The sequence below is a fragment of the Quercus lobata genome, chromosome 11, assembly GCF_001633185.2.
Source record: "Quercus lobata isolate SW786 chromosome 11, ValleyOak3.0 Primary Assembly, whole genome shotgun sequence".
Lineage (NCBI taxonomy): Eukaryota > Viridiplantae > Streptophyta > Magnoliopsida > Fagales > Fagaceae > Quercus > Quercus lobata.
In genome coordinates, this window is record NC_044914.1 from 1,665,917 (window position 1) to 1,808,087 (window position 142,171).

General features: G+C 32.3%; 8 protein-coding genes across 9 annotated transcripts; 5 read left to right on the forward strand and 3 right to left on the reverse strand.

Moving 5' to 3' along the window:
* Positions 1-40,051: 40,051 nt before the first annotated feature.
* Positions 40,052-41,401, reverse strand: LOC115968455 (disease resistance protein RPM1-like). Its single transcript, XM_031087857.1, has one exon. The coding sequence runs from the start codon at positions 41,399-41,401 to the stop codon at positions 40,052-40,054; it is 1,350 nt and encodes a 449-aa protein (XP_030943717.1).
* Positions 41,402-41,432: 31 nt separating this feature from the next.
* Positions 41,433-54,935, reverse strand: LOC115967640 (disease resistance protein RPM1-like). The gene is made up of 4 exons (XM_031086779.1): positions 54,602-54,935; positions 54,407-54,488; positions 51,802-51,942; positions 41,433-42,898 (listed from the first exon to the last, which is right to left on the reverse strand). The coding sequence occupies exon 4, from the start codon at positions 42,745-42,747 to the stop codon at positions 41,476-41,478; it is 1,272 nt and encodes a 423-aa protein (XP_030942639.1). The 5' UTR covers positions 42,748-42,898; positions 51,802-51,942; positions 54,407-54,488; positions 54,602-54,935; the 3' UTR covers positions 41,433-41,475.
* Positions 54,936-77,951: 23,016 nt separating this feature from the next.
* Positions 77,952-84,507, forward strand: LOC115968793 (TVP38/TMEM64 family membrane protein slr0305-like). Its single transcript, XM_031088292.1, has 7 exons — positions 77,952-78,549; positions 79,746-79,798; positions 81,329-81,421; positions 81,509-81,732; positions 82,491-82,557; positions 83,242-83,352; positions 84,352-84,507. The coding sequence occupies exons 1-7, from the start codon at positions 78,108-78,110 to the stop codon at positions 84,376-84,378; spliced, it is 1,017 nt and encodes a 338-aa protein (XP_030944152.1). The 5' UTR covers positions 77,952-78,107; the 3' UTR covers positions 84,379-84,507.
* A 16,675-nt stretch (positions 84,508-101,182) lies between these two features.
* On the forward strand, positions 101,183-102,544 carry LOC115968457 (disease resistance protein RPM1-like). The gene has a single exon (XM_031087859.1). The coding sequence runs from the start codon at positions 101,183-101,185 to the stop codon at positions 102,542-102,544; it is 1,362 nt and encodes a 453-aa protein (XP_030943719.1).
* A 2,434-nt stretch (positions 102,545-104,978) lies between these two features.
* On the forward strand, positions 104,979-109,230 carry LOC115969380 (protein PARTING DANCERS-like). Of its 2 annotated transcripts, none has more exons than XM_031089010.1 (8): positions 104,979-105,081; positions 107,084-107,208; positions 107,285-107,373; positions 107,447-107,542; positions 107,627-107,721; positions 107,798-107,838; positions 107,971-108,054; positions 108,818-109,230. In XM_031089010.1, the coding sequence occupies exons 1-8, from the start codon at positions 105,015-105,017 to the stop codon at positions 108,986-108,988; spliced, it is 768 nt and encodes a 255-aa protein (XP_030944870.1). In that variant the 5' UTR covers positions 104,979-105,014; the 3' UTR covers positions 108,989-109,230. The 2 variants fall into 2 exon arrangements, with proteins under 2 accessions (XP_030944870.1, XP_030944871.1); XM_031089011.1 differs by having other exon boundaries at positions 107,989-108,054.
* A 1,200-nt stretch (positions 109,231-110,430) lies between these two features.
* On the reverse strand, positions 110,431-122,871 carry LOC115968272 (bifunctional aspartokinase/homoserine dehydrogenase, chloroplastic-like). The gene is made up of 18 exons (XM_031087611.1): positions 122,602-122,871; positions 119,998-120,065; positions 119,511-119,885; positions 118,271-118,359; positions 117,843-118,146; positions 117,558-117,610; positions 117,229-117,443; positions 116,984-117,071; positions 116,773-116,886; positions 116,047-116,145; positions 115,520-115,714; positions 114,946-115,028; positions 113,316-113,541; positions 112,857-113,002; positions 112,400-112,535; positions 111,783-111,866; positions 111,606-111,698; positions 110,431-110,998 (listed from the first exon to the last, which is right to left on the reverse strand). Exons 1-18 carry the CDS (start codon positions 122,730-122,732, stop codon positions 110,753-110,755), a joined length of 2,745 nt encoding a protein of 914 aa, XP_030943471.1. The 5' UTR covers positions 122,733-122,871; the 3' UTR covers positions 110,431-110,752.
* Positions 122,872-125,898: 3,027 nt separating this feature from the next.
* Positions 125,899-129,311, forward strand: LOC115969140 (probable protein phosphatase 2C 2). Its single transcript, XM_031088709.1, has 5 exons — positions 125,899-126,755; positions 127,183-127,356; positions 128,113-128,283; positions 128,386-128,565; positions 128,935-129,311. The coding sequence occupies exons 1-5, from the start codon at positions 125,982-125,984 to the stop codon at positions 129,085-129,087; spliced, it is 1,452 nt and encodes a 483-aa protein (XP_030944569.1). The 5' UTR covers positions 125,899-125,981; the 3' UTR covers positions 129,088-129,311.
* A 6,412-nt stretch (positions 129,312-135,723) lies between these two features.
* On the forward strand, positions 135,724-141,858 carry LOC115968369 (histidine--tRNA ligase, cytoplasmic-like). The gene is made up of 7 exons (XM_031087754.1): positions 135,724-137,165; positions 137,701-137,880; positions 138,223-138,480; positions 138,910-139,044; positions 139,377-139,658; positions 141,163-141,303; positions 141,440-141,858. Exons 1-7 carry the CDS (start codon positions 135,822-135,824, stop codon positions 141,737-141,739), a joined length of 2,640 nt encoding a protein of 879 aa, XP_030943614.1. The 5' UTR covers positions 135,724-135,821; the 3' UTR covers positions 141,740-141,858.
* The last annotated feature ends 313 nt before the right edge of the window (positions 141,859-142,171 follow it).

Consider the following 142,171-nt stretch of genomic DNA (forward strand, 5'->3'; position numbering starts at 1 on the left):
AACAAAAACCACTAATAATGAGGTAACATGCTTATTATATTCAAAGTAGTCACTAGTAAGGCATATAATAGGGTTGAATGGGGAATGTTTGGAGAAAATTATGCTTAAGATGGGTTTTCATAGACAGTGGGGGGATTTAGTGATGCAGTGTGTTCATTCTATCAGCTATTCTATTAAGTTTAATGGTAAGCCTCGAGGTGTCATTCACCCCACTAGGGGTCTATGCCAAAGGGGTCCATTTTCCCCATATCTATTTTTATTTTGTGCAAAAGGGCTCTCTGCATTAATTAGATAAGCAATGGGATGTGGTGCCATTAAGGGGATAACGGCTTGTGTAAGAGGACCGGCTATTTCTCACTTGGTCTTTGCAGATGACAATCTGATCTTTTGCTGAGCCACAAATGAAGAGTGCTCTAACATGATTACCATATTGGAAACACATGAACATGAGTCAGGTCAACAGTTGAATCATGATAAGACATCCCTCTTCTTCAGTCATAGGACTCCACAACCTATTCAAGATGACATTAAGAATAGATTTGGGGCAAAAATCATCAAGTAGTATGAGAAATATCTTGGCCTTCCATCTTTGGTAGGCAAAAATAAATGTAACACCTTCCATCAATTAATTGAAAGGTTGGATAATAAACTTTCTGGGTGGAAAGGAAAATTGTTGTCTAATGCAGGTAAGGAGATCTTAATAAAGTCTGTGGCACAAGCGATGCCAACTTACACGATGAGTGTCTTTAAACTTCCTAATACTCTCTATGATGAAATGACTAGTATGGTACATTAATTTTCGTGGGGTCTAACCAATGAGAGAAACAAAATGGCATGGCTAAGCTGGGATAAGATGTATCTGCCAAAAGATGAGTGTGGGTTAGGATTTTAAGACTTGAAGGCATTCAATCTTGCTCTGTTGGGTAGATAGGGATGGTGATTTCAAACCAACACCACATCACTAGTTCATAGAGTATTCAAAGCATGATATTTCCCTGAGGGTGACTTTCTTTCAGTTGAACTCGGCAACCATCCCTTGTATGCATGGTGGAGTATTATGTCAGTTCAACCCATTATACAGAGGGGGCACCATTGGCAGGTGGGCAATGGCCATTCCCTTCAGATTTGGAGGGATAAATGGCTCACTCAACCATCCATTTTCAACCTCACATCCAGGCCACTGATTGTCCCATGTGATGTGAAGGTCTCAATGCTTATTGATCCTTATACTCGGGCATGGAGGACTAACATGGTCTCACAGTTCCTCTCACCAATGGATGCAGCAACTATTTTAAGCATTCCTTTAAGTTATGGCTCCCTTGTGATCAAATGGTTTAGGCTTTTACACCCAAGGGGAACTTCACAGTTCGGAGTGCATATAGGTTAACCTTGGACATGGTAAATAGAGCTGCTAGTGGGGAAGCTTCAGACAACCATCAACACAATTTGTTTTGGAAGACCCTTTGGCGCCTAAATGTCCCATCAAGATTAAGTCCTTTGCTTGGCATGCTTGAAAAAACATCTTACCCACAAAAGATAACTTATGCTAAAGGAAGGCAATTGATGTTCCTACATGTGAGGCTTGTGGCTCTGGTGTAGAGAATACAGGACATGTCTTTTGGGAATGTAAGAAAGCACAGGAAGTTTGGGTATTGCCAGGTATTTCTTTTGATCCACCAAAGCTCCTTGCTTCGGATTTTGTGGACTTTCTTTGGCATCTAAAGTTTAGGCAAAAGATGGGGGACAAATTGTTAGAGTTAGTGGTTATGGTGGCATGGTGTTTATGGTTTAACTACAATGAAGTGAGGCAAGGTAAGGCTCGACAATCGGGGCCTGCTATTCTGAGCAAAGCCTGGTACTTGCTAGATGAGTTCCAGATGACTAACATTAAGCTGTCCCAAGCCATGTCGAAGGATGAGATTCAATGGGCACTTCCAAATGATCTGTGGTACAAGGTTAATGTGGATGCAGCCGTCTTTTCTAGCACAAACTCAATCGAAAGAGGAGCTCTCATTTGTGATCACGAGGGATGTGTCAAAGCTACTATCAACAAGTCCAGCCCCATTTCGTTGGGACCTTTAAAGGCTGAAGCTAAGGCTTTGGAGGAAAGCGTATTTTTTGCATGGGATGTGGGTGTTAGAGATGTGATCTTTGAATGTCACTCCTGAATTGTTGTTGATGCAGTAAATGATCTTTGTGAGCCACCTATTGCCATTGGTAATATTATAGATGGCATCAGGTAGAAGTAGCAGGACTTTCGTAGGACCAAAGTTTCTCATATTTGTCGATGGGGTAATCGCCCTGCTCATATTTTAGCTCTGGATGCTTGTTATATCATTGGTTTTATAACTTGGATAGAGGAAATTCCTTATATGATTGAGTCTACTGTGACTCAAGATGTATTGTTTTTATTTTCTTTTTAATAAAAGTTATAGTCTTCTTATAAATTTTTAAAAAAAAAAAAAAAAAAGTCAAACATTTTTGTTTTATATAGATTATCCATGCGTATTATTTTGTTGATTTAAAAAAATTATTAACGTATTTAACTTAACCCCCACTAATATCGCATATTTACCAAAAAAAAAAACAAAACAAAAGACATCCCATCACTTTCTAAACCAAGTGTACGAGCCTTTTCTCATGGTTCTTACCATCATTTCAACTACCAAATAGAGCTTTCTAAGCCTTCAAAGTGCATGTACCTAAAAGAACAGGTGGTTCAGAAAATGCATATGAAGCCTGTCGGTAAGGTTCTCTTATCAAGGACTCCCTTTCTCTGAAGTTTGTTTATCTGTAATTTTAATTTATATTATTTGCTTGAGTTGATGATGACGGGGCATTAATATTCGCCACTGTCGATGGGTTTTAAAGTCATCAACAGCACACAAAGGACAAAGTATTGAATATTTATTTCATTGATAATTGAGCATTAATGGAACATTTACGTTGGGAAAGGTTAGCAATGACTTTATCATTTTAGATACTTGTTCACATCAACCACAAGAAGTTTTTTTTTTTTTCTTTGAGTACAGGAAGAACATGTATATAAGTCAAATTATTTAATATGTTAGTCCCGTCTCACATGTACTGAATAATTAAAGAAAATAAAGCAAGTTGTGTAAGTATAACAAAAAAACAAAAAACAAAATATTTACTCTGTCGAAATTATTACTTTTTTCTTATTTTATATTTTTTATAATTTGATAGTTAGGAATGAAGAATTTGAACATAAAATGTTTTGGCTAAAAACATTAACATGGCTCTGATTTGGCAAAATTTATCCTTGTTAGTTGTTAAGTAGATTCTTCATATCTTTTCCTAACAAAAATTTAAAAGAATAAAATCTTAGAAGCTGCCAATTACCTTGTTTGATTTTTTTAATATTAGAAAATTTAGATTAAAGATCGCTTTAACTAGGATTGTGCCAATTACCTTCTTTTTTTTTAATACAAAAAATGAGTAAAAAATATTTTTCTATTATTTGGATCACATTAAAAAGTATTAATGTCTTATAATTCTTAAAAAATATATAAACGGATACTTTCATTCAATAAAACAAAACCCAACTGATAAAATATTTTCTATTTCTCGGGCTATTTGGGAGATAAAAATGAGAAAACAAACAAAAAAAAAAAAATTTACTCTGTCAAAATTATCACTTTTTTCTTATTTTATATTTTTTATAATTTGATAGTTAGGAATGAAGAATTTGAACATAAAATGTTTTGGCTAAAAACATTAACATGGCTCTGATTTGTCAAAATTTATCCTTGTTAGTTGTTAAGTAGATTCTTCATATCTTTTCCTAACAAAAATTTAAAAGAATAAAATCTTAGAAGCTGCCAATTACCTTGTTTGATTTTTTTAATATTAGAAAATTTAGATTAAAGATCGCTTTAACTAGGATTGTGCCAATTACCTTCTTTTTTTTTAATACAAAAAATGAGTAAAAAATATTTTTCTATTATTTGGATCACATTAAAAAGTATTAATGTCTTATAATTCTTAAAAAATATATAAACGGATACTTTCATTCAATAAAACAAAACCCAACTGATAAAATATTTTCTATTTCTCGGGCTATTTGGGAGATAAAAATGAGAAAACAAACAAAAAAAAAAATATTTACTCTGTCGAAATTATCACTTTTTTCTTATTTTATATTTTTTATAATTTGATAGTTAGGAATGAAGAATTTGAACATAAAATGTTTTGGCTAAAAACATTAACATGGCTCTGATTTGTCAAAATTTATCCTTGTTAGTTGTTAAGTAGATTCTTCATATCTTTTCCTAACAAAAATTTAAAAGAATAAAATCTTAGAAGCTGCCAATTACCTTGTTTGATTTTTTTAATATTAGAAAATTTAGATTAAAGTTCGCTTTAACTAGGATTGTGCCAATTACCTTTTTTTTTTTAATACAAAAAATGAGTAAAAAATATTTTTCTATTATTTGGATCACATTAAAAAGTATTAATGTCTTATAATTCTTAAAAAATATATAAACGGATATTTTCATTCAATAAAACAAAACCCAACTGATAAAATATTTTCTATTTCTCGGGCTATTTAGGAGATAAAAATGAGAAAACAAACATTTAAATTCAAAATTCTCGTAGGAAAAAATAAAGTAAAAGAAAAGGAAAGAGAGAGCAACTAATTTGAACAAAATAGTCATTTTGGAAAAAGTCAGTAGTTGGTTTTCTTTGGCGAGTTTTTTTTTTTTTTTTTTTTTGAGAGAGTTTTATAACCTATGGCGTCTGCTCTTGATGATAATTCTTTATTATCAAATCAAGACACCAATCAATTTTTGGTGTAGGCGGGGATTGAACCCCAAATCTTTTACACAACCATCAGAGACTTTACCAGTTGAGTTAACTGGAACCCACTGGCAAGTGTTTTTTTTTTTTTAGTGTGTAGTTACAAATTATAATAGTCTTCTTCTGAATATGTAAAATTCCAAAAATACCTTTTTGCACTAAAAAAACAGAACATTTTTCGATCTATTAGACTTATTTTTGATGACTACAGAAAACGTTTTTTTTTTTTTTTTTTTTTTTGTTGACTTCCTTTTTTACTGTACAAAACACTGGAAATTACATAAAACACTGATTTTTTTTTTTTTAAATCTTTATTAGAGAAGGGCAGTAATCAATCATAGGGAGAGAAGCATGAACAACCTTAATAGTTTGTTTGGATAGAAGGGGAGTAAAGGGGGTAGAGTAGAGGGAGGGAGAGTAAGTTAAATTACCTTATTTGGATGTTTTTTAAGAGAGGAGGGGGAGGGATTTGGAGGAGTTATAACTACTTCTAACCCCTTTTTTTTTATTCTCCCAAATTGGAGAGATTTGGAAGGAAAGTAGAGCATAGAAATGCTTGACTAAATAAATTACCAAATTTAACCTTACCATATTAACAAAATTACAAACTATGAAAAAACTAATTATTCCCCTCCCCCTTACTTAATTTTAAAAACATCTAAACAAAGTGAAGGATAATCATTTCCCTCTACTCTCCTCTCCCTCCAAACCTCCAAACATAGCAAGATTGTCATCGACAATGGATTTTCTTTCCTTTTTTCCCACCATAATCCAAACCTTCTCGACAAACAAATTTTTTTTTTCTAATAAAATCTTTTTTGTCGAAACAAAGTAAACATTAATCTCTATGCACTATGTTGTCTAGTCCACACTTCATTAAGCTCATTTAATGAGCTTGTTGCTCAATCATATCAAGACTCTTATTTCAACTTGAAACATGAGTAGTCTTTAATCTTTATTAGACAGCTATCTTTTTTTTCCCCTAAATTTAGCAATTTGGTAGCGCAAAAAACTACTTTATTTATTTTACCACCTCATTTTATAAAAACTCAATATCAATGGTTTTATTTTAGTTTCCAACCTAATAAAATAATATATTACTACAATAAACAACCACCACCACCACCACCATAAAATAAAATAATATAACTTTTAATAAAATATATATATTTTTACCTTCTTAGTTACAGTGCACAGCCATCTTTGGCTGTGCACTATAGCTCAAAAGCCAAATTTTTTGGCTTTCCCTCCATCATTATAGCATGCTTTTTAGTATTGGTGGTACTAAAAATAGCAATATGACTTTTTAGCACCACTAATACTAATGCTCTAAGCCACATATAAAGGCTTTTGTATGGGGCTATACTATTAAAAACTAGCTACAATCTGATTGAAGTATTTGAATCCAAATCTTTTGTACCATTCTTTTTACTTCATTCTATAATCCACAATTAAAAATCTTTCATATGTCCACCTATTTAATTATATCTTAAAATCATACATTTTCTTTTACAATTACCAAAAATAAATGGCCAAAAAAAAAAAAAAAACATAGCACATCCACCCCCCCCCCCCAATAAACTTCACTAGCGCCATCAATGCCCCTAATCATGGCCAATTACCCCCGCCAAGTCCACACCACCGCCTCTAATGGATATCTTTACATTTTCATTAACAAGATGTTGATCTTGTTCGAATCGGGTTCTTCTATGTTGCTTCCTTTAAGATTAAAAGGGAGGGAGTTATTGGAGGCAAAAGTAGTGCGGTTGTGGGTGGGTGTGTTTAAGAGGGATGAAGTGGAAGAGTGATGGGGTTTAGCGTAGGTGATGAGATTGACTTGGATTTGAAGAAGACAAGAAGGCGGTGTGGAACTAGTAGTGTTGGATGGTCATGCTAAGTGATGTTGATGGTGTTAGCGACCTCTTGTTAATGGCACTGACAAAAGTTGGTGGTGGGGTTTTTTTTTTTTTAATTTTTTAAAAATAATATTTAGGTAATTGAAATAAGAAAATGCATAATTTTAGGATGTGATTAAATAGGTGAACAAGTGACAGGTTTTTTTGTGGAGCAGGGAGGAGTGGTACAAAAGATTTGAATTTGAAGAATGTATAGTGAATAATTAAGAAAAAAGTATTTAGAGTGAAAATCTTGTTGTGTTAAGTGTTATTGGTTTCATTAGGTTTTGTTTTGTTTTTGTTTTGGCAGTGAGATTAATTGTATTCATTCTTAGAGAGTTATTATTCTTATTTTCTTCTAGATTTTTTTTAACTTAAGTTTTTTGGGAATAAACCATGAGCATTGTAATCTCTATTTTATTATAGTGAATTCATCGGATATGTTTAATGGTTTTTCTTCTACAGTAAATGGCTTTCTATGTAAAATTGACATGTTCTTTCTATTTTAATATAATTTAAATTATTTATGTATAAAATTTAATCTTTTTATACACATCCAATTTATAATCTATTTTTGGTACATATTATATCATATTACCATCATTTCAAAATACTTGATTTCTCTCTCTTTTAGCACTCTCACAATTGTCACTCCATTCCTTTTTCCTTTTCTTTTTTATCTCTACTTTATTAAAGTCGAAACTATTTTACTAGGGATGAAAAAGTACCTCCAATGTGCTCTACCCTAACTTATCTTGCTCCCACCTAGAAGCAGAAGGGGCAGGCTGGGAACAAGCACTCCTAATTGCTTGGGTTGGGTTCTATTAACGAGTATCTTTAAGACATTTAGTAATAAGTCATTTCAGGAAAAATATTATACTACTTTCATGAAAAATAAAAATAAAAATAATTCAAAAAGTTAGTTATCTTTTTTCTTTTTTTTTTAATAATTTTTTAAAAGATATTTCTTATACTAATACCCAATTACCCATCCATTATCTTTTCCTTATTTAATTTACTCCACACGAGTATGGTTTAGTTTTTTTTTTTTGGATAAACCGTGTATGGTTTAGTTTGGCAAAAGAAGAAGCTTTCATTTAATGATTCTAACCCACTCGTCTTCAAAATTAAATATTAGGGGGAAAAAACCATTGTTGGGTCCTACAGCATTAGCCTATTAGGTGTTATCTTACATCATTAATGAATGAGTTTGAGTATTAGCCTTTTTAAGAGTCTTAACTACCCTAAGAATCAATGTCTACTTTGGCGTAGGCTATGGGGTAACACTCCTCTGAACAGCTTCATCTACTTTTGTCGTCTTTTATACTATACTCGTTGTTGACCTGCACAGTTTTTACTTTTTTTATTTTTAATTCTTATAAGCAGACATGATTTAAAATGTGCTATTTTTTATTAGATATTTGGTTTTAAAAAACGGAAGTGAGAAATATATACTATCAAAATTATAGAAATTTGTGAGTATTAGTCTATTAGACATTTATTAAACATTTATAGAGTGAGTATAGAAGTGAGTAGTAGTCTATTAAATATCTATCAAAATTATAGAAGTGAGTATTAGTCTATTAAACATTTATAGAGTTGGAATATGTCACAAGTCCATCACATTCTAAGTCCTCAAATGATAAACAAAGTCTATTGAACACGTTTACTTTAATTTCACTATTTTTAAAAACTATCCAGATATAATTTTCTATAAAATAAGTCACATACAAAACCTTTTACACTTTTGAGTTTTATAAAAGTCTAACAATTTATAGTTTTATTATTACTAAACTAATGTTAAAACCCCTTTGTGTTAGAATCTTTTTCCCTCTCCCTTGTGTGTGTATGTGTGTTTGTTTCTAAATAAATATAAATATATATATATATATATATAAAAATAATAATAATAATTGTTACAATAATATCTCCCAAAAAATACATTGATAATTTTTTATTCCAAACAACTATACAAACGCTTTAATTTTTATTGGGCATAAGAACCGCATATCAACTGACTTGTAAACACATTGCAAGAAAAAATTCCAAAAGAAATTATTTCAACCCAAGTAACCTATAATTACAATCCCATTACATTAAATAATTCCAAACCCTAATCAATTTCCATATGAATGAAATGTGATCAAAATTATAAGAATTTACTAACACAAAGAGACTAAACAATCAAAATAGTGATTTGGATACTTTTGATTTGGTGATTACAATATAAGATCGAATTGTGAGAATATAGTAAGAAAGAGTATAGAAGCTTATGTGTAGAGTTGTCAAATTCAATAAAATATGAGTCTTGAGAGGGGGACAATTTAGCCATTGGAACAATGCCAAGTGATTCTATTTGGCTTTTAGAGACAAAATACACCAAGGATATAGGTTTTACATTGAAAAAAAATTGACATATATACATAATAATTTTTTATAAAATAGTTCAAACATTTATCTACCTTGGAAAGATTGGAACTCCAGGTTACTCTAAAAGTCATTGTTACTCTCTTTCAATCTCCCTTAAAAATTAAAAAACAAACAAAAATGATGACAACATCATTGAGTTTTTTTTGTTTAGTATAAACTCTATTTGTTGTCAAGGTCAAGGCTAAGGGGGAAAAGGCATCAAGATATATACACACACACCGGTAGAGATCATAAACAAAAACGTAAGGGTAGAAAATTTACCCAATCACAATTTCTAAGCTTGAACTCAAAAGAGAGATAGAGAGAGAACGTATGTAAATATGAAAGTATGAAGAGGAAGAAAAAAAAATTGTATTACCAATAAGGGGGGTGAGGAAGTTGAAATGTTGGGAAAGATGAGGAAACATTGTATGTTTAGATAATTAATTTTAGGAGGAGGTGAGGAAGTTAGATAATTAAATTAAACATTATATGCATTACCAATTACCAATAAAGTTTTTCTCAAAAAAAAAAAATAAATTACCAATGTTTAGAAGATGAAAAAACATTGTGTGTTTAGACAATTAAATTATATATAGAGAGAGAGAGAGAGTAGTGGTGGCTCCATAAATTTTTCTCAGGGTGTTCCTTAAAAAGTATAAATTATACAATATAATAAAAAAAGAAATTCATATATTGATAACAACAACAATAAGAAAACATGCAAATACATAAAGTTTACAATTGTCTTTTACGAGTTTTCATATTTTGAAATCATTGCATGATAAGCTTAGTATTAATGCTACAAGCTACATTTCTTTCAATGTACACAATCAAGTAATCATTCATCCACTAAATGTAAAACAAATTATGGAGTAAAATTTAATTTTATTGGTATAAAAAAAACTGAGGGTGTTCCCAAATTTTTTTTTGAAGGGTAGACAAATAAATTTTTTAAAATTATTATATATATATATAAAAAAAAATTCAGGCCTGGGTGGTCCTGCGACCACCCTGGCCTTAAGGTAGCGCTGCCCCTGAGAGAGAGAGAGAGAGAACATATGTATTGAAATTAAGATTTCTTTTTTGAAAATTAGATAATTATAATTTTTTTTAAGATTTTATACAACGTTTATAGGGCTTCAAAGTTCAAACATAATTTTATTATTATTATTATTATTATCATTATTATCAAATGGTCAAAATGTGAACAATAAATAGCAACAACAAAAAAAATGATTTGTAAATATATAAGATATACTATTATACTTACACAATTACCTTTAAGGGTGTTAAATACATAATATTTATAACATACCATTAGTTTAGGAAATGAATTCATTCTATAATTGAATGTATTGACAAATGTCAAATGTTATGGACAAATTACTACTTGCCATGTGGCTTTATTTGTCCACTTCATTCTAAATAGATAGAAACATGCGTCATTTGTCATTGTTTTGTGTATACACCAATTATGGGATCCAACTTTTATAATATATTATAAACACACACATATATATTGATGTAGGGGCCCAAGGGTCGAGGATGAAGCTGAAGAGTTGCAACATTGGTGTGGTGATACCATGGGCCATGGGCCCGAGGAGGAAGGGATGGGCCAGAATACTCTGAGGCATTCCGAGAGGGAATAAGGATCAAGAAAGAGAGTGTCAGTGGTCATATGGGGAGTTTCTAGTTTGGAGTAGCCCGTTGCCTCTGCATTAAATGGTGGGTAACAACTTTATTAACTGCATTAATGAGAAAGTGACCTGAACAATGCAAGTCACAGCTAAGCAAACTCCTTCCACCACCTTCTTCTGTGATAAAAAGAGACAAGTGTCACGAGGGAAAGCTGGTTAGGTAGGGATAGATGGTTGAGATATGGAGGGAAGAGGAGTATATAAGAAAGGAGGGGTTTACAGAAAAAAGGATCGAGAGAGAAGTGTCAAAAAGAAACAGAGGCGCATTGAGAGAGAAAATTGAATAGTATAGACTTTTGTATAATCTTAGCCTCCTCGGGCAAGCTTGTAGGAGGATTTATGCTCATCTATTATATAAAAACTATCTTTTCTTCCCCATTTTCATCCTCGGGCAAAGCCATCCATTGTTGTTCATTTCCCTCTCTCACAAATTTTATTGATTTGGGCCACGGTTAAACTGTCCAACTCACTGCTCTAAGTGGGCTTGGACTCCAAGTCCATTTGGTCCTTACAATTGAAATTAAGATTTCTTTTTTGAAAAATTAGATAATTATAAAATGTTTTTTTAAAAGATTTTATACAATGTTTATAAGGCTTCAAAGTTCAAACGTAATTAATTATTATTACTTATTATTATCAAATAGTAAAATGTGAACAGTAAATAGCAACAAAAAAAAAATGATTTGTAAATAATATATACAATTATACTTACACAATTACCTTCAAGAGTGTTAAATACATAATATTTATAACATACCATTCATTTAGGAAATGAATTCATTCTATAATTGAAGGTATTGACACATGTCAAATGTGTTATATTATAGACAAATTACTACTTGCCATGTGGCTTTATTTGTCAACTTCAGTCTAAATAAATAAAAACATGTGCCACTTGTCATCGTTTTGTGTATACACCAATGGTGGGGTGGGATCCAACTTTTATAATATATACTAGTTGCTAATCCGTGCAATATACAGATAATTAAATAAATATTAAAATTATTCAGTTTAATTGAAGGTACTATGAATTAAAAATGATAATAAAAAACTTATGTTACACAAATGCAATTCATGTATAGTTAAATTTATTACCACCGCTCATACTTGGTATGATGATCACTCCACAAGTATAAGTGCTTGTGGGGTGTGGGAGGCAATGACCGGGGTTTAAGTCTCCAAGAGGGAGTTTCATACACATATACACTTAGATTAAGTTAGAGTAGAATTTCTATCTAATATATATATAAAAAAAAAAAAAAAAAAAAAAAAAAAAAAAAAACTTTTTCAAATTAGTTAATGAATATAGGCCCAGAAAAGTAAATCTAGAAGACATAATGTCCTCATACTGTAATAAGAAGAGTAAGACTATGATAGAGTAGAATTTCTATCTAATATATATATAAAAAAATAAAAAAATAAAAAAATAAAAACTTTTTCAAATTAGTTAATGAATATAGGCCCAGAAAAGTAAATCTAGAAGACATAATGTCCTCATACTGTAATAAGAAGAGTAAGACTATGATAATTGGTGAATGTCAAATAATTGTGGTGGAACTTAGGAAACTAATTTATAGATTGAAAGTTTCAACTCTCATATCTTCAAATAAGAGGCCATATATATATATATAGGAATTTTAGAGCAAACCTTATTTTGGGTTCTTGCATCTATTGGACCTAATTTTCAAAACTTTTATTTCCTAACCAACACTGCAAGTTTGATTCCAAAGAAGAAATGTGTACCCCTTTTTTTTAGAATAAACGGCAGAACATGTACCCCACTTAAGGTAGAAAATTGTTAGTTTAAAAAAGGTAAAGGGAAAAACAAAGTGAACATGAGATAAATGGAAGAGGAACATGCTATCTACACTATCATTTAGATCATCAACCCAAGTTGAAGCTTAATCCTATTTATAGAGAAGATGATATAATAATTCCCAATTTCAAACCAAATTTTCAGTGCATAATATCACTAATTTTGAAAAATAAACTTGCATATTAGACAAAACTCAATGTCAAAAAAGATTTTTAAACCCAAAAAGCTTTGTCCATTAAATTTGCACTAACGTCTCTCAATTATTAGATAAAAAGGACTGTCAAAGCTTCTGTTAAAAGAGTAAGAGAAAAAGAAATTACTCAGAAAAAAACTATAGTGAAAAAAGAAAATATTTAAATTTGAGCTTCCAAAGAACAACATAAATTTCAATCAATTGTCAAAACACCGAAACAGAGACTCTGCCCTCATTCATACAAACAACAAATAAAACAATAATAAAACGATGAGTTCATTAGCTTCTATTTGCAACAATATGAGAATGACATATATAGTGTGAATGCACTAATAATAAAAGGGTTAAAAAAAAAAAAAGGGTTAGACATTGGGCCGCTCAAAATTGGTTGGATTGGCTTCATTAGCTTGGTGGGTATACTGTCAATGGGGTTGTTTTATGCGTCTGTAGCTTTTTCAAAGATAAAATTTTTGTAGTCGGGATTTTCAAAACTTGCATGAAGGGGTTAGTTAAAAAATAAAAATTCTAAATAGTAGGTGGAAAATTGTGAGGCCTCTAAAGCTTATGGGTCCGTTTGGATTGAGCTTATTGTTGCTGAAACTGAAAACTGAAAACTGAAAACTGAAAACACTGTAGCAAAATAATTTTTAAATGTGTGAATAGTATTGTGGGACCCATTTTTTAATATTTTTTAAGGAGGTCAACAAGTAATTAAAAGTCTTCTGTTTTATAATATATATAGATTATAAGAGACAGCATTTATTTCAATCTAATTTTGTCTCATGTGTCTAAATTTATATGCGGATCACGTCATAATTATCCACTTAAATTTTTTAATCTTTGTGCCAAGTGATTTAATGAGAGGAAAATACTAAGAATCTAATATTAATAAACTGTAAAATTAAAAAACTAATCACATATACTCAATAAAAATCACCACACAACAAAGATCATTACACATTCTATCTTATTAAAAATTAGAAAAAAAATTATTATAGTATTAAATTTACATAAGAATTTTAATATGTGATTAATTATATTTACTTTTAAAAATTAATTTGACTAATTATTTATATTTTTATGATCAAAATTGTATTTAATTTTAAATGCATCTATATGTTTGCATGGATTATATGCTAGTATTTTTTTTTTTTTTCTAAAAAAAAAAAAAAAGGGACTAACTTGTGAATATTATATCCTATGTCTTCGGACATATATGATGTTCGTATTATGCCCAATGTTTTAGTATTAAACACAAGCCAAATCTCTCTAAAGACCTGAACCCTTGAAAATCGACGTGTAGTTACGTGTCCGTCGCCATTATACTTTCGCAACAACCATTAATTTCACGTTGCCAACGTGATTGTTGATGTTGATTAGTTTGAACTTCATTCTTTCTTTTTTTTCAGTGCTACCTCGTGCAATGTTTAACCTCACTTTTTTCTTAAAAATTGACCACTGAGACTAGAATTTTTGGATAATGAACTTATGATCACCAAAAAAATTTCCAGCTGATCGTACTGTCAAGAAAAATATTGTCAATACATATTTGGATAATCTTTTCCTCTAGTTTTTGGGGCTATCATTTATTCATCTTTTCCTTTGTTTTCAGTTGCTACTTTTAAGCATTGGCTAGTGTAGCGCTGTCCACGGGTTGTGCCCAACCCGGACTCAACTCAACAGCAATGGGTGAGGGAAATTTTAACTCACAGTTGACTGAATGGAGTTTCAAATCAGTTGGATTGGGTTGTATCGATTTCAGGTGTGTATCAACCAGTTTCGGGTCTTCGGGTCGAGAAAGTATACCATATTTTGGTAATACAACCCAGCATATATTTTGATATTTCGTACCCAATAAATGAGTGGCACTTATTTCAAAAAACCAAATCAGACTACTTCAATAAATTAATTGCAATCTTCTATACTATTGGGAAGATAAATTAATCATTTATTGGAGTAGTCTAATGTGGTTTTTTGAAACAGGTATCACTCATTTATTGAGTAGGAAATATTAGAACAGATGTTGAGTTGGTATTATCGAAATATGGTATACTTTCTCCTTCGAGTCTGGGTGGGTGGTGGACAGCACTATCCTAGTGTGATGTATCCACTCCTATTTCACTCCACCAATGTCTAGATTGCTAAAGATATTAAAGTTTTCCCATGAGTATTTATAATATTTTATAAAAGTTGAATCCTTAAAACTCTTGGATACACACAATGATAACACGTGTCACTTTTTCCAAGCATAAAATGATGACACATATGCTTTCTTAAGACCAGAATTACAACAATTAATATTTTTTATATGCTTTCTTAAAGATTGATTTGATGTTTATGTTATGAATTCTTAAATTAAATAATTAAAAGAAATGGAAAGGAAAATACATATTTCCCCTCACAATAGATGGGGCAGAAAGATTGATACAAAGAATTAGACTAGATTCAAATATAGCTTATAGGACTCTAAACACAAAAGCAAACTCGGAGGAAAGGTGCCTTTTGATTATATGGCCAATAATATGTAAAACAAATATTTAGTTCAGTATAATATCATATATATATATATATATAAACTAATGATACATGCCATTAATTATGACTACTTTTTAACATGTGATTAATTGCTATAAACATGTGCTAGACTTACATTTAATTTAATATGACTTATGACACATTTGATTAATTATTTTTTACACGTGGTATCAATATTTTCTTAAAGATATATATATATATATATATTTTTTGAGAATCAATATTTTCTTAAAGAGTTGTTTTTAAGGAGTATGGACAATGTCATCATGAAATAGCATAACCAACAACTTAGTGTATAAATAGCCAAGATTGGGCATTTCAAGGATCCCTGATCTGTACTAGTGAGTGTATTGATTCTCATCTTTCTCCGTGTTGTTCTGCGTGCGTAAACATTGTAACCCTCCCCTCTCGTGCACTTTTGTTTTTTCAAAAAAAAAAAAATTTATTAAAAGATCTGTATTTTGTTTATTAATATATCCTCTCCTATTTTATCTTTAAAAAAAGTAATTGAGATATGAAAATCCTCTCTTATTTTATGTCATTTTCTCTCTCAACTTATGTATAAAAGGTTTAAGTTCTATTTTTCTTTGAATTTTTTTATTCTTTTTGCCCCCCATCATTTTGACATCTACACTTCTATACATTCTACTCGTAGTCCTAAGTGATGTATACAATATCTCTTTTTCGATGAAGAGGAGTTATAACATCCAAAAGTTCTACCAAAAAAAAAAAAAGGGCTTAAGCAACCTTTGGAACCTGGAAAAAGTATACTATATGGGACGATGGGTTTAGTAGTTGAGATATTGTATACATCACCGAGATACTGTACACAGGTGTATACAATATCTCAAACTGTCTTCTATCAAAAAATTTAAAAAAAAAAAATCTCAAACTGTCCTGTAAATCTATATGGTGTGCTCACGTGCTGGCCGAATAATCAAATAGGAGTGCCTGGCTTTATTAATGTTACTAGTATGTAACTCGTGCTTATGCACGGAAATTGTTAATTATAGTAGTATTATGGATTATTAAACATATAGAATATTAGTTAATGTAATTTAATTATGACATGGATATGTTCAAGATTTTATCATTTTAGAACTACTTAAACATATTTTGCTTTTTCGGAATTGAATTAGATTGTTGCATGGTTCATATTAGTGGTGATGGTTGGAATTGCTCTCTATATGTTTGTCATAATGTTTCTATGATTGATTATGGACCAAATTTGATATTTTGGTTTTGGTCTTTGTTTCATAGTAAGAGCTTGTTGTATTGTCAGTTTCTTGCACTTTGCTTCAATATATATGACCATAAAATGAAGAATATTAAGAAATTTGAATAATTAACAAAAATTGGAAATGGTTAAGAATTTAGATTAGATACTTTTGAAGAAAGTTGCAAAGCAAAATTTTGAATTATTTTTTCTACTTCGTTATCAAAAAGAACAAAAGAAGTTGTTATCTTTCACTTGGATTTGTACTTAGTAATTGAATATAATAATGAAAGAAATTAGAAAATGTAATAAGCTTATTTTTACATCTTAATTAAAGCAATTATCATTTTGCTTTCCTATGCAATCATTATCATATTTATATAATATAAGTAAGGAACAATTTGGTCACCTAGGTATAGGGAACTGAGATTCAGATTTGCAAAACATATTATTTTGCAACTTTACTATTTGCAAATCATATTTATATAATATAAGTAAGGAACAATTTGGTCACCTAGGCATAGGGAACTGAGATTCAGATTTGCCAAACATACTATTTTGCAACTTTACTCTTTGTTTGCAAAGTTGACATGAGATATAATTCTACTCAAATTCCGCTTTTGTGTTTACAATATCAACATAGCAAGTAAAAAACTTTTCTTGCAATCATTTATTGTGGTTAGTTTTAGTTTGGATAATAAAGATTTAGATTTGAAATAGTTCAATATAAAGAAAACCTTTACTCCTTCTTCCCATTCCAAAGCTTAAATTTTTGTCCATGATATCGTAGTTTGCATTAACCATTCTGATTTAGATTTTGGTTTTTTGTCATGTGTTGGAATATGTCAAACAACATTATCTCCTTCATCCTCAATAGCTCTATATTTGTATATAATAAGAGATGAATTAAACAAAAAATCCATTGGTAATCCATCATAGAGAATTATTAAAGTAAATGTCTATGAACATGTCAATAAGCTCATAAACATTTATAATATCCAAATTGACATAAACTTTGCTTGTACGTGGTGCTAAGATTCAGTTTGCCTAAAAAAACTATATAACATATTGAAGGATTTGTTATACACAACTATTTATGTTTTATTTTTTAAAATTACATATACATATACCATTTATCTTTCGTGACCTTGGAATGCTTTAACAATCGTTGAAGTAACACTAATTATATATGGATCTTCATCTTGTTTGAAGTCATTTTCAATAATTGTTACAGCAACTCCATCCCACAATGAAAGTTTTATTTCTCTATCCTTGAAGATATGTTGTAAGCATTCAATAAATATTAAAAAGGTTAATTTGATGTGTATAGTATTTGTAATTACCGGCAGTAAATGAATGTTTCTTACTCATGTAGGAGAACTTGAAGATTTCTTATATTTGTGTAGCGGTTGTCAATTTGAACTTGTTCAATAGGTCCAACTATGGTCACTTTTCCAATTAAATCTGCAAGTGTTTGTATATGTTAAAATAAAATATTTAAAGCATTAAGTTTGATTAATTAAAATGGAGAAAAGGTAAAGTAAAATATGATTTGCCTGTTAGGTAAGAATTATCATTGAAGAGAAATTTTCAATTCAAAAAATTTATGAAAAAGAATACAAAAGAATAGCTAATTTAATATGTTTCTTCATAAACGTATTGTAGGGGTAAAGTCCCTAGATCAAATAATGGGTCTTGGGCCTTCTATAGAGTTCAACCCAGTCCGAGGAGAAAGTATGGGCGCCAAAAAGGGGCCCGGCCCAAACTTATTTAAAAGAGGTCCGAGGAAGAATGTCTCCTCGTACGTGCCAAGTACGGCTCAAACATGCATCCTACCAACAATAAAGAATCGCTCCAACGAGTATTAGTAGCAGGGACGAGTCCCACAAGCCCGGGAAAGGGAGGAGAGTATAGGATGTCAAGGGAGAGACTACAGCTGTCACATTAAATGCAGGGCAGCTACTTTTTTGGCCGCATTAATGTGGAGAAGACAGGCGAACAGTGTTACCTTGACCACTACAACTCACAGAAAGACAGGGGAGATGTCCGATGGGACGGGCACTCAAGTGAAGGCCCAGATGATCAACAAGTGTAAGGTCCTGATGACTTAAAGGGGGCTATATAAGAGAAAGGAGTTCCCACGAAGAGGGGGACGGAAAAAAGAGGAAGAAAGAGCGGAAGAAAGGGAGGAAGACCATAGCCTTTGATCAGGAACAGAGGTGCATCCATACGTCTTCTCGGACCGAATATCCAGTGGACATGAAGAAGATATTCTTACGTTCTGCTGTTGTATGGCCCAAAGTTAATTAACACTCACTTCGTTAGGGTCTAGTTCTGTAACCCGCTCTCTACAAATTCATTGTCTAGGGCTCCTTGGGCCAGAATCACTTACCTGTTGGGCCTGGTCTCCAAAAAGTGGCCCTACACGTATTATTATATTTGATCTTGGCTAATTTAATCACTAAGTATAAACTTAAGTTTGAGCTTAACTCATCTATATGCTTAACTCATCTATATCTATACTACTATTTAAGGGGCTTCCCCTGTTTGGATTCCACATTTTTCATACCTAAAATACCCTCATCATACCCACTTACAAGTTTTCAACTACCGAGGATAGATATGTAAATTAAAACTCCTAAACTTTAAAACCACAAACTTACATACGCTTTGCAATTTCTATCTCACTTTCTCTCTCTCATTTTTCTTCAGCCTCCTTTTTTTTTCTTCTTCAGATTAAAGACATTTACTGTCAGAAGCTTCAACAAATTTTCAGGTTCTATTTTTTGCAAGTTCCTCTTTATTTTCTTTTCTTTTGTTTATGATTGACTTTCTTTAAGTTCTACTTTTTTTTTCTTATATGTATCATGTTAACTCTTTTTTTTTTCCTTCTTTTTTTTTTAAATGTAATTTTGAAATAAATGGTTCCTTCATATACTCTACCATTGTACTTTTTAATGAATTGTTATTTCATGTTGTAGGTATTGTGATCCAAAGACAGGGCTGCCTTATCCTACAAAAAAAACATTCAAAATCATTCATAAACAGTTAAACAGTATGACTTTCCTTACCTCCTTTAATAGCCTTTGTTTACATTTTATTTAAAAAATTTGAATTGAAATAAAAATAGTTACATATAAATGATCAATTACTATTTCCTTCTCCTTCCTCACTTCACTTACTTTTTTTTTTTCCTTCTTCATATATATATATATATATATTTTTTTTTTTTACCATCATTGCATATGTTTTTGGCGTTAAATTTTTTTATTTAGGTATGTAGCAACCTTGAGTTCTACATTTTTTTAAAAATGTATCATGTTAACTATCCTTTTTTTTTTTTTTTAATGTAATTAAAGTTCTTTTTTTTTTAAAAAAAATACTTGGTTTAACCCTAATTCTTTTATCTCTCTTAGGTTCACGTATGCACAAACTTTTTGGATTGCATTGAGGAGTCATTGGAATGGACATGTAAAATAGTAGGGTTAGACATGTAAAATTATCAATTTAAAAAGTCCTAAATTTTAGATAAATTTGACAAAACATTATCTACAAAATAGGAACACTTCTACTAACCCACTTATTCTAACACATGTTTCTAATATTATATTCTTAAAAAAACCTCACGTTGAGTAAAAAAAGAAAAAACAACTAAATAGTAAAATTTCTAATATTTTGTTCTTAGAAAAAACCTCACGTTCAGTAAAAAAAAAAAACCTAATGAAATACGCTTAATTTAATAAACTTATCTTTATCTCTAAATCATAAGAAATAGTTTAAAATCTTAAATTGATAAAAACGAAAACAAAAAACCTAATGAAAAAAGCCACGTTGTATCAAAAAAATTGTCTACCACATTTTTATTTTGAAAAAAAAAAATCCTACGTTTTGTAAAAAAAAAAAAAAAAAAAAAAAAAAAAAAAAAAAACTCTGGCCAAAAAAATTCAAACAAAAAAAAAGAAAAAAAAAAAAAAAAAATTAACTTCTCTTTAATAACATGCACGCTAACGTTGGTTTGTTAATTAAAGTTTTTAAAAAAAAAAAAAAATACTTGGTTCCCTAATTCTTTTATCTCTCTTAGGTTCACGTATGCACAAACTTTTTGGATTGCATTGAGGAGTCATTGGAATGGACATGTAAAATAGTAGGGTTAGACATGTAAAATTATCAATTTAAAGAGTCCTAAATTTTAGATAAATTTGACAAAACATTACCTACAAAATAGGAACACTTCTACTAACCCACTTATTCTAACACATGTTTCTAATATTATATTCTTAAAAAAAACCTCACGTTGAGTAAAAAAAAAAAACACAACTAAATAGTAAAATTTCTAATATTTTATTCTTAGAAAAAACCTCACGTTCAGTTAAAAAAAAAAAAAAAACCCTAATGAAATATCCTTAATTTAATAAACTTATCTTTATCTCTAAATCATAAGAAATGGTTTAAAATCTTAAATTGATAAAAATTGAAAACAAAAAACCTAATGAAAAAAGCCACGTTGTATCAAAAAAATTATCTACCACGTTTCTATTTTGAAAAAAAAAAAAATCCTACATGTACCACGTTTCTATTTTGAAAAAAAAAAATCCTACGTAAAAAAAAAAAAAATCTGGCCGACCCTTTTTTTTTCAAATTCAAATTCAAATTAAAAAAATAAAAAAATAAAAAAAACCTTAACATGTTTGAATTCCACTCCCACATTTTACTCCTAACAAATTGTTTGAATTCCACTCTCCCATGTTTTACTCCTAAGAAACTGCTTTACTATCAAATTTAAAAATTTTAACTTCTCTTTAATAACATGCACGCTAACGTTGGTTTGTTAATTAAAGTTTAAAAAAAAAAAAATACTTGGTTCCCTAATTCTTTTATCTCTCTTAGGTTCACGTATGCACAAACTTTTTGGATTGCATTGAGGAGTCATTGGAATGGACATGTAAAATAGTAGGGTTAGACATGTAAAATTATCAATTTAAAGAGTCCTAAATTTTAGATAAATTTGACAAAACATTACCTACAAAATAGGAACACTTCTACTAACCCACTTATTCTAACACATGTTTCTAATATTATATTCTTAAAAAAAACCTCACGTTGAGTAAAAAAAAAAAACACAACTAAATAGTAAAATTTCTAATATTTTATTCTTAGAAAAAACCTCACGTTCAGTTAAAAAAAAAAAAAAAACCCTAATGAAATATCCTTAATTTAATAAACTTATCTTTATCTCTAAATCATAAGAAATGGTTTAAAATCTTAAATTGATAAAAATTGAAAACAAAAAACCTAATGAAAAAAGCCACGTTGTATCAAAAAAATTATCTACCACGTTTCTATTTTGAAAAAAAAAAAACTCTGGCCGACCCTTTTTTTTTTCAAATTCAAAAAAAAATAGAAAAAAGAAGCCTTAACACGTTTGAATTCCACTCCCACATTTTACTCCTAACAAATTGTTTGAATTCCACTCTCCTATGTTTTACTCCTAAGAAACTGCTTTACTATCAAATTTAAAAATTTTAACTTCTCTTTAATAACATGCACGCTAACGTTGGTTTGTTAATTAAAGTTTTTTTTTTTTTTTTTAAATACTTGGTTCCCTAATTCTTTTATCTCTCTTAGGTTCACGTATGCACAAACTTTTTGAATTGCATTGAGGAGTCATTGGAATGGACATGTAAAATAGTAGGGTTAGACATGTAAAATTATCAATTTAAAGAGTCCTAAATTTTAGATAAATTTGACAAAACATTACCTACAAAATAGGAACACTTCTACTAACCCACTTATTCTAACACATGTTTCTAATATTATATTCTTAAAAAAAACCTCACGTTGAGTAAAAAAAAAAAACACAACTAAATAGTAAAATTTCTAATATTTTATTCTTAGAAAAAACCTCACGTTCAGTTAAAAAAAAAAAAAAAACCCTAATGAAATATCCTTAATTTAATAAACTTATCTTTATCTCTAAATCATAAGAAATGGTTTAAAATCTTAAATTGATAAAAATTGAAAACAAAAAACCTAATGAAAAAAGCCACGTTGTATCAAAAAAATTATCTACCACGTTTCTATTTTGAAAAAAAAAAAACTCTAGCCGACCCTTCTTTATTTTTCAAATTCAAAAAAAAATAAAAAATAAGCCTTAACACGTTTGAATTCCACTCCCACATTTTACTCCTAACAAATTGTTTGAATTCCACTCTCCCATGTTTTACTCCTAAGAAACTGCTTTACTATCAAATTTAAAAATTTTAACTTCCCTTTAACTTCTTTTGCTTATCCAGTTTTTATTTTATTTTATTTAAGTTTCATGTTATATCCTCCTTCCTTTTCATCTTCTTCTTCTTTTGGATATATCAAAAAAAAAAAAAAAACCGAATAGAATATTACTGCACTGGAATAACAAAAGACTTCATTACTTGACTTCCAAGATTATCCGGATAAGTATATAAGAAAATATTATTCTTTTACTTATAATGTTTTTTAGTTTTCTATTTCTTACATTCAATTGATGCTTTAAAATATTGTATCTGTTTTTGCTCTCAACGTGTCTTCTCTTGAGTTCCATTCATTGTTATCCAATTTTTAATGCCTCGGGTTGCAACCATTGTCATACAGAATATATGGTGAGTAGGGTTTCTTTTTTATTTATGTTGTAATAAATTTATTTTAGAATTTTTTTGAACAAAAATTTAAATGGATTTAATCTCAATTGCAAGCTAGGCAAGACCATGTGTGGTGCTGTTAGCAAATTATGGAACCCAATATGTAGAGCATTCCTCAAAATCCCATTAATTCTTTGATTTCATAAGGAAATCAATGGAACTCAATGGATGGTTGTGCCACTTGATCATTCCTTTGCTTGCACAATTTATTTGGTTTTATTTCGGATTGAACATTTGCATCTGTGGCCTCTATTCTACAACACCATTTTGTGCTTTGTGTGGAGCCCAGGTCTTACCATTTTTTTTTTCTTGCAGATGTTATGTACATGTGCAAAGAACATGAGGATATTAGCAAGATGGGAGAACAATTGACTGTCTTGGCTTTTGATCTAAGAGAGATGTATTTTTTTAAAAGTAAATATTATGTATTGTAAGTAGCTGACTTTTTTTTAGCATTTATTCATTTTATTGAGAAACTACCTTTTGATTGTGGACTTAGTAGAGGGCACAAACAAATTTTTGAAATCATTTTGTTTACATTTTACTAACTGAATGGCATATACCATTTTGTTTGATTATTTTCTTTCTTTCATTTTAGAATTCTTTTCATTTTTTATGTTGCATTATATTCTTCATTTTTTATTTTTTATATTATTCCCTTTTTATTTTTTATTTTTTATTTTTTGTCATTTGAGAGTGCAAGTTAGCTAAGAGTGATATAGATAATTCTGAGTATATTTTAGTAACCATTAAATTTGATTATCCAAACATTTTAGTAGGGAGATTGTGAAAAAGAAAAATATAAGGCGGATCAAAATTTTAGTAACAAATAAATTTTATGAAGCTTTAAAAAAAAATTCCAAACAAAATGACTACAAACATATCAAAAGAAAAAACATTTTAGGTGGGTTTGTGGGAGACATGTAACGACAGTATAGGAAACCCACACATAATGTAGGAGAGAGGTTTCATGAGAATCTCTCATAAGATAATTTTCCTCTTTTCTTATTTATTCATTACATATAACCTTACAAAATTTATTAGCAAAAAACTAGCCTCTGAGCACGCGCTCACGCGCGTGCTCAGAGGCTCTTCTATTTTTTGGAGTAAGGGTTAATTTAGAGCATTTATTATAATTTGGAATTATTACATTTTTCAATCACAAAAAAAAAAAAAAAAAAAAAACCTAGGGGTGTGATGAGTGTCATGTGTGGAGAAATAATTTTCCAATCACACCCCTATTTCTCCACACATAACACTCATCACACCCCTAGGTTTTTTTTGTGATTGAAAAATGTAGTAATCTCAAATTATAATAAATGCTCTAAATTGACTCTTATCCAAAAAATAGAAGAGCCACGCGCGTGCTCAGAGGCTCTTCTATTTTTTGGGTAAGGGTTAATTTAGAAAATTTATTATAATTTGGGATTATTACATTTTCCAATAACAAAAAAAAAAAAAACCTACTGGTGTAATGAGTGTCATGTGTGAAGAAATAATTTTCCAATCACACCCCTATTTCTCCACACATAACACTCATCACACCCCTAGGTTTTTTTTGTGATTGGAAAATGTAATAATCTAAAATTATAATAAATGTTCTAAATTAACCCTTACCCAAAAAATATAAGAGCCTCTGAGCACACGCGTGGCTCTTCTATTTTTTGGATAAGGGTTAATTTAGAGCATTTATTATAATTTGGGATTACTACATTTTCCAATCACAAAAAAAACCTATGGGTGTGATGAGTGTTATGTGTGGAGAAATAGGGGTGTGATTGGAAAATTATTTCTTCACACATGACACTCATTACACCCCTAGGGTTTTTTTTTTTTTTTTTTTTTGTGATTGGAAAATGTAATAATCCCAAATTATAATAAATGTTCTAAATTAACCCTTACCCAAAAAATAGAAGAGCCTCTGAGCACGCGCGTGGCTCTTCTATTTTTTGGATAAGAGTTAATTTAGAGCATTTATTATAATTTAGGATTACTACATTTTTCAATCACAAAAAAAAACCTAAGGGTGTGATGAGTGTTATGTGTGGAGAAATAGGGGTGTGATTGGAAAATTATTTCTCCACACATGACACTCATCACACCCCTAGGTTTTTTTTTTGTGATTGAAAAATGTAATAATTCCAAATTATAATAAATGCTCTAAATTAACCCTTATCCAAAAAATAGAAAAGCCTCTGAACACGCGCATGAGTGCATTTATTATAATTTGGAATTACTACATTTTCCAATCACAAAAAAATCTAGGGGTGTGATGAGTATCACGTGTGGAGAAATAATTTTTCATTACACCCCTAGATATTTTTGTGTTAAAAAAATATAGTAATCTCAATTTATAATAAATGAAAATTATTTACATTTACCAAAAAATAAAAGAGCCACTCACGCGCATGACTCATCCGCAAGGACCATGTATCATATGTTTCAGTACAGCTTTATGTAACTGAGGTTGTTCCTCCTTACACGGTATTTATGCTTTAATTAACCACAATATCATCTTTCAATTCTTCAAATTTCGATTTGAAAACTCTTGCAAGCAAGTCTAGACGATCTTGTGCGGTTTGTGCGGGTAAAAGCTCATTTTGGATTTCTTCCCATCCTGGATTACACGTCATTGTGATGAATAAATCTGGTTTCCCAAACTTTTGAACCAATGACATTGCATCTTGAAATCGTTGGATCATATCGCGCGGGCTTCCCACGAATGATGAAGGTAGAATGGTTCTATGTCCAACATTTCCTAAATATAAGATGAAAAAGTTGGGTCATTAATAAATATTAATACCAATTTGCCATTAATAAAATAATGTAAATTTCAAGTGTAAAATTTATATTACCAGTATCACTCTCTCCTTCATGGAAAGCATCTTGTAGGCCTTGGTATAGATCTACCCTAATAGAATCTTGATTGTACACTCTTTTGTTTATGATTGACTTTCTTTAAGTTCTACTTTTTTTTTTCTTATATGTATCACGTTAACTCTTTTTTTTTTTTAAATGTAATTTTGAAATAAATGGTTCTTTCATATACTCTACCATTGTACTTTTTAATGAATTGTCATTTCATGTTATAGGTATTGTGATCCAAAGATAGGGCTGTCTTATAATACAAAAGAAGCATTCAAAATCATTCATAAACAGTTAAACAGTATGACTTCCCTTACCTCCTTTAATAGCCTTTGTTTACATTTTATTTAAAAATTTTGAATTGAAATAAAAATAGTTACATATAAATGATCAATTACTATTTCCTTCTCCTTCCTCCCTTCACTTCTTTTTTTTTTTTTCCTTCTTCATATATATATATTTTTTTACCATCATTGTATATATGTTTTTGGCGTTAAATTTTTTTATTTAGGTATGTAGCAACCTTGAGTTCTACATTTTTTTTTTTTTAATGTATCACGTTAACTATCCTTTTTTTTTAAAATGTAATTAAAGTTTTTTTTTTTTTAAATACTTGGGTTAACCCTAATTCTTTTATCTCTCTTTGGTTCACGTATGCACAAACTTTTTGGATTGCATTGAGGAGTCATTGGAATGGACATGTAAAATAGTAGGGTTAGACATGTAAAATTATCAATTTAAAAAGTCCTAAATTTTAGATAAATTTGACAAAACATTACCTACAAAATAGGAACACTTCTACTAACCCACTTATTCTAACACATGTTTCTAATATTATATTCTTAAAAAAACCTCACGTTGAGTAAAAAAAAAAAAACAACTAAATAGTAAAATTTCTAATATTTTATTCTTAGAAAAAACCTCACGTTCAGTAACAAAAAAAAACTAATGAAATACCCTTAATTTAATAAACTTATCTTTATCTCTAAATCATAAGAAATAGTTTAAAATCTTAAATTGATAAAAATTGAAAACAAAAAACCTAATGAAAAAAGCCACGTTGTATCAAAAAAATTATCTACCACGTTTTTATTTTGAAAAAAAAAAAAAATCCTACGTTTTGTAATTAAAAAAAAAAAAAAAAAACTCTGGCCGACCCTTTTTTTTTTCAAATTCAAAAAAAAAAAAATAGAAAAAAGAAAAAAAACCTTAACATGTTTGAATTCCACTCCCACATTTTACTCCTAACAAATTGTTTGAATTCCACTCTCCCATGTTTTACTCCTAAGAAACTGCTTTACTATCAAATTTAAAAATTTTTAACTTCTCTTTAATAACATGCATGCTAACGTTGGTTTGTTAATTAAAGTTTAAAAAAAAAAAATGATACTTGGTTCCCTAATTCTTTTATCTCTCTTAGGTTCACGTATGCACAAACTTTTTGGATTGCATTGAGGAGTCATTGGAATGGACACGTAAAATAGTAGGGTTAGACATGTAAAATTATCAATTTAAAGAGTCCTAAATTTTAGATAAATTTGACAAAACATTACCTACAAAATAGGAACACTTCTACTAACCCACTTATTCTAACACATGTTTCTAATATTATATTCTTAAAAAAAACCTCACGTTGAGTAAAAAAAAAAAACACAACTAAATAGTAAAATTTCTAATATTTTATTCTTAGAAAAAACCTCACGTTCAGTTAAAAAAAAAAAAAAAACCCTAATGAAATATCCTTAATTTAATAAACTTATCTTTATCTCTAAATCATAAGAAATGGTTTAAAATCTTAAATTGATAAAAATTGAAAACAAAAAACCTAATGAAAAAAGCCACGTTGTATCAAAAAAATTATCTACCACGTCTCTATTTTGAAAAAAAAAAAACTCTAGCCGACCCTTCTTTATTTTTCAAATTCAAAAAAAAATAAAAAATAAGCCTTAACACGTTTGAATTCCACTCCCACATTTTACTCCTAACAAATTGTTTGAATTCCACTCTCCTATGTTTTACTCCTAAGAAACTGCTTTACTATCAAATTTAAAAATTTTAACTTCTCTTTAATAACATGCACGCTAACGTTGGTTTGTTAATTAAAGTTTTTTTTTTTTTTTTTAAATACTTGGTTCCCTAATTCTTTTATCTCTCTTAGGTTCACGTATGCACAAACTTTTTGAATTGCATTGAGGAGTCATTGGAATGGACATGTAAAATAGTAGGGTTAGACATGTAAAATTATCAATTTAAAGAGTCCTAAATTTTAGATAAATTTGACAAAACATTACCTACAAAATAGGAACACTTCTACTAACCCACTTATTCTAACACATGTTTCTAATATTATATTCTTAAAAAAAACCTCACGTTGAGTAAAAAAAAAAAACACAACTAAATAGTAAAATTTCTAATATTTTATTCTTAGAAAAAACCTCACGTTCAGTTAAAAAAAAAAAAAAAACCCTAATGAAATATCCTTAATTTAATAAACTTATCTTTATCTCTAAATCATAAGAAATGGTTTAAAATCTTAAATTGATAAAAATTGAAAACAAAAAACCTAATGAAAAAAGCCACGTTGTATCAAAAAAATTATCTACCACGTTTCTATTTTGAAAAAAAAAAAAAAACCTTAGCACGTTTGAATTCCACTCCCACATTTTACTCCTAACAAATTGTTTGAATTCCACTCTCCCATGTTTTACTCCTAAGAAACTGCTTTACTATCAAATTTAAAAATTTTAACTTCCCTTTAACTTCTTTTGCTTATCCAGTTTTTATTTTATTTTATTTAAGTTTCATGTTATATCCTCCTTCCTTTTCATCTTCTTCTTCATATTAATATATATATATATATATATATATATATATATATATATATATATATATATATATATATATAATAAAAAAAATAAAAAAAAAAAACCCAAAAAGAATATTACTGCATTGGAATAACAAAAGACTTCATTACTTGACTTCCAAGATTATATAAGAAAATATTCTTCTTTTACTTATCATGTTTTTTAGTTTTCTATTTCTTACATTCAATTGATGCTTTAAAATATTGTATCTGTTTTTGCTCTCAACGTGTCTTCTCTTGAGTTCCATTCATTGTTATCCAATTTTTAATGCCTCTGGTTGAAACCATTGTCATACAGAATCTATGGTGAGTAGGGTTTCTTTTTTATTTATGTTGTAATAAATTTATTTTAGAATTTTTTTGAACAAAAGTTTAAATGGATTTAATCTCAATTGCAAGCTAGGCAAGATCACGTGTGGTGCTGTTAGCAAACTGTGGAACCCAATATGCAAAGCATTCCTCAAAATCCCATTAATTCTTTGATTTCATAAGAAAATCAATGGAACTCAATGGATGGTTGTGCCACTTGATCATTCCTTTGCTTGCACAATTTATTTGGTTTTATTTCGGATTGAACATTTGCATCTTTGGCCTCTATTCTACAACACCATTTTGTGCTTTGTGTGGAGCCCAGGTCTTACCATTTATTTTTTCTCGCAGATGTTATGTACATGTGCAAAGAACATGAGGATATTAGCAAGATGGGAGAACAATTGACTACCCTAGCTTTTGATCTAAGAGAGATGTATTTTTTTTAAAGTAAATATTATGTATTGGAAGTAGCTGACTTTTTTTTTTACCATTTATTCGTTTTATTGAGAAACTACCTTTTGATTGTGGACTTAGTAGAGGGCACAAACAAATTTTTGAAATCATTTTGTTTACATTTTACTAACTGAATGGCATATACCATTTTGTTTGATTATTTTCTTTCTTTCATTTTAGAATTCTTTTCATTTTTTATTTTTTATATTATTCCCTTTCTTTTCTTTTCTTTTTGTCATTTGATAGTGCAAGTTAGCTAAGAGTGATATAGATAATTCTGAGTATATTTTAGTAACCATTAATTTTGATTATCCAAACATTTTAGTAGGGAGATTGTGAAAAAGAAAAATATAAGGCGGATCAAAATTTTAGTAACAAATAAATTTTATGAAGCTTTAAAAAAAAATTCCAAACAAAATGACTACAAACATATCAAAAGGAAAAACATTTTAGGTGAGTTTGTGGGAGACATGTAACGATAGTATAGGAAACCCACACATAATGTAGGAGAGAGGTTTCATGAGAATCTCTCATAAGATAATTTTCCTCTTTTCTTATTTATTCATTACATATAACCTTACAAAATTTATTAGCAAAAAACTAGCCTCAGCGCGTGCTCAGAGGCTCTTCTATTTTTTGGGTAAGGGTTAATTTAGAGCATTTATTATAATTTGGAATTATTACATTTTTCAATCACAAAAAAAAAAAAAAAAAAAAAAAAAAAAAAAAAAAACCTAGGGGTGTGATGATTGTCATGTTTGGAGAAATAATTTTCCAATCTCACCCCTATTTTTCCACACATAACACTCATCACACCCTTAGGTTTTTTATGATTGGAAAATGTAGTAATATCAAATTATAATAAATGCTCTAAATTAACCCTTACCCAAAAAATAGAAGAGCCTACGTGCGTGTTCAGAGGCTTTTCTATTTTTTGGGTAAGGGTTAATTTAGAGCATTTATTATAATTTGGGATTACTATATTTTCCAAACACAAAAAAAACCTAGGGGTGTGATGAGTGTCATGTGTGGAAAAATAGGGGTGTGATTGGAAAATTATTTCTCCACACATGACACTCATCACACCCCTAGGTTTTTTTTTTTTTGTGATTGAAAAATGTAATAATTCCAAATTATAATAAATGCTCTAAATTAAACCTTACCCAAAAAATAGAAGAGCCTCACGCGCATGCTCAAAGGCTAGTACTATTATTTAAGAGGCTTTCCCTGTTTGGATTCTTCATTTTTTAGTTCAAAAATGCCCCTACACCCCTATATTTAAGTAGAGACAAAACTAGAGGATAATTTGGTAAAAATACAACTCTAACTTCCACTAAAACATTGTCTAAAAAATATGATTACTCTCCTATTTATTTTCAAATTGATTTATCCACTTATAAATTAAATTTTCAAAATAAAAACACCTTTTTTTTTTTTTTTGCTACAAAATAGGACCACTAAAAAAAAAAAGTTTCACTTATAAATTAAAATTTCAAAAATATATATATATTTTTTTTTTGCTACAAAATAAGATCACTAAAAAGAAAAAAAGCCTCATCGCACGCGTGAAGCGCATGTGATGAGGCTAGTATTTAATAAAAAATATAATTTTTGATAATTTTCTATATTAAATGTATTACAAAAAAACCAAAATATAGTTTATTTCAAAAAAGCTAAAAGCTAAATATTTGACAAAAAAAACAAAAACTAGTTTTCAACAATTTCAAAGGCAAATATAATATTTCCAACAGAAATCCTTTTTTTTTCATTTTTGATAATTGGTAAAAAAAAAAAAGTACAGAAAAATGCATGAAGCACTTGATAAATATTAGCTCGAATGAGCCTTCATTATTGAACTCATTTTTCAAAATACAGCAGTTCTCAGTTGTGATACGTTAAAGTTAATCAAGCTTTTGTTTTTTTGTTTTTGCTTAGTCTCTCCTGGGCTTCAATTCTCACGGATTGAGCCCAGCCTCTAATTTCCACATATTGAAGATAAATAGAAAAAATTATAACGATATCATAATAATTTAGGTTGAAAAGTCTGAATCCTTCTTTATTTCTATGGAATTGATCATATTCACTACCTACACGTTTTAAAACATGGCAAAATGTTCATCATATCATAAACAGCACAAAGGATAAGAGTTGGACTTCTAAGAATGAAAGTAAGCATAAGTTTAAGAGCTTCAACAAGAAATAATTGCCAAAACAGGGAACCATATGATAAATAATTAAAAGTATAAGATTCATCTATATATGCTGCTCTTGAAGAGGATGGAATAATCAATAGTTGGGAAGCTTTGCAACTTTTAAAGCAGTAGACCATGTCCTAATTTACTAATACTAAGAATTTCGGACCAAGATATCCTTTTAATCAAATAATCATTTAACTAGTGAATAAAACAAATTTCAGCTTCAAAACAGAATAAGAATTAAATAAATGTCTTTGTTCAAGGTTTAGGATTTATGGTTTCAGAGACACAAACATTTAACAACGACAACCCAATAGTATCAGGGCTCTTGAGCTGATCCAACTGTTTCTTACTACTGCGAAGAAAGTACTCAATATAGAGGAAAATTTTCCAATCTACTTGCTTAGAATTACTGCAGAACTCAGCTGACACAATGGAAGCAATCTTATGTCGATCTTCAGCAGATTTGGAATAAACTACTCACAAAAACCCTCTATATAGAAGTGCTTGCTTCTGCATTCCAGAAAGCCTTGGGCCCTTAGAGGTTCTCATGGAATCTTCTCATTAAGTTCGCAATTGGAGATGCTTTCTGAGCAGCAAGTAAAGAAATCTATGAACTTTCTTCTCTCACAATGCAGAGCAACATTAAATAGTACTTATTTGTAAAACTTGAACAAAAATAACCGTAACTACATTTTGAGGAAAACAAAAATGCAAGCATGTTCGTAAGCAACAACAAAAGATTTCTTGCTTCTTACTTTCAAAATGATTAAAAGATAAAAAGAGATGCATATGATAAAGGAGAAAAACTACATAAAGTGCTATTGTATAAGTATATGGACATGCAACAGTGAATAACAAAAGAGTAACTTATGAGTCATGACTATGTGAGTACAATCCCAAATTCAAATAGATATTGCTAACTTAGGTAACACAAATTATCAAGTTGCGTTCCCAATAACATAAATGAAGACAGACACAAAATTGTTCAACAGGTAGTACTTGGATATTATGACTTTGAGCAATAATTTCTCTTCATGAGCTTAAGACAACCGAACATGAGGAATGCAGTGAAAATAAAGTTTAAAGGAAGAACTTTCTACCCAAAAGAATAATTGGAAAAAACAGAGGGGGGAAAAAAAGGACTAGTGGAAATCTTATTTAGAATTTATATGTAGGTCAAAGATTTTAAAGCAAGACTCAGGAACCATATGTTAATGGCCAAAGATGCATTAATAAAGTTAAAATAATAAGACTCTGATTATACTTATCCAAAAATAAATAAACCATAATCACATCTCATTTATATATGAATTGTGAACTAAAGAGCATAATGTGTAATACAGAAACTGGGAACCTTTTTTCCTAACTTGACACAAACACTTTTCATGTGCTAATACAAAAATGGAGGGGGAAAGCATCTTTTGGCTAATCGTTTGTGCACCTACTGGGTACTAAGGTTAAGAGGATGCAAAAAGAAGGTTCAACCTCTGAGCATCTTCCTAGAAACAAGGCACTAGTGAATATGCTCCTCAAAACGACCACGTCTCAGCTTAAATATGAGGGAAATACCAGTATAAATCAAGAAATTTATTTCTGATCTTATATAATGCATCTTAAATGGATAGAAGTACGTACAGGGGTCTCAATGATAAGACACAGGCAGCGCGTACCAAGCTGATATGCAAGTACAGAAGACAGTCTAATATTCTGTCTAAAATTAGACCATAAATCTATAAACAGTGTGTAACACAAACAATGTGACCACTAAGCAATCGAACATCCTATTATCAATGTAAACAAAAAAAGCTATTAGAACAGATGGCCAAATCTGTTAACAAGGATGCCAAACCTAGAGTTGAAAGCAAAGGCTCCAACTGTGATTCTATCCAATATCGAGTATTATGATGTAACTGGGATATGAAGGAATCTGTCCAACTCAAGAATGTTCAAAGATGGCTGAAGTTGATGATTGCCTCAGGTGCTGCTCTGTGTTGAAAGCAGTTGGTGTTAATTAGGCCCTAAGATGTTTCCAATCTGGTGGAGCTGTCATTGGCAGATCCTAGAAACTATCCTTGTTTATAGCCTGGCTTTAATAGTTTTGGTGTCAAATTGTTAGTCTTGTTGATTTTTAGGCTAGCAATCTCAGTTAGGTGGTCTATGAAGGACTTTTTGTGCGTATCAGAGTGGTTGTACTCTGCTAGCTGTGAGCTTTTGCTCTTTATTTGTAATGTGCTTATTCATCAATAAATATTCTGAAAAAAAAAAAAAAAAAAAAAACCCTACTATTAATCAAAGTTTCTCATTATGACTAGTTCTCAGATACAAGAAGCTAAAAAACACTTAGAAACACGAATATATATTAACAAATCATGGGCTAACATGTGGCTTATTAAAACAAACACATGTTCCACAGACCACAAATAGATATCATAACCCAACCAAATCTAAGAAACCGTTGTTCATACAATTGAATGTTGCAAGCTCAAAAATAATCAACACGCATGAAAGACATAATGAAAAATCCAAAAAACTAAAGTCTTGGGATACCTAAGTCACCCATCTTGTATCTTCCGATCAGACAACCACCACAGAGGACTTTCCTCGAATATAGGATGGGCTTGAGATACCGACATACAGAACACACTCACAAACACACTAGCAATCATGCATGCGCACCTGAATACATATATAAACACAGCATTATGGGTCAGACTCAAAAACTAATTTGATCTATTTCAAGGAAATTGAAGTGCTTATGCCAAGATGGTAGCTAAAACAAACTACAATAAATCTAGTAGTAGAAAGCATTAGTTGGCCTGATTCTACCACGGGTAAAACCAAAAGACAAATATTCAGTAAAGTCAAATTAATCATTAGAAAATATTACTAATTCATCATGTCAGAAAGCATTAGTTCCAAAACCATAAACCATTTCAAAGTGAATTAATAATAAAATATAAATCAAGCATGTTACGCACTTATATTAATTTATTGGTGAAATAGCTTAAATGATGCAATTTTTTTTTTCTTTTAAGGATAAAATATAAAATGAATGCAATGACCATTCATTTAAAGATAAAAGGAAGATGAAGAACAGATAGAATTGAGAAGCTACCCTCATTAAACATTTCAAATTACTACCGAATGAGGATGTTTGGGATGTGCTGCACCTTTGGGAAATCTACGCTACCTTCTCCCTCAATGCTATTTTGAAGTTCCACTAAGACAGATTCCAAATACAGTTGGAGATTTTTAAGGTATTCAATGCCCTTAGGCACTGTCTTTAACTCCATACAGCTGTTAATATATAGGGATTTCATATTGGGCATCACCCCCATTTCTATTATTATCTCATTCAACTGAGGGGAATTATGAATCTCCAATTTTGTAAGCTTAGGAAAGTCTGTCTTGAAACATAGATGTTTTCCAACATAGGCATTACTAATAGCGGTATAAATCCTGGCTACGAACCCACTGAGGCTAATTTGTGCATTACAAAATCATGGCAACGAGATCAAGTCATGGGAATAACAATCATGGTTCAAACGAAATAAGAGTTTATTATCATTCCAAAATGTACCATTGCAAAGTTGTCAAACCCACATTCTCATCCAAAAAAAAAAAAAAAGAAGGAAGAAGAAGAAGAAGAAGTAGAAGAAGCTAAACCTAATACTTAATACCAACACTTAATGCAAACTCCCTCTCTTGGCATTAAAAATATCTAGCTAATATTTGATTGATACGTAGGGATTATAATTAATACTTAAATACAATTCTTTAGATGTTGTACCTTAAATTTTCTATTTAAATTCAACTATGTGACTATATTAACTAATGTAGCTCAAATGTGTTATCTTCCTTTGATGACAATTAAATTCAACTATGTTACTAATTAATGTAGCCATATTGTTGAATTTAATTGAGGACCTAAAATACATCTCCTCAGACCCGCAAAGCTTAAATGTCATTGAGTATTGTCTACCTTTTTCGTCACGTCAGTCACACACAGTGACAGGAATTCCATTATCAACAACTTCGTTCTTGTTTAGCACTGGCAAGAGTTTGTTCACGACAGCATGCTTTGGTCGCTTCTTACATCTCTGGATATCAACTGCTTCTCAAAGGCCTTAAAGCATGCTCCTACGAGGCCGTTGAGGCGTGGGAATGGTGGAAAATACGGGGGCTTGTAAGCATAGGCTTTCATGGACAGGCTTAATAACTTTTGTTTTCTTGGAAAACATTGAATGGGTTATGGCTTGCTATATTTGCTACATGTTGGTTATGCCTAATTCTTTGGTTTTTGATTTCATGCAAAGCTATAGCAAATTTCTCATCCAGCTTGGCATGCTTTATGTGAAGAAGAATCATGGCGGCTCTGTCTTCCTCGTTGAATTTGTCAAGGAAGTCATTGCCATTAACATATCCACTCAAACTTCTTTTCCCCATAATTTAATCTCAGTATGGAAGTTTATATGAGGAAAGGAGTACATCTAGAAGACTACAAGAGTGTAATATAGGAATGAGATGTAACACTTTGAAGCATAAGCAGTGGTAGCACATAATCCCTTAATGGCTTGGCTCACCCACTCTCAGGGCAATGAAAAAGGGTTCCTCAAACTTTTATTCCATTCGTGGGTTCACTATTATATATATAAAAATAATAATAATAATAATAAATAAATAAATAAACAAAATTGTGAGTTCATGAAAAGTATTATTCAATTCGTTTGAATAGTTTGGCTTGGGGTGAGGAAGATAGGGTGTAAAATAATCACTAGACAAAATGTAATTTCCACTTAATTTTTATCATAAATGAGGAAGGATTAGGGGTTTTGGGTATTTTTCAATCCAACATAAATTTCACATATTGAGAAATCTCCAAACCTAACTAAACTCATGGACCGTGATAGCTCTAAAAAGACGACCCAACTTGATATGTAGGAAACACGATGGGTTGGGTCAGGTCATTGGGTTGAAATAATTTTGCCAAGCCTAGTAAAAAATTTCGTTTTCATTCTACAATTTAAGCCCACTTTCAAATAAAGAATTACAATTTCATCTAAACTAGTTACAAAAATCAAAATAATTTAAAATAACATATTTAGACTAAATATGTTTTTTTAACTATTAAGTAAGAGCATGGATTGGATTTACTTGGACTGAAATTTTTGCCAACTCAAAGCTGATCCAACCCAAGTTTCTAAACTAAAAAGCCCAACCCAATCCTTCAACCCATAAAATACCAACCCTAGGCGTTGAAACGGCATTTAGCAATAATCTCCTATATTTATCTTTTTTGGAGGCATCGGTGAGTAATTGTCATTGGACATTGGATCTTGGCTTTTTCAAATATGACTTAGGATTGATCACTTGGACTGGATGATTGATTTTTTGAATCTGCTTAATCAGATTATGCAGCAATGTTACATGACTATACTCCAAGTTACTTGGTACTCTTTACTGGTCCAAAAGAAATAAACCACTCACTCTAATGCCCATTTAAGCATTTGAGATGGAAGACACCGCGGTATTTGCTTGAAATTCTTCCATTTTTTGATTCATAAAATTAAGATTTCAGATGGATAGGTCACGTGAGATTAGAATGTAGTGATCATTCTATTAAGGATTAGAATGCAGATTTGTTAAATACTTCAGGACACAATCATGTATTCCTGTTGGTAAAAAAAAATCATAAAAAAAGTTAGTAAAAATCACTGTAAGCTAAGAACATCTTCTATAAAGATGTCCCACTGGGCCACACTTTTGATGTGTCGCAAAATTTGCAAAATATTTATATTAATTTTTTACATTGACATTGTTTTGAAATTATTTGAGAAAACTTTTTTGTTTTTTTTTTTGAAAAATTTTCTTTTTTCATCCCTCAAAACATTGTTCTTAAAACGCGGTTTCAACTTGGACAAAATTTAAGTAAAATTTGTATTATCAAAATACGATTTCAATATTTAAAATTGGATTTCTTAAACACAATTTAAAAACAATCTAGATTCTTGAATAGTTTATCCCAAGCAAACTCCATAGCATCCAAACATCCAATTAATATGGTTGTTCATGTACAGTGTTTCTATGCGCCTTAGCAGCAATTTAGTGCCTTTAACATCACCTGTTACAGGTGACCACCACTGCAAAGCTGGTTCCTCATGTCCTCCGTCTCGACTTTTAGGGCCATCACCTAGACAAGACTCATTTCAGTGAAACCATAACTTCCAAGATGTGGTAAAGAAAAGCTCAATCTGCTAGAATGTTAATTAAATGATTAAATGCATCTTTCTTAAAAGTTTAAGTTTTCAAAATAATTGGTAATTTGTCATGATATAAGAGTGGGTAGTCATGAATAATGTTCAAGATCAGACCCATGCAAAGCTGTAGCCAACAAAAATATATTTCAAGGAAAACAAGAAGGAAAGCATATTTGTAAGCAAAGAGAAGAGACATCTTACTTCTTACTATCAAAATGATTACCAAAAGAGAGAGATGCATCTATAAGAGGAGAAAAACTACAAAAAGTGGCTGTTATATTAGTACATGCAAAGGCAACATTGAATAACAAAATAATAACTTGAGTCATGACTAAGAGTACAATTACAAATTCAAATAGATATTGCTAACTTAGGTAACACAAAAGTATCAAGTTGCAGTTCTGATCACATATTAGAAGACTGAAACAAAATTGTTCCAACATGTATTAGTTTGATATTATGACTTTGAGATCTAATTTCTCTTCATGAACAGACAACCTAACAATGAGGAATGTAATAAAAACACAGTTTAAAACAACATATTTGCTACCCAAAAGAAGAATTGGAAAAAAAACAGAGGGAAAAAAGAGGGAAATCTCATTAAGAATTTATATGTAAGTCAAAGATTTTTAACGAGGACTCAAGAACCATTAGGTTAATGGTCAAAGATGCATTGATAAAGGGAAACCAATTAAACTATGATTATACTAATCAAAAAAAAATAAAATAAGCCTTAATCACATCTCATTTATACAGGAATTGCAAACTAAAGAGCATACGGTGTAAAACTAAAACAGAAACTGGGAACCTTTTTATTTTTTCCTTAACTTGATTCAACCACTATTTCACCATTTTCAAGCATGGGTACAGAAATGGAAGGGGATTGCTCACCTACTGTCTAGTAGTTTGTACATCTACAGGGTACTAAGGTTAAGAGACGATGCAAAAAGAAAGTATGACTAAGATCGTCTACCCATAAACTAGGCACTAGTCCAGTAGCCCCCCTACACAATCTCCTAAAAGGTAAAAACAACCATGTCTCAGCTTTGGGAGGGGAATACCTGTGAGGAAAGTATGAGGGACAACATGTATAAAGTCGAGAAATTTATTTCTGAACTTACATGTTGCTTCTCAAATGGATAGAAGCATGTACAAAGGAATCAACAAAAAGGCACAGTAAGCATGTACCAAGCTATTATTAATCGAAGTTTTCCATGATGACCAGTTCTCAAATTATACAAGAAGCAAAGTAAGCATTTGGAAGTTTGAAACACAGATATTTATATATATAAACAAATGGAGCAAATATGTAGCTTATTAAAACAGACCAATACATGTTCCAAATCACAAATAAGACATCATATCCAAACCAAGTCTGAGAAACCTCTGTACTTACAATTGAAAATCATATGCATGAAAGACATAATGAAAAATCCAGCAAAAGTCTTGGGGTTACATAAGTCACCATCTTGTATCTTCCAATCACACCACGTCCACAGAGGACTTTCCTCAAACATATGGTGGGGTTTACATACCCACACAGTATTATGAGTCAGACCTAGAAACTAATTCTATCTATTTCGAGGAACTTGATGTGCTCATGCCAAGATGGTAGCTAAAACAAATTACAAGCAATCAAGCAATAGAAAGCATTAGTGAGCCTGATTCTACAGTACCACAGGTAAAAAAAATAATAATACAGAGATACGGTAAAGTAAAATCAATCGTTAGAAAAGATTACTTATTTTTCATGTCAAAAAACATTAGTTCCATTTCAAAGTGAATTAATAATATAATATAACAGATAGACATGAGAAGCTACCTTCATTAAACATTCCGAGGTATTACCAGATGTAGATCTTTGGGATGTGCTGCACCTTTGGAAAATCCACACTTCCTTCCCCTTCAATGCGATTTTGAAGTTCCATTAAGACAGATGCCAAAACCAGTTCTTGGAGATTTTGAAGGTATTCAATGCCCTTGGGCACTGTCTTTAACTCCATGCAAGTTTTAATATATAGGGATTTCAGATTTGGCATCACCCCCTTTTCTATTATTATCTCATTCAATTGAGGGAAATTACGAATTTGCAAATCTGTAAGCTTAGGAAAGCCTGTATTGAAACATAGCTGTTTTCCAACATAGGCATTAGTAAGTGTAAGATGTCCCAGATGGGTCAAAGCAGCGATGTGAGGGAGCAGATCTTCTTCTAGTCTTGACCATTGCAGACCCAAATCTGTGAGGTTTTGAAGTGAACGAAACCACTGTGGCACATTCTCTAATTTTCCAGTCAAAAAAAGCTTTTGAAGGTTTGGAGGAGGACATGAGAGTGCATCCATTCGAAGTGTTTCCTCCTCATTAGTTACCTTGATAGCCAAGACCCTAAGAAGTCTCATGTTTTGAATTGAGATACATAAATCCGTCTCATCTGCTTCTTTCACGTTGTCAATACCAATCGAGGTAAGTTGGGTCATGCTCCGAATTTGTCTTATCAAGTCACCTTTTGCTTCAAAACTACACAAGGTTTGCAAATTCTTTAACTGCCCAATATTTGATGGTGCTTGCATCCCAATAAAATATCTGAAGTCATTCCAATTTTTAGTGTAGCAATACATTATTAAATGCCGCATGTTTTGCAACTTTCCTATTCCACGAGGAAGGGCCTCTATTTGTGTGTCTCTAATGTCCAAGGTTTGAAGATTAAGGAGCCTTCCTATGGAATTTGGGAGCTTCTTCAGTAAAGTTCCCCTTAAATTCAAATATCTTAAGTTGAATAATTTGAATACTTCATCAGGCAATTCATCAATGGGGGCATTCTCCAAATCTAGAACCCTTAACATTTTACTTCCTGAAGGCAATGTTTTCAATGACTTGTTAAAAACAAGAAAAGAACGGAGCTTTGACGTACCCGTAAATGATTTGAATTCTCCATCGGTTTTGTGAATTGAAATGCGACGTGCTTTGCATTTTATCATTTCTTCTCCTCCATCATGTACAACACCAAACTTTTCTTTGACTGATATTGATAGAGCAAGCTCCCGCAAAATATCATGCATTTTACATCTCCGTGGCCTTCCATATGAGTTCCTCGTTACAACTTGTAGCATGTTCCTGAAAGTGAGTTTTACTAGATAGCTATCTGCTACTTCTTCTAGAGTGGACCCTTCAAATTTTTCTACAAATCCTTCTGCCATCCATAGCTTAATAAGCCTTTTTCTTCGAATCTCATGATCTTCTGGGAAAAGAGAGCAATATAAGAAACAATGCTTCAATTGATATGGTAAATCGTTGAAACTAGCAACAAAATGCTCTTCACTGCTTCTAGCTCAGGATTGTTACTTAGATTCCAATTCAAGCTGCTATTAATTTGATTCCATTGAGACGTATCATTCTTGGAGTACATAAGACTGCCCAAAGCCGCAATTGCAAGAGGTAGGCCTTTACATTTTCTTACAAGTTCCTGAGCAAAAGATTTAAGCTCTGGTGGACAGATTCTATTTGGATTGCCTAAGAATGCTTTCTTGCAAAAGAGTTCCCACGCCTCATCTGGTTCTAGCAATTGAATACGATGAACATGAGGTAAACCCATAAAAGGATGGTGAGCTACATCATCTTTACGAGTTGTAAGCATGATTTTGCTCCCAGGATATCTATCTCGAAGTGATACTTTTAGTTCATCCAAGACATTTGTGTCCCAAACATCATCTAGGACAAGTAGATATGATTTCTTCTCTAAGTAGCTCACCAGCATTTTTACTAGCAGTCTGTAGTTCATGGAACTCAAGTCTGATGGATTTGTTTCCTTCTTTGACTCATAGAATTCCTTAATCATGCTCCTCAATAAGTCTTCTACATCATATTTTTGGGAGACAGTGATCCATGCATAACAATCAAAATGTCTCTTTACAGCGTCACTGTTGTAGATGTTGGCAACTAGTGTGGTCTTGCCAGATCCTCCCATCCCCAAGATTGAAATGACAGTCTGTTGTTGTTCTCTATCCATCAACCACATCATTAATTGTTTTCTTTTATCTTTGATCCCTACAAGTTCATCTTCTTCGACAAACAAAGATGATTCAGCATGCCGCACAACCCATTTGTGAAAATCTTCTGAACTTTTCCCCTCTATAGGATCAACATGATATTTCTGATTTAACTCTGAAGTGGTCTTGATTGTCTTATTGATATTCTGTAACTTGCAAGCTATTTTATGCCTCACCCAAAGAGTCTGTGGAATGTAAATTGTATGGTGAAGGAACCAAGCAAATCGACCCCCAATTTGTTGGCTATTGATGTGATACATGAACATATCAATAACATCTTCAACATCATATGCTGTGTTCCTCACATTTGTCACCCAAGTTTCCTCTCCGGCACTGCTTGCTCCCCTTTTATCTGCATCTATTAATAAAGACCGCATGCTTGTCAACTCATGCTTGATATCTGCAATTGCATCACGGACCCCCCACAACAGCGACGCTTTAGTTGCGAGAGCTGAAATGATATTGTCAATCAAGAGTTCTACTATAGCCGAGTCCATTTTCGCTTTCAAACTCGCTCCTAGCTCTGTTGCTGAATTGTTAGGCTCCCCTTCTTCCTATCATATAAGTTGGAACTTGGAGAATAGAGGTGAGTGGAAGGAAGAGAAATAGAGGACCATGCTTTGACTTGTTGCTCGCCACACGAGAGACCTACGGCATAAGAATCAAGGTAAATGTTAAAATGAATGAAGGAATTTTCCCTAGTCTTTTTTCTTTTCTTTTTTTTCTTTTTTTTTTTTTTTTTTAAATTGCATAATAATGAAAGGGAAGGAAGGTGAGGGTACCGTACCAGTAAATGCTTATAAAGATTTATTAAGGGTACCGAGTCCAATGAACTCGTTTTCTAGGCTTAGAAACCGAGTCCAATAAACTCGATTTCTCGCCTACGTAGCCAGTCTAACCACCTCAATTGCTGGCAAAATAATAAAATAACAAACCCAGAAATCGAGTCCTCTAAACTCGAATTGCTAGATACCAAATTAGTTTAAAACGTTTCCTAACTAATTATATTGTTTGGGTTTTGTAGTTATTTTCTAAAAAATCCCATGTTTTTCATTTGTCATGTTTAAGAGGGGTCATTTTACAGTACCCCTCGTTTTTTGGGTATGATACCCACCTAAACTAAATCTAAACCATTAATTCAATGGTGTTTTGATCTTGACCGTATATTTATTTTAAGTGAATACTGGCTACTGGTGAAACAGGTTACATGTATAAACAAAAAGGAAAAAACAAATCAAAGACTCCTCCAATGCTTCTCTCCTCTCTCTGCTCTCCTTCTACACTTCTTTCTCTTCTCCCGCTTATTCCATCTCACTTTTCTCTTCCAAACCAACCACAAGAAACCCAGGGGCTACTAAACAAAACCCTAAGGAGGACCCACAAAAGAAGAAACAGAGTTATTCAATTCCCTTCCCGGCCAAACCAACCACAGGGTCCACAAGAACCCAGACGGCTGACCCATAAAAGAAGAAGTTGGGTTCTTCAATTTCAGCCATTTAACTATCAACGCATGAGATGTATGTAAGTTGTCTTAATTTTTATTCATCGTTGCTAATCCAAGTTGTGCTTATTGATTGATTTGGGTTTTTTTTTTTTTTTTTTTTTAATAGGAGATTTGGGTGTTGTTTGCTAACTTTTTTTAGAAAGGTGATTTGGAATTTCCTCCTATTTGGTACTAACTGACACTCAGTCACCAGAAAAATTTGATTACTTACATGTAATTTATGTTTCACTCTAAGATGTCTCTCTCAACTCTTCTCATTCTCTTAAACCTCTGTATCTCCCTTTTCCTTTAGTACTAAATCTGGATTCACAAAATATCAATGGCCAATGGGGTTTTATGGGTTTGTCTATGGATTTCTGTATTTTCTATGAGTTATTTTTTGTGGCTTTTTCTCCATTTTTTGTTTGTTTGTTTGTATCTGGGTTGTGTGGGTTTAGTTTGGATTTGTCTATCTGGGTTTGTATTTATTGGTAAAGCTGGGACTTGGGAATGGCAATGTTGTTGAATTTTTTTTTTTTTGGGAGTTATATATGAGATTTAGTGAATTGGGTTGGTTAATTTTTGCTAAGGAATTGTTGGATTTTTTTTTTTTTTTTTTTAATGTTTTTAGGGTTCAATGTTGGACTAATTGAAAATGCAAATTAAGTGTTTGATGTGACTAAAGATGACTTTGATATCTTTCTCCATTTACAAAGGTTACTGGGTTCTCAGAAGTATTTTGTTTGTCTAAGCTAGGTGGTTGCTTGTGTTTTGTTTGAGCTGTGTATGATTATTCTACTTCGATCATGTATTTTCTTTACATGAAAATTTTACTTCTGTCAATTGAGCTTTTGTTTTAGATTTTTTATCCAATCGGATATTGGGTTGAATGTATATATTTTTTGTGAATGGTTGTGACTTGTGAATGAATGAAAGTTAATTTTTAATACTATATGTATTGGCTATAGCTTGTTAATAGCGGTAGATTTTCTTCTCTAGAAACAATCCTCTCTAGAAACAATTCTTTGCTAGACTCTAGGAAACTCAAATTTCTCCAACGCATGGCTTACCTTAATATTGGTATGGATTCCTCATTGTCCATTGTTTCCTCCCTGGTCTACGTGCTTATCATAACCATATGGCTTATCTCACTTACTATCCTAGAGGTGAAATGGGCTGGTATTGGATTAGAAGAGTGGTGGAGGAATGAAAAATTTTGGCTCATTTCTAGGAATAGTGCTCACTTGGCTGTTGTGGTACAAGGCCTACTCAAAGTGATTGCAGGGATTGATATACCTTTCACATTGACTTCTAAGTCAGCAGGAGAGGACATTGAGGATATCTATGCAGACTTGTACCTTGTGAAGTGATTGCTGGATTAAAAATTTAAAATACTCTATCTTTTGCATGTAATGTATTGATTTCTATAATTTTAAAAATTCATAGGGTATTATTGCTTAGACTTTTTTGCCCCTTCCTTTCCCATGAAATTCATTTCTTAGTGAAAACTTTGCTTGAATGAGGATTATCTTACAAGTGAGAAACCCACTGAAAATAGCATTACTCATTTTGTTTTAACTTTTTCATTATTCAGTCAAGTTTCATAACCTAGAATCTTTTAAATATTTTTTTGAAACTTGAGCGAATTGCATTGTAGTCTTCTATATTCAATCAGTGCAGTTTGATGGTTCTAATGATGCTATTTGGTATATTTAACAGTTTACTAGTAGGATTAGGACCCTGCTATCTGGTTGCTAAAACTAAAGAAATCCAGTCTCTCCAACTCCAAGTAACTTGAATGAAAAAACTATTATGCCCACACTTATATATGAACTTGTCTTTTGATGTGCTTACTATGTTGTGGGTATAGATTGTTAGCTATTAAATATAAGTTTATCAATAATGTCCTACTTTTTATTCTATTTTTTTCCCCTTTACTTTGTTTTATTGTCCAATTTATTTTATTTAAGTTAACTCATTGCTTCTTCTTTTTTTCTCCTTAGAAATATACAAAAGCATGTGCTTATAAAAACAAAGTTATTGACAATTGGAGGACATTGAGATCTTGTGTGGGAGAGATAGAGCTACTGGTGTTGGTGCAAAATATATGGACGATGCAGTTGAAGTAATGACCGAGGAAGGAGAAAAGTGATGAATTCTCCTATGCACAACAACATGTCAACATTTGGTATCAATAAGTTATGCAATTGAGCCTTGCCAAAGAAAAAATAGTAGAAAAGATGAAACAATTTTTTAGTTTGAGATTTTGAATGTTAAAAAAAACCCAATGTATTTTGGGTACTCTCTTTCTCTCTCTAAAATATTTTAGTTGGCAAGAGTTTCAAAAAATTGTTTTAGTTGGCTATGATGGAAGATATTTAGTCATTATTTTGTCAGTTGGTCTATCAATGGCTTCTTTGCTTTGAATTTTGTGTAAAAAACACATATATTGGATACTATGGGGGCCCGAGGACCGAAGAAGGGATTGTTGGGCTGTAGTGTTGGCATTGGGATATCACACGCTTGAGGAGGGAGTTCACCCGAGGAGGGGAGATGAAGAGGCAAAAGGCTTTTAGGAACTTTAGGTGGGAAGGATTGGCTGAGGTAAGAGAATCATAAGAAGTAGGGGGAGTTTCCAGAGAAAAGTAGTATGTTGCCTCTGCATTAAATGGTGGGCAACAGCTTTATCAGCCACATTGATGAAGAAGTGACTTGAACAGTGTAATTCACAGCTAAACAAATTTCATCTACTACCTTCTTCAGATGTTTAAAGGGACAAGCGTCACAAAGAGAAATGATGGAGGTAAAGGTGGAAGGTCAGGATGCAAAGGAATGGGGAGTTTATAAGAAAAAGATGGTTTTCATAAAGAGGGATCCAGACTAAAATATGGAGGGATAAAATAAAAAATATAAAAAATAAATAAATAAAAAAAATTTAGAGAAGAGAGTGAGCAGTGCAATCTTTTGTATAACATTGGCCTCTTCGGGTAGGCTTGTAAGGATATATTTGCTCATCTATTCTATTACATTAACCATTTCTTTCTTATTTTCATCCTTGGGCAAAGCCTCCTCTTGTTGTTTGTTTCCCTCTCTTATAAATTTATTGATTTGGGCCAAGGTTGAACTATACAACTCACTGTTCCAAGTAGGCTTGGGTCACTAGTTTGTTTCGTCCTTATAGATATTTTATCGTCTCTCTTGAAATAGAACCTTTTAGTTGTTAAGAACTTTGAAACAATTTTTTAGTTTGAGATTTTAAATGTTGTGAAAAAACTCATGCATTTGGGTTCTCTCTTTACGTTGATATAGAACATTTTAGTTGTCAATAGTTAGCAAAAAAAAAATAGTTGGCTATGATGACAGATTTTTAGTCATCATCTTATCAATTGGATTTTCAATGGCTTTTTCATTAGCTCATATATTTATTAAAAAATGTTACTAAAATTAAAATGTAGAAGGTTTAAGAAAAATAGTAATTGGAAAATATTTTATTGATCTTAAATCCAAATCCAAATTTAGATATCTAAACAATGAAATTTCAAATCCTTCATGGTATAAAAAAACCTAAACAAGGAATTTAAAAATCAATGGATTTCAAATCATGGCTTTTTAAATCCATTAATTTTAAAATCAATTGTGATTCTCAAAAAAAAAAAAAAAAAAAATCAATGGGTTTCAAATCAAGCAAATAGAATGGTTGTATAAAATTTTTATTGTCATTTTGGTTTGGAAAATAGAGGTTTCAAGGGGCATTTTGGTCATTTTAGGTTTCAAAGGTCCTTCAGTCATTTTTTAGATTTCAAAGGTATTTCAGTAAGTTTCTAAGTTTTAGGGGCATTACAGTCATTTTTTAGGTTCTAAGTGTATTTAAGTAATTTTTTAGGTTATTGGGTCATTTCAGTCATTTTTTAAATTTCAAAGTCATTTAGTTAATTTTTAGGTTCCAAGGGTGTTTTGGTAATTTTAAAGGGTTTCGAAGGTATTTTGGTCATTTTCAAGTGTTAGGGGGTATTTTTGGTCATTGCTTTAGGTTTCTTGGTTATTTCGATCATTTTTAATGTTTTAGGGTAATTTTGGTAATTTTTTTAGGTTTTAGGGTCATTAGGTCATTTTTTAGGTTCTATGGATATTTTGATCAATTTTTTTTGTAGGTTCTAAAGGTCTTTTGATAATCTTTAAGGTTCTAAGGGCATTCTAGTAATTGTTGAGGATTTCGAGGGTATTTTGGTCCTTTTTAAGTTTTATGAGGTATTTTGGTTATTTTATAGGTTTCAAGGGTATTTTGAAATTTTTTAAGGTTTCAAGATCATTTCGGTCATTTTTAAGGTTTTATGGGTATTTCGATCATTTTTTAGGTTTAAGGTGCATTACAGTCATTTATTAGGTTTTAAGGGCATTGCAGTCACTTTTCAAGTTACAAGGTCACTTCAGTCAATATTTAGGTTTCATGGTCATTTAGGTCATTTTTTTAGTATCTAAGGGTATTTCGATTATTTTTTAGGTTTAGAGGGTATTTTAGTCATTTTTTAGGTTTTAGGGTCATTTTGGCCATTTTTTAGGTTTTAAGGATATCCCAGTAATTTTTGAGAGCTTCGGGGTTATTTTGGTCATTTTTAAGTGTTAGATGCATTTTGGTCATTTTAGTATATTTAAGGGTATTTCAAAAATTTTAGAGGTTTTAAGAGTATTTTTGTTATATATATTCGTCAATTATTAGGTAATCCAGTGGGATTGGGTTGGATTGGCTACGCCTATATGTAATGTTGATACGGCTTAATGTGAAATGGAACTATCAAATGTGAGTAAAAAAAAAAAAAAAAAACCATTGAATATGACAAAAGTATGGTCACATGTGATATTGGTACTGTCCAATGTGACAAATGAACTGTCAAATGTGAAAAAAAAATATATATATATATATATATATTTATGGTCCCACCAAATGTGACAAAAGTAAGGTCAAATGTCATGTTGGTATTGCTGAATGTGACGATGAAACTGTCAAATGTGAGAAAAAAAAATTATATAACACCAAATGTGACAAAACTACAGTCAGAAATATTGTTAGTACTGCCCAATGTGATAATGAAATTGTCAAATGTGAGGGAAAAAAAAGGTACCACTGAATGTGACAAAAGTACGATTAGAAGTGATGTTGATCATTTTTTAGGTTCTAAGGCATTCCAATAATTTTAAAGAATTTCAAGGGTATTTTGGTCAAAAAGGGGGGAAAGAGTTTATATGCCTAGACTAGAAAGTGTAACATAAGACAAAAAACCATATTCTTGCAATGTTTTCCTCAGCTCAAACTAGTAAACTGTAAACCAGTCATAATGCAGAATTGTAACATAGGACAAAAAACATAAAAGACTAGAAAGCGTTTAGTGTTTCATAAATCTTATGATCTCTCTTTTAATGAAATTGTAAATAAATCTTTGAGATGTCTATTAGGACACAACATTAAGTTTTTTGCGAAAATTTCAAAATAAAACCTAAAAAAAATTTAAAATCATAAGGTTTACGTCAACACTAGGGCACTCAGTTCTGGTACTAACTACTAAATATATTATTTAAGACAAACCTCCCACACATATGCTTGCATGCATGTGTTTGTGTGTGTATACCAGATAGTTTTTTAGATAACTTATCATATTTTAAATTTCAATAAGTATACAACAAAATACAACAACTTAATGACAAATGAAAAATTTATAAGTTCCATCGAGACTTTTAGGGGGGGAAAGCAAGTAGAGTGGTTATATAAAATTTTATTGTCATTTTGGTCTTGCAAATAAATGTTTTTGGGGTATTTTGGTCATTTGGTAGATTTCAAGGGTCTTTCGGTCAATTTTTAGGAACTAGAGGTAATTTGGTCATTTTTTAGTTTTCAAGCGTATTTTGATAATTTTTTAGGTTTCAAAGTTATTTTGGTAATATTTTAGGTTTCAAGGGCATTACTATGGTCATTTTTTAAATAGCAAAACAATAAGAAAAAAATAAATCGAAATTCAAACTGACACAACCTTAGCCTTAAAATCCGGTCCCAGTAATTAAAAAAGAATACATATATGATATAGTAGTAAGTAAAATTAAGAACAATTTTACAATCTTCAAATATATATATATATAATAATAATAAGTAAAGCTGAAAAAAAACTCAAATTAGAATTTCAAATTAGAGTTCCAATTTTGCGACATTTGTCTTAAATTATTTATTCTTAAAAAGTTTTATTTCTTAATTTTTGAACCAAATGTGAGACCACATTATAAATATTCATCCAAGTGAGTTATTAAGTATAAAAATCAAAGAGTCTAGATTAAATAAATCGCCAAAAAAAAAAAAAAATTGCTTCGCGATAATTAAAAAAAAAAAAGGATAATTTACATTTTATACCTAATAATATCTTTACAAAATTTTGTAAAGAGTTAATAAAATATAAAAATGACTATCAATAGTATATTTTAGGAATTATATTATGTATCTTATTGTATATCTTTAAGTGTATCCTTGCATATGCATAGGGTTACAAACTAGTTAATATAATAAGAATATACCAATTTTACAAATCCAACTTCAAATACACAAAAATGGTACCCTATAGACTTACACCACTTGGTTTTCGATTTGAAGATTGACGTAAGAACCCATCATATACAAAAGAACAAATCGCCTAATATAGAAAAAAATGTTAATGAAATGCTTTTAAATATATATAAAACATGAAAAATTCAATGGTGAAATATTTACAAGATAAACTTACTTGAAATTACTACACTTTTATTTATTTATTTTTTTTTTTTTCGGAGACTTGTAAACTTTAATTAGAGAGTTGTACAAGAGGAGTTTACAAATAAAGGTGAGAAAGAATCACAAATGGGGCGGATTTCAATTGAGAAATGTATCTTAATGGATTTTCCAGCCTTTCACTTGAGAATATGCCTTTGTTTGATAGATTGTCCTTAGCAATTAAGCTGGGAATTTACATTTCTTTAGCATTTGGCCAAAGATAAGAATTTAGACCCAATGGTATAAGGAAACAGTTTCATTTTTTTATATTGCCCTCTGGGTAATTAGTCGTTGCAAATCATAATGTTTTATCATTTTATGCTTTAATAAATTTCTTCTTTTGCATTACGTTGGTGCATTTTAATTTTAATCAAAAAATAATTGTTAAATTTATTTGAACCTTGGTTCTCCTTGTAAAGAAGACTTAAGTATTGCCATTGAGCTAGAAGTCTTTAATTTTAGAAAGTTCCACCATGACAATGATAAGTATAATATTTATGTAAAAAAGTGGGTTATAATTCTCATAGGCAAGACTTAGATACAGTACTTAAGTGCTATTTCTTAAGTTCCCCTTTTAAGATTCTGTCATGTGGATTTTTTCTCATGGGATGAAAGTGTATTTTTTAATAAAGTAACCACATAGTTGAATTAATTAAGTAATCTTGAATAAATCTTAAAAGTCTATTAATAGATCCATTTGCAACACCCCTCAATATAAAAACAACAACACAATATCTATATAGATATAAAAAAAAAAAATAAAAAAAAAATGAAACTGTTTTTTCTTTATTCCGTTGGGTTCAGAGTCCAGATTCTTATCTTTGGCTAAATGATAAAGAAATGCATATTCCAAGCTTAGTTGCTTAAAGATAACCCCTTAAAAGAAATGGATGTTCCAAGTAAATGGTTGGGCAATCACCCTCAGAATTATGTCAAAAACTTAATTGGTAGGACTTACTATAATATTATGAGGGGAAGGAGTAATGTTCTCAGAGTTTTAAAGTACAATACTAAAATAACAATATCATTGTCTCCATATATGTTTTGTGATTATAAGACCAGCATGTTGTCCAATGTATCATGTAAGCATTATTAGGAACTGTACAAAAAAGTCTTTTAAATTAGCAAATTTTGTTTGCATAATAGTGGTATGGCAAAGCGAGGGAACCATTAGGTATTATCGAAACTTCAAATGAAGGATTAAAATGAAATAACTGATAATTCGATAATGGAATTGGGATAAAGGATATAGTGTGAATTTCAAGAGGAGTTTGAGCTTACCTGGTACGAGATCCAACAGCTTAATTTCAGGGTCAGCTCTGTGTCTTGTATTAATCAGCCGGACTGGAAACTCTACAGCTCACTCGCTGGCTAAGTTTGCCAGAAATCTGGCAGATGAAGGGGTTTGGATGGAAGATTCCCCTGTGAAATAACATCAATTTCTTCTCTTAATATATATTTATATATATTAGGAATTTGAAGAACCAAAATCATATTTGACATTTTTATTTTCTTCTAAACATAAAAGATAAAGGTTAAGACTTCCTAAAATATCATTATTAAAATTGTTGAACAAACTAGTTCTTGGAACAAGTACATTGATTCAAAAGCAAAGCAATTAGATTTAGAAGACACTAACAAGGATTATCTCATTGGTTAAATAGCAAAACCATTAGGAAGAAAAAAGAAGAAGATCAAACTGACCCAACCTCGGCCGATAAAATCTGATCCAGATTATTAATAAAGAATAGCACGTATAATTAGGAACAATTTACAATCTTCAGATTAATATAATAAAAATATACAAATTTTATAACTCCGACATGCAACACTCGAAAATGGTTCCCTAGGGCCTAGACTTACATCACTTGATTTTCAATTTGAAGATTGATGTAAGAACCCACCATATACAAATAATACAATAGAGCAAAATTATCTAATATAGGAAAAAAAAATAATGTTAATGAAATGCTTTTAAATATATACAATATGAAAAATTCAATAGTGAAATATTTCACTATACAATGTGAAATATTCAATAGTGTAGTCAATTCCAATTAAGTTTATCTTCTAAATATTAATATTTAGAAGATAAACTTAATTGGAATTGACTACACTTGAATTTTTTTTCTTCAGGAGAATTGTATACTTAGAGAGTTTACAAGAGGAATTTTCCAATAAAGGCGATAAAGAATTTCAAATGGGGAGGATTGCAAATGAGAAATATAACTTGATGGATTTTTTGGTCTTTCACTTGAGAATATACATTTCTTTGATAGGTTTTCCTTAGCAATTGAGCTTGGAATATGCATTTCTTTAGCATTTGGCCAAAGAAAAGAATCTAGACCCAATGGTATAATCCAATAGTATTTATTTGGTTGGCAAATAAATGTGCTTTATTTGGTAGAAGCTATTAGTGCAGAATTACCTTAAGTTACACGACAATTAAGTTGGACTATTTATCAGGGAGGGACAAGTCAAATAAAAATTCTACTACACCGGTTTGCAAGTTTTGCTAACTGCAAAGGTCTTGAATCTCTCATAAAAAATATTGAACTTTCCTTGCTTTTGCCTGATTGGTTTTGTTCTATTTTTTATTGTTATATCTTTAATTGATATTTTTCTTTCTAAAAAATAATGATTTTGTTCTATTAGAGCATTTTAATATTAAATAATTATTTTATTAAACAATTAGTCGACAAATATAATGAAAATATATGAGAACTTAATGTAGTAAATGATGAGTTAAGAGTATTATCAAATTTAGAATCACACATTAATTTTCAGCCAACTTTATTTTATTCCCCTCCAAGGGAATCAATTTTGTACCCGAGACTGTTTCAGTTTGACTAAAGGAATGAAATATTTGAATAATCTAAGTATATGTATGTGAATATATTTGATTTATTGGGCTTAAATGTAATATAGTCTTTTCTCAAAAAAAAAAAAATGTAATATAGTCTTTTGGGAGAAATATGTAATATAGTCTTTTAATATTGGATAAATTAAGTATTTGATTCCTAGCCTAACTAACTTATTTTAAAAAGTCAATACTTATAATTTTTTTCTCTAGAATTTAAACAAATTTGAACAGTTTTGGAACTTGTAGCTTTTTAAGCAAAAAAAATACATTAAATGATGTTCTCTTAAAAGTTGAATTTTCTAAATAGAACTAACAATTTCAGATAGGAGAGAGATTTTTGATATATTTTTAGTGAATTATTATCACTAACACACTATAATATGTAAATCCTCTTCACCATATTTATGTTTTTGAGAAATTACGGGCAAAAGAAAGAGTCCTGGAATCTTAGAGCAACCTTTTTAACCGTAACTGATTGTAATTAGATTCCAAATCTTCTAAATATTTGGGTTTTTATCTTCACCACAAATTTTGATTTGACTGGGAAAATTATGCAATACTTCAAAAGCAATCCTTTCTCTCTAATATTAATTTTGGTTCTTTGTTTGAAGCACAAACTAATTCGATCTATTCGGTTGTTCACACAGAACTTCGCACAAAAAAGATGGGACTTTCAATGCACCGTTGAAGCTAGTGGGGGGTCATGGCCCCCTGACTTTTTCAATTTTCCATTATAAGTAGTATGAAAATCACATAAATAATTACAAGTCACAGAAAAAATGCACTTATTGGCCCCCTTAGATTTAGAATTATGTCGTAACTCCTTAAAATTTTTTATTCAGTCCAGAAATCCCCCCCAAAAAAGACCATACACATTTATAATTACTCCTCAAAGTATTTGAATTATTGGTTGATCTCAATAATTAATAAAGAATGAATAGATGATATAGACATAAGTGGAATTGAACTACAATTTAAAATATTCAAATTAATAAAAGAAAAAATAAAAATTTCAACTCCAACCTCCAGTCCTGAGTCCACTACTCGAAATTGATACCCAAGATTTACACCATCTGATATTCAAATTGAAGATAGATGTAGGAACCTAGGAGATCCAAAAGAACAAATTATCAAATATAGAAACAAAAGCTAATTAATGCTTTTAAATATTTAAAATATGCAAATACAGTGGTGAAATATTTGAAAGAATAGACTTACTTGAAAATTAAACTCGAATATTTTCTTGAGAAGAATTGTTCACTTCGATAGCTTACAAGAGGAGTATGCAATTGAAGGTGATAAAGAAATACTAAATAGGGAGGATCACAAACGAGAGAAATAAATTAAATAATATAAAGATGGTTTTTCTCCACTCTGTATTTCACTTGAGACTGAGAGTTGAGAATGAGAAGCATTTTCTTTCTTCTCAGCAAAACAGAGAATGAGTAGCCTTTTACTACAGACTTGAAGTAGCCATTGTCGACCACTTTCCTCTTATTCTTCACTTTTATGACTTTTTGCTTAACTGCTTGTTTGCTTTATGACTTTCACTTGTCTGTTTCTTGAATTATTACTGTCAATGTGTCACAGAGCTTTTTTTTTTTTTTTTAAGATTATTGCTTCACATTTTTAAAATTATTAGGAAAAAGATGACAGCTCATGTGCTTCACTATTTGAGACACACAGTCTTCAATAGTCATACTATGTTGGACTGATTCAGTGGGATTGAGATCCCGTGCAATACTTAGGGTATTGCACGGTGTGCAATTCTATTAATATAAACCGTCGATTTAACCTAACGTTTATAAATTTGACATCTCGTATAAGACATCCTGACGATCCACGTGATTCACATTTGCCTTTCCCTTCTCTATTCTTTTGTCTTCAGTTTGTCCAAATTTCAGAAAGAAACAGTCTCTCTCTCTCTAATCGTCTTACCCTTGATTTTTCTCCGGCACACCCATGGTGTGTGAATAAATGAAAAGAAGAGTTACGTCATGGGAGTGGAACAGAATAATTAATGAAAGTAAATGGGGGTTGGTGCGACAAAATTGTAATAAAATTAAATGTTGTGAATAGTTAGGTTCATAGGTTGTCGAAATAAAAATATATTTATATAATTTTTGTTTTAGTGTGGTATCTCTCAATTATGACAGTATGATTTTTCTTATATAAAGTTAGGAAAATAAGTTAATGGATGTTTTAAAGTATTTATGTAGTGAATATTTTATAAAAAAAAAAATTATGGACAAATTTTTTACAAAAAAATCATTTTAATAAAAATTGTTTACTATTTTCATATTTCTTATAAAATAATATCAAAGTTTTCTTAAAATAATTTATTGATCCTTATCCAATGAATACCATTTAACACATTTAACTATTTAAGACCGTCCATGAAATTATCAAGCAAAAATCAAAAGTATATTATATAAAACCACATTCTAAGTAGATGTGTCAATTTCATATTATGAGATAATGTGTTTATTTAAAAAAATACTATATCAATAATATTTTTATAAAATTTTCAAAATAAATTAGAAATGATAAATTATTATTAATAAGAAAAAAAATAATTACAATTTTAAAGTTTACTTAAAATCAATCACAACTTCCCGGATATAAATTGTTGTCAAATTATTTTAAAAAGCAGAGTGAAGTCGCAATGTGAATACTGAAACTGAAAACTGAAAACACTGTAGCAAAATAATTTTTAAATGTGTAAATAGTACTATGAGACCAATATTTAATGAAAAAATTGATAAAAAATGAAATTTGTGGATCCGTGAACAGTGCACGGATGTACTGTTCACGCAAAACTGGTCAAAAGTTGCGGTTACTGTTCATTAAACAGTAACCACATTAACCCAAAACGCGTGAAAACCAAAAAAAAAAAAAAAAATTAAGTTAAAGATAAAAAAATGCATTAGACTTTTATTTTAACCATATATGGTTGTCCTTTGTTTTGTAAGAACCTTTTGAATCAAAGTACTAGTACTGACAACTTTGAATGAAGACTTTCGTACTGACTACGGAGCGAAAATGACAACTCAATAATCCTGTCAACAAAACTTCAGAACTCCTCATTATGAAGGTGACTACTCAATCCTGTACTTGTAGGATTGCTTTTCAAATTTCATTGTTAAATGTGAACTGCCGACGTAAAATTGCTGAAAGCCAATCCTGTACTTGTCATTGTTAAATGTGACTACTCAATCCTACAAGATTACTAGTGCATGGGCGGTAGTAGTACGTTGGCTTGTGTCACGTGAAACAGAAGTACTTTCTAGTGACTATCTTCACATTGCGACTTCGCTCTACTTTTTAAAATAATTTGACAACAATTTATATCCGGGAAGTTGTGATTGATTTTAAGTAAACTTTAAAATTGTAATTATTTTTTTTCTTATTAATAATAATTTATCATTTCTAATTTGTTTTGAAAATTTTATAAAAATATTATTGGCATAATATTTTTTTTAAATAAACACATTATTTCATAATATGAAATTGACACATCTACTTAGAATGTGGTTTTATATAATATACTTTTGATTTTTGCTTGATAATTTCATGGACAGTCTTAAATAGTTAAATGTGTTAAATGATATTCATTGAATAAGGGTCAATAAATTATTTTAAGAAAACTTTGATATTATTTTATAAGAAATATGAAAATAGTAAACAATTTTTATTAAAATAATTTTTTTGTAAAAAATTTGTCCATAATTTAAAAAAAAAAATATTCACTACATAAATACTTTAAAACATCCATTAACCTCTTTTCCTAACTTTATATAAGAAAAATCATACTGTCATAGTTGAGAGATACCACACTAAAACAAAAATTATATAAGTATATTTTTATTTCGACCTATGAACCTAACTATTCACAACATTTAATTTTATTACAATTTTGTCCCACCAACCCCCATTTACTTTCATTAATTATTCTATTCCACTCCCATGACCTAACTCTCTTTTCATTTATTCACATACCATGGGTGTGCTAGAGAAAGATCAAGGGTAAGACGGTAAGTCAGAGAGAGACTATTTCTTTCTGAAATTTGGACAAACTGAAGACAAAAGAATAGAGAAGGGAAAGGCAAAAGTGAATCATGCGGATCGTCAGGGTGTCTTATACGAGGTGTCAAATTTATAAACGTTAGATTAAATCGACGGTTTATATTAATAGAGTTGCACACCGCGCAATACCCTAGGTATTGCACGGTCCGATTCAGTGTACCACCGATTCATCTCACATTAATTTTTATCATCTTATTTTTTAATTTTAACTTTTTAACTCTTTAACATTTTTTTTAATTTAATGGTTGAGACTGACAAATATCAACTTTCAATCTCAGCCATCCAAATATCACCGATTAACATTTGACATTGACAAATATCTCCTATATTATTTTTTGGAAAATGCTAACGAGTGCCCTTAGAGCACTAGTTAAGAATCTAATTAAAGAAAGTTTTGACATCACTTTTATGGGAAATGAAAAAAACTGTCAAAACATTAATTGTTTTTTTTTTTCTTTTCCTATAAAAACTTTCTTTAATTGGATTCTTAACCAGTGTCCTAAGGGCACTCGTTAGCATGACTCTTATTTTTTTGGTATGAGACTTGAGAATAATATCTTTCATTTGAGAATGGATTTGGATCCAATGCAATACTTAGGCTCCGTTTGGGAGATCATAAGGGAAGTGAATGGAATGGAATGGAATGATCATAAGGGAATGGAAAGGAACGGAATGGAATGGAATGTATTTAAGCAAGAAAAAGGAATGGAAAAGAATGGAATGGAATAGAATTAAGTAACCTTGATTGGATGTTTTAAAATGAAGGAATGGAATGTAAGTAATTTTGTTTGGGAGCAACATGGAGGGAATGGAATTGATTCATTTTATAACAATATTACTATTAGACCTTTATTTTAAAATAAATAATTGAATATACAGGGGTATTTTGGGAGTTTTAGTAAAAAAATCATTAAATCTAATTCCATTCCCTCCCATTCCTCCCAATTTCGGGGGGAATGAAAATTTGAGATTTTAAGGGAATAGAGAGGAATGAGTGTTCCCTCCTACTCATTCCATTCCCTTCTACTTAAACTCCCAAACAATGAAATGAGCTTTCCATTCCCTCCATTAAAACTCCCAAACAAGGGGAAGGGAAGAATATTCTAAAATTATTCTTTTTATTCCTTTCCATTCCATTCCATTCCCTCCTCCCAAACGAGGCCTTAAGGTATTGTACAAGGTGCAATTACACCAACTTACTCTCACATCAATTTTGACCATCCTATTTTTTAACTTTAACTTTTAAATATTTTTTTTATAACTTTTTTAATTCAATGGTTGAGATTGAAAGTTAAAAATTCAAATTTCAATCTCAGTTATCCAATGCTATTGCACTAGGTGCAATACTCACCTAATCTCAATCCCTTAAAATGTGTAGCCCTTCTCAACCACTTATTTTCTATTCACTTGCCTTTTCCCTCTTACAGAATCACATGCAAGGTTGTCAAATTCAAGATCCTGTGTAGGATCGTGGGAAGTAAGTAGAATCATGGATCGTAAGATCGGATTGTGGATCGTAAAATTTCACATTATTTGAAAAAAAAAAACACATTGGTAAGTTAAATAATCACATAAATTATACATTCATTCATAAAAAAACCAAAAAATTGCATTCATCTGATGTAATTACCATACATCACTATGTCAATTTGTAAATATCATTTAAAAAAGTCAAAAACCTCAAAATGTAATACTCTATTGGGATGTTATTTTTTATTTAGGTCCAACTGATACTCTATCTCTCTACCTTAGAAGGTCTATTGGGATGTTATTTTTCATTTGGATCCAACTAAGCTTTTGTCAAGTTAAAAAAGATTACAAGAAACTAGAATCGTTTAGGATCGTCAAATTCATTCGATTCTACCGATGTTGAACGATTGTAGCGATCCTACCAAAATCCATGAAAGATCCAGATTGTTTTGGATATGTGATATCGTAAAATCATAGTATTGTAAAATCCAAATCAAGATTTTGACAACCATAGTAACATGATTTTATTTATTTTGTTTTCAAATGGTTTCATCTTTCAATATACCCGAAAGCTAAACACTCTAAAGATAGGGATAGCTAAAATGAAGAGAAATAGAGTGGATGCTATGAGTTATTGGAGAAAGAATAATGGACGATCGAAGCAATTCACTTTCTCAAAACTGGTGTAGCTTATTTTACTATGAGTTAGGTAAGCGTAAGACTTCCTCAGTTAACAACTTAAAATCCACGATATATATTTTCAGAAATGTTAGGGTTCGTTTGGTTGGAGGAGTGGAAAAGTGGGAGGATGAAAAATTAGTGGGAAGATAGAAAAATTTTGGTTTTCCCTCATGTATGTTTGGTTGAAGGGGTGAAAAAGTGGGAGAGTGGAAAACTTTTTTGTTTGGTTAGAGAGAAAAAGGGGAGGATGGAAAATATAGTTTATATAATTGACTATTATGTCCTTGTTATATAATAGTGGGAAAGTGAGAGGGGTAGGTGAGTGTAATAAAATGAGAGTATTTGTGTAAAATGCATTTCTTATCACTTTTCTCTCCTCATTTTCCTCCCAATTTAGGAAGATAAAAAAAGTGGGTCCAGAAGGGAAAACTTTCTCCTCTATTTTCTTTCCTTAACCAAACAATGAAAAACAGCATTTTCCACCCTATTTTCCATCCTTCCTGTTTTGACCCCAACCAAACACACCCTTAAAGATGAGCTGTAGTCATCGTTGACTTCAGTCTTTTTAATTTATTATTATTTTTTTCTGTTTCTTTTTAATGCAAAAAAGAAATTCATGTAATACTTCACGACTCTTAAAGAAATTCATGCAATATACTTTTATGTCCACTCTTACAATGACCAATTCATCGCAAAAAAATTGAAAATTTGTTTTAAAAAAAATACGATGTATATATTATTACTTTCTATATCCCAAATTGTTTGTCATGTTCAGAAAGTCTAAATTTTTAAGATAACATAATATGTCTTCTTTTATGTAAAAGGATGTCATTTTCAAAACTATTATCATTAATTTAAGGAAAAAGCTAACGTATTTTCTAAAGGCATTAGTTAATGAATCATTTTAAGAAAATTTTTAGAGAAGTATTACATTTTCAATATTTTCACAATAAATTATAGGATTTAAGTTTTTGTTCGTTATAATTTGAATTCATAAATTTTTTTTTTCTCATCCATAACAACGAATAACAACCTAACATTTAAAGATTTATTATGAAAATGTTATGAACATAACATTTCTTAAGTTTTTATAGAAAAAAAAAAAAGAAACAATAAATATTTTGATAATTTTTTTTTCTATTTTCATAAAAATTGTATTAAATTTTTTTAATATAGTTCATTGATAAATACCTTTAGGACATTTATTAATCAGACCTTTAATTTAAACTCTAATGAAAAAATGGCATTGATATTTTTTTTTAAAAAAGTAAAAAGTAAAAAATAAATAAATTAAGAAATTTAGTTATTAACTTTTCAAAAAAGGTTATATTTTTTTAGACACATTAAAATAAATAAAAGACTAACCACTTGAGACAGGTTTTTTTTTTTTTTTTTTTTCGGCGTAGCAAATTCCGAGACAAGAATAAAAAAATTTTAAAAAGAAAACTTTTTTTGGTAGAATAAAATAAAGATTTTGTCACTATACAGAATAGACTGTTAATTTGGTGTTACGAAGCAAAATGTTGTCGGCCGACCAAATCACGTGTTTAGACTCCCTATGGCAGTCCACCAAATCACGTGCTATTTTGACATTTTCACATTACCTGTCAACACGGATTTCAATTACCTATGTCAGTCCACCAAGCCATGTGAAACTAAAAAATGCCATATAAAAACTCATGCTAGTAATTTACAACTTCAAGTTAGTGAGTTGCGCTCCACTTGTAGTGAAAATATTTAGTTATTTAAAATTGGTTTGATTAGTGATAATAAAGTGAGAAGATAGAAAATATTTTAATTTTATTTCGTATTGTTTAGTTGGAGAGATGTAAAAGTGAAGTGATGGAAAACAATTTTTTTGTTTGATAAAAAAAAGAGAAGATACAAAATATAAATTGTATAAATTTATTCTCACGTTCCTAGTAGATAATTTTTTTAAAATATCTTATCAGGAAAAAAAAAACAAAAAATAGAAGTTAGAATGGAAAAAAAGAAAAAGAAAAAGAGAGAGATCAACATATAGAGTTGTGGGGGGAGGATTGGGGCTAAATGGGTAATTCCATCAACCCCTCTTTTCTTCCCCTCTATTTTCTCTCCATTTTGAGAGAATTGAATTTTTATGAACTCGGAGAGAAAACTGTCGAGCCCCACTATTTTTTCCCGTCTCACCTCCTAATCAAACGCACTTTCTTATTTTTTTTATTTTTGATAAGATGAAAAACTTCTTTACTTTGTTAAAAAGAGAAATAAGTATATTTTTTATTTTTTGTTGGAGAAATGAAAAAGTGGAGTGATGAAAAACTTTTTTTATTTTTTATTTTTCATAAGATGAAAAACTTCTTTACTTTGTTGAAAAGAAAAATAAGAGAATAAAAGATATATACAAATTGAATAAATTTACTTTCATTTTTCTAGTAAATCATTTTTTAAAAAAAATCTTATTAGAGAAAAAAAAAACTGAACGTGTAAATTTGCGCCATGTCTCTCACATTTGCCACCCAAGTTTTTTTTTTTTTTTTTTTTTTTTTTTTTTTTTTTTTTTTTATGGCCAAGTTGACAGGTATCCTTAGGATAATGGTTAACAATCTATTTTAGAAAAAATTTGCCACCACTTTTATGGAAAATAGAAAAATTTGTCAAAACACCAACTGTTTTTTTTTTTTTTTCCTTTTCTCATAAATTTTTTTTTTAAATGGTTTGTTATCAATTGCCTTGAGGGCATTTGTTAACATTTCCCTTCTTTTTAATGCAGAAAGAAATTCATATAGTATACTTCATGACTCATAGAGAAATTCTTGTAATATTCTTTTTTGTCCACTCTTACAATGATTAAGTGATTGCAAAAAATTTGAAAATTTGTATAAAAAAAATACTATGTATATATTATTACTCTCTTTGTCCCAAATTGTTTGTCAAGTTTAGATAGTTCGACTTTTTAAGAGAACATAATTTAATGTGTTGTCTTTTAAGTAAAATGATACCATTTTCAAAATTATTATCATAAACTTAAGGAAAAAGTTAACGGACTCCCATAGGTGGTAAGTTTTTATTAGTTATAATTTGAATTTATAACTTAAATTATTTATTTGCCCATCCGTAACAACAAATAATAACCTATCACTTAAGGATTTGTTATGAAAATATTATAAATATAAATTTCTCAAGTTTTTATGAGAAAATGAAAAAAAAAATTAATGTTTTAATAACTTTTTCAATTTCTCATTAAAATGGTATTAAAATTTTTTAATATGGTTTTTAATAAATGTCTTAAAGGTATTCATTAATTGGACTATATTCATAACGTAAAAAATATATTTGGCACTGTATTTTAAATAACATATTTTAAAATAAAAAAATAATTATATATTTAATATGTGTACGTATTTTTAAACAAAATTGGTAATTTTTCTGACAAAAAAAAATATTTTTATTTAACCAGAGAGAAACTCCCACATTTTGTTGTTAGCCATAGCTCTCTCCTTCTTCCTCTCCCTCTCTCGCTCTCTAGGTTAAAAGACCCAATAAACCAAAAATCTATAAAATTTCACCCAAATCAACCAAAATTGAGAACCTCTTCTCTTCCCACATCTTTTTCCTTTCGAGCTAAACATACTAACACACAAATTTGCAAAAGAAATTTAAAATAGTTCACAAAATTCCAATTTACAAAACCTATAAAATAACCCAACACGCCAAATCTAAAAACTGAAGAAAGAGACAGTTGACAGCGTGCAAGAGAGAAAGAGAGAGAGAGAAAAAAAAATTGAAGAAGACAACGTACAGGAGAGAAAGAGGAAACATAAATAAATAAATAAAGAAAAGAAGAAGAGAGAGTGGCGGCGTCCAAGAGAAACAGGAAGACAAAGAGAAAAAGAAAGAAGAATAAAGAACAACAACGTGCAAGAGAGAGAGAAAGAAAAAAGAAAAGTCCGGAGAGAGAAAGAAAATATGGTTGTGCATTGTTAAATCCATGGGTCTCACATTTTTCTAAATCAACATCGTTACTCAAAAACTAAAAACTAGTCTAGATGTATTCTTAAAATATGGTGTTTAAACACCTTGAATTGAAAATTGTAACTAACAAACTCTTAATTAAACAACCTTACCAAACATGTTTTTTACAACTTCAAGTAAGAGAGTTTTGAATTCCCTACAATTGTGCTCCACTTGTTTTTGTTTGTTTTTGTTTTTTTTGTGAAATGTGCTTGGGCACCAAAACAAAATGTTGGAGAAAACACAATAATAATGGAGAAAAAATACAAAGAGAAACTAAATAATACTTTTGAATATTATTAATTTGAAGAGAAAAATTATACAACAGTATCTGGACTAAGCCATGACACTTGCTCTCTTTAAAAAGATTCAAACTCTTAGTTGGCTAAATTTTGTAACCGATGCAAACCTTCTCTGACTTGTCTCTCAAGATACAACGGCCCAATAAATGTTGTATGGCTTGAACAACCTTTGCACAAAGTATTCAACCCAAAACTTCACCAGAAAGAACACATTTCCTTGCCAAGAACCTCTCTATTTTTTTAGGGTATAAGAATGCTTGTAATTGTTGGATTTGTTTTTTGTGTTTGTAACGTTGTATATTATATTGAGTCTAAATGAGTCTATTTATAGGCTCAATGGGCCTCGGAAAATTATTACCCAAAGTAATATGATTAATTAGGTCCATAATTCTGATGTAGTTGATGTTACAATATTAATTGCTAGACATAAATCTGATTGATTGGAGTTATACAATTAATAGATCAAAGGAGAAGTTTTTGAAGGAATAAATAGGCCTAACAGCTAATCTATTAAATGGGTGAATGACTCTTCATTTTTCATAATAAAAAAAATAAAATAGTCTCTCTCATTTTTAATGTGGGATTAAACATTTTACTAACTCTTTATCTTTCATATTAACTTTCATATAATTACATCTACCTTGTAAAATTTATCTAATTCAATTAAATAATATTAAAATGTCTCAGTACAAAACAGTTATTTAGGATATGCTTGATTAGTGATAGAAAAGTAGGAATCTAAAAAAAAAAAAAAATGAAAAGGGGAAGAAATTTTTATTAATTTGCCCATAAAATGCATAAATACTAATATTGTCTCAATCATGAGCGGTTGACATAATTTGGGGTCTAGTGAAAAATTTATGCAGAGCGTTTAATATGTAAATATTAATTAAACAAAATTATTTAATACTAATCAAATTAAGGTTAATTTGATACATTAAATACATAATTTGATGAATAATATTAACTAAACTAATGTTAATTTCATATAGAGAATTGAATATCATAGTTGAACTATAAATATTAATAAAAATATATTATGATTAAAAAAGATACTTTATTTTGGATATATTACGATGCATAGTTAAGTAAAGTTGTAATCTAATTTTTATTATTATATCTTGTTTTTAAGAGAGATAGATAAATATTATTTGGTATGTGGCTTTGTAGGATATTAGTTTACAAAAATTAAAATCTTAAACTATTAGGAAAGATTAATCTATAATTGATTATTTAACACATTTGCAACATCTTTTTGAAATATTTTAGGGTTTCAATTGGTTTAGGTTTTATTGATCTCATACTTTGAGAGTATTAATAAAAATGAAAAAAAAATGTGCTAATCAAAAGTACTATAAAATGTTCAAAATATAATGTAATATTGACTCTCATTGATGAACTTCATCAATTTAATTAATGAATATTTATATCACGTTTTTGTGATTAATAACATGACAATTTGTTAGTCAGTAGTAAAATTTGTAGTATCTTTTTTTTTTATAAGAAATTTATAATATTCTTAACATCTTTAATAAAAAATTTATATATATTTATAATTTTATAAAAATTTGAACCTTTAATCATGGAAATTGAGGTTTTTTTTTTTTTTTTTTTTTTTAAGGAAAATTTTGTTTTTTTTTGGTTTCGGCCGGCCCTGGTCTCAATGCAGTAGACTGTTGATTTGGCGTTTCGAAGCAAAATGTTGTCGGCCCACCAAATATTGTGCTGCATGGGATAGCGTAATAGATTCCCAGTCAACGAGGACGGGCAAGTGGCCAATTTAGATTCCCTATGGCAGTCCACCAAGTCACGTGGTATTTTGACCATTTTGATATTTTTACATTACTACCGGGCAACACGAATTTGAATTCCCTATGTCAGTCCAGCAAGCTATGTGAAACTTAAAAATGCCATGTAAAAACTCATGCTAGTAATTTACAACTTCAAGTAAGAGGTCCCACCCAAAAAAAAAAAAAAACTTCAAGTAAGAGAGTTGCTCTCCACTTGTATTATTATTATTTTTTTTGGTGAAATGTGCTACGGGCACAAAAACAAAATACTAGTTATTTAGGATTGTTTTAACCAAAAAAAAAAAAAAAAATTATTTAGGATTGGTTTGATTAGTGATAAAAAAGTGAGAGAATAGAATAGATAAAAGAGATAATTTTTTTTTTTTAAATATTTTCTCGTGCTGTTTAGTTGGAGAGGTGTAAAAGTAAAGTGATGGAAAACATTTTTTTTTATTTGGTAAAAAAGAGAAATGAGAAAATGAAAAATATAAATTGTATAAAGTTATTCTCATGTTCCTAGTAGATAATTTTGTTAAAAATATCTTATTAGGGGGAAAAAACGAAAAATGTAAGCTAAAATGGGAAAAAAAAGAAAAAGAAAATGTGTCACGCCCCAAACCCAAAAGGGTTCAAAGCATGCGAAACCAAACCTTCAAAAGGAATTGAAGGGGATTTTTTTTTTCTTTCCAAATGATAAAATAAATAAACATATTGATCTCTCCACAATATAAGTCAGAGCTCTATGAGACATTTACAAACAATACAAATTACAAATAATGTATCCAAATATACACGAAATTCCAAGACTCCAAATGGATCAACATCAAATCACCATCCTTCTTAGGATAGGCAACCTCAACGACGGAATCTAGGCCTACCATGCCCAAGGCTAACAAAACTCAAGAGCCCAACCTCTGATAGAATTAGCTATGGCCTCAATAAATTTAGTAAGTTGAGTCACCAACCAATCATAGCATAACTCTCTCAATTGGCAAATACTCCAATCACCACCAATTAAACAAGCTCCATGCTCGAGGTACAGCAAATTTATCTGAAAAACTATTGGAGAGTGGAATTAGCTAAAGCCCAGTAAGTAGCATAATTAATGGGGGTGGGGGAAATGCAAGTTCCATTTTCAATAATAGTAATATAATATAACAAGAATGATTGAATAATGAAACACAAAGTTTCTCAAAGTAAATACCTTGAAACTATATACCATAATCTGTGAGCACCAACAATATAATTCCAAAACCATAAAATCCAACACAGTAATTTCACAAATATATCACACTACCACATAGACCAGTCAGAGGATCCACCCATTCACAACTAACATGATATTGTCCTCTCTAGTATGCAGACTCTTGGCCCCATGGACAACAGCTTCACCCATACCCTCAAGATTTCTCTCCCCCCATGGGAAGCTGAGAGAGCACGTCAAATAAGACCTCTCTTGTATGTGGTCTCTTGGCCCCATGGGTAGCAGTCTCACCTACACACAATCAAGGAACCTCTTCCCCCCATGGGTAGCAGGGAAGAATGCATCATCCAAAGTGAAAGACGCTGACCTGGATTTGATTCCGTTATCACAAAGACTACGGAAACCAAATCGGGTGATCACTGAAAAATCACACATGGCATGGTGTTAAAACCACATAAAGCTCACAGGTTACATTACTTTGAAACACATAGTTTATATCCAAGTAGTTTCAGAAAAACCTTAAATAATCTAATTTCTACAAAATTTGTAAGGTTTTCAACTTCATTCTTGTCAAGAGATTTTCTATCAATTTTCCTCATAACAAGACAAGATTAGCATCTTTGAATTTTCTAACATACCATAAAATCCATGATTTCCTTATCAAAGATTAAATAAAAGATGCTTATTTTTCCATATCAACAATTCATGCATTTCCCCAAATGCAATACCAAATATGATGCATTTTCATATATATAATCATATATACATTAAGGTTATGACACAATAGTTTTTAAGAAAATATAGTTTCCATAGGTAGTTTCCAAAAGCATGTCGAACCAAAAACAACATTTATGCAACATGGTCATTTTTTAAAAATCCCATTAAAAAGCTACTTACCTCAGCAGTCCATTCCAAATTTACCTCAACCAGGCACCGCATTCAACCAATCAAGTTACTAGTTTCATCACTAAGTACCTTGGAACCTAGAAACACAAGTATCAAGCCTATTAAAAACAAGGCCTACTACAAAATTACGCTATCAAATTTGTCTCCATAGATCGGAAAAGATTCCCTCAAAAATCAAACCTAAGGCTGTAAAGCCTATCTTGACCAGCCCAAGACAAGTACCCCTACCCAGAAAGGAACTAAACAAGTATACAAGAAACTCATAGGACTACAACATGACCAGAGCCTTTAATTTCCCTTCCACAAACAATGTGCATGTACCAATTTAATACAACATATGTCACTACCAAACAATGATAAAATTAGCCAAAGTAAAACACTTGTCAAAGAAAGCACATATCAACTTACAAGCTAAACCACACAACAAAAGTTTGGAGTAAATTCTTTAAAGTCTCAGCATCCTAATCACACTTTTAGATAACTTCCAACAGGTCAGCCCTTTTTATAAAATTCATTTGGTCCACTTAGTTTTATCCAAAAAGCTTGAAATTAAATAGGGAGAAGCTTTTATGTGTCTAGTATGTACCACCAAAAATTCAGCTCAAAAAGATTTTTCTATAATTTATTAAAAATCATGTATTGCAGTTGACTCAAATCTGTCCCTGACAGCTTTAGAAAATTGTTATAGTTTTAAAACTAGCCCAAATTATTTGAGAATCACTCCCATTAAAACTACAAGATTTAAAGCATATTAAAAACAAGGAATTAAACCCAAAATCTCATATAAACAACTTATCAAACACTTGGTATGTAAAAAGCACATGCTCACACTTCACTTGCAAAAATTCGTAGTTATCACTTCACTCACACCCACATTTGCCAAAGTCATTTAAAATGCAAAGAACACACTTCCAAAAATCAACTCACATCAACATATGCAACAAGAAGACCTATATAGTATTAGAATAGAAACTAATCTATTCTTTGTTATTTGTGAGAGAAACTTCTTCGGGTTTTGTTAGTGTCTCTATACTACTTTCTATAATCTCCATATCTCTTGGTGAAACATTTTTCTTGTCGCTATCTGTGGACATAGAGTGACAAGTATAGAATTGTCTGAAAAATTAATAGGGATGTTAATTGTTCACACAAGCTAAATTACATAGACACAGAGAATATGAGCAAATACGTGGTTGAACACCAATCTTCCAACAACTTGGCACTAAGGCATAAAGGGGTTCAAATTTTTACATTTATTACAAGCAATTTAGAAACAGAGTCTTCTTTTTCCCTTAATTTATTGAAAATCGTATTTTATTTCAAGGAACTTGATGTGTTTTATTCTAAGATGGTAGCTAAAACAAATTCCAAGCAATCAAGCAATAGCGAGCATTGGTGGACATGATTCAGCCACAGATAAGACCAAAAAAAGAAGGGATAATTACAGATTACCCACCTGTGGTTTAGTTCGAATTTAACTTACCTACCCGTGGTTTCATTTTTGATACTTTACCCACCCGTGGTTCATTCCGTTTATACTCCGTAACCCGCCTCTAAATTTTCTATTACTCTAACAAGTTTCATCAAAAAATCAAACAAGAAATTGGATCAAACACTTCTCTCCCACGCACTCTCTCACGCTTGCTCACCCACCTAAGATCTTAGATGCTACAATGGCACCCACTTGATTTATTAGTCTAAGAATCATCATTAAAGGCAAAAATCACTTACTACTCTTTCCATTACTTCTTATTTGATTTTATCTCTCTCTCTCTCTCTCTCTCTCTCTCTTTCTCTCTCTCTCTCTCTGTGTTCAGTCTATATCTCTCTCTCATCTCCCACACTTTGGTTTAGATAAGCGGTAGCTTTGGGTCACGGTTGCAACAATGGAGGAGCCAAGGTTGGCTATATGGGTTTGGGTTTTGATTTGTGGAGAAGGAGCATGACTATTTAGGTTTGGGTTTTGCAGAGCATGACGTGTAGGTTGCGATTTGGGTTTTAGTGGTGGTCGATCTGAGATTTTAGGTTGTTACGGTGGACATCAGCGTGGGGTTGTTGTGCTGTGGGTGGACCTGGGTTCATGGGGCCATAGGTAGCAGCTCGCTGTGGGTCTTGGGATTGATGGATAGAAACCACTCCATCAACCGTGGGTCTTCTCATCAACCACTCCCACAGCACCCACGTCTTCCTCCACCGCATCGTTTTCTTTGCCCACCAGTACCTCTACCTCCCAATGCTAACTCACTCTAATAATATATGTATTAAGGGTAAATTGGAATTTGATGGTTGGATTTTTCCACCATTTACAGAGATGTCAATGATATATTGGATGGATGGACAAAAGAGAGAGAGGGGGAAGACAGAGAGAGGATGAGATCTGTGGAGTGGTTGATTTGAGTTTAATTTTTTTGGGTTTGAGAAGTCCCTAAAATATATGTCTGGATTTGAAATTGGGGTTTCAAATATATGCCTGGGTTTGAATTCATTTGTTCTTGAGTTCCATTAAAGTTCTCTAAGTTTTTTTTTTTTTTTTTCAACAGAGGAGTTGAAACTTTGATTTTTCTCTCTCTGCATGTTAATTTTCAATGTGTTGCTAGCAATTTGTGACTCTTTTTTGTGGGCTTAATTTTGAAGCCAATCTGGTATAAAAGGTGGGATAAAATGTTGTGCTATATTTTTCTTCTTCTTCGTTTATTTGATTTAGGGATTGGGTTTCTTTTGGTTGTTGGGGTTTGAAAAATGGGATTTGAGGCATGGTTACTAATGGATCCATGGGTTTGGATGTGTGTGGGTGTGTTGATGTTTGTATTTTGGGGTTGTATTTTGATAGATCTGTGGTTTGTACTTTGATGTTGTAAGGTTGAATTTATTCAACCATGTGTTGTCTTTATTCCGTACCAAATTTTCTTGTAATTTAGCAATTAGATATCCTGTATTTAGGTGGGAATTATGTAAGGGTAGTGTATGAGAGAGTATGAAGAATACTTAAATGTGTGCACTCAAGAAGGGCCTCGCGACTGGATCTAGCGACTGGCGAGTCACTAAAGGTAGAACACGTGAAGCATGCAGGGGGTGCTGAAGGGTTACGCCAGCTGTAGCACTACAGGACAAAACTTCTAGTCTGGCCAGGTAGTTAGCTCGCGGCTCAAACTCGCAACTTGTTCCAGTCACTAGATTGAGTCGCCAGAATGCCCTGTTTGATTGAAACCTGACCTTTCGCATTCCTCATACACCCTATTATAAATACCTTTATACCCACGAAATGTAGAGAGCTTCTAGAGAGAATTTTGAGAGAGAAACCCTAGAGAAAAAAAAGATTGACTCATCCACAATCTTCATCCTTTGATTCTCCAAATTCCTCTACTCTCACCCTTTCCATTGACATATCCTTGAGAGGTACATTTAGCCAAATCCTTATCTCACCATACCCATATCAGTGAGGAGGTATTTTGGTGCTTGGGAAGCAGTTCAGAAGGGATTAGTTCATTTTGGTTGATGCAATGAGCAATTGCGGGATTCGATAAGCTAGAGAAGACAATGTTCGACGTAACCCTGTTGGAGCAAGAAGCTTGGAGAGCTTAGGTGCACTGGGTAGATTAGGCTTAGAGGGTCTTTTGCTATTCATGTATCCCAACTTCATTCTCTAGTGGGTTATTGACTGCTTGGAGGGCGGCAAAGAGGTTTTTCGCCGAGTATTTTGGTTTCCTCTTCGATAACATATTGCCGTGTTATCTTTGTATTTGCATCTTTCTTCCATTTCTCTTTACCTTTTAATTACTACTGTGATTATGATTAATTATGGTTTAGGATGTGTTACAAATTTGAGTTTAGCTTATATTCATATTCCGCACATATATTGTTTGTTTATAAGCTTGTGTTGGTAATTTTAAATTGGGGGTCTAAACGTTCATAAGTGTTTTACACACTATTTGAACTTTCAATTGGTATCAGAGCAGGTGCATTTTTTGCGATTTAATTACTTGAGTGCGATACTTGACCCCGTTTGAGATGGATCGATCTTAATCTCTGAATGCTCCTCCATATTTTGATGGAAGGAACTATGCATTTTGGAAAGTATGTATGAGGGCATTCCTATGTTCCATTGATAAGAGTGTTTGGGATGCTATAGATATAGGATGGACTAGGCCGGAGGCTTCCAAATCCACATGGGATAAGGCAGCCCTTGCGGCAGATAATGCTAATAGCAGGCTCTAAATGCTATTTTTTGTGATGTTTCTCCAGATGAGTTTCATAAGATTTCTCATGTTACAATTGCCAAGGATAGGGCTGTCCTAGGACCCGCCGGAACCGACCCACCCGTTGCCGCCACCGAACCCGATTCGCCGCCGACCGAACTGACTGCTTCGGCGGTCGACGACGGATTTCATTCTCCAAAACCCGAGATCAACAGGTCGGAGATCGGATCTCCCCTCTCAAATCCGAGAAACCCGATCCGACCGACCCATCATATTCCCGGCGAGTTTTGAGATTTTTTTGGGTAGATCCGGCGAGTTTTGAGTTTTCTTTGGGAATATTTAAGCTAGATCCAGCGAGATTTCGCTAGATCTAGCCAAGATCTTGCCGAAAATGGCCAAGATCTCGCTGGATTTGGCGAGATCTGGCTGGATTTCTACCGTTATTCAAAATTTTCTTGCCGGATTCTGCCGTTTTTCATATTTTCTTGGCCGGATTCTCGCCGTTTTCCAAATAATCAACCCCGACCGAGACCCGACCACTTTCCGGCAAGAACCGTCCGATCCGATCCGATCCGATTTTCTGACTGGTTGGCGGCGGGTCTGAGAAATTGGAACCCGACTTGGTCGGGTTGGTCGCGGGTTGGGCACAAACCCGACCCGGACCGACCCATGGTCACCCCTAGCCAAGGAGGCATGGCAAATTTTGGAAACGACTTATGAGGGAACCAAAAAGGTGAAGGACACCAACTCCAAATGCTTACCACATGTTTTGAAGAGTTAAAGATAAGTGAAGACCTACACAATCAGAATAGAGGTGAGAGAGAAATATTGGATGAAGCTATTTTTATTCTAAAAAAAGTGAAGTACAAATCAGCTAAGTTTGAGTTTAAAGTTTTTCGTCAAGACTCAAGAGCCTTACGGTCCAATGGCACTGCCCAGGAGAACTTGAGTTCATTCAAATCCCCAATTAAAGCTGTCATTAACAAATAATTACAAAGCAATTAAAACACACCATCAAAAATATAAATTTTTGCATAAAGGATAGTTCAAGTTGAAATTAAACCACTAACAAGACTAAGTTAAATGGATCTGTTTTGTAATTTTTCTTGATTCATTATTAGAACAGAATACAGTTTTAATGAGGGACCAATTTATTTTTGTTTTTCCAGAAACCTTAATATAAGATATAGGAATACCACTTAACTGAAAGGTTAAAATGTGTTTGGACCCAAATATGTTAGGTTAATTCCTCAAATTCTTTTATTTTTCCTTCACTAGTATATATAAAAAGGTTGTTCACTGGGGGAACTTCAACCCAATCCATTATATCTTCATGGATTTAGCAAATGTTAAGTTATATAGAATGGATATTTCTGAAGTAAGTGAAATATACCAATCATCTAAAGCTTAAACAGGAGAGCAAACCTTAAATGTGATAGTTCAGTAACATGAGTAGTCCATAACATCAGATGATATTTTAAAAAATAATGAACATAGAAAGATTGCTCTGATAACAACTGAGTAAATAAAATCAAACTTTTAAGCATGGATGTATCCCAAATACTTTGCAATTAAACTTTGGCTGTCTTACATCATTAGCATATGTAATAATGTAACAAATGCAATAAAACATGTATACCATACCCGAAAGCTGAACACTCTAGCCCTGTTGCTGGATTTTGAGGTTCCCGTCCTCTCTAATCATATTCCATTTCTTTCTTATTCTCAAAGGATAAGGACGGCTAAAATGAAGAGAAATAGAGTGGATGCTATGAAGCTATTCACTTTCTCAAAAAGGGTGTAGCTTATTTAATATGAGATGTAGTCATCATTGACTTTGAATCTTTCTTTCTTTTCTCATTTTTTTTTTATTTTTATTTTTAAATTTTAATGAAGCAAACAATTCATATAATATACTTCATGACTCATAAAGCTAAGATGTAGTCAACAATTGTTTTTGAAATAGTTACAATATGCTGTTAACCCCACAACTTAAATCATCACTCCTACACCTCCAAGCATTTTGTGCATAGAGAGGTACCAATTAAGTTACAAGGCTCTTGACTATAGCTTTATTGATTAAAGTGTATATCTTGGAAGTTAATTAATTGACCAAGCCTTAACTAACAACGACTCATCCTTTATGAATAATGAAAATATTTTGGATCTATGAATGCTTTAATTTTGTTTTAGAATATTCCTTGGTGTGCTTTTGAGAAACAAACACTAAAACACACCTGTCGTACTAGGTTGCAAAGTACAGTTAACTCTACGGTGTTAAAGTCTTCAAGTCACGAGCTAACTACGTGATCACTATTGTACAAGTGTATTTTGAGATGGTTAGTAATTGACTTTCTGTTAGTTTCTTAGCTAGATTAGTTAGTTTGTTATTTTCCCTCCTCTTTGTATCAGAGTATATAAATAAAGGATTAGTTGTAATTATTCATTCTTTTTAATTCAATTAGTCAATTAGCTTTGAGCTTTTGTCCCAGCCTTATTACACTTATTTATCATGTCAGAAATCATTACCTCCAAAACTTAAGCCTTTACAAAAATGAAGGATTAGTTGTAACTATTCATTCTTTTCAATCCAAATATCTTTAACAGGACAATGCTAATAATATAAATCAAGCATGTTGCAGACATGTGACATTTGTTAGTGAAATATCTTTTAATGATGCAAAGTTTTTATTTATTTTAAAGATAACGATAAAAATGAATGCAATAACCATTCATTTAAAGATAAAAGAAAAAGAAAAACTAATAGGATTGAGAAGCTACTACCTTCATGAAGCATTATGAATTACTACCAGATGTAGTGCAACTTTGGAGAATCCAAACTTCCTTCTCCTTCAATGCGATTTTGAAGTTCTATTGAGACAGATTCCAAATCCAGTTGTTGAAGATTTTTAAGGTATTCAATGCCCTTAGGCATTGTCATTAACTCCATGCAGCTGTCAATATATACTGATTTCATATTGGGCATCACCCCTTTTTCTATTATTATGTCATTCAAATGAGGAAAATTATTATTATTTTTTGGACAAAAAATGGTATCAAGATTTCTTAGAGTATCTAAAGGTATGTTTGCTAACTGTTTTTTCCCTTTATTTTCTATTTTCAAAAACAATTTTCTATTTTTGAAACTAAAAAAACTTTTTTGGCAACTCAAGATGGACAAAAAACAAAAACTGTTCTCAAAACTCAATTTGTGAAGAAAACTAAAAACATGCAAAAGGCTATTTTCAGTTTCTAGTTTTCAAAATTCAAAGAAAACACGCATTTGATTTAATGAATCTGACTCATTTAATGAGTTAATATTAGAATTTAAATTAATAACAACATATTTTAGTATTTTCTATTTTTTTTCAAAAAACTTTTTTTTTAATTTCAGCTAACCAAACATGTTTTTGGTTTCAAAAATACAAGAAAATTGTTTTTTCTTTATATTTCCAAAAACAAGTTTTTAAAAATAAAAAACAAAAACTGTTACCAAATATAACCTAACTATTCTCTCGAGCTCCCGAAGGTGTATGCAAATCCTGTATTCCACATATACACCAGGTTATTACGGGAAAGAATCTCCCCAAGATATTGGCGAGAGGCTTCAAGTCTAGAATCTCATGAATATCATGAGACCTTAGTAATCACTAAGTCAACCCTCAACAATAAATGGGGAAAATTATAAATCCTTAGGAAAGCCTTCACCGAAACATAGCTGATTCCCAACGTAGGCAGTAGTAAGTGAAAGAAGTCCTATATGAGTAAGAGTAGCAATGCGAGGGAGTAGATCTTCTCCCAGTCTCGACCAATGCAATTTCAAATCTTTGAGGCTTTGAAGTGAACGAAAAAAGTGTGGCACCTTCACTAGTTTTCCAGTCCTCATTAGTTACCATGAAATCCAAGCCCTTAAAATGCTACGTTGTTGTCAATGGACTAGACTGGTAGGAGTAGGACTTTTGAGTTGGGCCATTTGGTCTTGGGAAATTAGATTTGGGCTTTGGGTCGATGGGGTTGGGTTGACCATTGGGCTTAAATTGGACATTGTTTAGTGGGTGCTAAAATGGTGGATAAGTGGGTTGACCCGATCCCTCTTGGAACGGGCTTTAAGGGCTTGATGGACTAGTGTTGGGTTTGATTATATTCGGATCTGACATGTTACTATGTCTAACAATTTGGAGGCAGCTAGTGTGGGGGGTGAGCATTAATTTTAGATTACAATTTACAAAGGCGAAGTTGTTGGAGGTAAACAAGGCAGATTAGTAAACAAACTGATGAAGCATTGAAAATTAAAGCACCCTAAACTCTGAAAGCCATGCAAATTCTTTAAAGTGATGCCAGGACAATTAGGCAATTAGCTACCCAGCCTATGCCTACATGCAGAGATGGTCTAGACCCTGGAGTCTGGACCTTGGAATTCAGTAGATATGAGAATGTTGGGGTCGTGCCCTTATATGACTAAGTTTATGTTTGGAAGGGATGGAGAGGAGATGAGAGGAGAAGATGGCTGGAATATATTAATAAAATTTAGTCAATTTTAGTTATTTTTCATTCTACTCTCCTCCTTTATTCTCTCCTCGTCTCCTTCCATTCAAAAAAGGCACACAAAAGAAGCTCAAAAGAGATTTTGCGTGATGGATTTAGATCCGGCACAATTGCAATTACCCTAGACTATAGCATCATATCAAATCCTTGTGTGACATGGGTTCAGTTTAGTAAATGATGGAAAATACTACTATGGTAGCGGGTTAACTCATATTTGTAATGTATTGATTTTTTTTTCTTTTTACAATGAATTCTAACTAGGATATATGTGTGTGTATATATACATACACACACACACACATATATATATATATATATATATGTACATGTAAATTGCAATAACCTACTTCAAAGTTTTTTTTTTTTTTTTTTTTTTCCCTAAATAAAAAAGGGAGTCTCTGGTGTGGACTCATCGATCCTGCGCCATATGACGACAATGAGTAATACCACATGTACCGCACAGATCTTGCTAGAACTATCACTCAAACCACTCCTCTTTGGGTGTTGAGATAAAGACTTCTATCATCAAGCCACATCTCGTATGGTCCTCCTTTAAAGTTGGGAAAAAGGTCAACCCCTTATATTTATAAATGACATTCTATCCCTTGATGTTTTGATTTATTATTTTATACAACAAGTAACCTCTTATGACCAAATAAATTTAGAGTGTTTATACTTAAAGACCTTTTATGTTTTCTTATCAAAACAATAAAAAGAAAAAAAGACCCTTTATGTTTATTGCAAATAAATTTAGAGTATTTATACTTAAAATTAAATTCTCAACCAAAATAATCTCAAAGTTATGCTTAGTCACCAATTACATAATAATAAAATTTTAAAAGATAAAATAAAATGTCATTTTATATAATAAAAGAGAATTCTAATATATTTCTTGAAACCTCAAGGAAGGAAATTGATGCAATTTACCCATGTATATAAATATATGAGAGGGATTTTATCAAGTTCATCCCTGTAATTAGGAAGTATATCATATACCTATTCACTAATTGTAGGCATAACAAATTTTACCATCTACTAATTGTAGAAATAACAAATTTTGCAACATTTTAGGTGGTAGATCATCATTTTACATAAAATTACTATTAACATCATTTTGACTTAATACCAATTATCACTCAATACCTCAATTATTGAAATAGTGAAATTTTTGTATATATAAGTATTGTTATACACATACTCTTGAGTGTTGACTCCGATCCAAAGGTAAATAAGGCACAAACTTGGCACTTCCTGCACCGCAGCTGAACCCAAAGACTTTTCTTTTTCTATTCTTTCAACTTCTTTTTATTTTTTGACTGGCTCACACGGCTACACGTGTGTAAAAAGCACGAAAATTCCATACATCTAACAGTAACAAAAATAATTTTTCCTCTTATCAACCATTCCCAGTCACCCATCCAAAATCCAAACCAACCCAAACTGTCGAACAAAAACACAAACACTCCCCAAATTCTCATCAATAGATGGCACTTCCTCAACACCTCCCAGAACTAGAAGCCCCCTTATCCTACACCACACCCAATCCTTAAAATGCGCACCCTCCTCACTCTCAGGCCACCACAACCTTCAATACCACCATGTCTCTTCAGCTCCACATTTCTCTTCAGCTTCAGACCCAACAAGCGGTTTCACTTCCTCACACCTTGCTCTTCTCTAAAGCAGACCAAGAAGCAGAAAAGAAGTACTGCCCCTAGCACTGCCCCACAGAGTCTCAGGTGGTTCTTTAGCAATCCAAGGAGTGAAGAAGAAGGTAGTAGAGGCGGTGCTGGTGGTGGTGGAGGTGGTGGTGATAAGAGAGGAGGAGATGGTGAAAAGGGTGGTGAGTTGGAGTTGGAAGGTGACACTGCAATTAAAGGTACCATCTTGGCTGGTGTTTTGCTGGTGGGTGTAGTTGGTGGCTTTGCCACTGTTGGGTATGTCTACAAGGACCAGATTAATGCCTTCTTGACTCAATTTTCTACTTTCATCGAAGGTAAATTGTGTGAAAATTTCGTACCTTTTTGAGGTGTTTTGTCAATTCGGCATTGGATTTTGTTGATTTCTGTTGGTATCATTGAAATGGGATTCTCTGAATGTTGCCACTCTTTTGAGGACTTGTGTGGATTCCATTGATTGAAGAAGAATTCTATACTATACCCTTTTGATGCTGTTTGTCCATTTGGATTGGATTTTGTTGATTTCTGTTAGTATCATTGATATGGGATTCTCTGAATGTTGCCACTCTATTGAGGACTTGTGTGGATTCAATTGATTGGAATTAGAATTCTATACTAGACCCTTTTGATGTTGTTATGTGGATTGGATTTTTTTTTTTTTTTTTGGTAGAAGAATCTCAATGGTTTTGTTGTAATTCAAGACCTATTTAGGATCCTATACGTTCAAAACATTATCTAATCCTGTTGGTTATTATAACTAGATAATATCTTCTTATTGGCTGTGGAAATGCAGTCTCTCAAAGATGGATCATGTTTGTCATGCATAAGTTTCAAGTTTCAAGGTTGTCAAATATCAAATGGAAGGGAATCCCCTAAATGTTTAATTTCATTTCTTGCCAATAAGCTCTATCATGGGACACACTTTTGCTTAACTTCATCTGTTAGCTTTGGAACCAGCTCTAGTCTGATGTGTATGTTTTCCCTCCATTGAGTGGGGCACTTGTCCTTTGAAGAGGGAGAAAGTGTGGAATTACCCTACAGAAACAGGTGCCAACTTAGCAAAATGGGGAGCTTTCACATGTGAAGCACTTGACTTCATTCTAATACTGCTGGTGCATCCTATTGCATGCCTTATACACCTGCTGAGACACCTTTTTCCATGTTTTTGACGTGATAATACAGTGATCTAGAATCATGTGCTCAATCATGCAATCTAATTTTTGAAGTTGTAGTTTATCTTTTGTGAATTGGATATAATTTTGCATGTATGAATTTGGTTGGAGTTATTTTTAAAATGAAAGTGCTTGCTTTATCTTGATGATAGGACCTCCTTTATGAATTGGAGCAACCGCTTTCTTGATTTATGATGCCATTGAACTCCTAAATTGTGTTTCTTCCTAGCCCATGCTAGCAGCATTTTCAGAGTATATCTAGACAGCAATATAGCGTTTAGCTCATCATGATAAAAGAATGCACTCTCAGCTTAATCTTATAAACTTCTTTCATTGAACAGGTTATGGCCCAGCTGGATATGCTTTATTTATAGCGGTTTATGCAGGACTGGAAGTATGCACCTGGAACTCTTTCTTGAGTATAGTGCATTTTATTTTCAGCAATACATTTCAGCCTTAATATGGATAAAAAATATAGTCTAGTTGTGATGCAACTGTAGAAGTTTAATTTATTACTTTTTGATAAATTCACCAATTCAAGACTTATTTTATGGGGTCCACATGTGGAGTTTTGTTGTTTTAACGGTCTAGTTATATGTGTCTGAGTGTTAAGTTTTTTAACTTAATTAAGTTATGTTCAATTTTGTATCCAGTGGCAAAATTGTAATATCTGTGAAAAATATGCAGTAGATGTGATGCAACCATAGAAGATTAGTTTATTACTACTTAGCGAATTCACCGATTCAAGAACTATTTTATGGGGTCCACATGTGAAGTTTTGTGGCTTTAAAGGTCTAGTTATATGTGTCCGAGTGTTAGGTTTTTTAATTTAATAAGTTATGGTCAATTTTGTATGAAGTGTCAAAATTGTCATTTCTGTTATCACTGCAAATTAAAGGTATTCTGGTAGTTTATTTGGGTCTATAATTTTCTAGGAGATCCTTAGTATCTTCTTAGGTATCATTTTCTTTATGTCCAAGTTAGTTTTTTAGGTTTTTAGTTTACTAGGTAAACTAGGAGTGCTAATAATACTAGTAGTACAAGAAAGAGTCTTTACACATATGCGGTGTTCAATTTACTCCAAAGAGAGATGAAGTTGATTAAAAGAAAAATATTGAGTGTTTTGAGCAATGAGGCATGTTCGCCTTCATGTTTTACTTTCTCCCTTTCTCTTCTATCTTTTCTTCCTCTCTTTCTGATGGTACTGTTCCTGGGTATTGTTAATACAGCCCTTAAACACCATTAAATTCTCTCTTTTTAAGTTTTATTCTTCCTTACAAACCAAAATCAAGCCTTTTCTATTGCCTATCAAAACCTTGAAACCCCACATTTTCTTCTACCAAATAGCCATCAAATAACTCATCAATGCACCTTTTAATACCTAACACAAATCCATGACCTTTTCTTCCATAATTCTAAAGATCCACAAATTTTCCTAACCTGTAACCTGCCACAAGCACACATATACAAATTCCTTTGTTTGTCCTATCACAAGATGTGCATGCTAGTAAATGTCAAGGCAATGTAGTGTTTGTCTATAAAGTAAAATAGGTAGGCATTTTTATTTTCCACATCATAAACTGAGAGTTTCATGATGTCGACATGGTCTCAAAACTCAAGGGTGATATTGCCAATGCATCTCCTCCCCTTATAAGAGTAAAGTGGAAGGTGACATTGTGCATTCAGGGCTCTTTGGGTGTGTGCATAACTTATTAAAATATTTATTTTAAAAAAAAAGTTAAGGACAATGTTTGACTGAAATCCAACGTTTTCCTTTGGCTATTCTCCTGAACTTGTGCATTCTCATTCACATTCGTGCTGTAACATTGTCCAACAATTTCCAAAGCTATACACACACATACATGTGTTCCTATGTATATATATGTTAGCTGCTAATACTGACTTTGAATAGCTATGTTCCTAGATACTTGCGATTCCAGCCATTCCTTTGACCATGTCAGCTGGTCTTCTTTTTGGTTCTCTTATCGGCACTATCATTGTCTCCATCAGTGGAACAGTGAGTCAATTTCTTTTGCAAGTTAGAAAAGATCAAAATGACAATATCTACTTAAGCTTTGTTTTCTAAATCGGTAACCTGTTTCAGGTGGCAGCAAGTGCAGCCTTTTTAATTGCTAGATACTTTGCTCGAGAGCGGATTCTTAAACTGGTTGAAGGAAACAAAAAATTTCTAGCAATTGACAAAGCAATTGGAGAAAATGGCTTCAGAGTTGTTACCCTCCTTCGTTTAAGCCCTTTACTTCCATTTTCTTTGGGAAATTATCTATATGGATTGACATCCGTGAAGTTTGTACCATACGTGTTGGGAAGGTTTGCTTCTTGTTGATTCTATTTGCTCATGGTTAATGGTTTTTGGTTTATTGTAAATGTTTTTGCTTCACTTTTTGGTGACTTTTTTTGGATGTTTTTCTAATTGGAAATCGTTTACCATTTTTATGGGCATCTGAGTTCCCTAAGATGATTTGACTTAAAACTTATAACTCATTTAACCTTTTAGCTTCAATTTGTCGAGATGTTGTTTTGACTAATTTATACTAGCAAAAAAAAAAAAAAAAAAAAAGGCAAAAATGCGTCTATGTAATGCATGGTTTAGTTACTGTTGGCTTGATCATGGCTCCAGTTGTCATTCCTAATTGCTTTCAACTAATATATGTTACTAATATATATGCAACAAGGTTTGAGTTGTCCATTTATTCATTTTTGCCTGTTCAAAATGTAGAATGAGTAAAATTATCATATTAGATTGTGATTATGGTAAAAATGTGGAAATTAAGTGTATAACCTAGCCAAAACTGGAGAGAATTTGTAATACTATAAAGATAATCTATTAACTCACTAGTTAAGTTCTGTTGAAGCAGTGGCATACATTATTCAATAATGCACTTGCCAAAATCTCGCTACTGGGAATGTGTAGTGTGACAACATGTTTGTGAGCTAACATTATGTTTGGGAACTTACTTTTAAAACTCTTAATCACTTATAAATAAAATATAAGTTTCATATGATTTTGTAAAACCCTTGCAATCTTCTGCTTTCTAATTCAAATTTCAACAATATTCTGTGTGCAGTTGGTTGGGGATGCTTCCAGGAACATGGGCTTATGTGAGTGCTGGTGCATTTGGGCGGGCAATTATTGTGAGTTTTTAATTGGTTCCTCTTGCTGCAAACTTTATATGTAATTGTGCCGATTGTTTGAATATTACATTTTGTCTCTGTTCTTTTTTACTTAAAAAGTAAACATATGTGTCCATGAAGACTCATCCTAACAAACTCCAGAAGATATATATATATATGTGTGTGTGTGTGTGTGCACGCGCGTTCCTTATGACCGCCTATACTGTAATAGTGGTCTCATTAGTTTTTACAGCCTATAAAAGTGTAACAGTCATACTTTATCCAACCATTTAAAACTTTTCCCACCCTATGAAAAATCCTTCTCTAACTTCTTCAACGTATTAGCAACATAATAAAATGAGATAAAAGAATGGGTTGGTAAACCAGAAGGTGTGTTTTTAAGAAGTGTGAGCCTTTCACACAGTAGAAGCTTTGAAATGCAAGGCCACAGTCTAAACAACCAATTTTTAACTAAAACTGATTTCCTTTTGAGATTGATTGAAGGCATTTGATGGGTTAATTGGTTTGGTATTAGGCTTTTGATACACAAATATATCAGCCATTCATTATTTAACAATTTTGGTGCTTGAATTTATTTTCTATTCTTTTAGATCACGACCTTCCACTAATGAGGATGATTTGTCATTAGATTCAATCTGATTGTCGGCCTATTGATTTTTACCTCCCTTTCTGGTGATGTTTCAGCAAGAAGAATCTGAGATTGGTTTACCTGGAGGAAATGGTCAGCTATTGACACTTGGTCTAGGACTATTGGTCACAGCAATTGCTGCAGCTTATGTGACGCAGCTTGCTAAGGTAATGTCTCTATTGCAATTTGCAAAGTATTTCTTTCTTGTAACCTATTATGTTTAAGGTTCCTGTCCTAATCCCTCATTTTGCCAATAGGGTTAATATTAGTGTAAAAAACTAAGCAACTTTATTTATTTACTTTTATAAGACAACTTTATTGCCAAACACATTGGCAAATTATGCGTGTCTAAAACTAGTGAATTTTAAGTGCCCAAGCCATCATGCTAATGACACTTATCTGATGGCTAAAATTCATAGTCTCACTATCTGTTAATTAAGTAGTGGCATAATGGGTGGTACCTTCATGTTGCTGACTCCATAATTGGAAATGAGGCAAAATTTTGGTTGAGTTAGTGTGGCGTTAGAGCATCTTCAACAGCCATGCTTGAGGCTCTTCCTCTTCATTTTCTACATACCTCACTTGAGGCTTTGTAGAAAATCCAACTGCTACAGTGGCTCTCTAAATCCAGAAAGCCACTGTAGCTCTCCAAGGCATTATATTATATTTTCCTTCAATAATACACTGCTTTTAGACTCTTAGAGAGCTAAATTTAACCCATGGTATTTTTCTCTAGCTTTCTTATTCCTATCTCCAACAAACACATGCCTCTCGGATACCCAAACCAACAATCTAACCCAAGCTAGCCAGCCCTGAGCTCCAATGTTGCTCTATCTCCAATGCCAACCAAACCCATGCTATCAAAAACCCCATTAGCCCATCAAATAGAGAAATGGCAGAGTTTGTCATTTTGTTAAGTAACTTAATTTAAAAGGTAGGTAGTTAGGTAGGTAAAACAAAAGAAAAGAATTTTTTAGGTTAAATATGGGTGAGAATTTGTAGATGGGGCTCTTATAATTTTGTCTAAATGATGTATATAAGGATGTGGGATTACTTGAATGGCTTCACTTGCCAACGATTTTAAATTCTGAAGTTAGTCAATTTTTATACTACTTATCATTCTTCCACAATGCTGACTCGTTTCTATTCTAATGCTTATGATGCAGGATGCCGTAAAGGATATTGATGACTAGAACAAGAAGAAAATGGTTTTGCCCAATTTATTGGATAACAATTGAAATTGTAAACACTAACAGATGCATCTGTCTTGTAAATTGTAGTACGTTACTTAATCAAATCAAATAGGAACTTTTGATTTATTATATATATCTATAAAATGCTTTAAAAAAAAAAAAAAAAAAAGCGTGGTTATAGTTTATTTCTCATCAATTTTCTCATTCATTTCCTCTTTTAACTGGACTTTTATATGGTTTAAAAATACCTCTATTAATAAATGATAATTTCATTTATAAATAGTCATAAATGTTAAATAACAAATTCATTTTGAATTCAAAAAAATAAAACTCCTAAAATTTAGGATTTTTTTTCTGATTCCTTCTCATTTAAAAAAGAAATTATATTTACTACTTATCTCTAAAATTTATTCTTTTTACTTGTTTAAAAAATAAAAAAAATATATATTTCTAAATTATAATAGATGTAATTTATTAATCTTTACCTCATAAAAATAAAACTTCTAAGCATGTACTCACGCGCATGCTAAGAGGCTAGTCTATATATATATATATATATATATATATGAAACTAAAACTTTTGAACCTCTCACAATTTTCAACGTCAACATAATATTTAAATAAAATATATTTAAATAAATTATTTTTGTTTACCTTTTTCAGAACTTGCCACATCAATATTATTTTTTAAAACAAAATTATTTTTATTTTTATTTACCCCATACATTGCCTAAAGAGAGTTGGAAACCAAAAATTATTCTCATACTTTGCCTAAAAATAGTTGGAAACCAATAGGTTAACCAAAGTAGAATTGAAAACTGATTACAACTCAACAAATTATCCACCGTCCTACAACTATAAATAAATAAATAAATAATAGATATATATATATATATATATAACAACAATGTACAAACTGAAAAAGAATGAAAAACCATGATAATTGAAAGATTTTTATTTAGGTTTTTTTATTTTTGGCTTTTACTTTTGCCACTGCTAATAGAATTAGACATAGAATGAAGTTGGTGTGGCTGATTGTTGCTAACATGCTCAAAGATCATGCATGGCTCCATGCAAACCATATAGTACCTATGGTATTCTTTTTTCCTGGTTTAATTTAGCATGTGTTTAGGTAACACATTTTGCAACATTAGGCAATGTTCATGCGTTTTAAGCATGGAACCCACAAAACTGTTGCAAACAAATGAAGAAAAATGCAGACCCACGGCACAAAGTGAATAGTGTTTTGCCATTTAAAAAATATTTTACTATAGTGTTTTCAGCAATAAGTTTTCAGTTTTCAGTTTTCAGTAAAATAAACGATATTTAAACAAACCCTTAGTTGTTTTAGATGCTATGGTATTGAATTACTCTTTGCCTCAACTCTCGCATCTTAAGCTTGGTACTTTTTTTTTTTGTCATTTGCATTATTATTATTTTTTTAACCTACGTTTTTTTAATTCTTTTGTTACTCCATTTGGTTTTGGTGAACATGTTGAATATTTGAAATACGTAGGTTGGATTTTGCGCCTGTGATTGTTTTTGTTGTTTAGAGTTTACACCAGTAAAACTTATTGCTTTATATATATATATATATATATATATTTATATATTTAAAAAGCAACTATTTTCCACAATTATCATTTTATTTAAATAAAATTATTTTTGCTTAGTCCAAACTTAACAAGGAGTGAAACTCCATCTCTCTAACAAGTCCAACTTAAACTCAAACTCATCATTATCAATTTTTTTCAACAAAATTATTTTTGTTTAATCCAAAGTTAACAATGAATGAAACTCTATCTCTCTAATAAGTTCAACTTAAACTCAAATTCAAACATTGATAATTTATCTCCAATTTGCTAGGTTAATCATGAACACTATAAAAGTAAAGCAAACCCCAATATATATATATATATATGTGTGTGTGTGTGTGTGTGTTTTTTTTTTTTAAGCCAAGTAGAGGTACGAGCTCTTCTTATGTTATTTTCTTCTCCTACTTTGTTTTTTTTTTTTTAAAAAAAATTATAGTTTTTCATGTATTTTTTAAAAAGTAATTTTCATACATGAACCACCAAACTCTCTTTAGCCGTTTTTTACAAGATAAAAAAGTTTGCAATAATTGCAATTATTCTTTTGAATGTAACCTATTTTTCTCTTATATTTCTCTATTATTTAGTCATATATATTTTGTTTTGTTTCAATAATTTCTAAGCAGTGAATCATCTAATTCTTTAATATTTTTTGGTTTTTTAAAAGTTTTAATATCTGAATTTTTGAGTTATTTTTTTATAGTATCTAAAATTGTCTAACAAATTTTTTGTAAGCTATTGCATGTTCAAGCAAAGGCTTTAATATTTTTTGATTTTTCAGAAGTTTTAATATCTTAATTTTTGAGTTATTTTTTTGTAGTATCTAAAATTGTCTAACAAATTTTTTGTAAGCTATTGCACGTTCAAGCAAAGGCTTCTTCATCAAATTATAACACAAATTAAAGTCATACAAGAGCAACTCATGCAATGATGTAGTTTCTTAAATTTTTTATGAAATTATTTTAATCTATCTCACAAATAGGTAAGTTCCCGTGCATAACATGGATAAGCGACTAGTAATTTATAATTTATAATGACATGAATTAATTATTTTTTGGACAGAGTGTCCATTATTAGCATTCAGCAAGCATCCGTGCATGCACATGTATAATTTTAGTTGTAATATAAAGATAACGAGAGATTCATTCAATTTAGATTGTCCACATGAACAATAATTGTTGGCAAAATTCCCACCATACCTCTCACAAGTATTCTTCACCAAAGCATTATCCTTAATTGAAATGATGAAATAGAGCAATAATCTTTTGTTCCATCCAACGCACATAAACACTGCACACGTTAAACAGCCACGAAAAATTTACATGAAAATCCATTTTTCTAAGCAAGTAGGCATCAAGGTTTGCAGAATTAAGTACATAACAATTTGACAGCCTCCCATCCTTAATTTTAATTGTATTGGTTAAGCATATCAAGCACAATCTAAGTATTTTACTTGTACTACATGTCTAGTAACCATGGGCTAGTGTATGCTTAATCGATATTGTTTAACCACTTATAAATACCCTACATTTGGTACATTGTAATACAATTAACTTAATATAGTGAAGGTTGCCCTAATAAGGGTTTTTCATATAACCTGTTAGGTTGAACCACTGTATCATCTATATTAGTATTCGCACTGTATATATATACTCTCCTTATCTTAGTATTATAGGAAAAATTGTTGCGTTTGTGTTTGATAATATTGCGTGTTCATTGATTTCGACAAATGTTTAAAATTGTGAAAGGTTCTTATATATGGCACGCATGTATCACAATGATTGATGTTGACTTCTCAACAATTAGAATATACATCCAATTATTGCACTTAGGTGACATGAATGGCTTTATATAGAAACCTTGGGTGAGTTGCTTTCTTTTGACAGCAAGAAATACGAGTAAGCACTGTGGAAGAATGATAAGAAGAAAATTTACTCTGCAAAATATGAAGAATGAGGGCTAATGGGGTTTGGAGATGCTTTCATTTACGAGTCAGCACTGTGGAAGAATGATAAGAAGTATGGTTATGCAAAATGTGCCAGACACAAGCATGGTTATGCAAAATGTGAATGATCACATCAAGGAAGAAATGGGTCTTAGTCACAGTGAGAAACTGGCCATTACTCCTGGGCTAATTATCACACCTCAGGAACCCGTATCCTGATTGTTAAGAATGAAGGGAGATTGTTGCGACTTGCTAGAGATTCTAACCAATTTCATCATTTCTATAATGGATCATGCTCTTGTGGAGATCACTAGTGAGAGGTATGGGAGGATCTTTGCCACAAATGATTGTTCATGTGGACAATTTAATTGACTGGATCTCTCGTTATCTTTATATTACAACCAATGTTATGCATGTGTGTGGCACGGATGAATAAAAAAAAAAAATCTTGTGTAAACTAAAGAAAATGTCTTCAAAACGAAGGTGGAGTGTTCAGATATTCAAGAAATTTTGCAATGGAATGAGAGCATCATCAAGTCACAGAAAAGCTTGCGTTAGGAGGGTCGTTTTGATGAGTCTGCTGCCGTGGAAATTTCTGAGTCCATAGCATAACGCCATATCCTTCAAGTGGTTGGTGTTGCTCCTTGTGCTTGAGCAGTGCATACTAAGCATGGAAATTGGCTATCAATCTTCATCTTTGGGCTTCAGCTTCAACTTGGTACATTAGACTTCCCTCGGGCATTGCAGAATGAATTGAATTTTAGCCGAAGTTAAAACATTTACATCAAACAATGCAAAATAGAAAAAGTATCAATTTTACATATTCAAACTCCAAAAATATCTATGAAAATTTGTAAATTTATTAGTGTGTAAATTTACACTGATCCTATTAACTCTACATTTATTTCTTTATGTATCTCAAAGATAGAGGAAGAAAGTGGATGATGATTGTCATATGTGAAGAAAAAAACAATTTAAAAAATGAAAAAAATTTGATATTTTAATATAATGGAGTGTAAAATAAATAATTTGATGTGAGGTATTTTGAAAAAGTGAATATGTAAAATTTAAAAAAAAAAAAAAAAAGTAGGTTCTTATGCTAAAATAAACAAAATTTTTTAAACCTTTGTATTAAATTTATAATTTAACCTAAAATAAAAGGAGATATGCGAGTGGGAAAAAAAAAAAAAAAAAAACCTAAAGAAGAAAAAAGTTTAAGTCGTACCCAACAGGTCATTGGGATGGTATGCTGGTACAGAATGTTAGAGGGTGTTTGTTATTGTTGCTTAAACAACAATTGTTTTCATTATTTAAATAATATTACATGTATTTTTACATTTTTTTCACCTACATATATTTTCACAAAATAATAACAACGTTATTAAAAACCTCTTACCAAACAGACCCTAAACAAGCCGTGGAAAGATTGCTCTTGGCTTATTGCTTGGGAAAGTTGGTGGAAGATGTTGAAGGTAACAGCTTGGAAAGGTTCCGAAATTGATTGTTCCAAACACGTTTTTGCTGGTCCTTGTAAAAAAGCATTAGCTATAAATGCCTTTCCACTTCAAGTAGACTAGACAGTAGACCCAAAAAAAGGTTTTTAAAAAATTTTGAATTTTGAATTTTACCCTCCATGTAAACTATCATCCACACCTCCACTAATAAGATATTCCGGGTTTTTTTAAAGGATTTTTTATAGCCTTTTTTGAATCATGAAAAGTCAGGGTAAATAATTTGCATTTTAAGGAAGGTGAGTGTCCTATTCCAAACTAGAGAAACAATGAACATAATTATAAAAAACCTTAAGGGAAACTAGTGTAATTTTTCCCCTTTTTTTAAGATTGGCATTAGGTTAGTTTGAACTTCAACATTTCTTATTGTTTTGCTATTTAATCGTTGTTCATCCATTTTATTGGTAAATTTTATTTGTAAGTGTGGGGGTATTCCTTGAGGAATCAAATAAGGTTATCTTTTCACATGGTGGAATCACATCATTTTGTGTATCAAATTTCCTATATATTCCTTCACATATCAAGCAAAAATCATATGTGTGAGAGTGTGAGGTATCGCCATGTGGCTCATTTTTAAACTCTTTCATTTAGCCTTCTACCTCATCATCTTCTAATTAACACAATGTATAACTCTATAACCTTCCACCTAAGAAAAACTTTAAATGAAAGTGTTCATTTAGCCTTCCACCTAAATTTAGTTATCTATCTAAGCAAAGATTTTAATGTTTTAATATTTATTTGTATTCAACTACAAATATTTTTATTTCCTTCTCCCATAAAAATGTAAATTGTTATAAAGAAATAGTTTGTGCAACGGTTTTAATTGTAAAATTAGATAAGAATTACATTTTAGAAAGACTTAATTGTTTTTTTAGAACAAAATAAAAAAAATTAAAAAAAAAATTGTAAAAAGTTTGGTCCTTAAACTATATAATTTCTAATTTCATTATCAAAATGAAAATATTATCAGTTATTTCATTTTAGAAATCTTAGGGAAAAAAAAAAAAAAACAGTTCTTAAAGCTTTAAAAACACTTTATGGTACTCTCGCCTTCCCTTATCATTATTACAATTAACATTGCTAATGTAAAAGACTAATGTATACATCGATCCTTGATCCAACTAATGTTTTTTGTTTCTTTGTTATTTGATAGGTAAATAGAGGAAGGAGCTAGCTGGTGGGGTTCAAACCGTGTTTAACCACAATAAGTGTTGGAATCATTTGGTATCCCTCCAACCCTACATCCTTCTAATGTTGACATGACACATTGATCAAATAAATACAGAACGTTGTATTGTCACCGAAAAGTAGTAGTTTTTACTTTTTGTTGAAATTTACTTTTCTACTAACCATTTAAAAGTGAAAGAGCTTTTTCATCAGTAGCTTTGGCTGGTTTAACGTCGGTCCATTCAGTAATAGCTTATTTTAAAAAAATTGAAAAAAAAAAAATTGGTTGAAAGTACTATAAATAAAACTAAAAGGTAATTGAAATAGTACAATGAGACTGGTAAATAGTTTCAAAAAGTACAATAAGATCTATAAAGAGTAGCAAAAATAAGCTAAATAATAAAATAAGTTAACTTTTTAAGTCAATACCAAATGCACACATAATTTTGTCTTTTATACCGGTAATTTTGGTTTGGTATAATTTTTTCTGAGCTAAAATTGTGAATTTGGATCAAAAATGAAAAGCTTTGATATAAAGAAATGTTATACTTACGACATTTTTATAATATTTTCACAGTAAATCAAAAATTGCAGATTATTATTGACTATTATTTTTGGAAAAAAAAAATTCAATGATAAGTTCAAATTAGAACCAATAACAATTTATCATCTCAGATTTGTTGTAAAAATATTGTAAATACAACACTTTTTATTTTAAAATTATACTACCTAAATGAGGAGAGTCAAAGGTTACCAATTAAACCTCAAACCTGCAACAGTTAAACCCGCGGCCTGCAACATCGGTATGAAAAGGCCTTTTTGGTTAGTCAATTGGTGAGTCAAAACTCACCGTTTTAGCCAGCCATTTTTTCTCTTTTTTTTTTAATTTTAATTTTAATATTTATATACACTTTTTTTAAAAAAAAAAAATTATATGCGCTGGCACAGTGTTTTTGTTTAGAAATAGTTATAACGATACAACAAATTTTCACAATATTTTCTTAATTGTTGAGTTGTTAATTCTTTATTGATCAAAATAAAATATTGTGATAATTACACTCGCTTCTCCTAAGGTTTGGAGGAATGATACTTGTGGGGCCAAAGAAAGTGTAGCCCCGGCCCAGGCCCAGTTTATCTTAAGGTCCGCGGCCCAAGTCGAGGAGAGCCATTGCCGAAGACGACCTCCTCCTCGGCACTTCACTAAATGCCCAAAGAAAGGAGCAAAATGAGTGTAGGGGCAGGGCCAGGAAAAAAGCAGCCAACACAGTAATACGGAATTCGGCGTCTGACAGGCCCATGCCCATGCCCATGCGCCTTTCCAGCAACTCCCAACCACTCTAGGTATGGGTCGACTGGACAGGCTTGCACCCCAAAAGTAAAATCAACACGTGGACACAAAAAAGGGGGATGGAACACCAGTATAAAAGGAGAAGAAAATAAAGCTCTGGAGGGACAGACAACTCTTGCTAAAAAAAAGAAAAGAAAAAGGGTTTAGCTAGGGAAACCAAGCTCACCCATGCAGTATTTCCCATAGGAACTACTACTAAACAGCTCATCTATGCCCAAGGTCATACCTTTGAAGCCCACTCTCTACAAATGATATTGTGAGGGCCTCTTTTCGTACGAGCCCAACACTGTCTTGGGATCGTAACAAATTGGGCACCTACAATACTCTATCCTAAACCTAAAAGGAAAAAACACTTCCCTCCCTTAAGGTTTGAAGAAATTAACACTCATCCCTCCTTCCCCCTTTTTTTTTTATATTAGTATGAAATATTCTAAATTTTTATAAGAATCTCTTAACAAATGTTTAACCATGGTTAGTAAAAAAATAATTGATAAAATTAGAATAAAAATGAACAATTTATCAAGCACCAAAACACTTGCAACATCAAATCTCTCTATAACACGTTGAAAAAAGAAAAAAAAAATAATAGTAAGAAAAATTCACACTTAATATTTTAAAATAAAATTTAATTAATATTTTTAAAAAATGATTTTTAATTATGAAATAAAATAATTTTAGAAACTTTTCTTGCCCTTAAGCAACTAGCAAGTTAGTACACAACATTTTTAATATTAAATTAATAAAGTTTTGTCAATTGGATAATAAGGGAGAAAAGTGTTTTTTCTCTTCAAGTTTGAAGTGGAGTGACATTTTCCCAAACTCCAAGAAAGGGGAGTATAATTACCTAAAATATTTATTGTGAAAATATTGTAATATTTTGTTGTTGTTATAATATTTGCACAATATTACAATATTTTCGCAACTACTACATGTCAATTTCTTATATGTCAAAATAAAATAATAAAATATCATACCAAAACCCACCATACTAAAAATAAAGGTACTGTGAAAATGTTAGAACATTTTGTTTATGTCACAATATTTTCACAACTAATAAAGTGTAAGTTCCTTATACGTCAAAATAAATGTAAAATAAAATAATAAAATATTAGACTGATTGCAACCACAACTATAAATAATGATATTGTGAAGTTGTTGTGATGTTATGTTGTGTTCCTAGACTTCTTTTTTGGATTAGTCACCATTGGTGAGCCAAAATTGACTGCTTCATACCCAGCTTTTTTGGGCTAGCTTTTTGTTTATTTGTTTGTTCTTTTTTTATTCACCACTTTTTAAGTGTGTGTGTGTGTTGATATATATATATATATATATATATATATAGTTTTACACACACAAAAAACTTGGGAAAAATGTTGTTTCCCTCCTTTATACTTGGGTAGTTTAGAAGTCCCCATAAACTATAAAACCAAGTAATTTTGCCTTTTATATTTTAGAAATTAGCGAATACACTCTATTATTACTCTCTAAATTATATATACTCTTATGAAATTGTATAATTCCTAAAATATTTCATTATGTTATATCTAAAATACCCCACTGAATTTTAATATCTCAAAAATCTTCTTCATGTATTTTGAGTTTTATGTAGTAGTCATGCTTAGGAAATTAAAATTATGATATAAGGTATTCTATTTGTTACCTAGAGAATACTAATTTGCTAGTTTTTCAATCTTCTAGACCTATAATTTTATCTAACGGAAACTTCAATTGCACATATGCATTTTCTTATCTTGTTTTTATTTTTATTATTATTATTTTAATTTATTTTCTTGCTTAAAAAGGTTGTCTATTGAAAAAATAAGTAAGCTAAACATCATAGATACATATAAAATGTAGGATGATGATATTCAATATATTTTTAAAAGTTTTTAGCGAGTGGATATTGCCTTTAGAAAATAGGTTATAAAAAATTATCATAGAAAAATTGATATATATATATATATGTTTCATATGTTAATTAAATAGTTACTTAAAGTTTGTGTGTAATAAAAAATTTTATATGAACGAGATTAGCATTATATGGCATGTACTTTTGAGCATATGACTTCATAGTTCTTTAGATAGAAGCTCTATCTTAATTTTTGCAATCAAAGGACAGCACATGTCTTGCACGTGCCACCAAAACTAGTGATAAAAACAAAGGTAACTGTATTCTAATTCTTACATGACCTCTGCTTGATGTTGGCATTATATACCCTCGCCCCCTCAACCCAAGGAAAAAAAAAAAATACACCATTTATAAATTTAATTGACTTGAAAATACAAATTTTTGGTCCACTCCACTAATCATGTGTTGTATTCTGTGTTCTTTGGGTTGTACTGCTATCAAGATCAAGGCAAACACCTGGAGCAGAAGAAGACAGGCTCAACGTGTATAGCAGAAGTTGAAGAAATAATTTCAGAAGCTCTTGTCGTTTAAATAGTTGTATACATGTACGACTTGTAGTTTAGTTCTATTTTTTTTTCATTAGTTGTTACACGTGTGAAGGTTAGTTACTTACACGTGAGAGAAGTTGTTAGTCTGTTATTCTGTTTCTGTTAGCTTAGATCAGAGCTTATGCTCTGTTTCCGTTTCTAGCTGATCTGATCTTGGTGATGTATATAAGGACAGATAGTAAGTTAATCAATACAGTTTAGTTTTTCCCAATTCTTTCTTTTCTCATATGGTATCAGAGCACCTAGAAAGCTTAAAGTTCTAGGGTTTTACAGTTTTGGGAATTTCTATTTCATCGATCACCATTGTTGCTCTTCTCAAGCTTCTTCAAGCTTTCTTGAAATCTTTTAAAGTTTTTTTTGCTTGATGGCTGATACAACAGTTGATATTTCTACCACTCCATCTTCGTCTTCTTCGCAAGACTCGTATAATCTCAATGATCCTCTGTTCTTGCATCCAGGAGAAAATCCAGGGGCTGTTCTCACTTCTCAGCCTCTGATTGGAGAAGAGAACTATTCTGCTTGGGCAAGATCAGTGAGAAAGTCTTTGATTGGTAAAAATAAGCTTGGTTTTATAGATGGTTCTATAACCATTTCTTCTCCACTCGTGAATTCACCAACAACTGTTCAAGCATGGATTCGTGCTGACAATATAGTTGGTACTTGGATCATCAACTCAGTGTCACCAAAACTTCAGGGTAGTATCATTTACAGAGATACTGCTTTTGAGATTTGGACTGAGCTTCGAGACACATTCAGTCAAGGAAATGGAACTAAGGTTTTCAACATCCATAAGCAAATTGCTGAGTTCCATCAGGGAGAACAATCACTCACTGATTATTTCACTCAGCTTAAGGTCTTGTGCGATCAACTTCAGAATCTTAGTCCATTTCCTCAATGCACCTGTGGCAAATGCGTGTGCAATGTCAATCAGAGGTTGAAGGACCTTCAAATCAAAGAAGCAACAATGAAGTTCCTCATGGGAGTCAATGATATGTTTTCTCAAGTCAGAACACAAATTTTGCTCATGGATCCACTGCCTTCTGTTAATAAGGCTCAGTCTTTGTTTATCCAAGAGGAAATGCAAAGATCAGCTACTAATCATGTTAGAGTTGAATCTACAGTTTTGGCTGCCAAGAGTTCAAGCACAAATCAAAAAGGAAAAGAAAGACCATTGTGCACTCACTGTGGAAAGTTGGGACACACTGTGGAAAAGTGTTATAAGCTCCATGGTTTTCCACCTGGCTACAAATTCAAGAATAGGAATATGATGGCTCATCAAGTTTCAGCTACTGCAAATCAGTTCCAGGGTCATAATCAGTTCCAAGGCCATCACTTGGTTTCTAATACTGATCATAATCCTATTACAAATCAGTTTCAAGGGCATTACATGGCTCCAAATTCTGAATATAATCATTTTGTCACTGCTCAAGCACCTTCATTTACTCCTGATCAGTATCACCAGCTTCTGTCATTGATTGGAGCTCATCAAACTTCAACAGTTCAAGAGCCTCACAAAGTTAATGCTGTTTCATTGCCATCAAATACAGTTGCAGGTACTGTTTCTTGTCCACCACATTCAGTATTTTCTGCTAAGGTTGTGAATAGAAAGGCATTTGGTGCTGAAACTTGGGTTATAGACACTGGTGCTACAAATCACATAGTCTGTTCAATGCATTTATTCACTTCTTTTACTGCAATTTCACATTCTGTGGTTGAATTACCCAATGGAGAGGCTGCACTTGTGACTCATGTTGGTACAATTAAGCTTTCCTCTCATATCACCTTAACAAATGTCCTTTGTGTGCCTTCTTTTTCCTTTAACTTGATATATGTCAGTGCCTTGACTCAATCTCAACCCTTTTGTCTTGTATTTCTGTCCAATTATTGTTTTATACAGGCCCTTACCTGTTGGAACACGATTGGAATGGGCAGAATGCATGATGGACTCTACCTGTTACAAGCCTCTAGCCTTTCTCAAGCTTCCAAGTCTCTTGATGATTTTCTTCTCAAGAATAAGTCTAGCTCTTTCACTGCTTTTTCATCTTCTGTTTCTCATGCCAGCTTGTATTCTCTATGGCATTCTAGGCTAGGGCATCCATCTGATATGAAAGTTCATGCTTTAAGTCATGTTTTTCCTTTCTTGCAAAATTGTTGTACCAAAGACTGCATTGTATGCCCTTTGGCAAAGCAAAAGAGACTACCCTTTCCTTTTGACAATAAAAGAGCTATTCATTCATTTGATCTTGTTCACATGGATGTTTGGGGGCCATTTTCCATTCCTACTACTGCTGGACATAAATACTTTCTTACAATTGTAGATGATGCATCAAGAGCCACTTGGGTTTTTCTCATGAAAGCTAAATCTGAAGTTAGGCCCTTAATTGTCTCATTCTACAAAATGGTCCATACTCAGTTTAGAACCCCTATCAAATCCATTAGAACTGATAATGCTTTAGAGTTTAATATGCTTGATTTTTACACTTCTAATGGCATTATCCATCAGCAAAGCTGTGTCTACACTCCACAACAGAATTCAGTTGTGGAGAGGAAACATCAGCATATTCTTGCAACAGCTAGAGCCTTGCAAATTCAATCCAACATTCCTCTTGTTTTCTGGGGTGATTGCATCCTCACAGCTGTCTATTTGATCAATAGACTTCCTACTCCTTTTCTGCATAACAAGTCTCCTTATGAGATGCTTTTCAATCAAATCCCTTCTTACTCTCACCTCAGAACCTTTGGCTGCCTTTGTTTTGCTACTAATGTCAATCCACATAAACACAAGTTCAGTCCTAGAGCTAGGAAGTCAGTTTTCTTAGGATATCCTTTCAACATTAAGGGTTACAGGCTGCTTGACCTTCAATCTCATTCCATTTTCATCTCTAGGGATGTCATCTTTCATGAAAAGGTGTTCCCTTTTACTTCACACAGTCCTCTTCCTTCATCTGCCTTCATTCCTTTACCTAATATCCCTTTCATTCCTCATGCCTTGCTTGATCCTATATCACCTGTCCATGATGATTCTTTTGTTCAGATTCATCATGATCTTGACACAGATGATCAATTCTTTCTTGATATTTCTGATCCTGTTGCTCCTGATGTTTCTGATCATGCTGTTTCTGCTACTCCAGCTATGCTTACTGATGCTCCTAGAAGGTCTTGTAGAGTGCCTAAACCTCCTTCTTACCTTAAGGCCTATCACTGCAACCAAGTTTCTTCAACCATCATCTCCAATCAGTCTCAGTCAGGCACTTCCCATCCCCTTTCTTCTTATCTTTCTTATGATACTCTATCTCCTACCTACAAATCCTTCTGTTGCTCAATTTGTACCAACACAGAACCTAAGTCCTTTTCACAGGCTGCAGCTGATCCTAAGTGGCAAGAAGCCATGAATGCTGAGATTGCTGCATTGGAAGCCAATAATACTTGGACTGTCACCCCTTTGCCTCATGATAAACATCCCATAGGTTGCAAATGGGTTTACAGAATTAAGTATAGGGCTGATGGGGCTATTGAAAGATACAAAGCAAGATTGGTTGCAAAGGGGTTTACTCAAAAGAGGGTTTAGACTACCTTGAGACTTTCAGTCCTGTTGCCAAAATGGTTTCAGTGAAGGTTGTGCTTGCAGTGGCTGCTGTGAAAGGCTGGTTTCTTAGCCAACTTGATGTGAATAATGCCTTTCTTCATGGTGACTTGCATGAAGAAGTCTACATGGCTCTTCCACCTGGTTTTCACAGCAAGGGGGAGCATGGAGAACAGCTTGTATGTAGATTGAATAAGTCACTTTATGGACTTAAGCAGGCCTCCAGACAGTGGTTTTCTAAGTTCTCAAACACATTGATTCACCTTGGGTTTACTCAATCTAAGGCTGACTACTCACTCTTCACTAGGCAACAAGGAAGTTCATTCATTGTCTTGTTAGTATATGTTGATGACATTCTCATAGCAAGCAATGATAAGGGGCAAGTTGATCAATTTAAGGTGATATTGAATCAGAAATTTCAGTTAAAGGACTTAGGTGCATTGAGATATTTCCTTGGTTTGGAAGTAGTAAGGACAGAAAAAGGCATTTCCCTATGTCAAAGGAAGTATGCCCTTGAGATTTTGGAGGATGCAGGGCTTCTTGGATGCAAACCTGTGAAAATTCCTATGGATCCAAGCTTGAAACTCAGCAAGCATGAAGGTTTATTGCTTGATGATCCAGGGCAGTATAGAAGGCTGGTGGGAAGGTTATTGTACCTAAGCATCACTAGACCTGACCTCACCTTTGCAGTCCACAAATTGAGCCAATTTATGGCTAAACCAAGAAAACCACACCTTAAGGCAGCTCTCAAAGTTTTGCAGTACTTGAAGAATGAACCGGGTAAAGGAATCTTTTTCTCAGCAAACTCAGAGTTGCATGTAAAAGGTTTCACGGATTCTGACTGGGCTTCATGTCCAGATACCAGAAGATCTGTTACTGGATATTGTATATTCCTTGAAGACTCTTTGGTTTCTTGGAAATCAAAGAAACAATCCACTGTTTCCAGATCATCAGCAGAGGCAGAATATCGGGCTATGGCTGTTTCAACTTGTGAAGTAGTATGGATTCTTTATCTGCTTAAGGATCTTCAGATTAATCACAGCAAAGAAGCTCTTTTGTTCTGTGACAATCAGGCAGCACTCCACATAGGTTCTAATCCTGTTTTCCATGAACGAACGAAACACATAGAAATTGATTGCCATGTTGTAAGGAATAAAGTGTTGGAGAAAGTTATCAAACTCATTCATGTTAGAACTCAATCCCAATTGGCAGATCTGCTCACTAAGGCTTTGAGTCATAAGCAATTGTCAGAACTTTTATCCAAGATGGGACTTATTAACATTTATCAACCCACAGTCCATCTTGAGGGGGAGTATCAAGATCAAGGCAAACACCTGGAGCAGAAGAAGACAGGCTCAACGTGTATAGCAGAAGTTGAAGAAATAATTTCAGAAGCTCTTGTCGTTTAAATAGCTGTATACATGTACGACTTGTAGTTTAGTTCTATTTTTTTTTCATTAGTTGTTACACGTGTGAAGGTTAGTTACTTACACGTGAGAGAAGTTGTTAGTCTGTTATTCTGTTTCTGTTAGCTTAGATCAGAGCTTATGCTCTGTTTCCATTTCTAGCTGATCTGATCTTGGTGATGTATATAAGGACAGATAGTAAGTTAATCAATACAGTTTAGTTTTTCCCAATTCTTTCTTTTCTCATAACTGCTACAATACTTTTTTGAGAATTAGAATACCTTATGCATGCATTTTATCCTCACCTCTATTTTTTCTGTGTAGGATCTGTCATTAACAAGTCAAAGCATAACACCCTCTCTCTCTCTCTCTCTGGTGTGGTTAAAGTGGAAGAAGGGGAGCATAAAAACTTAAGTGTCTAGACCAGAAGTGACTTTGAAGTTAAAAATGCACAAGGCTGTATTGGAACTCTTAATTAGAAGTATCCCATTAATCCTTTCAATCCTTTCAACTGAAGCTTCGTTGTTATGGAAGGTTAGTAATGCTATTGAAGATGTCAAGAACAAGTTGATAATCATGCAATCTGTTTTAATAGATGCTGATAAAAAGGGGGCAGGCAGTGAAGGAGAGAAAGCTTGGTTGGCAACTGTGACAGACATAGCATATGATGTTGAAGACGTTATTGATAAATTCATATATCAAATCAGTAGAGAACGAATTGGTGGTCGATCTGCGAGGTTCCTATGCCACACCATTTACTTTCCAAAAAATCTATGGGAGAGGCATAAAACCGCCAGCAAGTTACAAATAATCAAGAATAAAATCCAGGCCATTCCAGATATAAAGCAAGGATATGTTATTGATCATATTGAGGGCTCAAGTTCTAACTATAATCACAGACGGAACTCGCGTCATGCTGAATCACATCTTTTTCTTAAAGAAGATGAACTTGTAGGGATAAAGGAGAAAAGACAATTGCTAATGGGTCCGTTGATGGATGGCGAGCCAGAACGAACTGTCATTTCAGTAGTCGGGATGGGAGGATCAGGCAAAACCACACTAGTTGCCAACATCTACAACAACAATGATGTAAAGAGACATTTTGACTGCTATGCATGGATCACTGTTTCCCAAGTATATGACACAGAACACTTGTTGAGGAGCATGATTAGAGAATTCGACACATCATGTAAGAATTCTAATCAAGTCTATCCAGAGGACTTGAGTTCCATTGAGTACAGAGCATTATCAGAAAGGTTGGTAAACTACTTAGAGAAGAAAAAGTATCTACTTGTGATAGATGATGTTTGGGACACAGACCTCTTAGATTATTTAAAGGCGCCACTTCCAGATGGTTGTCCTGGGAGCTGAATCATTGTTACGACTCGAAATGAAGATGTAGCTAGCTATCATTTTTGGGGTAAAATCCATATTCATCGTATTGAGCTGCTGGAAAAGGAAGAGGCGTGGATACTCTTTTGCAAGAAAGCATTCTCAAGTAGTCCAAATGGATGTTGTCCACCGGAGCATGAATTGTTGGCTCAAGAACTTGTGGGGAAATGTCGAGGCCTACCTCTTGCAATAGTGGCTTTGGGAAGTCTTATGTACTAAGAACATTTCTCAATGGAACAAAATTCACAACAGCTTGAATTGGAATCTTAGTAACAATCCTAGGCTACAAGGAGTGAATAGTATATTGTCACTTAGTTTCAAGGATTTGTCACACCATTTGAAGCATTGTTTCTTATATTGTTCCTTTTTCCCAGAAGATTATATGATTAGAAGAAAGAGGCTAATGAAGCTATGGTTTGCAGAAGGATTTATTGAACAAGTTAAAGGGTCTACTCCAGAAGATGTAGCAGAGAGATATCTTGAAGAACTCGTTTTCCGAAACATGCTTCAAGTTGTAAGGAGGAATGAATTTGGAAGGCCAAAAGCATTTAAGATGCACGATGTTATGCGGGATCTTGCTTTATTAATATCAAAAAGTGAGAACTTTGGTGTTGTACATAACGGAGGAGAAGAAATGGCAGAATGCAAAGCACGCCGCATTTCAATTCACACCAACAAAGAACTCGGATCATTTTCTGGTGTGTCAAAGCTTCGTTCTTTTCTTGTTTTTAACAAGTTGAAAACATTACCTTCCGGAATTAAAATGCTAAGGGTCCTCGATTTGGCAGGTGCTGAAATTGATGAATTGCCTAATAAAGTAGTCAATTTATTCAACTTAAGGTACTTGAATTTAAAGGGAACTTCAGTTAAAGAGCTTCCAAAATCTATATCCAGGCTCCTTAACCTTCAATCCTTGGACATCAGTGACACAAGGATAAAGGCCCTTCCTCGCGAAATAGGAAAGTTGAAGAACTTGCAATATCTAATTATGCATAGCCACAATAGAAATTCAAATGATTTCAGAATTGTTAATGGGGTGCAAGTACCATCAAAAATTTGTAGGCTAACGAATTTGCAATCTGTCTCTGTTATTGAAGCAAGAGATGACTTGATAAGACAGATTCGAAGCATGACCCAACTTACCAGCCTTGGTATTTCAAATGTGAAAGCAGCAGATGAGATGGATTTGTGTGACTCAATCCAAGGCATGACACGACTTCGCCGCTTGTTAATCATGGTAACAAATGAGGAGGAAACTCTTCGGATGGATGCACTCTCATCTCCTCCTCGCAACCTTCTATCTCTTGTTTTGGTAGGAAAATTAGAGAAGGTGCCACAATGGTTTTCTTCACTTCAAAACCTCACATTTTTGTATCTGCATTGGTCGAGGTTGAAAGAAGATGTACTCCCTCAGATTGCTGCTTTGCCCAATTTGGTACGTCTTTCAATTAACAATGCCTATAGTGGAAAGCAAATGGTTTTCCATACAGGCTTTCCTAAGCTTACAAGTTTGACGATTCGTAATTTCCCTGAGTTGAATGAGATAATAATAAGAAGAGAGAGTGTGATGCCAAAAGTGCAATCGCTATATATTGCTTACTGCATGGAGTTGGAGACAGTGCCTAAGGGCATTGAATACCTTAAAAATCTCCAAGAACTGATTTTGGAGTCAGTCTCAATGCAACTTAAAAATTGCATCTACTTGGGAGAAGGTAGTGTGGATTTTGCAAAGGTGCAGCACATCCCAAAGATCCATGTGAAGTAGTAACTCGAGATGTTTCATGAAGGCTTGTCCTGAATCTCCTGATTCATTTAGAAAGGTAAAGCCTCTTAATCCTATTTGTTTTTCCTTTTCTTGTTTCTATTCACCTTGCAATGAATGCAAAATGCTTATGGCACTGATCACTAGTTTATATATGTACGTGACATGCTTGATATAAATATATATATATATATATATATAACTTAATTTTTTGGAACTAATATTAATCTTTTCTAAGTCAAACCTTCACGAAATTTACCATATCTTTGTTTTTTTTTTTTTTCCTTTTTTACCCATGGCAGAATCATGCTGAGGAAATTATGAGTTTGCCTTGTTTGCTTCAAAAGGGTTCCAGTTTCTATTTGGAGTTCTAATTCAACGTATTATTTAGGGTATTTGCTTATTGTTCAAATTAATACTCAAGACTTTGGTTGTTAATTGCTTGTAACAAAATGTTAAAGATTGAACTCAATGATGCATAGTGGCAGATTGTTGGAAGATTGCTACTGGTTCATTCATGGATTTGCTCATCCTCTTTGTGTTGTATGCAATTTAGCAGCTTATGTAAACAATGAACAATACACGATTCATCCCAATTAATTGTTTTCTATTGTTTCAGTTAGTTCTATACATGCCAGTTCTTCAATTTACGTGCTATTTCTTCTTCTTCTTGCATAAAGTTGTGTGATTTATAAATTTTATCTGACCAAATGACTCTTCTCTTAGAGAAATTATTAGGTTATTGGGAGGATTGTTGAAGTAGTTCTTCCAACTAAAAAAACGTTATCACCTATACAATGCCATTGCATAAATATTATTGAGCTTGTGGGGTACGTACATTCATGTTGCTGAACCCAAAATTGGGAATATCGCAAAATTTTGGTATATTAGGATGTGGAAAAAATGGAATGGTTTTACTTGCTAACGATTTTAAATTCTGAAGCTCGTCAATTTTTATACTTTTTATTATTCTTCCACAATGCTGACTTATTTCCATTCCAATGCTTATGAAACAGGATGTTTTAAAGGATTTTGAATAGAACAAGATAAAGGTTTTGGCTTTGCCCAATTAGTAAATAACAGTTGAAATTGTAACATTAACAATTGCATGAGCATCTGTCTTCTAAATTGTAATATGTTACTTAGGCTATGTTTCACAACATGTGAACAATTTTCCGAGTCTAAAATATTTTTAGGCGAAAATATTTTCAAGTGTTTTGTTGCATTTTGAAATTTGTATTGTAAAATATTTTTAAGTGTTTAGTAACATTCTGAAAATCTTATTTTTCTTACATTTTCTCAAATTCCAAACAAATTTTATAATAAAAAATTTCAATATATAAACTTAAAAGAAACAAAAATCAAAATAAAACCAATCCTTAAACTCTCAAACTTGGTGAAACTGAGAGAGAGAGGAAGAAAGAGTGAGACTGAGGGAAAGAGAGAGGTAGATCAAGAAAGAAATAGAGATCTGATCAAGGGGGGTCGATTTAGAGGCGGTGGAGATGAGATCGAGAGGTGGAGGAGACGAGTTATAGGGCGGCGACGACAATGAGCTTCAATCTAGAGCTTCGAACGACGACAAGCTTTAGGTGACAGCGATCTAGAGCTTTGAATGATGACAAGCTTCAGGCACGGCGGGGCTTTGGGTCAAGGGCAGGTTATTAGATATAACAGTAGGGGAAAAAAAAGAAACAAATAAATACTGATTCATGCCATTTGAGTATTCTTAAATTTCTTACATATCTACTATTATCTACTTACAATCTACTTACAAGTTTTAAATTTTTTTTAAATTGTTTTTAATTATTTTAGACTAATCATACATATAAGGAAAAGAAAAATGAAGAAACAAATAATGTTCCATACCATTTGGCATTTTGTATGACATGTTATTTGTTGTCAACTCCGTTAGTAAAAAATTACAAATAAATACATGCATATCAATGTTGCTATAGATCAATAAAAAGACCTCATTTGTTATTTTAAAAATTATAAAGAAAATTGTTTGCATTTGCTATGAATTCATCCAAAAAAATTGCATCTAATATGGAAAATAAAACCTTTATTTTGATGAATATGTTGAGGATGAGACAACATGATTTGCTGGAAAAAATAATGATTTAGAATTGATTATCATATTCCAAGGATTACATATTGTTATAAAGCCACTAGTAATAATTTCAAAGCAAAAAAAGCATTCAAAAATAATATAATGTCAAAAAAATTAGGAAGAAAAAGGAAAAATTGTATTGCAAATTTGCATTTAGTCTTTGGAGACGACTTCATAACTTTTACGGCGGAATAATATCGCTTCCAAAACAAATTGACTGTTACAAAAATATCTGGCAGTTCCGTAAATAAAATGAAAGCATAAAGATTCGTATTTAAACAACCATTTGAATCCACAAACCAAAAAGCTCATTTTCCCGCTTCTCTCTCTCTCTAGAATTTTCGCTTGAGCTTCACAAAAATGGCGAATCTGGAAGCAAGATATAGAGATCCGACGGCTCAAAATCCATCCAAAGCCACAACCTCTGGTTCTCTTTCCCTCACATTTTACTATTTCTTCGTTTGCTCTTTTCCTTTGTTTAAATTTTATTGCATTTGTTTTGGTTTTTCTCCTCACAAAACCTAGAACCAGAAAAAAAATATATATATATATATATATATATATTAGCTATATAGAGGTTTTCGAATTCAAAAATCAGAGCATTATCTTCCGTTTGGTTTCTGAGAAAATTGGCATAATGAGAAGAAAATGAAGTTTAATTGAATTGTAGTTATTGTGCTTGATAAATTTACCAAGTAACTCATTAGGTTGTTCAATTTCTTAGGAACCAAATGGGGACTTGTTTCTTTTTGATTATGTAACTAATTCTTCGCGGAATATTCAAACTTAAAATTATATTTCAGTATCTGAAAATTGCAAATAAATAAATGAATAATAGCCGAATAAAATTTAATTGCATTTGCTTTAGGTTTTGTCCTCACAAGCCTTAGAACCAGAAAAAACTATATATATATATATATATATATATATATATGAATGAAAGAACAAAATAGCTATAGTTTTTTGAATTTGAAACTTCAGTTCGTTCTATTTCAGGTTTTCTCAGCTACCAAACAGACATTGTCTTTTGTTTGGTTTCTGAGAAAATTGGCGTAATGAGAAGAAGATGAAGTTTATTTGAATCGTAGTATTTGTGCTTTACAAATTTACCAAGTAATTTATTAGTTTGTTGAATTTCTTAGGAACCAAACGGAGATTTGTTGCTTTTTGATCCTGTAACTATTTTTTTACAGAATATTCACACTTTAAAAGTTTTAAATATCTGAAAAAAAAAGTATAAAATTTTCAGAACTTGATTATAATTTTCTTTATGATTGCCTTGAAATAAAATGACTTTTAATGTGTGTGTGTGTATTCTAGCTAAGTAATAAAGAAAATTATCATTTGAGTATTACAATTTTAGCGAAGTCAAAATCTAAAGAGGCTTCTGTAATGGTAGTAAATTTCTCACACATAATTTTGTACAATTCTTTCACTTTTAGGTAGTGGTTAACCTTTCTGGAAATTTCAATGCCTTTTATAGCTAAAGCATTCTAGGAAATTATTTATTTTTCGTTGCTATATATATATATATATATATATATATTAATTTTAGAAACTTCGTTTCAATTCATGGTGGGTCAATTATTGTTGTAAATATCATCTTTAGATGTATGAATGCATGGAGATTCTGGGGATTTGAAGCTGATCGCTGTGATATACTTTGAAAATTTCAATGTCATTGTATGAATGTTTGAGATCGTGATATGCTTCTTATTTGCTGACTTCTTAAGCTCAATGTTATTACTGTGTGTCTATATATATATATATATATATATTAGAAATTTCGTTTCAATTCATGGAGGATCAATTATTTTTGTAAATATCATATTTAGATGTATGAATGTATGGAGATTCTGGGGATTTGAAGCTGATCACTATGCTATATATGCTTTAAACATTTCAATGTCATTGTATGAATGTTTGAGATTGTGATATGCTTCTTATTTGCTGACTTCTTAAGCTCAATGTTGTTACTGTGTGTGTCTATATATATATATATATATATATATTAGAAATTTCGTTTCAATTCATGGAGGATCAATTATTGTTGTAAATATCATATTTAGATGTATGAATGTATGGAGATTCTGGGGATTTGAAGCTGATCACTGTGATATGCTTTAAACATTTCAATGTCATTGTATGAATGTTTGAGATTGTGATACTTCTTATTTGCTGGCTTCTTAAGCTCAATGTCATTACTGTGTATATATATATATATATATATTAGAAACTTTGATTCAATTCATGGAGGATCAATTATTGTTGTAAACATCATCTTTAGTTGTATGAATGTATAGAGATTCTAGGGATTTGAAGCTGATCACTGTGAAGTGTGAACTGCGTTAAACATTTAAGGTGGCATTTACTTACGTGTTTTTGAAATGGGGGAGTGTGAGGCAATGATTTTTGCTTTATTACTGCAGGTGGTAGTGGGGTTTGTATGATGAGCACCACTTGGAGAGATGATCAACACCCGTCTTTCATCAATTTTACCTCCTCCTTCCTCAGTGCAAATGCTTTCCGTCTCAACTTTGTCCCAATTGCCCCAGTATGTGCATTCTACTTAATTGATTGTCTTCTATGTTAAGCTGGGTCTTCACTCAATTGTGTGGTTTTGTTTGAAGGACTTTATTTTCAACTGTGGGGGTTTGTCGGTGGCATTCATATTTGTGACAAACTTGGATAGCAAATGCATCTCACCAATGTTCAGCAGGTAACCAAACTGTCGCCGTTTTTTAGTGACCCTCTTACTTGGTGCAATTTTTAATCTGATTCATTTTTTGCAGAGTCCAGAAACTGAAGGGGCAATTTGCACACCTCTATGTTGTTGTCGTCCTCCCAACCAAGGAACAAAATGAATTGTTTGTTCACTCCTATTTCAAGTGAGTCATATGAAACTCATGTCCAAATTGACTTTTTGGATGCTTGAGTGATATGAAAGAGCTTGTTGTCTCACTTTGTGATAGATATGGAATGGAGCTTGGTAAGCCAACATTTGTGCCAGTAGAAGACTTAGAAATGGGCTTTGAGAAGATAGTCAAGATAGCTCTCTCTCGTGGGGGTAAGAGCTTATTCTCTAATGATCACTTCAATGGATTCTTCCAAGTAATTTCCCTAAGTAACCATATGAATTGCAGTATGCAAACGACAGGATGTCATAACAAAATTAAAGGCTGAGGTCAGTTGATTAGAATTATTTACATGCTTTAATTTTACACTTATAAATTCAGTATGAATATTAACAATATTAATTATTATTTTCTTCAAAATGCACCTGTGTATTTGTGCTTATCTTTTCTTGTCTGTAAAGAGGAAACAATCAGTGCAGGCAATGGACGTTTTCCTCAGAGTGCTTACATCCATACCAGGCATAGAAAATCATGATGCAAATGCGGTAATTCTGTACCCTATACAAAACTAGTTCAACTCTGTTGTTTTTCCCCCTCTTACTTGCATCCATTCATCATTCTGTGAGAACTTCAAAGTTGTAATCTTATTGGATCATGTAAGGTGTTTTACAATTCTTAACAATTAATATGTTGATTTGTTCACATTTTCAGTTTTGACCCCAAAAAAATGATACAGTTACATACATGATACATCTGTCCTGTCATACACTACACTATGCTAATTGTCTCAAATACTGGAAATGTTTTGAACTCTAATTATTTTTCATTATATTCTGGACAAATCTGAATAGTTTGAAATTTATAATGGAATTTTTCACCATAAATCTATTAATTGTCCAATGGGTGGGGAGTGGACGTGGCCCTTACCCCATATTCTTGCAATCTGCTTTGCATAAGCACTGGCAACCAAATCTGAACAAATCCTGTTTAAGAAACTTGAAAATACATTGGTTCTAGAAACTAAACGCAGTCTCTTGACAACTAAGCCTACCTTTCTGTTTAATTGATTCACATAGCATCTCCACCATGAGACCTTGATTTCACATCAAGTAGTCAGTAAAAGAAATTATGGTTAATGACCCATAAAAGTCCATACAGCTTATTAAAGGATTTTGTCAGGCTAATTCCTGCAATATAGCCTGGCATATGATGGGCCTGACATTATCTAAGAATATCTTGCATTGATTTAGTCATGTGATTTAATCATTGAGGTTTTTAAGACATTGTCATTTTGACATTTCTCTTCAGCTTAATCAAGCTATTGGTTCCATTGAGGCAATTGCAAAGGCATCAAAGGAATATATTCTGCAAAACACAGATCTTTCAGCTGACAAGGCAGAAATCATTTCTAGGTTTTTCAGAGATCCAAACTTTTACATGAGCCCCAAGATCAATAGATCAGAGAAACAAGTGATTTAAATGAAATTTTAAAATGTTTTGTGAAGCAGACTTGAGTTGATAATTTTTTAACCTTGAATGGATCACTGAGATTTCTATCATAAGAATCTTTCTAAACTAAAACCATTGCAAGTAGAGGAGCATCAAAGATTGCTGTTTGAGTCACAATGATTGGTTATATCAGTAGCTTTGCTAGCTCTCTCTCTCTCTCTCTCTCTCTCTCGTATTTGGAGCTCTAGCATTGTTGAATATCGTAATAAAAATTTGAGCAGGGTCTTCTTTTTATTTCAACAATGAACTCTAGGTATGTGGTCCTATAATGGTTTAATGTGATTAATTTGATTGTGCTGAAGTTTCTCTTTATTTTAGGGCTTCTGACTTGTGGTGTCCTAATTATTTGGTAAGCGTAGTTGTGCCTGTGATGAAACTTAAGAACGTGCACTTAACCAGTAGCAATTTCTAATGGAATTCTATGGCAATGACACATTCTATAGATTTACCAATTGTGTTTTGCCTTTTCCCTTTATATTTCATTAGCTTATGAAAATTATCATTTGGATGAGCATCCAGTTTGTACCAGTTCAAATTGCTCAGGCTGGTCAAATTTTATTGGTATACTAGCCAAAATCCCTATGCGTGTGAAAGTGCAATATAATTATTTTATAAAAATATAATATAAAATTTGTAGGTTAAAATAGTTTGTTATTTAAAAGTATTTTCTATTTTATAAGTTTTATATAATAGAATATATAATATATTTTGCATTTAACAATAATACATAGTGATATATATATATATATGAAAAACATAATTTAATAAAAAAATTACATAATTATAATATTATTATAAATGGAATATGTACACCCTTATTTCATAAAATACATGTAACGTATCACTTTAAGTTTAAATTATTATATAAGTTTAGAATTGTAGCATTTTTTTTCTTTCTAAAAATAAGTGTATAATGCATATATTATTGAAACTTATATTTTAAGATAATACTCAAAATATTTATCATTTTTATTGCCTTTCAAGGTTATATCTCTAATTTCTAATGCTTAGTTTGTATTTTTTAGTCCAAAATTAAAGAGTTTGGCTCAAATAAAATAAATTTCAGACTTTTCAACCCAAAAATTAAGAAAATAAAATAAAATAAAGTTTTAATCAAAAACTAAAAAGCAACCTACAAAACAAATCAAGGTCTAATTAGTATAAAATGGATTGAATAAACCATATTAGACTAAAGTAGACCAAAATACTATATTAATGTGACTCAACAAAAATGTAGTAATAATAAATATTATGTTTTAGCTTTTAAATACTATATAGATTTAGATTTATTTTTCAATTAGCATTGCAAATCAACCAAAGTGACCAAAAGTTATAGAAAACGCACATGATGGTTGAATCCATTACAATTTATCATGTTGTCAAATTCTCATGGACAATGACAAGAATCAAGCTTTATTTCCAACTTTTGGGCCGAGCTATAAATTCTCAACAAACTAGTGAGGATTCCAATTATGAATACATTATACACTCTAGAACCCAAAAAGAGCAGTCACCGCACCTATTTCTTAAAACTACACTTACTTTCCAATAGCAATACTGCTTTCCTACAGTTATACCTCAGGTTTCAAAGCCGCTTCACTGATCAACCTAGATTGCTACCATACAAAAAAGCCATAAACTACAAGAACATGGCCCTAACAGGAAATGCGTAAAAGTACAGCCTGAAAGGGCTAAGAAACAGTGCAAATGGATCAGATCTTGTGAGTGGTGTTCCTATGATGGTGCACCAAGGTAAGAGGCAAGCCGCAATATGTCACTGAATATTCCACCGGCTGTGACTTGGGCCCCAGCACCCGGTCCTCGGACTATCAAAGGCTGCTTTTGATATCTTGTTGTCGTAAAAGCAATAATGTTATCTGATCCAGAGAGTTGTGCAAATGGGTGATCTTTCTTGTATCGACGCAGTTCCACTACGCCTTTCTGCTTAACCACATCCACAACCCCTACGTACCTCAAGACCTTCAAATATATCACAAGTTCATCAGAAACAGGGGAAAACACCGAAAGCAAAACTTGGAAAATAAAATGAAGAATATTAAAAGCTGTATGAAGCAGACATCCCATGTATGTAACTAAGTCTGCTAGAAAAATGGCTTTAGAAACCCGTCCAAAGAACTCTCATTAACTTAACAGAAATATTCACACATTAAAAGTAATCATGGTAAACCTAGAGAAATATGGCTTATTTTTATAGGATTCATTACATCACACTTTGCACAAGTACATTTTCACCAACCCATACTTGCATATGCTATTATTACATAAAACGCACCATCAATATGAATGGCAAAATAAAAATAAAAGAATCACGTAAATTACAAAAACTAACAATTGTGATGGCTCTTTCTATTTTATTTATTTATTTTCTGTTCAGGATTTAGACCACAATTAAATGCATTGTGCCCAAAGTGAGGCTTCAACAAGCCCAATTCATTCAACATTATAGAGACTAATTACATCTATACATTATACCGTCTATCATTTAAAATAGCTGGTTAGTTTAGCAATAACATCAGGCTACCCTTTCAAATAGTTCAAACTAGTTGCAGTGTCTAGAGATACTCACTTCTCCTGCATCCTCCGCATCCTGTAGTTTCTTACTCATTTCCTGATCAAATTGTGGCAGCTTTTGCATAAATTCCTCAGCTGAAGCACTAGCCTGCAACAAATTATTGACATCCGCATTATAAGGCTGTTTGTGTTCTTAGCAAATTGCCCTCTGATTGACTAAATTAGTTCTTACTCTTAATGGTTCTGGCACAAGACTTTTCTCAGGAATATCAGATAGTTCCAGCTTTAAACCAGACTCCCTAGCAAGGATTATCACCTGCAACATGACATCAGCCTCATTCATGTAATTCTATTTAAAAGCAATAACATGAATAGAAATAAGACGGTTGAGGGCTAAGTACGGAAGTGTTGGCTTTATTAAATATTATTATTATTATTATGCATCAAAAAACAGCACATGTAGTCAAGAACCAGCCTATTCCTGCCAGCTGCCATAAATTTGTATCCAATACAATGGGTAAATACCAGCCACCTGGCTAGCTCAAGCTCACTCATGGAGCCAAATAGAAACAGCAGCAGCAGACACAGGTCAACACAAGTTAACCATTTGTCTCAGAAAAGACGCATTTAAATTACATTGTTAGGTAAACTAAGTGGCTCCATATTGCACACAATTGTTTTTCTTAGACACCCCAACCTGTCAGGCTTCTCTCAGATGGATATTCAAGGAATATTGTACAGATAAAATGCACTTTTTAATAGTTACCAATAAGTGGTGGGTGATATACAAAATATGATGACATTCTATTCCCACTTAAATTGTAGATGACAACAAATTAAAGACAATACCTTTCTACGAACATCTGCTCCAGATAGATCATCCCTTGGATCCGGCTCTGTAAAACCAGCTTGTTTTGCTTTAGTCACCACCTCACTGAAAGCTACTTTACCCATAAAGTTGTTGAAGATGTAACTCAAAGTTCCACTGCAACAGCAAATAAAAGATAAGTATATGGTACACAGTTTGTAAGGCATAACTCAAGTTCCACTGCAACAGCAAAGAAAAGATAAGTATATTGTATACAGTTTTTTTCCCCATTTTTCTTTTGTTAATCATATTTACAGGAGTAAACATAAATAATTTGTCTTAAAAGGACCATTTGGCATCACTTTCTCTTCTTCTTTTTGCTTTGGCCAGGGGAAGGGTGGGTGGGAGTGCTCAATATTGTTCATACAAAGTCCCCACCCTCAAAAATCCAGAAGACAAAGAAAAGGAAAAAACGTCAAGGTTTCTACATAACAGAACCTGAAGATGCCTTCAATCTGCAATATTTTGTCCCCAGTTTCGAGGAGACCTCTTAAAGTGCTAATGATTGGAAGACCAGCTCCAACAGTGGCTTCATAGAAGTAATGTGTATATGACTGCCGTTGAAGAGCTCTCAACTTCAAGTACTGGAATTGGACAGTAAAGATATCACAAAATACCCAATATGAGTAACTATAAGGAAACATACAGAATGTATTACTCTAGTAATTGTCACTTTCTCTAATCTTGTATTAAAAATCTCTCATAGTCACATTGGTTTACCCTTGTGAATCCATTTGAATTTGGTTATTTACCAAGTATGAGGACATCTGCAGAGCATTTACTGCTAATTTGTTATAGCACACAACTCACAATTTGCAAGTTCATAGCTTGATATTGTTGATGCACATATGAATCTATTGATCTTCAAAGTATATCACATCAAAGTAACAGAGGTACCTGATCAAGTGGTCCAGAATTTGCCTTTTTATTGGGGGTGATTACATGAATTCCTTTCCGCAACCAATCATAATAATGGCTCGCAATAGCAGAGTCAGCTGTGCAGTCTACCAAGACAGTATTTGGAATAAAATGATTGCCATGCACATGTTGAACAAACTTCTGTAAATCAGCCGCTTCTCCTTTTTCCTTTTGAAGTTCTTTCCAACTAGATAAGTCAATACCCCTGCAACCAAAGACAATAAAGATTCAAGGTTCATGAGAAAAGACCGCTTAAAAATAAGGGGAAAAATGTTTATCAGAAGACAGTAACAGCTGAGAAGCTAAATATGCCCTGAAAGACTAATTTGAAAGAACACCAGTGCATAGTGCTATAAAAACCCATAAATGTCTCACAACAACAGATTATGCGTCAACTAAGTTCAAGGAAACCAATAAAATGCTTTGGGCAACAAAAAACATGAGATACACCTTCCCTTGTCTGCAATGATGCCCATAATGTCAATCCATGGTTTCAATATTTTATGGCAACATGTTTTCCAACAAAAGATTTGGATTTACCTTTTTGTTTTCTATGTCAAACATTTGGGTGCACCATATCTATTTTCAGAACTTCAATAATGTAAAGCAGAAGCCTTAGAACAAAACTGTTTGTGATCCAAATGATAGCTAACTATATAGCAGAGGAAGCTTAATGATAGGTTTGTGTGTGTGTGTGTTTTGTTAATCAGCCTTTATGGGTTATGGCATACTTCAAAATCAAAATTTATGAAGCATACGCCTTTCGCCTCACACTTAAAAACCTAAATATCCTATTTTACCTCTCAGACCCAAGCCTTTGAAAACATTAGGCATCTGTGATCATCATGCATAAATCCATATGTATAGATGGGCTAACATACATGTATTGATGGACTAACACAATGTCCATGCAAAAAGAAAAAATAAATAAAATTTCAGAGAAACTAGAACATGTATAGGGTAAGGAAGTCCAAAGCAAAAGCAGCCCAGTTAATCTCCACTAAAAATTCCTTCAAGTTATGGAAGTCACTTAATGAAAGTTGAAGAGAGGCCTAAAAATTTCTGCACAATACTATTTACTCACCAGCATGTGTGTGTGTGTGTGTGTGTGTGTGTAGTTTAGCTTCAATGTCCATTCCTTTGGACATTGTAGTGAGCAATGCCATTGAATTGAGGTGACAGGACAAAGGCTTTTAAGAGGAAGCAAGACCAAGGAATACTTATGGGGTAAGAATGCTAACATATGAATCCAGAAATTAGAACTGATGCAATCAAGTTTGAGTCACCATAGTAATTCAGCTCACATTGACTAAAAACTAAAATGCTACAAAAAGAAGGGTTCTTTCATTTGACTATTTTTTATAGAACAGGGAGTCTTTGCAAGCAGAATCATCAGGTGTTCAGATATTTCTTACGAGGTATCATTTATCATATCGTAAGCTGCTTCGGATGAGCTTCTCAAAAAAGGAATATTTTTTTGCAAAACAGTGGAAGCAAAGGGGCCATGCCACAGCCCACAATGCACTGTCTGATCAACCAATTCAGTTTTCTAATTACACAATACCAAGCTGTTGAAAATAACATGTTTACATTGAATGATTTAACTTACGATTCACTCAAAAGCATTGTCCTTGAACCAGTGATTCCCATGACACGCAGATCAATATTAAATTCTTCCTTAAGGACTGCTGCCTGCACAAACATTATGGCATATTCAGGTTCAACAATTCAACAGCATGAAAATTTATCTTTTAAAATCCAAAAACACTTGATAAACATCAGCAATATATAACTTGTCACTAACACAGAGGGAAAAAAGGGGTGCTGCCGGGGGGGGGGGGGGGGGTGTGGGTGTGGGCGCTGGGGTTGTGTGGAATAAGGCAGAAACATTATCATGCCAAGAATTGACACTTAATTAATGTTGAAGCAATGAGGTTAAAAATGATATATGAATAATAAAAAATTATAGCTATATCAATGAGATCATACCATAAATGTGAGCTGATTTAATGTTTGTAGGATGTGATATTGAACAAATATATATATATATATATATATATATAATGAATCACAGTGATTGTTCATGTCCAATATATGGCATTGAATGATGCATCGTAAATAAGTGAGAAATGGAATAACTAGAATCAAGATGATATATCCCCCCCTAAAAAAAAAAAAAGCACCTGATCCTTCAGTTGCTCTAGTAATGTACTGCCAATCAAGCCAGGCCCAATTATGCCCACTGCTATTGTAGTTCTTGATAAGTAAAATCTAGAGTGGACAGCTTTTAGGGCCTTTATACAATCTTCTCGCTTAACAACCACGGTGATATTGAACTCAGAACATCCTTGAGCAATAGCACGAACATTAATATTTGCCTGCAATAATGAATTATACATATAGAGTTGAGCTGTCTCTTTTAATTGTAAGAAAATTGAAATGATGAACAAGTCTTGTCGCTAATGGAAATGAGAACACCAAACAAGAACACACACAGAGGACAGCCCAAAACCATTGTCCATTTTGTCAATAAGTTTTCAGAAATCTGTTTAACGCATAGAATCAAATACTTCTCAAGTTTCCTCTATCTCTCCCAAAAAAAAAAAAAAAAAAACTTCCCAAGTTAAAAGTATGACAAAGTTATTGAATAACAATTTTAAATCTAGACCATTGTCATATTGATTTATGCAAATACAGATATTTCCCTAACCTTTGCCAGTGCACTGAAAAGAGTGGCGCTAACACCAGGAGTACTTGCCATTTTCTGGCCAACAGCTGCCAAAATGCTACAGTTTGGAATGATCGCAACCTGCACAAGGTAAGCATTCATTTCATATCATATCAAAGAGACCAAAAAAGCTTAACCAAAGAGACCAAAAAAGCTTAACAACTATTATCATTTTAGCTGTACAAATTTTTTAATTATAATACAAAGACAGCACAAAATTGTACCAAATCTTACAGTAGGTCCAAGCTAGTATGAATTTGCTCAGCCAGAAAAAAGAACAGAAAGAAAAAGAAAGGTATGTTCAAGTTTAAATTGTCTTAGACACTGACCAAAGGTGGAAACTTCAGGAAACAACAGTCCAACTAGCACCACTAATAGCCAAACATATAATATGTCTTCAAACTACCACTCCCTAAAAGATCGATCCTTAACTCAATCAGAATGTCCGAAGCAAGCTTTAGTCCCTAATAAATCAGATTATTCGGAATATACTTATCCAATCAAAATGAAGGTACGAATAGTTTACATAACCTTCCAAGCCTTGAAAATCCTTAACAATATACTAAAAATTACTTTCCAGGGAAAAATCCAATGAACCATGATGCGCCCAAACAAGCACAATAAAGTTGTTTCAACTGAATTATAAATTTTTTTATGCATGAAGTCTATTGTAAGGCCAAGAATACGAATATATGAAGTTGACCATACCTGAGATAGACGTCCAGCGTCCAAAGCTTGACGAAATCTAGACTTTAATGCCTCTGCAACAGCTTTTACTTCCTTCTCAGGCACAGCAAAACACACAGAATGTTCACTACTAGCCTACACACCCAATTAAAGACCATCATCAATGTTGTGTCATTTCAAAATACCATAAACTCAAGAAGGTTTTATAAGAAGAAAAAAAGACTCAGGGCACCTGAGATATCATAATAACATTGGCTCCCACATCTTTTACAGCACCAAAAATAGCATGAGCTGTGCCTGGAACACCAGCCATCCCAGTTCTAGCAACAATAAATATAAGAATAGTTAGTTGGAATGTTATAAATGGAGGTAAAAAGTAAATACAAGACCTTGTCCCTTTTTTTTCAGAATGAGTAAATTCAAGGCACTTGTACATAATGAGAACAGCGGTACCAATCACTGCAATCCATGGCTCACCCCTCAACATTTACAAGGGCCAAGTTGTCTATTGTTGCAAATCCTTTGACAAGAGACTCCACAGTTTGGTTTTCTTCTTTGTCACTTACTAAAGGGTGGCAAATCTTCGTTCCAGGAGCAGAGAGGTTAAAAATATTCCTTATTATAATTGGAATGTTATATCGCATCACTGGGATTATGGTGCGGGGGTGTAACACATTTGCCCCAAAGTATGACTGCAAATTTTTAAAGTTCATGTTAAAACAGTGCATTTAGCAATCCACGATGACATTTTTTTTTATAAATAGAAATCCTCAATAACATTTAGAGAGACGCATGGTCAAGCTCACCATTTCCCAAGCCTCCTGATAAGAAAGTGTCCTGAGAATCACTGCCTCGTTAACTGTAGAAGATATAATCCTTAGTTGAATCAAACCCACATTAACGTTGTCTTAGAACATTCAAGAAAGGGATCTTCTGGTTATTAGAATGATTTTGCAGACAACATACGTAGAGGTAGATCCCTTATATATTGTTATGAAAATCAATAAATTTTTCAACTACAAATCCAAGAATATATGCAATTCATAATATGACTTTTAGCAGAAAAGCATCACGTAAGAACCAGTACAAACCTTTTCTGGGATCTGCGCTGTAGACACCATCAACATCTGTCCAGATTGTGACTTGACCGGCCCTGCATAGCGCACCCATGATAGCTGCAGAGAAGTCACTTCCATCTCTCTTCAAGGTAGTAGGAATATTTTGCGGTGTGCTAGCAATAAAACCAGTTGCTATGATTATCTGAGATGGATTCTTGGAATACCAATTTTCAAGTCTTTTTTCTGATTCTAGGTAATCAGGATCAACTTGATCGGCACTAGTAGGATTTACAATAAGGACTTCCCTTGTATCCATCCATTTGCAATCGATCCCATTCTGCAAGAGAATTTTTTTTTTTTTTTTTTTAAATGCACCATACTACAATTGTAAATAAGATAATTGGGAAAGTTACATTCTGATTTAGTAGACACTTTAAATAATGACTCAACAATCACTGTACCTTTCTAACAACCGCCGATAACATTTGAGCAGACCATAGCTCTCCGTGTCCAACAACAAAATCTGTAAAAGATTCTGTTGCATGACCAGCTGCAAGACACAAAGCATTTGATTCAATATCATATGTAGAATCCCTAATTTAGAAGCTTAATGAAAATGAGCTAGAAATCAATAAAAGTATGGTACAAGTTTGCATGCAGATGAGTAAATGAAATCAGCAAAATGACATATAAGAAGGTATCGTTCACAAGCAGCTAAAATTTCAGCAAAAGAACATTATCAAGCAATTATTGCCATGGTAGTCTCCATCTAAAGCCACGTCAATTGATGAGCATGACCCACCAACTGATGAGTGTGCCATGACATAGAAAACATGCCACCTGGGAAAACTTTGTAACCTCAATTGCACTCCTGTCAAGAATAGGGCTAAATTGTAACAATTTTTGATGATTTGATAGTTGAGGGTAGGGGATTTGAAGCATGGACATCTCCATTGAAAACACTAGGAGATGCCAGTTGAGCTATTAGCCTACAAGGCTCTTGGCGACTATATTGTAACAATTTTAAAAGAAATAAATAAATTATTTGATTAAAATATCAACTAGAAACTACTAACATACTAGAGGGCTTTTTTTTTTTTTAAACTGCTAGGTAATTAACTCATGCACTAAACAAGATTTTTGAACCCGCAAAAGCCCTAAAAGATATTTTTGGTTTACCCTTTTGTGCACTTAATGATTCCAAATATATAACAGAGATAGAAATCAAACTTGCTTGAAAAGAGAAACAATGAAAATAGAGGAAATATATTTTCCCTGGCTAACACACATCATGTCAAGCATATTAGACATTTATAAACATGAACTATCTGATTATTGCTCGTCACTTCTATGAAACTTTACAGTGATAGAACAAGGATTAGACAGCCACCAAATCAAGATGTTAACATGCCAGATGCAGTTTTTTGATAGGTAAAAATAATTTTATTGAAATGAGACTACTTCATGAAAATAGACACAAAGTAACGTAAAGAATTACAACATGCCAGATGCAGTTGCATATAAGTGGTTAAGAAACCGGTTAGGGTTCTGATCTTTAAGCCAAAAGGAACAATATCAGGCTTTTGTTTGAAATATAGTGAGATATTAAAAGGACAAAGGTTAGTCCCCCACAATTACATTCATTCACACACACATATATATATAGAGAGAGAGAGAGAGAGAAAGAAAAAAGTTCGATACCTATGTATATTGCCCGAAGCATCGCTTTAAGGTTATTGACATCATGATGCAACTGTGACAAGAAACTACCAAGATCATCCCCATCTAGTAGATCAAGTGCGGTCGATCTATGCTTCTCTAAAACAGCATCCAGTGCAGATATATACGATTCATCCCGTGATTGAGCTCTATTAATGAGGTCATACATCATATCTGTGACCTTCGACATTGCAGAGACAACCACCAACTTCCTTTCTGAATCATCATTCAGAATTATATTCCCAACACTCTTCATTCTTTCGGCACTTCCCACACATGTGCCTCCAAATTTATGAACTGACCATGTGTCACCTTTGGGAAGCTGAACCTTTTCCGCAGATTCATCCAGTAATACATCTACCAGTGAATTGAGATGAATATAAAAATAGACAGCACTTTTCAACTAAGTTCTACAAGATTTTAAGCATGAATTCAAACATATTGCAAGAATAGAGGGAAGAAGATAAACCTTTAACTGAAGTAAATACACGGGTATTTGATGCCTCTTTACTGCCCCCCTGGGATACAAAACCCAATCTGAAAATAAAAAATTTATTAAAAGTACTTTATAAATAGATAAATAACACAACATAACAATGAGAGCCATAACATTTCACAACAAATTCAAGTAAATAACCTTTCTTGCTATTGTATGGTTCCCAAAAACACTAATCATTCTGAAAATTCATAATCCAACAAATAATTTCTCAAAGCCTTTGCACTCTTAATTTTATCAAACCATTTCTCTGTCACAACAAATTCAAGTAAAATAACCTTTCCTAGTTCCTGCTATTATATGGCTCCAAAACATATTAAGCATTCTGAAAATTCCTAATCCAGCTAATAATTTCTCCAATCCTTCACAACTTTAATATTATTAAGCCATTTCTATGATTAATAAAAATAAATAAATTTAAAACTAAAAAAGCTACAGCTACTTTGCATGGTATCAAATTGTGCCTCATGGAATCACAACGAACTAAAAACAATAATAACAACCTAAAACAACTTCAATACCATTTGGTTAGTGAGAAAATGCGGGAAAATGAAACTGACATAGAAACACAAGATCTTAGCTAGCTCATCACTAAGAAGGCCAGAAATTCAACTAATGCCAAAGTTAACTAAGAAACCGAAAATGAATTTACATGTTGGTTCCAATTATTCCAACTTTCTCAAAAAACAAACAGAAAAATAGTCAGGGGCGGAGCTGTGTTGCTCCTTGGGGGGGCCATGGCCCCCCCAAAATTTTAAATTTTCTCAACAGCATATATAGCAAAAATATATAGGCCCCCTCAAAAAATTATAACCGGCTCCCCCCATTTGTCTAGAAGACTTAAACTTTGTCTAATAGGTAAAACTTCTCATCAAATAAAAGAATAGTTGAGCTCCCCAATTATCCAAAGACTTGTAATTAATCTAGTGGACAATGAACTACTCTCTACAAATAGAATAGATGTTAGCCCATTTCAAAACAAAGCTTTTAGATTTTCCTCTTCATTCTTATTCTCAAGCTACGTGCCTTTTGCCTTTTTCTCCTCAATATTGCTGCCAACCTCATTGTTTATTTAATATTAACAAAACAAAACTCATCTCAACACAGTCACACAAAACTGAAAACACTCACAGCTAGTAAAAACAAATCTATCCCCTTTTTTTCCATCTCATTGCTATTATAGTAGAGTAGTGAACTTGGAAGTGTGTGAGGATGTGGGTTTGTGTTGGGGGATAATTCATTAAAATATTTTTAAAATAAATAATATGAATGATAAAGTGGATGTTGCTTAAAATAATAGTGGAATTTGTTTTTCTTTAATGTGAGTAACATCTATATAATTGAGAAAAAAAAAAATTTAAGGTTCTTTTTAGGTTAATTCTTGAGTCATATTAAAGATATTAGTAATTTAAAATTTAGGACACTTGTAGCAACAAATGTTTTTTTTTTAATGCAAAATGTTCTTCTTTAATGATTTGATGATGGTGGCTGAATTTAAGATGCCTGTAGCAACATTTAGAATTCATAATTTGATGATAATAGATTAATTTTATTCTATGAAAGATTATCGTCATGCAACATATATATATATATATATTTTTTGGATATTATGTATGTCTATAGTGAATTAGACAATTTATGGATATATTAGAGTTGATAACTTTGTATTCAATATATTTATGAATTATGATTATTGTATAAATACTATAACTCGGCCCCCCCAAGTTAAAAATCTTGGCTACGCCCCTGAAAATAGTGAAGGAAAAGTGAAGTGAAATGAAGCCTCTTGGAATCACAACTAACTAACGACAAACTACAACAACTTCAATACTGTTTGGTTGGTGAGAAAATGCGGGAAAATGAAATTAAAACCGAAACCTAAGATCTTAACTTAGCTGTTAGCACTAAGAAAGCCAGAAATTCAACCAATGCCGAAAGGAAAACGAACACGAATTTATATGTTGATAATTTCTCAAAGCCTTTACAATTTTCATTTTATTAATATAATTTTTATGATTAATAAAAAAGCTACAACTACTTTGTATAGTGTGAAAATCTGTTTCATGGAATCACAATGAACTAAATACAATAACAACAGCCTAAAACAGCTTGAACTGGAAAATGAAACTAAAACAGAAACACAAAAACTTAGCTCAGCAGTCAGCAATAAAAAATCTAGAAATTCAACTAATGCCAAAAGGTACTGAGAAAACGGATACAGATTCATATGTTGATTCCAATTTTTTCAAATTTCTCGCGAAACAAACAAACGGACAGAAAATAATAATGAAGGAAAATTGAAGTGAAATGAAGCTTCATGGAATCACAACGAACCCAACAACAACCTAAAACAACTTCAATACCGTTTGGTTAGTGAGAAAATGCGGGAAAATGAAAGTAACACAGAAACATTAGATCTTAGCTCAATTCAGCACTAAGAAAGCCAGAAATTCAAGCCAAAAGAAACAGAGGAGCGAGAAAAAAACAAAGACAGATTTATATACTGATTCCTTCAACTTTCTCGAGAAACAAACGGAAAAAAATAAATAATAATAATGAAGGAAAAGTGAAGTGTACCGGCAAATAGGTGACCGGTGAGGAAGAGGAAGAGTGCGGCATTGCGATTGGCGGATCTTCTTCGGCTTCGTGTTGTGAGCCAATGCGACGTGCGAAGAAGAGTGTGAGATCGCTGCTGAGAGAGAAGCCATGGCTGCGCCGCCGAAGCTGAGAGAGAGAGAGAGAGAGAGAGAGGGAGAAGAGAGTTAAGTTTTGTTTGGCAGCTTTGTGAAATGTTTGGCAGCCTTTGGTTATATATAGTAGACTATGATACAGTGCCTATTTTGGGTCATCAAATGGAAGCACAGTGTATTAAGCAAAGAAAAAAAAGAATGGAACCAGTGAATCACAGTGTAAATAAATAATATTAAGTGGTTGAGTTGTTGTGTGCAGGGTCGGACCTCGGTTTGAGACTGACCTTTTGAATCCAAGCCAACCGGATTCTAATTCTATCAAATTATTAATAATAATAATAAATTTGGCTCTTCCTTTAGCAATTTCAATTTTCAAACCTATTATCAATAAATAATTATAATTTATGGACAATTGATTTTATTTTTATTTCTAAGTCCATCGATTGACATTTTGGATGTGATCATAATGGGTTGAATTCGATCAGCCTATGTCCTTGGTTGCTTATTCTAATAAAAATTTTCTCTTTTATAAAAAAAAATATATATATATATTTTACATAATTAGTCTAATATTTCATTTCCATTCAAAAATTTTAATGGCATTTTATTCTTAAAGTTTAGTATTGTTTTCATTTTAACTATTTACATTTTAAATTTTCATTTTGATACCTCGTGCTTGATTTTGTTTCCATATTTTTCATATTGCCCATTTGTTTTAGTAACGTAACCATTCAAAATATGTTTTTCTATTTACAGTAATGAAATTCTTATATTTTGCGGCTTTTTAGAGTTGGTATTTTCATGAAATGTAAACATGAAAGGTACTTGGAAGTTAGATTAGTAACGAAAAATGAATTACGTTACAAATATGAAAACAATGTCAAGCATAAAAGTTAAGATGAAAATTTGGAAAGTAGATAACCAAAATGAAAACAAACCCAAACATTGCAATATGAGAAGCATGTTTGACAGAACTCATGACACGTTTTTAACTTGTTTAATAAATCAAAATGTGTAGTTTTTAGTAGATTTGAATTTTTTTTTTTTTTTTTTTATAAATTTAATTTGATGTTCTTCAAGACATTACAATTTTTGCGGATGAGTCAACCTACTTCAAGACAATACAATTTTTTGCCATTGCACAAATACGACTGGCTAACATCTATTGTCATTCCTACTTGAAGTGTCAAAAAGTATAATTTAGTATATTTCAATTACTCATTTACTTTACTTAGGACTCAAAAAAAAAAAAAAAAAAAAAAAAAAAAAAAAGAAAAATAAATAAAGATGCTCAATTCTGTGGTCACATGCATCTGAATTGTGGTGGTTTCCAAATCAGAAAACAATTTGTTTGGATTTGATGAATATTGGACCACCGAATGCAGGCTTTAACAGACATGTGAAACATGTGTGGCTTGCACTGATTCTTTTCTCTATTTTGGACCCCGCTGAAAGCCAGGCCTTGGCTAATTGTTTTGTCCAATCTTTAGCCCATATTAGGTGGAACCAAATCCAGACAAGGCTGGCTTTGGCCTACTCAGCTTCAATATGGATTGATTATATTCTTAGCATTAGTCCAAACACTTTTCAAGGCTTCGAAATAGGATCACCTGTTTTCAATTCAACCTTTTCCGAAACAATTAATATCAAACAAAAACAAAAAACAAAAAAAAAAATTGCCTCTTTTTTTTTTTCAACCTTCCAAATTTAGACCCTACATTTATTCAACTTTAAATCATGACTTTAAAACGAAGATAATTCAAATCGGTATCTTACGTTTGTGTAACTCAGTTATATTATATATACGTATTATTTGTCCTCTACTTTTTGGTTTATTAGACTAATATGTATATTTATATTCTTGTTGTTATCCCAAAAAAAAACACACACACACAACCCTTTACCATATCAAATTCTCTTATTACAATCAATTAGGGAAAAAAAAAAAACCTTTGATCACAGTCAATCATGAAATATTCAAGCATGGATACAAATTAAAATATGTAGTAACATTCAATGAAGAGGAAGCTTTTAGAACCCACTGATTTAAGACTTGTCGTTTTTTGTGTTAATTATATAACCTAATTAGTACGTTAGTGACTTAGTGTAACTATGCACATTGTTGCTAGTTCAACTGTGCATACACCAACATTATTGCAGGCCTTATCAACCACTTTGGCTATTATAATCAGATTAATTAATTTGTTTTATCTTTCGTTGTCTCCCATTGCAAACTGATAAAAAGTGATCGACAATTAATGGATTATTATTAATTATATTGACTGAATTAAGTGACGTGTTTTGGAAGAGTGACGTGTTTTGGAAGAAATTCTATTCAGAGTAAAAGGTTTAATTGTTTCCCTGTTAATGTAAAAATACAGTGATAATGAAGGTACAATTTGTTCTTTTGCACACAGAATGAATGCTAACGTGTTCACAAACTTTTTCTTGTACAAGTTAAAATATACTAATATTCTTTTCCAAAGAATAAAAACTAAAAACTGTTAATAATATTAATTAATTTTGTTTTTGGTAAACTGTAATATTAATTAATTGTTACATATGCGTAAATCTATAAATTCAATGTGGTTGTCTGTATTTTTCTTCATATATATGGACTGTTTTATTTTATTCTTTGAAAATCCTATAAAAAAAATCACTTAATTAATAAATAGAATATTAAATAAAAAATTGATTTAATTATAAAAATCATGCAAACAGGCGTGATAATAAAAAAAATGCAATTGATGTTGTAGCACTATTTTTTTTTTAATGATTGACTATTCATCAATTTATATATTATATTTATTTATATATTTGTTTATTTATTTTGCCTTTGTGCGTAAGTTTATAAGTTGGCAAGATTGATAACCAAGTCAACAATGATTCGCAGTCAAATTAGTGAATTTACTAATGAAAAAGCAAAACCAAATTACAATGAAAAAAATTTTGGACTTTTTCCAGAACAAAAACTAAAAAGTGGGTGTGACCACTGACCACTTCCTTGGCATTGAAAGTTTCAAAACCCCAAAATTGCTGCCTCATAAAAACAGTGTCTTTGTCTTACCGTTTGGATAAAGTCTTTCCCTTTGACCCGTCAATCGTATCATCGTCATCTATTTTGCCCTCATATAAGGACCTCTTCACCTCAAATAATTGTGTGAAAACAAAGCCACTTCTTCGACAAATACATATATATCATCTCCGACTCTTCTTCATCCACACAAAAAAGTTATCACTTTAGCACACAAAGTTTTACACGTACATATGAAAGATTTACAAGAATTTCATTGGGGTTCCTATATTATCTTTCTTGTTCTATACTTTCTTCAAGACCTGAAAAAGTACATTAATCTCATGTCTCTAACCTTTACGCCTACTCTTTCCTTGGTCGGCAATCTCTTTGTCGGTCCCAATGTAGGGTCATCTTTGGTCTTCGAAAATTTGAATCCCGAGAGTTCAAAAGGCAAGGCTTTCCTTCATGATGAGGAAAGTCCTCGAGAGAAACCTCCTTCTTGTGTTACATGCCAGGAAAATAAGAGTACTATTACGCCGCAAGACTGTATGGGCGGTGAAGTAGTGGACGCAGCAAATTTTTACGTTGAAAAGGCACATGAAACATGTGGTATTTTGATGGGTGATACAGCATGGCATGAAGAGGAAATCATGCAAGAAAAAATGCATCATAAAGTGCTTCAAAAGGGCATGCATGAATATGATCAAAATTGCAGCATTATAGAGAATATAAAGGGTGGTGGTTTTTTGGTGAACGATATTATTCAAGGCTCGGATTCTTTAGGAATGGTGAAGTTGGGAAGGGATAATCAGCAAGGCCTTCTCAAGTTGCGAAAGAGGCCGGCTATGCTGGTTGTGCCAGAACATAGCGCGGTGTCGGAATTTGGTGAAATGTGTAGGAAGTTGGAGCATAAGGAATTTGAGGTTGAAGGAAGAGATTTCGTTTTGGCAAGCAAGAAAGGTAGAAGAAAGGTTATGGAAGATGGGTATGGGGTTATGGTTGATATTCTTGGAGATCCCAAGCAGGTAGGCAACATATATATTATATGTTCTTATATTTTCTCTCTCTGATTTTGATGGTATTTGTTCATACTAGATCTTAATAAAGGCCTGCACAAAGTTCCCATTTAAAAACTATGAATGATGATCTTTATAATGTCTCACAAATTAATCAAAAGAAAATATATAATTTGTGTTTACTTTTTTTTTTGGGTAGTAAAAAATATTCTAATTTTAATTCGTGTATATATGCTCATATCAATAATTCCAAATTTGCTATCATCAATTTCTTCCTGATGAATATATGAGTTAATTTTTTTTTTTTTTTTTTTTGGTTATATCCAACTTCATTTATTTTATAAGGCAGTTTGTTTTTTGGACTTGTCCTAGCTATTTTGTAATGAAAGGAAAAAGTTGAATGACACTCATAGATATATATATTTGTTATCACCAGGCATTTTTTGCTGTGATCGATGGCCATGGAGGTCAAGCTGCGACAGATTTTGTTGCAGAAAATTTAGGAAGGAACATTACAAAAGCTCTGGAATGTGTTGGAGGAGAAGAAGGTCGGTTAGAGCAGGCTATTCGTAGTGGCTACATGGTCACAGACAAGGATTTTCTTTGCCAGGTAGTTGAAATGGACTTTCACATATATTATAATCGCATGTACATTTGAATGTTTCTACCCTATATATGCCTTCATAAACTAAAAAAAATAAATAAATTCTCTTAAAATAAAAAACTACTAAATAATTTGACTTTGTCTTATAAATCATAAGATTCATGCATGGTTGTCGACATTACACATTCCAAATTGGAATATATATTTGCTTACATCTTTGTTTTTTTCAAATGATTGAAGAGATTCACCCTTCCCTTTCAAAAAATAAAGAGTCTTAGAGCATATGTGATAGTATTGAAGTGCACACTAGTTTGTGGCATGCCCTTAATTATATCAGGAATGATCAAACCTTTTCTCAAGAATTAAATGGCGACACATTGTTACATAGAGCATTTGATAGCTAGAATGTATGGATACTTTATTTGGAGTGTCGTATTTGTGTTGTACTCGTGTCATAATGGTATCTGATCTACCGTATATCATATTATAATTTTTCAAAAATTGCTATGCCCGCATATCGTACCCATACTTATATCTGTACCCGTGTCCGTATCTGTATATCTTAGTTTGAAAGTATAAATTAATCCATTCTCCTAATTTAGTTTATAAAATCTTAAACACCACACATTAACATAATAGAAGGCATATTGTTTACTAACAACAACAACAACCTAGCATTAATTAAGATTGTTTATGAATTCTCTATAAACTAGTTAGCTTTCGCATTGTATATTGTATACTAAAATGAACTTTTACTTGCAGGGTGTAAGTAGTGGCGCTTGTACATCTAGTGTGCTATTGAAGGATGGAGAGTTACATGTAGCAAATGTTGGTGATTGTAGAGTAGTTTTGAGTAGAAAAGGAGTAGCTAAAGCATTGACAAATGACCATCGTCTTACTAGGGAAGATGAGCGTCTTCGAATTGAAAACACCGTAAGTCAAGTTGTTCCATTTCTTTGTATGTAGAACTTAATACTATTCTCTCTATCTATCTTTAAGTCAAAGAGTATTGAAATAACTTATAACATATTGCAGGGTGGTTTTGTGCATTGCCAAAATGGAATTTGGAGGGCTCAGGGGTTGCTTGCAGTTTCTCGAGCCATCGGGGACATGCATTTGAAAGAATGGATCATATCCGAACCAGAGATTAAAAAGCTTCGTTTAACTTCAGATTGCCAGTTCTTAATAATGGCTTCGGATGGATTGTGGGATAAGGTATAACACCTTTGTGTATAGTTGGCAAAAAAAATTAATAGAAAAGAGTACATCAAAACAAGAACCTACAATAAGATCAAAGGAAAAAAAATGTGGGGTCTATTTCATAGTTCTTGTATGAGAACCTAATTTGGGACACAAGACAAACATATGACTATCTAGCATAACAACGTGAACCGAGGCAGGAATTGTGCCTCTTTTATCGAATTTTAAACCCAAAAAAAAAAAATCATAAGTATTAGAGAAAACTAAAACAATTTTATATGAACATTAATTTGTTAATAAGTCCATCTTTGCTTCTCAGTGAATTACATGCATTTTGGCCTTAAAAGAGTATTCTGATATATGCATTTGAATTGTGTCAATCAGGTAAATGACCAGGAGGCGGTTGATGTGGTTTTGAGAGAGAAGAATTTGCTCATGTCCTGCAAAAAGCTTGTAGATATGTCTTCTAGCCGAGGCAGCATGGACGACATAACTGTTATGGTGATCGATCTTCTAAATTTTGTTACAAGCAGTTAATTGTTAATCATGGCAAGTGGCCTCAAATGGTGCAGACACAAACACAACATGCATAATGTCCATCTACATATATCAAAGAAGGAAAGTAGGAATATAGGTTGCTAGACCTGGCCATATAGCAACAGAACAGTTGTATATGTATATCAGATACATTAGAAAGAATGTAATGAAAAATAGGAATAGCGGTCTTGTTGGGTTGTAAATAAAAACTTTTTGTGAGAGAAAATGTGAAGTGTTCAAATTTGTACCATTCTCGTATTTATTTATGGGAAATGCTACGTTAAGAATTCAGTTAAAGAAAGTTTTTATGGGAAAAAAAAAAAACAATTAATATTTTGACAACTTTTTTCATTTCCCATAAAAGTGATGTCAAAACTTTCTTTAACCGAGTTCTTAACCAGTGCCCTAAGGACACTCGTTAGCATGACCATTTATTTATTCGAAATCAGTTTACTTATTCTTTTATCTTCTCATCTCATATCTATTATAGGCTTATAGCTGCCTATATATGTGCAGATGCTCATGTGCATGGTGTGTTTGACAATCGTATGGAAGATATGAGAGTCTTCTCTCTCTCTCTTTTTCATCAAATTAAGCATTTGGTAATCATTTGCAATGCCCGTGAGTTTTGACAAAGCAAGAGCACATTATTTACCAAAACCGTGTGTACGTATTTACTTTTTTTCAACATGGCCGACATTTTTTCCGAAAGATGAAAAATATTTGAATATAACACGAATTTCTCAACATAGCAATAAAGTCATTTGTGTTACACAACATTCGTTTTGGTTCAATTTCTATCATCTAGCAAAAAAAGAAATAAAAGAGATTTTCTAAGCATGTATGTATAAAGTATAAACAAACATTAGCCCCCCAACCCACACCCAACAATCAAAAGGGCTTCATATCTTTCAATGGGCATCGATCTATAAAAACCAATAATCATTAAACGGTCCTCGCCCAAGGTTGCGAAATGGCCAAGCGGGATCTGATTCATCTAAAACCATAATATATGACATATCAAATTAGAGAAATAATAATAACAATAATAATAATAATATCAAATTGTAAAATATATATATAAAGGAAATTACCTAAAAAAAGCCCACCTTTATGCCATCTTTAGCATTAGGTCTAAGCTTTTAAATCTGTTAACAGAATTAAGCTTTTTATTTTTATTTTTTCATAGTAGATCTCATAAATCTTGAATTAGTGTGTACTGTTGTTGTTGTTTTTGTTGGGGGAGGAGGGATATTAGCCTTGGATATCTTAGATGAAATCTCCACGAAATATCAGTTGAAGCATTTGTTCATTCTTGTATTCAAATGTTATTCTACTCAATAAAAAAAAACATAAAAAAAAATCAATAAATTAAACCATTGATTAAATTTTATGTTAAGTTTATAAACAATCCATCATGTTTAGAGTTTTTTTTTTGGGTTGAGAAAATTAGGAAATGCCAACTTAATTGGAAACTTAATTAATACTTAAAGAGTCAGAAACATAACAATTGTAAAGATTTGATAGAATAGACTCCATAACGGAAAAGAAAATCTCACTTTCTTAGTTAAAGCATGTGCTAGAACATTGTTGTGCCTAAGAGTGTGTGAGAAAGAGTAGTTTTGAAGAGTAACAAGGTTTAACTTATAAGATATATTCAGAAAATAAATAAATAAATAAATAAATAAATAAAACTTATAAGATATATCATACATAAGGTACAATAAATAATACATATAAAGGGGCATAAATACTTTTTTTTCGCTGAGAGGGGGCATAAATACTTAAATAGTGAAGTTCATACTCTAAATATAAATATTATAAATTTCCATGATCTTGTGGTGTGCAATATTGAATGCTTTCTTGGGTGGCTCCAATATACATTAATACATATATTACTTCCTTCAATTTTTTGTTGAAAACCATTGTTATTAGATATAGAGACACAGAGATTAACAGCAAAAATAAAGTTATGTTATGGTTTTTGTTTACCGGTTAGGTTGGCGGCTTTTTCAAGTGTGACTGTGTGAGTGTGGGCATTGCTTTGAAGCATCTGTAGGTATATATACTTGTATTTGTAAATAACGAAAGCTCCGCCTTCTTCTTCTTCTTCAATCTCATTTAACAAAGCTCTGTCTTCTTCTTTAATCTCACTTAACCATTTTTTCCCCACTGTGCTTTACCTATGGTAGCCAAAATCAAACATGGTGTAAAAACGAAAATGTAGTAGAATGAATCCTAAGAATAAAAAAGTAAACAAACAAAACAAAACAAAACAAAACAATTACTTTAAGAAATAACCTGTTGTTCTACACGAGGCTAAAAGTGGGAGAAGACAAAGGAGGATGAAGATAACGTAGAATCTCTTCATTGTGTTGCTGAAATGTATAATGAAATTTCTGCCTTACACTATTCTCCAGAGATGATAAAACAACCATTACAAAGCACCCAAAGATTAAATCATTAAACCATTGAAGCCATTATGACTTATGAGGCCAAAAATTCTGTATCCAGAGCCTGTGGCGTCAAGAGTTTGCTATGGTTTGTGTATACAATAGGGCTTTGTGCGTGGCTTTGTAGTAGAGTAAAGGACTTGATATTTGCTATCGGATGGACACTGTAGAATAAGTATAATTCTTCTTTATAGGGAATGGAGGAGTTTTCTTATTTGTGCACTCCACAAACTTAATTTACACTTTTCTTTCTCCTTCAAATTTGCTAATTGCTATCGGATGAATTCTTTACAAGAAGTATAATTCCTTTTTATAGGAAATCAATGAGTTTTCTTATTTGTGTACTCCAAACTTAATTTACACCTTTTCTTTTTCCTTAAAAGATTAAGATTGAAAAAAAAGTATGTAGCAAGGATTGAATTTAGTGCTCAGCTTCCTAAGCACTAGACCAGTCTAGCTATATGAGTCCATTGCATAGAAACACCGAACCCAAACCGGTTCCAAAATGAAGATAATCTAGAGTTTACACTCTTAGAAAATTAAGATAGAATAAAATAATTGAAAGGAAAAAAATAAATAAATAAATAAATAAATAAAATAAAACAATCAAGCTTTTGTCTCCATCTAAAAGCAAAAAAAAAAAAAAAAGAAGCTTTTTGATGTAATTAATTTGGTGTAGCTACTTTGGCGGAATCATGACTTCTAATCTCAATTTTTATTATATAGTATAGTATATGATATGATATAATATTTATCATCTATTTCACTTTTAAAATATAAAACAATGCTGAGGACACATTTAATTACACCCAAACTTACAACATGCATCATTAACTTGTAAAGTCTTTTGTCGTCGAATATGAGATATAAAGTTTGATTCTCACATTGATAAAAAAAAAATCAATTTGTGTTTTAGTTTAATGATCAAGAATAGATGTCATATGTTGAAACTATATTATATCTATAAAATAAAAAAAATAAAAAAAAATCCACAACATGCTTATTTGTAACCTTGTGATTCAAGCACCTATTTTTTATACTAATATGTACCCATGATTTGTAAGCTAATCCCAAGTATATGAAAAGTACATGCTAAAAACCTTAACGTTATGACCTAGACATTGAGGCCTACCAACACCACCAACCCCTTTCCTCGAGAAAGTATTTGATGTCAAATGATACTATATTAGTGATATCAAAATCCAATAAGTATGAAACAGGTCAAAAAAAAAAAAAAAAAAAACTATCTCACTAACAAATGAAAGACATGTTAGTGGAGGGTTATTATTATATACGTTTTTTATTTATTGAGTTTTGATATGGATGGCGTGGTATCATTTGATGCAAAATATTTTTTCCTCCCCCCTCACATTTTCTCCCAAAACCCTAACCTCTTCAGCTCGCACGCTCGTTTCCAAATCCAAACACCACATACAAAATGGCTTTAGACAAAATCTCATAGCTCTCAATAATAACATTCTCAAACTTGCTCATAAATCAATTTGGTAACCATTGATTAGATAGAGAGATTAATAAAATTTCGCATAGGTGATAAAGTGTTTTCAAAAAATCAAAATTGAATATATGAAATGCAACTTTTTCAATATTTTTCCCTCTTTTCTTTATTCCTTTATTCTCCAAAACAACGAATATATAAATATAAAAAATGGGGTGACTTTAGAATATTCTTATATTTGCATCTCACGTAATGGTTGATTTATAATTAATTAAATGGGTAAATTCCATTAACCAATCCCTAAGGTTTGGGCTAATACCACATACAAAATGGCTTTAGACAAAATCTCATAGCTCTCAATAATAACATTCTCAAACTTGCTCATAAATCAATTTGGTAACCATTGATTAGACAGAGAGATTAATAAAATTTCGCATAGGTGATAAAGTGTTTTCAAAAAATCAAAATTGAATATATGAAATGCAACTTTTTTCAATACTTTTCCCTCTTTTCTTTATTCCTTTATTCTCCAAAACAACGAATATATAAATATAAGAAATGGGGTGACTTTAGAATATTTTTATATTTGCATCTCAAGTAATGGTTGATTTATAATTAATTAAATGGGTAAATTCCATTAACCACTCCTAGGTTTTGACTAAGAGAACCTTCAGCAGATTAGGCAAATTTTTGTACTGTTTGGAGAATGAATAGTGACTTTTCACTTTTTCAAATACACTTTCTAACAGATTCTCTATCTCATTTAAATATTATTTCTTCATTCATTATTTATTCTTTTTTTAAGAATTACACATTTTCCAACATTTTTTTATTCAATACCTGATTATTATAATAGAAAAAAAAAAACATTTGAAGAATGAACAATAGCCCATCAAACTTGATGAAACTATTGTTCATGAGCCAAAAAATTTTCAAATATAAAGAGTCCATTGAAGACTATTTTTATGATATCATTCTCTATTATAGAGATTTTTATGCCTTTAACGACAGTATTGGAGATGCCCTAATGCGTCCAAGACATTTTAAAATTAACCAAATTGGTCAATAAGCCCAACTTAATCCCTAAACCCCATTAGTCTCCGTTAGCCATTTAACTCTTCTTTCTCTTTCTCTGAGTCTTCTCTCTCTCTGCCTCTTCTTCCTTTACCTTTTCTCTCTCTCTCAGATCAACCTCTCTCTACCTCTTCGGCTCTTCCCTCTCAGACCTGCCTCCTCTCTCTTATTTCTGTGACTCTCTTTGTACCCACCCACCGTAAGCTTGGGTTTTGTAAGTGCGTCTCCGCCTGCAAATCCGTCTTGGACAAGCTCGAATCCATCTCCAACCTATCATTCTCACTCTCGAATCCGGCTACACCAAAGTCGTTGAGCCCGCTCTCGATTGCATCTTCAAATTGTTCTCCCTTAACCTGGTCAAGGCCGAGATCAATCGGCCCCGATCCCAACTCCAATTTCGATTCCAATTCCAATACCAATATTGTTTACAAGATTATCAATTTGGTGTGTAAGTCTAGGGGGCTCGGAGAGGAACAAATCAAACTAGGCATGCTTCGGGTTCTTCTCTCCGCGGTTCGATCTCCCACCGTGTTGATCCGTGGTGATTGTTTGATTCATGTAGTGCCTTCCAATATGGTGGTGGTATTGTTGTTGGTTTTGTTGTGGGTTTTTTGAGTTTCTTAATTTTGGGTTTTGTTACTGTGTATGGCTGTGTTTTGGTTGTAGCAGATTTAAGGTATAAAAGAGAAGGGTCAAGAAGGGAGAAAGTCACGTAGAGAAAGAGGGCCAAAATGGCCAAATAGCCATAAAATCCCAAGTATATAGTTAGTAGTTTTAGTTACCAAACTATATTATTTACTAGCATCTCGAGTCTAAAAAACTTGATTTTGGTCTATAAATCGAGTCTCAAAGACTCGATTTCCATAGTCTGATGTGGCATTATTTGCCTACTTGGAAATCGAGTCTCTAAGACTCGATTTATAAACCAAAAAAATTTAAAAAAATTTCAACTCTCAAGTCCCTCTCGTACAAGCCAAAATACACAAAATTTTTTTTTAAGAAATCCAGAAACACAACAATCAGATCAAAAGAGAAAGAATCAGATCAGATAAGAGAGGCGACCTGCCCAGAACATATCAAGAACCTAGAGAGAAAAAAAAAAAAAAAAAAAAAAAAAAGAGAGAAGAACCCAGAACAAAAGAACCTGGATCGGTCGGAGAAGAACCCAAGCCACATGGCGGACCGCGCTGCCTGGCCTGGGTTGCGCACCGGCACGCTCAGCCTGGCCTAGGTCGCGCACCGGCGCGCTCGGCCTGGCTTGGGTCTGGGTTCTTCTCCATCTGTTTTTGGTTTTTTTTTTTTTTTTTTTTCTCTGGGTTCTTCTGGGTTTTTTAAGGTTTGTAGAGACTTGATTTTCATGGAACCACATGGAAAAATATGCCACATCAGAAATGATTAGACCATGAAAATCGAATCCCTAAGACTCGATTTATAGGCCAAAATCGAGTCTTCTAGACTCGAGATACTAGTAAATAATATAGTTTGATAACTAAAACTACCATTTTGGCCAGAAAGAGAGAGGAGACAAGTCTAAGAGAGAGAGGAAGCAAATCACTAACGGGTGGGCTAACGATGTTAGGAACTAAATTGGGCTTATGGACCAATTTGGTTAATTTTAAAATGTCTTAATTAAATAAAAAAACCCTAACCGCCAAAGTCCAAACCCCTAAAAATTTTCCACCATAAACCCTCTCCTCCTCAGGGCCGAAGCTCCCTCTCTCACTCTTTTTCCAAATCCAAAAACAAAAAAAATGGCTTCAGACAAACCCTCCGAACTCTCTGTAATAACATTAGGAGGCAAGGGCTCATCTCTCTCTTCATCTTCACTCTACGCCATTGCCATCGGATTGGCTTCGCTACGACTCGACTCCTCCGCACTCGATAGACTCTCATCCCCCTCCTCCAATCACGCCTCGCCACCTGTCCAATCCCAATTCCCCATCCCCAAAACCCTAGCCCCTCTCGAACTCCGCGCATTCCTCACCGTCCTCCTCTACAAGCTCCTCCGCTCCGACCACTCCACGCTCCTCCCGATCCGAATCTCCGAAGCCCTCAACAAATTCAAGAATTCCCAACTCGACGAAACCCTAGAATTGGATTCGATCGAGTTGAGCAAAGAGGAAGCGTCATTGGTTGAAAAATTGTATCCGTCGGGTTTGTTTGGAGTTTCCGCTGTGTTGGATCACGAATCGGCGGCGTTGTCGGCGGTTTCCGATGCGGTGGCTGCATTGTCGTGCGAGGCCATTAAGGCTGACGTGGCGGCGGTGTTCAATTCGATGGATTCCGGTGATGGGTTCTCGGCGAAGGAGGAGGCTGGGGTTGCGAGTGATATGAAGGTTTTGTTGAATGGGTCCAAGCTGGTTGGGAAGGTTGAGATTGATTCGGTGTCGAAAATAGCTAAAGTTCATGGGAGTTTGAGGGAGATTGTGAAGTTGGTGCATTCCAAGACAAGAATTGAGCTGAATTCGAAGGATTTGGGTTCGGGTTCGGATGTGAGGACCATGTTGTATCCCTTGGCAGCAGCGATTAATGAATTGGGGGAGTGTAGTTTGAGTCGTGTGAAGGCGAATTTGGATTCAATTAGTAATGAGGGTTTGCGGTCGAGCTTGGTGGGTTTGTTTGAAGGGAAATGTGCTAGTGGTGAGAGCTTGAGAAATGGGTTTAAGTTGGTTTTGGAGCTGGGGTTCGAAAAGGAGTACGAAAAGTTTGTGCACCAAGTGAATGTGTTGTTGGGGATGGTGTGGAAGATTGTGGCGTGGGAGGCGATGACGGGATTTATCGCCCTTGAGGGTGTGGAGTGGAGTGAAAAGAGTGGGAGTAGTGTTGAGGTGAATGGAGGAGTAGGAGGAGGGAATTTGAAGGGGGATAAGAAGGGTGAGAAGAAGAAGAAGGTGTTGTTGGGGAAAGGGACTAGTGTGATTGTGCAATTGATTAAGGATAGGTTGCAGGGTAAGGCAGGTGATGGGATTGAGAAATGGGTTGATGATCTTTTGTTGTTTTTGGACCCGAAGGACCGGGAGTTTGATAGCTTGTTGAAGAAACTAAAGGAGCTTGTAGAAACCAATGAAAGTAGAAGACTGCCCAAGCTTCCAAAGGTGATGACATTCCTGAAATTTTATCACTTAATTCTCATTGAATGATGCGTGCATTATTATTATCTTTTATTTTCTCTGTATAAAGATAGTAAAAACATTTTATACTTGTGTGAACATTAGAGCAATCCTTGGAGAATGTTGCATAAAAAATGTTTTTAGAGTTAGTGCTAGAAGTGGAGAATTGTTTAAATATGTTGACAGCTTATTGTAATTTGCCTGTAATTTTGTTGCATGTTTTTGAGCAGCCTGTTGAGTTTATTGTTGATATAGGTGCTCTTTGGAGCTGTTTGTACTTTTGTATAGTATTTAGTTAATAAACTTCTAATTCATGGACCAAAAAAATGGCATATTGCAAGGAGCTGTTTGCAATTTTATACGCATTTTATTCAATCAAAATTTCAATACTCACACTTATTTTGTTTTAATTTATGAACATTCTATTGTGTTCATATTCTTATTTAAGAAATTCTTTTATTTCTACCCCTTGAATGCATCACTAGCATGCTGACTGTAACCATATTATGGTACAAATTAGGGAACTCGTGATTTTGCAAAAGAACAAATGACAATAAGAAAGAGAGCATTTTCAATTATTGAGGATGTTTTTGAGAGGCATGGTGCTACTGCGTTGGATACTCCAGCGTTTGAACTGAGAGAAACTCTCATGGGAAAGTATGGGGAAGATTCAAAGTTGGTATATGATCTTGCTGACCAGGTAATTATTTCATATTAGTTAATTCATTTAAGTCATTTCCTATTTTGCTATTTTTAATTTTAGGAATTTTCGCCTGTTCAATCAAGTTGTTACTTCATGTAGTTGATATTTGAGTGACCTTGCTATCTATCTATCTATAAATATATATATATATATATATATATTTTTTTTTTTCATCCAAAGAAGACTTATATAAGGACTGTTTTCTTTTTTTCCCCAACTAACCTGTAATTTATTATTGTTTGCTGTACTTATCAAAGGAATTTAGTTACACCATTTCATATTTACTCACAGTGATGTAATACTCACAGTGATGTAATTTTATGTTCAATCTGTTGGCAGGGTGGAGAACTTTGTTCTTTGAGATACGACTTAACTGTACCATTTGCTAGGTATGTGGCTATGAATGGTCTCACATCATTTAAAAGGTACCAGATAGCTAAGGTTTACAGGAGGGACAACCCATCTAAGGGAAGATACCGTGAATTTTACCAGTGCGATTTAGACATTGCAGGCCAATATGAAAAAATGGGACCAGATTTTGAGATTGTTAAAATTTTGACAGAACTGCTTGATGAACTGCAAATTGGAGATTATGAGGTAACCTCAATTTTTTTACCCACCTATCCTTGTTAATAGAAAGTTTGACATTTAAATTTGTTATGGATTATATATTATACTATATTTTGTCTTTGATATTAGTATTGACTTGTTATGCATGTGTCACTTGTATTGGATGCATGCCTCCTATCCTCATAGATGCTATTTATTGCCATCTGATGTCAGCAATGTCACTGAGTTTGTCTTGGAAGTTGGAACCATTACCTGGTCAACGGTGCTAATTCAATATGTTTCATCACATATTATGGTTTAAGACAATCGATACATATGATTTGATGAAGAATGAGCAAATGAGCAAGGCCTAATTCAAATGAATCGATTTATTGATTTTGTGATAAAGACCTTCTTCAAAGTGTGTTCTATAATAATAATAATAATTATTTTAATTAATTTCCTTTTCTTCTACAGATAAAATTGAATCATCGGAAGTTACTTGATGGAATGTTGGACATATGTGGAGTGCCACCGCAAAAATTCAGAACCATATGTTCAAGTATTGACAAGTTAGATAAACAACCTTTTGAGCAGATAAGAAAGGAAATGGTAAGAACACTTGTATGCAAATAGTGTTGTCTTACTTGGTTATTATTAATAGGAGCAATAGCCTATCTAGTTGTTAGCATTTCATTAATATAAGGATAATTCTGTGATCATCTTTTTGTAAATATGTTGGATTAGTAATTTAGAGCCTAATTTTTACTCTATTGTAATTTTATAGGGAAGCTTGCATATACATTCTTTTTACTTGAGCTTTCCTCTTTGCAATAATATTTATAAATGAAATGTTGGATTAATATTTTAATTGTGTATTCCATTTATATCATTGCATAAATTTTAGTATGTTTGGTTATATATTTCTTGTTAATTATTGTTAGGTGGAGGAGAAGGGCTTATCTGTTCAGACAGCAGATGAAATTGGCACTTTTGTGAAGGAAAGGGGACACCCTTTGGAACTATTATCTAAGCTTAAGCAGCAGGACAGCAAGTTCTTAGGACACAATGGATCTGTTGATGCACTGAATGACCTAGAGATTTTATTTAAAGCTCTTGAAGTGTCAAAGTGTATTGACAAAGTGGTTTTTGACTTGAGTCTTGCCAGAGGCCTTGATTATTATACTGGAGTCATATTTGAGGCTGTTTTTAAAGGTGGTGCACAGGTAATTTTTTAAGAAGAATCCTTATTTTTCATTTCATTTTTTTTTCTTCCTTGTGAATCCATATTATTATTGGTGACACTTTAATAGCTGATCCTCCTATAATGATGCCCAAGGATCTTTTCACTTATTGAACTGGAAGAATTTTTTTTTTAAAATGGTTTATTATCATATTAGTTGTGATCTGAACTGGTAAAATTGACTGCCCAAAACTCTAGAAGAACAAGTGGACATTGAATTATTGTGATAATTCGACATGGCAGTGATATGTGCCTATGCTCTAATTTAAAGAGCACACTTGAACAACGCATTCCATCCTATCAGATTGCTGTTGGTATATGTGTGGCTGGTTTTGTATTGGTGGCATTGTATGTTAGCTTTTCATGATAGTAGGTCATTGGTAATCCTCTTGAATAGCTGTCTTTTCTCAATTCTTTTTTTTCTTTATTATTGAAACTTGTGTGACGAAGTTTGGATGGCACTAATGTTGTATGTCCATTTATATCTGATGTTTAAAGATCCTAGTGCTGCTGTAGAAGCTTATGAATTATTGTTCTTAATTTGTTTTGTCTTTACTCCTCTGTATTTTATGATCCTGTGACAATCATATAGTTCTATGACATGGATTATTTTCAGTCTCTAGAGTTTTGATTATTTCAGCCATTTACTTGTGTTGTCTAATTTCTGGGGGTAGGAAAGATGATTTCTCCATAAAAAAGCTTCATGTTACTGTTTTTGTTTACACGAGTGTTGTGGGGTGACAACTGTGATGAAGGAGGAGGTTGGAAAAGGATTGTGGAAAGAAAAGAGAAAAATTGAATCATGAAATGAAAAAGTCTTTATGAACTTATTCAAAAAAATGTCAGTTTTTATGAAATGTGAAAAATAAAGTTGAGAAACTTGAAATTTTTAAGTCTTAGAGTTGACATTAAAAGGGAATGTCAATAATTAATATTTCATAATTCTTTTTGGGTGGATTTAAATTTTCATCATGTAGAATAGAGGGAGGAAAGAAAGTTACTAAGTTCTGCCTTGGTAGTGGAGATGAGTAAACAAAAATCCATAGCTAACATCAGAAATGATGTAAAATATAAATTTGAAAATTTCATTTTTCAGTTCATTTTCAATAATGGGTGTATGCATTAAAATTGCACCTCCCCCCCCCCCCCCCCCCCACCTCTAAAATAGAAAAAAGCCAACGTAAAATTTCTGGAAACGGTTTGTCAGGATGAGGGCTGCACTCTCTGAAATTTCCCAGTTGGATTAATGAGTGTGGCTGAATTGGTATTGAAACAAAAAGATGGAAGAATATGACCTTATTCCCCCTACTCCTCCCATATATCATTGCAAGTAATAATTCTTATGTCATATTGTTATTGAAAAAAACAAAACAAAAACCTTGTGTGATCTAGTAATTGCTGCATTTCATTTGCTTCATGTGTTTCCAGGAAAATGTGTGATTGTGTTTTAAGTACTGATGATGTGATTTGCTTGTGGACGTCCTCAGGTTGGTTCAATTGCTGCTGGTGGACGTTATGACAACCTTATTGGTATGTTTGGTGCGAAGCAGGTTCCAGCAGTTGGTGTTAGTCTTGGAATCGAGCGGGTATTTGCTATAATGGAGCAGCTACAGAAAGACCAGAGCCAGGTGATAATAATACTTAATAATATACCTATATGATCCTCGACTTTCTAATATTTTTGACTAGCAACTCAGTTTAATAATCTAGCACCCTGGTGGTAAGGCTGATGAATTCTTTCATTCCTTTTGGGTGTTTTGGCAGGCACCACGTGCAACAAAGACTGAAGTCCTAGTTAGTATAGTGGGGGATGACTTGATTCAAGCTGCAGAGCTGGTAAGTGAGCTGTGGAATGCCAAAGTGAAAGCCGAATATTTTGTTAATAAAAGGGTGATGAAGCACATTGACCGTGCTAGAGAGTCGAGGATCCCATGGATGGTTATTGTGGGTGAACGGGAAATGAATGAAGGGATTGTTGTATTAAAAGACGTTGAGGCTGCTAAAGACGATAAAATTCCTAGAAGTAGACTGGTCGAAGAACTTAAAAGCCGGTTGAACCCATGAAATTGATATTTCCATTCTAACTCAGTAAACCGCCCTGGTTTTTTTTTTTTTACGAAAATACTATTTTAGTCTCTATATTTTGGGGTTATAGTTAATTTGGTTCTTATATTTTGATAACAGTCAATTTAGTTCCTGTTATTTTCAACTTAAAGTCAATTTGGTCCTTACATTTAATTCATTAATAGAAATGCCTATGTGGCTAAGAGCTTGCACAGTTGGCAGCATACATGGCTAGCAAAACAATAAAAATAAATTTAATTATTATTTAAAAAAGCCACATAAACAATTTTTTTTAATAAAAAATCACAACAAAAAATAAAATAAAAAATTTCTCCAAATTTTCTTGCACTTTCTTTGCAACCAAACCCAACTCAGATTCCAAACCAATCAGGTTCAGGTTTGTGAGCTCAGCCATGGCTGGTCTCTCTACAA

What these genes read in the sequence shown, in the direction of transcription:
- LOC115968793 (XM_031088292.1), top strand. Translation starts at nt 78,108, where the DNA reads ATGCGCACCCTCCTCACTCTCAGGCCACCACAACCTTCAATACCACCA. An exon ending in CGGTTTATGCAGGACTGGAA is followed by an intron (nt 79,799 to 81,328) that starts GTATGCACCTGG and finishes CTATGTTCCTAG; the next exon opens with ATACTTGCGATTCCAGCCAT. An exon ending in ATGTGACGCAGCTTGCTAAG is followed by an intron (nt 83,353 to 84,351) that starts GTAATGTCTCTA and finishes CTTATGATGCAG; the next exon opens with GATGCCGTAAAGGATATTGA.
- LOC115968272 (XM_031087611.1), bottom strand. Translation starts at nt 122,732, where the DNA reads ATGGCTTCTCTCTCAGCAGCGATCTCACACTCTTCTTCGCACGTCGCA. An exon ending in CACCGGTCACCTATTTGCCG is followed by an intron (nt 120,066 to 122,601) that starts GTACACTTCACT and finishes TTTTATTTTCAG; the next exon opens with ATTGGGTTTTGTATCCCAGG. An exon ending in ACAATGCTTTTGAGTGAATC is followed by an intron (nt 113,542 to 114,945) that starts GTAAGTTAAATC and finishes CTTTGGTTGCAG; the next exon opens with GGGTATTGACTTATCTAGTT.
- LOC115969380 (XM_031089010.1), top strand. Translation starts at nt 105,015, where the DNA reads ATGGCGAATCTGGAAGCAAGATATAGAGATCCGACGGCTCAAAATCCA. An exon ending in GATAGCTCTCTCTCGTGGGG is followed by an intron (nt 107,722 to 107,797) that starts GTAAGAGCTTAT and finishes TATGAATTGCAG; the next exon opens with TATGCAAACGACAGGATGTC. An exon ending in AAAATCATGATGCAAATGCG is followed by an intron (nt 108,055 to 108,817) that starts GTAATTCTGTAC and finishes ATTTCTCTTCAG; the next exon opens with CTTAATCAAGCTATTGGTTC.
- LOC115968369 (XM_031087754.1), top strand. Translation starts at nt 135,822, where the DNA reads ATGGCTTCAGACAAACCCTCCGAACTCTCTGTAATAACATTAGGAGGC. An exon ending in TGCAAATTGGAGATTATGAG is followed by an intron (nt 138,481 to 138,909) that starts GTAACCTCAATT and finishes TTTCTTCTACAG; the next exon opens with ATAAAATTGAATCATCGGAA. An exon ending in AGCAGATAAGAAAGGAAATG is followed by an intron (nt 139,045 to 139,376) that starts GTAAGAACACTT and finishes AATTATTGTTAG; the next exon opens with GTGGAGGAGAAGGGCTTATC.
- LOC115967640 (XM_031086779.1), bottom strand. Translation starts at nt 42,747, where the DNA reads ATGGACTCGGCTATAGTAGAACTCTTGATTGACAATATCATTTCAGCT.
- LOC115968455 (XM_031087857.1), bottom strand. Translation starts at nt 41,401, where the DNA reads ATGGCAGAAGGATTTGTAGAAAAATTTGAAGGGTCCACTCTAGAAGAA.
- LOC115968457 (XM_031087859.1), top strand. Translation starts at nt 101,183, where the DNA reads ATGAAGCTATGGTTTGCAGAAGGATTTATTGAACAAGTTAAAGGGTCT.
- LOC115969140 (XM_031088709.1), top strand. Translation starts at nt 125,982, where the DNA reads ATGAAAGATTTACAAGAATTTCATTGGGGTTCCTATATTATCTTTCTT. An exon ending in ACAAGGATTTTCTTTGCCAG is followed by an intron (nt 127,357 to 128,112) that starts GTAGTTGAAATG and finishes TTTTACTTGCAG; the next exon opens with GGTGTAAGTAGTGGCGCTTG. An exon ending in GTCTTCGAATTGAAAACACC is followed by an intron (nt 128,284 to 128,385) that starts GTAAGTCAAGTT and finishes AACATATTGCAG; the next exon opens with GGTGGTTTTGTGCATTGCCA.